Here is a 117018-nt window from a genome sequence, read left to right as displayed (position 1 = left end):
GGGACAGAGAAACTCCCTTCTCTTTTCTGATAGTGTTGTGGCATCTTGGACATCCACCTGAACACAAAGACTGGACCTCCGTCAGACAACCACTCCTCCAACAATGCAGTACATCCCCTGACACTGTACTGAGTGTGAGCCAAGTCCTGAGCTTAAACCCACAATCTTCTGACTCAGAGGCGAGCATGCAGTCAGGCTAAAAAGACGAAGTGTACGGCAGCACATAATCATTTCGACACCTTCAATCTTTACCATCAGCTATTGCGTGCCTTTCAAATAAATAATGCGTTCATGAGAAATTCCAAAAGTTCACAACATATCGCTACCAGCTGCTGTCACTGCACGGTCGAGAAGTAAACTTGTTTCCAAAACACTGCAATGTTTTTTCGACACTGATTCAGGACAATTGCAGAACCACAGCAAGTGGTTGCAAAATAACGTAACTTACTGTGAAGCTCATAGGATATCTGCCATCCATCATCCAAGTCCTGCCAATGAGCCAGGCTGGCTGTGCTGTCATCAGCAGTGCCCTGGAATACTGCGGACCTGCCTGCTTCTGGAACCATATTAGAGACCGCCACTCGATTCCAACATTCCTTGGCCAAGCATGTCACCTGGGAACCAGTTCAGCTCCAAGGAGACCCCGCTTACTTCCCAAGGATGATAATTGGTTGTTTCACATCCAACAAATGCAGGTTTGAGCCCGCTCAAGGTGGATGGTAGGTACCAGGAACTCCCTGCCAGCTTCCTGGTGGGCTAGACAGCTCAGTATGAAATGCGTGAGAGCGCTAAGACCATTTTATTGTCCGCAGATCAGACACAATTTTCTTCCCATTGTCCTGATCATCACAGAGTTTAAACAGTAGTGCAAGCCAATTGAGGTGGATTCTAACAACAACAACTTGCATTTATATAGGTCCACCACCCCCCACCCATGCAGGCTATCACCCAGCGCAGATTCCAGGTGCTCACACACAAACGCATGTTCACGAACTCGGATTCCAGATAGAGCCTTCCAGCAGTTGTTGCCCCAAACCTCAGAGTTTCCTCATCAGCTATCTGGCGGACATCTGCCTGAAGGTGGGAGGACCTTTACAGGACAATAACATAAAATATCCAGTCAGATCCACTTTACAATATATCCTGTGAAGCGCTTTGCGATGTCTTGACAATGTGATAAAGCTCTATATCAAATGCAAGGCTTATTATTATTACTATTATTATTATTATTATTAAGTGGGATAGACAGCTCCAGGTGACTGGGAGGCAAAAACTCTCATAGTTCCATGTGTTATGAGACTAGGTTGACAAGCTTGTTCAACAAGCCATGGGGATGGGTGGTAGTGGAATTATGGAACTATGCAAATATCAAATTAATATAGAGCGATTATTGTCAGAGTATTATTGTTAAAAGTTATTAAATTGTTGTTAAAGTTGTCAAAAGTTTACATTCCATTGTTTGATAAGCAGCAAAAATGCTTGTTACATACAGAATATTCGCTGGAAGCAAAGGAGATAAAAAAGATAATGACCTACGCAGTCAGAAAAGGTGTCAAATAACAAGCAATTATCCCAAAATTAATCTTAAAATGACATTTTCTATTGAGTTTGAGATTGCAAAAGATAGCGACAACAACAACAACAAGATTACATTTGTACACTGTCTTTCACGTCGGGAGGACGTCCCAAGGCGCTGGACAGAGTATTTCAATCAATTTCAATTACAGCAGCTCTCAATCGTGATGGGAAGGGGAAGGGGGGAGAAAGCGGAAAAGCTAAGTACTGTGAACAACAACAAAATTACATTTGGATAGTGCTTTTCACACCAGGAGGATGTCCCAAAGCGCTGGACAATCAGGGGTCCACATCCGAGCTGGTGGTTGGGATCAGGAGGGGTGGAGAATGGGGAAGGTAGGGGTAGGAGAGTGACTGAAGGCACAGTCGAAGATGAGGGTCTTGAGCCAGGTCTTGAAGGAGGCAAGGGAGTGGACACGTCAGAGGGATGGAGTTCCAGAGAAGCCTCTTCTTCATTATCATGCAAAGCTGATTATAGTGCAGTTGCACTGTGCTGGCCAATCTCTAACATCAAAATGGTAGACTTCAAGGTCATCAGATTGCCGCCAATGTTCACTTCCTGCTAAGCGCTCTGGGACGTGACCCTGCACGAGGGACACTATATACATGCAAATTGGCCTTTAAGGTCATCCCTTCCTCCCTTGCCTCCTTCAAAGCCGGTCTCAAGACCCTTCTCCGACCGTGCCTTTAGTCTCCCTCCCACCTCTCTGCCTTCCCTCACCCCTACACTACCCCTCCCCCATGCTCGGGCCCCGACACCTGACTGTTCAGCGCTTTGGGACGTGAAAGGCGCTCTATAAATGTATTTTGCTGTTGTTGTTGTAGCTGTTGTGTTGTTACTTGCTGCTTTGCGTCATTTTATTATGTTAGGAATGGGCCAGCGCACAAGAACAAAAACAAATTGCACTCTATTAACCCTTTCACGGCAGGAGAACTTCCCAAGCCACTGCCATGCCCTGTTGTTATTTAATTAAACCTGAACACTGTTGTAACAGGGCTCCATTGTATTTCACTCCTGAATAAGATTGGAAATGTTTCCTCTGAGCCATCAAGACCTGGGTGGTTTCAGCTGGTTAAACTCCTGCAGCGTTCTCTCACCTTGGTTCTCACCAGCCCACGTCTAAATATTTCCTGGATCAGATAAGCAGGGTGCATCTCTCCAAAGGAGAGAGGGCTGCACTCCAGATGAAAGGGGAATTTCCACTGAATACGTGGGTGGAACACTGGTGTCTGGTCTGGATACCCTAAGCATAATGAGGAGTGACGGATTGCTGGCCGACCCCAAAAAAACATTCAATTAGTCAGTTTCTTTTTGAGTGAAAACTGCTTTCCATTTCTATCCACGCGACTTGTGGTCCTATGTGGAATGTGGAAAACGTACTTATTAAAGTTTCTGAATGAGTTTCAATCATGCACTTATTGAGCCACAATTGCACACCACATCCCCTTATGCTGCCCTGTCTGGTCAAAGTTGATGGAAAAAAACTCATCTTCCCTTGAGTTAAATAGGCAACTGGTGACTTGATCATAAAGGCATGAGGTTGGAACGTTTTTGACTTTGTGGGTTGGATCACATTTCAGTGGGTGTCAGAAGTTGATTTTATTAACCGGTGTTGTTTTGACTGATCCAGTGTGTGGCAATTCTCTGTACTTAATGATCTCAACCCCCCTCCCTGCACACACACACACACACACACACTCCCACACACTCACACTCATTCACACTTTCATACTCACAACTCATTCACACACAACAGCAACAACAAGATTACATTTGTATAGCGCCTTTCACGTCAGGAGGACGTCCCAAGGCACTGGACAGTGCACAGCATTTCGGACCCAAGCTGCTGTCAGGGAGGATGACCGATGGCATGGTCGAAGAGGAGGGTTTTGAGGTGGGACTTGAAGGAGGCTAAGGAGGGGGCGAGGCGGAGTGATTGGGGGATGGAATTTCAGAGCTTCTCATAAGTAATTTCCTGCTAAAGATGACACCTAGAGAGCGAGGTAAACAGATTTCTGTTGCAGCCAATAGTAAGAGGGTAAAGGCTACAGATGATTAAGTGTTTTTCCAATGGAGGAAAATGGATGAAAATGACCTGCAGCATTAATTTACAAGGCAAAGTGAACTGCCCTTGTTCTCATTTCAAAAATGTTCTACTTTTCCTACACCGAAGGCACTGTTTGTAGCTGGGCACAGTGCTAGTGCTGGGACCATAGACCTCCAGTTGCTGAATTATCCATACTTCATGTCTGCTCCTAAACAGGAAACACCAGCAGGATATTCACCTATGAATAAACACGCCTATGCTCATCTGATGTACAAACATTCCAGCAATGGTCACTGGATAGAGCTCAGAAGCAGATGATGGACTTATTTTCTCCCTCCCTCAGTGGTCATTGAGGCTAATTGTAGCAGCCTGACACTATGCTACCCTCGCTTCGATCAGCTAACTCAGCACAAAATGGAAAAACTCTAAACACTTCTGCTTTGAGCTACGTGGGATAGCATTTTGACCCACTAAGACGGAAACACATGGTCTCAAAGTGTTTTACAGTAAATATTGTCAATGACTGATAACGAGCAGCATTTTACAAGGGCCTGAAGTAGCCAATTCAATGGGTATTGGTTAGAGCACTCGCCTCTCAAGCCAGGGTTCAATTCGAGAGCAGGACGAAACCTTAGGCAAGTTTCCTTACTCCACACATACCTATCAGTAAGCAGGAACCCGCGTGTTAGTCAAACGATGGATCGGTTTTCTGAGGGTAAAAATCCCTTCAGAAAAATAAATGAATAAAATAATTTGTTCGCTCAATCCACGATCGTTTGTGGGACACTGCTGTGCGCAATTGGCTGCACCGTTTCGCCCACAAAATAGTCAATTAATTTTACAGTATATTCTGTGAAACGTTTTGAGACGTCTCAAAGATGTGATAAAGTGCTGTATCAAATGCAAGGATTATTATTATTCACTACACTAGAAGTTTTTTTGCAGTCATTTATAACCACAAAAAAGTTCTCGGAACGCTTCAAAATAATTGTTCACATGCTGAGGCTGCTGTCGATGAACATGAGTGCTATTTTGTACACAGCAAAGTCTTACAAACAATCTTGACTTTCTAATGACTATCCTCCTTGGTGGATAGTGCTCTCAGTGGCAAGCTATGTGGTTTTAGTTGATTAAACTCCAGCAACTAACCTAATGCTTTCCAGAATTAAATAAGCAGGGTGCACATAGTCTAAGATGCCACTCCAATGCAGTGCTGGGGGTGTGTTGCATTGTCGGAGGTGCCATCCTTAAACCAAAGTCTCATCTGCCTGTTCAGGTGGATGTGAAAGATTCCATGGCACTATTCAAGAAGAGAAGGGAGTTTCTCCCAGTGTCCTGGCCAATAATCCCCCAAATAAAAAAATGGTCACTCACTCCATGGCTGTTTGTGGGACATTGCTGTTATATTTGCCTCCAAATACACAGTCACTCCATTTCACAGTAAATCCTGTGAAACGCTTTGAGATATCCTCTCAACATGATAAATCGCTATATCAAATTCAAGGATTATTATTATTATTCCCTACAGGGAGAGAGAGTCCATTCCTTTCCAGAAACGGGAACATTTCTATGTGGAATAGATAGGCGGAACTCTCAATCTGGATTTTCGTAATCTTGGTGATGGGTTCCCTCACTTGGGAGACATCTGGCTGACCAAATAAAGAAGACAGTCACAAGTTGAATGACAAATTAATCTGGAGGAGGTACTTCTCTTTTTGTACCTCATACACGTCTTCACTACATCAAGGCTCAACTATGCAAACTCACTGCTTGTCGGCCTCCCCAACTCCTCCCTCCACAGGATGCAGATCAACCAGAACTCTGCAGCCGTGTCCTCTCCCGCACTCGGCTCCGTGACCCTATCGCGTTCACCCACAAATATACAGTCAATTCACTTTACAGTGTTCTGTGAAGCGCTTTGGGACGTCCTCCCGACGTGAAAAGCGCTATATCAAATGCAAGGATTATTATTATTATTATTATTATCCTTGCCCAACTCCACTGGCTTCCCATCACACAGAGGATACAGTTCAAGATCCTGGTCCTCACCTTCGAAGCCCTCCATGGTGTTGCTCCCCACTACCTCTCGGATTAACGTATCATACCAATGTAACATTCCTCCAGGAAAGTATCTTCTCGGGCACATTGGCCAATGAATGCAGGGTCGTTACCCTTTAAATACAGTTTGTGAGATGTTTATTGGCGCTATATCAAACACAAGATCATCGTTATTACAAGGAAACATCATTATAGAGTTCTTCAACAGACCATGCCCCGCTTTATCGTGTGCTTGCCTCAGAGTTAATGTGGACCCGCTCTAACCGGAAGTGCAATACACTGATTTCCAGCAACAAAACAAAGCCATCTTCCAGGTCATCAGGTCTCCAATCAATCAGAGATGGACTCTTGTCCTTAAAATCTACAACAGTCAATAGATACACATACAGTCAATTCACTTCACAGTATATTCTGTGAAGTACTCTGAGATGTGTCGAAGATGTGATAATGGGCTATATCAAATGCAAGAATTATTATTATTATCTAATCACTACTGAGGGAATATCTGACCCTCACTCCCACTTGTATCTATCTTGCACTATAGCCCTTGACCAAGGTTTCACAATAATAATAAAATCTCATACAGTGCAGCGATGTAACGAATAGGATATGGAACCTATATTATTCGCATGAAACATAATACATTCACAGGTGTGTTGTTGATTAAATCTATTCATCAAAATGGGTCAAATAGTTATTTCATCCTATAACACACAATCTTTCATCAGCTAGTTTTATGGGTTACAGTGTCCTAGCCGTAGAGCAAACAGCTATGATACATTTGTCAACAAATACAGTCACTCCATCTTACAATAAAATCCTGTCTTCGTGATGTCTCAAAACGCTTCACAGAATATACTGTAAAGTGAATTGTCTGTAATGCCGAAACGCGGCAGCCAATTGCGCACAGCAGTATCCCACAAACAGCCGTGGATTGAGTGACCAATTTATTATTATTTTGAAGGAATTAGACTCCCGGAAACGCGATCCGCCAAGTCGACTAATAGTGGGGTTCCTAATTGCTTCTAGGTAAATAGAAGCATGGGGAGTAAGGAAATTTGTCCATCGTTTCGCCCTGCCGGGAATCAAATCCAGGTCTCTCGCTTGCGAGGCAAGTGCTCTAAGTACTAAGCTTCAGGAATCCCCAGTGTTCACAGTATTGACACACATTTCACCTATGTATGACTGACATCATTTTTTCCCACTGCATTGTGTGCACTGTCTAAGATTTGTAAAAATTTTACCTTTTTGATGATTTTTTTACGGGGAGCTATTTTTATATATAGCCTGTTCCAGTTCTCGGTTATGCCCCACTCCCAGCGCTATACTCCATTCTGGTTATCGTAACAATCTCTTCTCAGGTTTCGGTCAATGCTACTCTGCAAGTAGCTAATTGAGCTATGTGAGAAACACCCGCCTTTTCTATATGGTTCAATACCACACTGAGCTATTAAAAAAAGTGCTCAGGATTTCTTTCAACTTATTTCCAACAAGGATGCAATTGGACTTTGATCCAAGTTACACAAATGTTTGCTGCTTTTTAAAGTCACCAGTAGAAAAGCAGATTCTGTGAATATATATATATGTTGTGGTTACTAACAGGGCTGAAGTATATTGAAGTTCAAGCCATGTGAACTTTGCACTTTAAAGTTGCAGGGAACTTCCCTTCACAAGTTTCCCAATGATAAGCTCGAAGAAATCTATTCCTTCCTTTAACTTCATATCACATATCCATTATCCATTAAGTCCACAGGAAATAACTGCAAGGAATTTGGCAGCAAAGAAGTGATTGATCAGCTCAGAACTTGTTTACGTGGACTCTGTTACACATTCACTGAAGTAAAATATGTCTATAGTTTCCCCCCTCGATTAAGGTGCCATCCATCTACTGATCGCCATTGGCGGTGAAACTGAGACCGTCAAGACCAGGCAGATGACCCGAATTTTACAAATCTCTACGTGTCACTTCCTGCACTGTTCAATTGCAGAACATAGCCAGAGATATTCACTAGTGAACTGTTTCTCATAATGATATAATTCAGGACAGGGAAATACCAAACCATATCTTTAGTTAATTTTACAAAATGATACCGCTCCACTACCTAGCAATTAGAGAGGCTCTCATTAGGGAAGTTGGCCTCACCTCGAGCTTGCTTGACTTTTTTCACGAGCAAGTGAAGAATTTTCCAGAATGACTCCTCTTCCCCCTCCCCAGCCCCAAATGAACGTTTTCGATGGAGGAGGCTGGAGTGTCCCTCTGATGTGTCACCTGGCGGAAGCCAATGACACCTGGTGTTCCGGGACTCTACCCTAGGGTGAAGGGTGAAGGGCGCTATATCAATGCAAGTTGTTGTTGTGGTGGTGGTCCTGGCTGATAATAGTAATCTAGTTCGAGTGTTGGGTGGGAGGTAAAATGAGTCATGGACATGAGATACTCAGCATTTTTCTGCTTTTTTATTTCTCTTAGTGAATGTTCTTGAATCAGGATCAAGGTTGACATCAGCAAAGATACGTTTAATATAACGTTGACTTCTGTAGAATCTCCTTTTCAGTCACTGGTGTCGACAGCTATGGATATCAACGCTGAATCACAACATTGGGATGGGTTTCCATGCATAAAAGGCCTTTCTCTTTGGCTGCTTCCTGTGAAATTCTAGATTTTCTCCAATTACCACTCATATTGTGACATGTTGTCTCGTGAAGTCTTCCACCAGAAGACTTGAGCAGAAGGTCTCAAGACCCTCCTCTTCGACCACACTCCTACCCTCCCTGCCCTCTGCTCAGGACCAAAATCCCCGACTGTCCAGCCCCTTGGGATGTCCGCCCCACGTGAAGGGTGTGAAACAAATGTAATTTCTGTATTTTGTAAAAGACTCTGGCAAAGCCAAAAAAAGGGCTATGGCTTTGCTCCAATGAATCTCCACACGACCCAGAAGAAATGTAAGGGGTTCTATCACACAGAGAAAAATACAACACAGAGATTGGGGGGGCAGAACAGCAGCAGCAGCAACAATAACAACCTGTATTTATATAGCACCCCTTACACAGGATAGCGCCTCAGAGAGCTTGAAAGCCAAAAGCCTCACAAATCAGAATTTCCACCATTCATATGCAAACGGTATGGTTTGAGCCTCACCTTAAAAAGTCGCTTTGCGGGCACTCGTCTTACGCAGTCAATGTAGAATGCTGGTGGTTCCCTCCTCCTCGTCCCTCTACTCATTTAACTTGAAATCTCAGTTTTCTCACTCTCAGGAGATGCTGTACAGATGCAGGATGCTTCTCACAGCAGAATGAGATTAGGAGTGTACAGTCCACAAAATATACAGTCAATTCACTTTACAAATATATTCTGAGAAGCTCCATAAAACGTTCTCAACGACATGATAAGGCTCCATATCAAATTCAAGGATTATTCTTATTCTTATTATTACTAACAGAACCAAACCAAACCAAAAGGTTCCTGGCGACTTGCTTTGTAAATTCTTATTTTCTTTTTCTCTAAACTGTTTGCTTTTTCTCCCTTTTCCCCCCAAATTTCCTCCTCTCCTCAAAATCGTGACTCAACCTAAGCTATAGTTCCACATCCGATAAACACGCTCAGCCCAACTCACTAAGTCCCCACTTGCACGTGCAAATCTATACAGTGAGCTCTGGTTAGGCTTTTTACACAATGTTGGCAGGCTAGGTTGCTTAATGACTCATGTCTTGTCCACATCAATACATTGCTTTTGTATTGCACTTGATCTTATCTTCAGGAATACCTGGTTTCAACCATTCTTCCTTGAAAACATTTCTAGCTTTGAATACTCCTTGGTGCCTATCCTAAAACTGTTTCTTTTAACCCAGACCCTGTGGCCTCTTGTCCCATCATCTTGTTTTATCTGGAATTATTGTTGTAAGTTTTAGTTGTTTTATCTGTTTTTTCAGAATATACAATTCTAACCATTGGCCCTTAAGGTGACTGATTGGCAAATTAGCCCTGTGTGACTAATACAATAAATTGTATGTTAACCAGTTCTGGCAACCAAATTTGATTTGCGCCAAAAATATGCTTGTAGGTACAGAAGAGGCTGGGGAAACTCTACATTCATGTCTGTCTGCCGCCACCCTCTAGAACTCCATCCACAGTTCCTCCGCCTCGCCCCCTCCCTTGCCTCTTTCAAGACCCATCTCAAGACCCTCCTCTTCAACTGTGCCTTTGGTCACCCTCCTAACCCTACCCTCGCTGCCCTCCACCCCTCCTGATCCCAACCACCAGCTTGGGTGCAGATCCCTGACTATCCAATGCCTTGGGACGTGCTGCTTACGTGAAAGGAGCTACACAAGTGTAATGTGCTGTTGTTTTCCCATTGCAAACATCAGGACAAGTCCATCTCCGGTTGCCCCAAATCCTTGATGGTCTTGGCCAGAGCCATTGTCCTCAAATGTAAGTTTGTGCAGAACAAGCATATATTTTAAGTTTCTAGCTTTAAGGAATGCCTCAAGATTTGCAGATAATTTATATAAACAAGTATGATTGACATACTGGATTAACAATTATAACATTTGCTAATACACTTACTCATGAAGTGTAACCACCCTAACTTTAAAGCATTCTAATTATCTGATGTAATAAGAGTTGTATGTTTGCATCAATATTTTTATTCAAGTCATTCGTTACACACATTATATTTTTGCATGATTTAAGAGTCACGCGAAGTACAATAATTGTACTTTCAACACAGTTAGAGCCAGCAGCAGAAACACTTGTTATAAGAAAAATAACATAACACCAGAATTCATTCAATCCTTTGAGCCTGTTTCCACCAGCAGTGAATCAATCGATCTTTTGAGCCCATGTTCTCCTTTCCCCCCCCAAGTTCCTTCATACCATTACTGCCCAATACTTGTACCTGCTCATCCAATGGAAGAACTACACCATGGACTCTTAAACAAACAGTGCTTTTCTATTGCAATCTATTATGATGATTAAAAATTGGATTCCTGCAGCTCCTTATAATAACTCAGTTGGTAAAGGTACAATGTGGGCAGGATCAATCTTGTCTATCGTGTCCATCAATTTCCCCCTTCTCTCCCCCCAATGATTAAATAGTTTACCAATGCTCTCTCTCTCTGTTGTCAATGTCAAGGACAGTCACTTGGGCGACTTGAGGCACCACATCACATGTCCATCAGAGCCAGAAACAGAGCCTTGAGAAAAAGAGATGAGATAATTGGAATAATAAGAATGAAAGCAGATATTGCAGAGATGATCTGTCAACAAATGTTGTGAATGCACAACTCATAAGTGGATGATACATGCACATGGTTTTACCCAGACACTCCCAATGTGGGTAAAGAGTTATTAGTGTATACTGGGAGGGGTAATTAATGTGTAAAGTCCTATCTGCAGTGTCATTTACTAATAAGAAGTTTTCCAGGGACCAAACAAGCTATATTTTCAGGTGAGGCTTCTTGCTCAGGCATAATTGTGTTCCCTGTAACCAGCGAAGGAAGGAGCTATAATTGACCCTTTTGCATACTCTACTGTAGGTTTACGGTATGGAAGAAACAAGTAAATAGAAAGATAAAATAGGAGAGGGCCATTCAACACATCAAAACTGTTTATTTGATTATGACAAATATTTTAATCCAAATCCACTTCATTTTCTTCGTACCCTTTAAACACCCTATTTTACGAGATTAGTTTGGATGAGCCATAAAATTTATAATACAGAAGTCTTTTCAGCCCATGTAATCTCATTCCTTCAGAAACCCCACCCTACCATCATCCCATCACAGCATGGAGCTCAGCCACACTTCCTGGTAACTGGTTTCATTAATTAACCTCTGGTTGAAGAAAGGGTCCTGGTATCTTCATATTATACTTGATGTAGCACCTTATCACGTCTTCTAGACGTCTCAAAGCGCTTCACAGAATATCCTGTAAAGTGAATTGACTGTATTTTTTTGGATGAAACACGGCAGCCAATTGCGCACAGGAGGGTCCCACAGTCATGGATTGAATGATCAAATTATAATTAGGTTTCCTCTTTTTTTAAAGTGACTATTAACCCCAGAAAAGCAACCAGACAATCCGCTAACGACCGGGTTCCTACTTACTGCTAGGTAAACAGAGGCTTGTGGCGTAAGGAAACTTGGCTAAGGTGTATGATAGTACTTTGCAGCCTCCTGTGGATGCATCAAGTACTCCTGACAAAACAAATTGCAGCCGTTTTTGAGAATGAGTAACTTTTTTAAGGAGCTGTATAAATCGCTGCCCAATACAAAACGGGAGGCACTTTGAAATTAGACTAAAGCAACTAAGACGTCTGTGAGTTAAGGAAATCTGGTTTCATAGGGAACAGCTGAGAGTGTTTACAGTAAAACGAAAAAAATATGCTTTGTATTGCCTGTCCAAGTTATAAATAGCCGTTTCTCTTGTGGGAGGTGGGGGTGTGGGTGGGAAAAGGAGGGGCAAATTGATTTACAAATCCAAAAAGAGTCATAAGGAAATTGAGACATAGAAATACATATGATTAACAAGCAGGAACTAGAAAGGAATTCCCCTCGTTTTGCTTTCTGTTCCTGGTCCAAGGCGTTTTGTAACCAGGTGGTAACTGAGGATGTGTATATAAAGTCAGTCTCAGATCTCAAAGGCACTAGTCCTGGTCAGAGCATCAGTCCCACAACCATCCTGTCTGGTCACAATATCTTTCCTTCATCCAGCTGTTTGTTCACAGTTATTGCCTGGTAAGAACTTAAGACATTTTTTTAAAAGAAAACTTGGCAGAATAAGTTTAAATTAAAAAATATTTCCAAAAGGATTTCTCTCTCTCTATATATATAAATATATTACATTATATACAATATAAATTGTATTCTGTTCTGCTTTTGCAGGTATTTGAGACTACATTCGTTAGTTGTTGTGAGGACAAAGAACATTTCTACCTTCTCTTAAACTAAACCAAAAGCACAAGACAAAATGCTGTGTCCTTGGAGATTCCTGCAGAAGAACAAATACAATGTGGATCTAAACAACAATGACTTCGAGCAGGAAGCCGAGCCCAGCAAGTGAGTGACATTAAAGTAGATTTAATTATTTACTGTGAATTTAACAAAAAAAAACCACAAATAGGCTGAGATAATCGTTTGCCAAAGTAAACTTGCAAATTAGCTTGAAGGAGAAATTGAATTAATTTCGTTTAAATGAGTATTATTTAATCATTATTATTTAATTTTTATGAAATATCATTGGTTTAATTTTTACGAAATCTTACCGTTGGTTTAATTTTTACGAAATATTATATGGGTTCAATTTTGTGTCCAGTGAACAAATAATCGCTTGCAAATTTCGTTCCTTGTTTTCTTGTTCGATGTCTCTCTCTCTGTCGTTCGACTCTAACCCGTATTTGCTTTTCTTTTTAAAACAAATCAAACCAATATTGTCGTTTGATTAAACACCTTTCGTCTCCCTTGGATTTTTTTTTTCGTTTTTTTCCTTAAAAATAAGCTTTTTTTAACATGTTAAATGTTCTTTCTGATCTCCTAATTCATGTCAAACATTAAAGACAATAAAACAAAGTTCATTGAATCGAAACAAGCTCTCATCCCAGCTGTGGCAATGACTGATTTGTCTATTTAAATCCTTCTCCAGGCTCTACACCTCCTCTGTTCCTACCTCCGAGGTCCAAAAACTGCAGAAAATAGTTAACAACGAAAAATGCAAACACCCTGAGATCGAGGAGGTGAGTGAATGTTCAGAAAAATTCAGAACATGGTCACGTTGGCATTAACTATTTCTTTTAAACAAAAAACGAATTAATAATTGTCAAGAATTTTTTTACGAGTCAAAAGTCATTTGCCGTATATATTATATATATATACTATGTGTATATAATATATATTTTATATATACATTAGTATTTTCGCAAATACAAATATATATATGTATATATAAACATAGTATTTGTGAAAATAAATCAGTTCTTTTTCAAGGAGAAATGTTTTAGCGATTCGGTCCACTCTAAATGTATAAAGATTACCTACAAATGTAGTTTTATTTACAAACTTTGACACATGTTCATCGTGCTAAGCACTGTATCAAGCAGATACTTAGTTTGTACACTTAACCAGAACTTTGTGAATAAAGCACTTTGATTGATTGTTAACAAATCACTATGTAATCAGTGCTAATTTATAGGTACACATTATAATTGGAAAAGCTACGGCTCGATGTGAAAGAGCAGTGTGGATAATAATAATAATAATAATAATAATCCTTGCATTTGATAAAGCGCCTTATCAAGTCATTGAGATGCCTCATAGTGTTTACACAGAATATGAATATGTAAAGTGGATTGACTGTATTTTGTGGGTGAAACAAAGGAGGAGAGAAATGTAATACCAGTCTATTTTAGCATCAGCGACTTTATTGTTTTTAACTTTCACGAGCTGTCATTAAAAACACCTTCCGTCCTGATAACTGATTTATCCTTTGAAACCAGAAACCGACTCAGCCCACCAAGGTGACCAGTGCATGCCCATTCGCTCCGAAATTCGTGAAGTTAACCTACATGGGAAATGGAGACACCTTACAGGACACCTTGCATCGCAAAGCAACAGTGGTAAGTAAGGTGATCGTGGTGGCATTGGGGAAGAGGGGGCGGTTGGGATGGCGCGGGGGTGGTGTTGCATTAGGATTTACTTCTTCCAATACACACCGCAGCAATTGATGTGAAGTTGGACTTTGCAAATGATTGGTCGCTGCGTAGCTTCACCTGATTTTAATTTATATCTCACGGGAAATTGTCTGCAACCGCAGAAGTATTTGTGTCTTTTTTTTAAAAAAAAACCCAGAAAACTACAAAAAAAAATACCGTTTGAATTATCCTTAAAACAAGAAACCAACCCCCACCAAAACAAAATTGATGTAATTTGGTGTAGTTGTTGTAGCTGTCCCACCACAACCACTGGACCACTTGCATCAAAATCTTCCTCCCCCCCCCCCCCGCCCCCATCGACGTTTCTGCAATCATCCCTCCTATTTCACAATTGTCACATTTCTGTCTTATCTAGAAAATGCCGTGTCAGTCCTCGGCTTGCCGTGGAGCACTCATGACTCCCAAAGCAATGACCCGAGGGCCCAGAGATCAGGCTATTCCACCAGAGGAAATCCTTCCTCTGGCTATAGAATTCATCAATCAGTACTACAAGTCTTTCAAGAGGTGAGCAAACAGTTGTCATTTCCTTTGCTTAGATAAGCTACTTTATGCCCAGCTTCCTCAGATGTGTTCTGAGACAGTTATTGGTTTACCCCCCCCCATTTCGAACACCGGGTGGAATGCACAGTAATACAATACATTGATGGGAGGACGTCTTAAAGCGCTTCATAATCCTGGAGCTGGGGACAGGAGCCGAAGTGGGCTAGGGTGTGGGAAAGATGATTGAAAGTAAGGTTAAAAGCTGTACATTTTAAGACATGCGTGCATGAGGGGAGGGAGGTTGGAGGCGAGTTGGAGGGACTCAGGGATGGAGTTTCAGTGAGCAGGCGGGACAGAATGGTTCAAGGCCAATGGTGGGGCAGATAAGGTGAGGGGCATTAAAAAGCCGGCTAAGCATCAGGGCTTAAACATCACCAAATGACTGAGGTTCTGGGACTTGGAATAAGTGCTTCCGGTCAATTGCAAACTGATGGAAATTGGTGTCTTTCCCCAGCCCCCAGGTCAAAGAACATCTGGCCCGGGTGGAGGAGGTGAGCAAAGAGATCACCGATACCGGCACTTACCAGCTGACCACCGAAGAGCTATTTTACGGGGCCAAGCAAGCTTGGCGCAACGCTCCACGGTGCATTGGCCGTATCCAGTGGTCCAACCTGAAGGTAAAGTGAATCCCGGAGGTCACTGGAGTTTGATTTTGTCATAAGTTTCTTTACTGATTTCCTTTTGTGTGTGTGTGTGTCTGTGTGAACAAATCCTTTACCTTAATGATCTTTCTCTACCCGCACAGCTCTTTGATGCTCGTAAATGCAACTCAGCACAGGAGATGTTCGATCACATCTGCACTCACTTGCGATACGCATCCAACGACGGGAATCTAAGGTAACTGAAAGGATTTGCAAACCACCCCTGAGAGAATCGCAAGGAACAGAGAGGAACGACGAGTTGAGGGAGGAGCAGGGAGGGAGGGAAGGAGGGAGGGAGAAAGCAGGGAGTCCAGAAGAACATCTTTGCGATGACATCTGTTGTTGCAAAAGTGCAATTGCATTGGTTAGACCAGATGCAAAATTAAACATTTCATCAGGTTTGCAGTGCAAAAATTACTTCTCGACTTGTGCAGCAATGACTTGACGAAAGAAAAAACAATGTTCCCCATGTTTTTGCACAACTCAAAGCCCGACATTGTCCAAATGCAGCCTCACAGGACGGAGTTGTGTTAGAATCGATACCCCTTTATTCTTGCCAAACATGCGCCCCAACCTCTCTCGGTAATTAGGTAAGCAGGTCTCACTCCCTCTGGGAAGAGAGAGTAGCCACTCCATGCCAGACAACTCAGGAAATTGCCACACATGTGAAAGTCTCAGTAATCCAGTTTGGATACTCTCGAGCCCGATGATGGGTTTCCACATGTGCCAGACATCTGGCTGAATAAGAGAAGCCATTCTGCAATTTATTTACTGAGTAACTTAACCCCACAGATCTACGATCACTGTATTCCCTCAAAGGACAGATGGGAAGCACGACTTCAGGGTGTGGAACTCTCAGCTGGTCCGATATGCAGGTTACCAGCTGGAGGATGGTTCCATCATCGGAGATCCTGCCAGCATTGAGTTCACTAAGGTAAGCCATGAGACTCACAGGAGATGGAGGGAATGTTGGGGGGAATGTTGGGGGAGAGGGGATGGTTGGGGGAGGGGTTTGTTGACATTAGTCTAGAATTTATTGCCGTGATCTAGAGATTAACGCACATTAAATTCCATCAGATGTTGCATGGCACTCACTGTCTGTCAGGGTCTGTCAAAAGAGAGTTTGTGAAGCTGAAATTTTTCCGTCTGGTTTTCAGTTGTGCATGATGCTGGGCTGGACTCCTCGCTTTGAACGCTTTGAGGTGCTCCCAATGGTCCTTCAGTTCAACGGGGAGGATCCAGAAATCTTTGAAATCCCACGGGATGTGATTCTTGAAGTGGAAATGGAACATCCAAGGCAAGTCTTTTACCCCTTCATCTGTCCAACTACATTCATGTTGTATAGTCTTCAGCACGTATCTCCAGCCTTCTCAGCGTGAGGGTTTTCAAATTTCCCTCCTTTTTTTTTAACAACACAGAATTAATCATTTTCCTTGCCTTTGCAGATACGACTGGTTCAAGGATCTCGGCCTTAGGTGGTACGCTCTGCCCGCTGTGGCCAACATGTTACTGGAAGTTGGTGGGCTGGAGTTTCCAGGCTGCCCATTCAATGGCTGGTATATGGGCTCGGAGATTGGCGTTCGAGATTTCTGTGACATCCAGCGGTACAATGTGCTGGAGGTAACCGATGATTTATGCTTTCCACTCACTGATACATTAAGAGTCTTTTGTTAGATAAAGTGATCAAAGGATATTAGTATGGAAGAACCTCTAGCGCATTTCCTTCCCCCTTCCCCACCCAACACACACAGATATGCATTTTCCAGCAAGACTGATTGGCTAGTGAATCAGGAGTGCCAGTCATAGTGCCTCTCCAGCTCAGGGGCACTCAGGACAATTGCCTGCAATGTTGGATGAGAACAGCTTGCGTAGGTTAGAGGAATGTCTGACAAAGTCAGGATGTGCCTCATTTCCATTCATTGTGTCAGTTGAAATCACAGGCACAGCCCTGAACACACCCAACATGTAAACCCCAATCATTTCAATTAGATTTTCCATGTTTCCCATTAATTTAATGGAATGAGAACAGCACTTCAACAATGCTGGAAACCAACGGACTGGTCAGGAACATGCAATCAATTAATTTATTGCGAATTGATGACGTCAATTATTTTTCAAGGGATTTCTCAGTGGTTGAGTTCATAACATAAAAAGTAGTTTGTAGTTCTGTCTAAGCGTAAACATGGATTTACTAAGATTTTCTCTTTTTTTCACCTCCCCATTTCAGCAAGTTGGGAAGAAGATGGGCTTGGACACAAGGAAACTGAGTAATCTCTGGAAAGATCAAGCTGTAGTGGAGATCAACATTGCTGTCCTGCACAGCTTCCAGGTAAGGGATAGTGTTAAATGTTGTTGTTGTGCAAAATAATGTTTTTTCTTGCAAAAAATATATAAATTGGTCATTTTGAACACAAAAAAAATCTACTATTTCAAAAAAAGGACCAATAGACGACTGACCTAGCGAATGTCAGCTGTGGGCGTGTAAACTTCGACTGGGATCCAAAACATACAATGCAATATACAGTCATACAGCAGCTTTCACACCTGGAGCATGTCTTAGAGCACTTCACACAGCTGGCTGGGCACACGGGGTAGTGGAGGGGTGAAGGTGTTTGTGTGTGGTGGGGAGAGGGTGGCGGGGGAATAAAAGATGACCGAAACTGTGGTCAAAGAGTTGACCCTTAAGTTGGGCTTTAAAACTGGCGAAGGAGGGAGGCAAGGCAGGAGGGAATCCGAGATCAAATGCCAGGGCTGAATGGTTGAAAGTTCGGCCACCGATGGCGGGGTGGTAAGATTACAGGGTTAAAGGGGGAAATCACACAATGGAGACTGGAAAAGTAGGTCACACATAACTCCCACCGCTCAGCTCCACCCCCCACGCTCAGAGGTCAATGGGACCGTAACTCTCCGTCCGCCTGACCCAGCGCACAAACAGCACAGAACATTTCAATCATTTCCTTCTCATTTTTTTTTGGTGTTAATCTCCAGAAAAGAAATGTTACTATTATGGACCATCACACTGCGGCTGAGTCCTTCATGAAGCACATGCAGAACGAGTTCCGTCTGAGAGGAGGCTGCCCGGCCGACTGGGTGTGGATTGTGCCTCCCATCTCCGGCAGCATCACCCCAGTCTTCCATCAGGAGATGCTGAATTACATCCTCTCACCCTTCTATTACTACCAGGTAATCCACTTTGCACATCTATAATGTACAGAAAGTAGTGGAGTCTTGCAACACAGTGGTTAGAGAACTTGCCTTGCAAGCGAGAGGACCTGGGTTCGATTCCCGGGCAGCGCGAAACCTTAGGCAAGTTTCCTTACTCCACACACGTGCCTACTTTACCCAGCAGTAAGCAGGAACCCGCTTGTTGGCGGATCGCTTTCCGGGGTAATAATCCCTCCAAAAAATAATAATAATTAGGTCACTCAATCCATGGCTGTTTCTGGGACACTGCTGCGCGCAATCAGCTGCCGCGTTTCGCCCACAAAACACAGAGTCACTACACTCTGCAGTATATTCTGTGAAGCGCTTTGAGACGACTCGAAGACGTGATAAGGCGACATAGCAAATGCAAGGATTACCGTTATTCATTCTAAAAATACACAGTCTCGACACGTTACAATTTTTTGAAAATGTTGAATTTTTGGGAGAAGTGGACAAAAGTTTTCTTTTCTGGATCAAAGGCCGTTTGATTTAATCTCATTCCATCTGTTCGCTTTCACAGCCGGACCCCTGGAAAACCCATGTGTGGCACGACGAGAGCCGTAGACCGCAGAAGAACATGATCAAGTTTAAACACTTAGCCAAGTGAGTCTTGACTTCAGTCATCACCACCTTCAACCCGATGTTAAAATAATGTCTGCACTTTTTTTTAACGTTTAACGTTTTAACGTTTGAAAACATATACCAACGCGGCGTTTACTCTTCAAAATGAAAATATGGAGAAAGGCTGGAAAGATATTCAGTGACCGAGTTTCCAGGGGAGAGGGAAAAAAGAACCAAAAAAGTTTAGTGTAACTAATTCAGTATAGAAAGCTCTCAATCTCTCATGCTCAGCTTTGGCTTTCCCTTTTAGGGCTGTTCTGTTCACCTCTGCTCTGATGCGCAAAACAATGGCACAGAGGGTGAAAGCGACCATTCTGTTCGCCACGGAAACTGGAAAATCCGAGACCTTTGCCAGGAAGCTCTGCACAATGTTCAACAGCGCTTTCAACACCAAGGTAATTGCAATTCTTGTACTGTTTATCAGGGGTGAAGGGGTTGTCACACACTGGTTAGCCACAGACTCGGAAACTTGGAAGGGTGGGTATTCTGGAATGAGGAGACCAAATGGGTTGAAGGTTCCTCTCCCTCTGTATCTCTCTTGGGTGAGACGTCCCAGAGACATCCTAAGGTTGGATGGTGTGGCAAATGGAAATCCTATACTTGAGCATTACTGGGGGAGAGGGGAGGCTTTCTGAAATTGTGATTGAGGAAAGAACACAAGAAACATGACTGTAGTGCATACTACACCTGGTCTGGGATTGATCAGTGGTGCGGTTGTGGAAAAGTAGTCTAGATCAGTTCAGAGATTCAACCCAACTGTCTACACGTTTAAAGAAAAAACATGTTAATGATACTTGAATTATTCTGGCTCCATGTATCTAGAAATATGTTGTAAATATATGGATGAGTTCCCTAAGAAGGGTGCATTGTTTAACCGCAGAAACTGCTTATTCTTGACCTCTCTGTTTGTGACACTCTTCACTATCAGGTTATGTGTATGGATGACTATGAACTGAGTGATTTGGCCCAGGAGTCCCTGGTGCTGGTGGTGGCAAGTACCTTTGGAAACGGAGATTCACCTGGAAATGGAGAGGTAATTAATTATTCCTTTACTCTGAGGTTTCATCTCCATCAAATACAGGGTGCAAGGAGATTGAGCTACCACTATATCCTTTTTGGGATGTCTCGAAGGCATGATAAGGCGCTATCAAATGCAAAGAAAATTATCACAATCAAAGCGCACAGTTTGTGGGAGACAACCCTGGAGTTATGGGGCGGGGGAGAGGGGTAGATAGTAAAGAAGGTAGAGTATTTATAGAGATTTATGTAACTACATGAGTCGTTCCTTTAGTTCTGGTGGCAAAACATTGGACTGTCACTCACAAGACCCAAATTTAAATCCCAGAGCTTCACATAATGTTCTCATTGCTCTAGATTGAGATCACGTTAGGCTTACACAGTGCTGAAGTACTTCCTACAAGATAGAAACTGTAACTTTTTTGTCAAAGAAAATTGCAGAACCTATTGTAGAAGACGGCTTTCTGTAATAAAACAACGTGTATTTTTGTTTCAGAGATTTAAGAAATCCCTGTTCACCAAGAAACCTGCAAAACTGTACAACTTCAGGTAAATACTTGCGACCTCCTGTATTCCGAGGCTGTTGTAATGTGCAGGACATAGCGAGTAGTGTCTCCGTGCACTTAAACGACAATGATATTTTTTCAGCCCTTATTGAAGGCTATTTGAAAGCGGTAATCGGACAGTAGTTCAACCATTTTGCATTATTTAACAATTCCAAGCTTAGAACGGTACTAAAGTTCCTCTCGTTCTAGTTATGCCAGGAACTTCCAATAGTCTGTCACGCTATCCTGTGTGACGGGCGCTCAACAACAACAACAAGATTACATTTGAATAAGGGCCTGTTGTTGTTGTTGTTGTGTATTGGACCACGGTCGGCACAGTAAAAATCCTGTGAGGCGCTTTGAGACCTCTCGACGACGTGATAAAGCGTATCAAATGCAGGGATTAGTATTTAATATTATTATTATTAATGTCATCTTATTGGAGGTTTTCGTTTTAAAATAAATTGTCCTTTGAAATTCTCCACCAGGTACTCGGTCTTTGGCCTTGGTTCCCGCATGTACCCGCAGTTCTGCGCCTTTGCCCACGCAGTGGATAGAAAGCTGCAGCAGCTGGGAGCTGCCCAGATGTCACCAACGGGTGAAGGGGACGAGCTCAGCGGGCAAGAGGAATCCTTCATAGGCTGGGCTCTGAACACCTTCAAGGTGCGTTGCAATCCGGAACCGTTGAGCTGGGGAGGGTGGGGGGGGCGGGGAGGGTGGGGGAATGCTTTCCGGGTCCTTAAAGGGGGGAAAAAAAACACGACGTATGACATGAGGTCGACTTAAGTTGCTCACCGTCGCGTTTGAGTTTTCGACGTCATCCAAAATTCATCTCCCCCTCCTGTGTTGTTTTGTTCCCAATCCAGACGGCGTGCAATGTGTTCCGCGTCCGAGGCCAAGTGGATCTCAGTCAGTTCAAAGCGACCACCACGAGCGAGGTGTGGGAGCCCAGCAAATACAGGCTGGCAAACATCGCCCAGCCCATGGATCTGTGCGCAGGTACTGACTCCATTCACAAACCTCCTCCTCCGACAACAACAGCAACTTGGGTTTACACAACGGCCCCTCACGTAGGGTAGAGTCTCAGAGCGCTTGACAGTGGCAGAGCACGGCACCGAGCCGGTGGTGGGGGGGGGTGGGGGGGTGTGGCGAGGGGGAGGGCGACTGCAGGCACGGTCGAAGAGGATGTTCTTCAGGCAAATAACTGGTTGCTTTCCATTGCAATCCGAGGTTCCATAAAGACACTTCTGTGATATTTATTCCTCTCTCTCTCTCCTTTTTAGCTCTTTCGAAACTGCATTTGAAGGACGTCGTGCCAATGACGCTGAAATCGAGGACCAACCTGCAGAGTGCGAAGTCCAGGTGCGTTCAGCTGCGCCGTCTGTTCCTTGGGGCACGCAGTAAAGAGGGGATGTCGTCGTGTGCCGTCGCGGTTTAAAGCTTCGCGCTCACTTACGAGATTCTCGTTTGCTTTCCAGCCGCTCCACCATCCTGGTCGAGCTCTCCTGTGGGCCCTCGGAGGAGCTCCAGTATCTGCCAGGAGAACACATTGGCGTTTTCCCATCCAACCAGGCCGAGCTGGTGAGTGGGCTCATCAAGAGGCTCAAAGACTCGCCGGCTCCTAACCAGTGTGTGAAGGTGGAGGTCCGTGGGGACAAAGCCAGTGGTGAGTGCCGCTCTCTGCAGCGCTTGGGTTGGTCCTTAACCAGACCCTCCTCTGTTACTATCTCTGCCCAGATCCTCTCGCCGGTTTTCAAATCCTTCCCTACCTCTGCGATTACTTAACACCCCCACCCTCCCCACCCTCCCCACCCCCATCCCGCCACCTCCACTCGGCTGTCTCCCGCCTTCTGCTCGCCCCTCGTCCCCTCCGCTCCACCATCGGTGGCCGTTATTCAGCCACTACCTCCCGAAACTCTGGAACTCTCTCCCTCGATCCCTCAGTTGCTATTCGTATGGATTCAGGGCTTTGTGAAATAACACAAACGCACACCTCGCCGTATATCAACCCCCAGCCACCCCCCCCACCCCAAATTATTATATTCTCAGTAACTTACGCTACGTTTATTCCGCTTCCCTCGGTCTGATCGCAAAACACGAGCGGTGCCTCCGCCCGTCTCTCCTGCGATCGGAGACCGTTCCTGCCCTAACTGCTTCCGAACCGTCAGTGGGATATTCTTTGCTCCCCTCAGACTGGACGGCAACGGAAAGGATCCCAGCCTGCACCCTCTCAGAGGCGCTGACCCACTTCCTGGATATCACCACACCCCCCGCCCCGCAGCTCCTGAAGAAAGTGGCCCAGTTGGCCACGGAAGAATCCGAGAAGAACAGACTGCTAGAGCTGAGCCAGGTACACACTGCGCCTTCTGCATCGGAAGCAGCTTCGACAACATTCAGCTTGCGTTTAGATAGCGCCCTTCACGCAGGGCAGCGTCTCAGAGCGCTTCACGCCCACACACCACCCCACCCCCCCACCACCACCGCTCCTCCTCCCACCCTCAACCCCCAAGCCCCACAACCCCACAGCCCCCCGCAACCAGATGCAAGGCAAAGGGATTTCGCCTGGAAGGTGATGCCACTCGTGAAGGAGAAGGGAATAGAGGGGTAAAGGTGAGGGGGGGACTAGTTGGGGGGGAAATAGCCTGTTTCTGTGCTGTATCATTCTGTGCAGCTCTTTGCAAGTTAAGTATTCGTCCATGTTAAATATTTCCAATTGCTGAGCTGAGGGAGGGAGGGAGGAAGGGAGGGAGCACGAGAGTGAGGTCGGAACGATCAGCGGGAGGGAGCAAGGGAGGGAGGAGAGAGAGGAGTTAATGGGAGCGTGAGGTTATTTGTACGAGGCTCTCGCTGACTGGAGATGGAGCCGTAAAATCCATTCAATCCTTGTGTCGTGCCCCTCCGCAGAATTCCCAGGAGTACGAGAAGTGGAGATCTTTCAGCAGCCCGACCATCCTGGAGCTCCTGCAGGAATTCCCCTCCATCCAGTGCACCAGCACCTTCCTCCTCACCCAGCTCATGCTCCTCAAGCCCAGATATTACTCCGTCAGCTCCTCCCTGGACAAGAGTCCCAGACAGATCCACTTGACTGTCGCAGTGGTGAACTACAGGACAAAAGGTAAACAGAGCTGGATATTACAGAGCAGGTCTGGTCCTCTCTGCTCTCTCTTTCTCTCTCTCTCTGCAGATTGATCACTGGTTCAGAGTAAAACGTTCCTGATGATGAGAGGCAGCAGCAGAGATGCCAGTTTTCTAAAGTTACAGAGAGAGATTTTCTGGAGGGGAATAAATTCATCGAGCGTCTTAGACGATGGCTTTCACTGATCCCAATGAGCATGGGTGACAACTGCTACTATCCTAGCCCCAACTAACTACTGTAAAATAATGACAGTAATTCTTGCCTTTGATATACGTTGCACCTATAATGTATAGTCTCAAAACGCTTCACAAATAATTGCTGTCAAGTGCAGTGGTTTTGAATTTGTAGATGAATAAGACAGACAATTTGCAGATAGCAATGGCCTAAAAACAGCTTTCTTTCTCTCTCTGGTGGATTGTTGGCCGGGACACCAGGAGGGATGAGATTCCCTCCTCGTTTCAAAAAGAGTCAATGCATCTTTAACTTCCACCCGAATCAGTTTAACATCTCGTCTGAAGTTCGGTACTTCTGATAATGCAGTGTCAGGTCTGGTGAACGAGCCAATGCAGGGCTTGAACCCGACAGAGCACCGTATCCTCTAAACAGCACACGAACAGGCGCGAGTTATGAAGCAATGGAGATACCATGCTGATGTCTCCCTTCTCAGAGCGCTCTGAGCAAAAATAGACGCACGTTTCTCATAGTTAACGAGGCAGGAATCAGGACATCTGCTGATGACGTGCCTCTCTGTTTTAGATGGCCAAGGACCCTTGCATCATGGAGTCTGCACCAGTTGGTTCAACACCATGGAAATGAATGAGATGGTCCCCTGTTACGTGCGCAGGTGGGTGCAATTGCCGCAGAGCTCGCTTGGCGAGTGCAGTGCGCACGCTTTCCGTTATTGGGGTTCTGCTTTGAGAACCTGAGCTCATTGCACTAACATCGGGCTTTCTGTTACTGATCTAGCACTGCGGGATTCCACCTTCCAAAGAACCCGTCCAAACCCTGCATCCTGATCGGCCCCGGAACAGGAATTGCTCCGTTCAGAAGCTTCTGGCAACAGCGATTGCACGACTTCGAAACACAAGGTATGTTCAATCTATGGCTGTGATCCTGCCACTTCCCCCCAACCCCCCCCTTCCCACCACCCCACTCATCCCCAAATTCGATGATCAAATAGCCATTGAGTTGCTAGCAATTTAATACCGCAAGCTCTGTGAACTGAAGCAATAATAATAATAATCCTTGCATTTGATACAGCGCCTTATCAGATCATTGAGACTTCTCAAAGCGCTTCACAGGATATATTGGCTTGGCTGTATTTTGTGGTCAAAACACGGTGGCCAATTGCGCACAGCAGCATCCCACAAACAGCCGCGGACTGAGCGACCGCATTTTTTTTGAGAGCTTATGAGGCAAGGAATGAATGCTTTAGAATATTTATTTATAACAATACAAATAAATAATATTGCGGTTTAATGAGGAGAGATTCTTTCAGTCATCTTTCCCACCCCCAACCTCCACCCCCGGCTCAGGTGCCCAGCCAGGGATGTCGAGCGCTTTTGAGACATCCCACCCCACCCCCGACACCCCACGTGAAAGAGGCTGTACAAATTCTAAATGAAGGGGATTCGAAATTGGGCAAATTCCTGTTAATTGGATGCAGTGCTGGACGGCTCACCAGTAAAGTGGACAGAATTGAGTGCCGCTGTAGAGTTCTTAGTGCTGGGCCAGGAATTGTAGTTAATTTATCGTTCGTTCGCCAGGAACCCGAGCCTGTGGCATGACCTTGGTGTTCGGTTGCCGCCATTCCGAAATGGATCACATTTACAAGGAAGAAACTCAGGCGCTCAAAGCCAAAGGCATCCTGAAGGACGTTTACACGGCCTATTCCAGAGAACCAGGCACACAGAAGGTAACTTACTCACCCCTGCACTTCATCGGTGTGTCAGGTTTTCGCGAAGGCTCAATGTGTTAATGATTCAATGGGGTAAATACTGAGCCCTGGAGATTAGGACGGTCCCAAGTTTGATTCCGAGCCAATAACAGCCAATAACAGACCAGCCTGGCTAATCGGCAGGACTTTGGAAGGCTTGAATATTATAACGCCAAAATTTCGCAAAGTACTTTTTGTTTTCAATCCTTACGTTCCTATGTCCCTTTTCCAGACCTATGTTCAGGACATCCTTCGGGAGAAGCTGGCTTCCAAGGTCTACAGTGCGCTGCACGAAGAAAAGGGACACATTTACATCTGCGGCGAAATCCAAATGGCACAAGATGTCGCCGAAACACTGAAGGAGGTGGTCGCCAAGCAGGGAAACATGAGTGTGGAGGAGGCTGAGGAGTTCCTCACCGAGCTGAAGGTAGGCCTGGGTTACCACAGCTTAAACCTCCCACCGCAATCGCAACATATTTCTCTTCTCCTCGCACACAACTATGGCCGTTTCGCCCAGTCCGGGAATCGAACCCGGGTCTTCTCGCTTGCGAGGCGAGTGCTCTAACCACGGACTTTACCTTGCACTGGCTGTCTTCTATTTATTTATGCCTGGTATTGTTTTCGTTCACCAGAACCAGAAGAGATACCACGAAGACATCTTCGGCGCAACATTTCAGAAATAGCAGGCACCAGGAGCACCATTTCAGGGAGAGAGAGCGGCAGCGAAGGAAAGGATCCGACAGTGAACCAGAGACTTCTCTGGCCCCCTGGACTGCTTCACAGGTGCCCTGAAAAAGAGCCGATGTCTGAAGCAACTTATAAATTTCAACGTTCAGTTCGATTTTATAAGCGCAGGGGGAAATCTAAACGTGTTATTGCAACGACACTTTTTTTATTACTGTTATTATTAGTAGTAGTTTGTATTCATGTTTAACTGTGCATTTTTTTTTGGGGGGGTGGGTGGTCGAGAGACTTACAGATTACACTTGCGTACGATAGCATTGTAGATTATGTTACGAGCTGGTGTGCACGAGACAGGCATCGTAACCATCAGTGTGCTCTCTTGCACACACAAAAACCTCGACAAGAAGATGAGCCCAGTTGGAAAAATACCTATACTCACACTGACGACAAACTCCGCCACTTTCATTTTCTACGCACCAATTTTAACAAGCTTTACGAACGCAACCCAGACACGGTACAACAGCAACGAGAATCCTGCAACCCTTTTCAACGCTTCAATGTGTGCCTATGTAGGAGATGTGCGCTGTTTCACCGATTTCACTTATCAGGCTTTCTTCATAAAGAGTAATGGTTATTTTTTTGTGTGTGTGTGTGTGCGTGTGTGTTCATGTATGAAATTCGTTTGTGTGTATCTTAAAACATAAGGGCATCACAGAACTCAAGATAGTGGTACCGAGTGAATAATATACCAAATTGTCCTCGAATTCACACTAAACCTACGGAAAGAAATGGACGAGTCTGATATTGGTTTACCAAGAAAGTAATGAGAAACTGGTGGCTGTAAGTGGCCACTTTACTCGATGGGGTAAGAGTGCAATATACGCTGTCAGCATATGTACAGGAACTGAAACATGTGAATGGCAGTTGGCTGCTACTTTTGTATGTATGTACGTATGTGCATGTATTTGTATGTAAATTATAAAAGTTAAATAAAGGCAATGTATTCGACAACAACTTGCATTTATATAGCTTCCTTCACACGGGGTAATGTCCCGGAGCACTGCACTGTGGCAGAGTCTGACGACTGTAAGCACGATCAAAAATGAAGGCCTTTAGGTGGGATTTGAAAGTAGGGAGGGTGGGAGCAAGACAACGGGGTTGAGGGGGAGAGTTCCAGAGTTTCGGGGTGTAGTGGCTGAAAGCATAGCCACAGATGGTGGAGCGGAGGGGCCGAGTGGAGGCAGCAGATGGTAAAGTGGGGGGTCAGCAGTTTGGAGAGGTAGAGAGGTGCGAGGACGTGAAGGGATTTGAAAGTGAGTGAGAGGATCTTGAAATCGATCCATTGGGTGATGTGGAGCCTGGCAAGGATTGGTGTGATGGGGGTACAGAGTTTCATCCGGTTGAGTATCCGGGCATTTGATATAGCGGTGGAGTTTTGCACATAAATGCATTTGATATAGCGCCTTATCACGTCTACTAGACATCTCAAAACACTTCACTGAATACACTGTGAAGTGAATTGACTATGTTTTGTGGGCGAAACATGGCAGTCAATTGCACACAGCAGTGTCCCCACAAACAAATGTGGATTTCTTTTTGGAAGGGATTATCCTTCCCGGAAAAGTATTCGCCAATCAACTAACAACCGGGTTCCTACTTACTGCGAGGTAAACAGAGGCGTGCGGAGTAAGGAAACTTGCCCAACTGTCTCTCTTTATACGTTTCGTGTATATGAGAGACAGTCACACACAGTATTATGGTGTTGAAGATACTGAAGGGCACTGGTGACAGAATTAAACAAGGAAAATCATTTCCTCAGTGAGAAAGAGACACAGTCAGACACAGGAAACAATTATGGGAGAGTTGATGAGGATTTCTTCCCTCAGGCGGCTGTCAGTATTAAACATTCCGGGGGTAATAATTCCTTCAACAAAATAATAAATTGGTCACTTCAATCCACGACTTGTGGGACACTGTTTGTGGGACGCTGCTGTGTGCAATTAGTTGGGGTTTGAGCGTGTGCAGTGTAAATGAATAGTCCAAAATAATATACCATCAATTCACTTTACAGTATATTCTGTGAAGCGCTTTTGAGACGTCTCGAAGATGTGATAAGGTGCTATATCAAATGCGAGGCTTATATTATTATAATATCTATCCACCTCAGTCTTGAAAATTTTAATTGATCCAGCATCCACAGCCTTTTGGGGGAGAGAGAGATCCGGATTCCCACTCCTAAATGGCCCAGCTCTAATTTTAAGAATTGTTCTGGATCTACATACATGCTACAGAATTACACGCATCATGGAAACAGACTATTCATTTACACTGTACACGCGTCTCAAACCCCTCTTATTCCTCTCTCCCTCACAGAAAGCATCACCCTGTAAAACAAGTGAAAGCCACAAGCACTTCCATGCCTAAAATCACCCAGTGGTTTAAAAAAAAGACAGCGAGAGGTAAAGATGAAACCCCCGGGTTATTGTCAAGAGTTTAACCTCTCCTCGTTTTGCACCTCGAGCCCTGCTGCTCCCCCACTGATGCCCTGCACCACTTTCAATGCTGTGTCAGCGGAGATGGATTTGTTCACAGTAACCGGGGTTGTTTCAATCTTTAACCCGACAAAGCGAAAGGATCAGCAATAAGAGATACAATAAAAGCACAGCAGCTGCCTGGTAACTTGGGACAAACCAGCACCGCAAGACATTTGATCTTTCAACCAGTTCAGTTCAGCTTCTTTCTTGCTTCCTCCCAATAGAGGACCGACCTCACTTGCTGCTTGAGATGGAGAAGCGCTTTAGCTCAGTAGAGGGCGTTGCTGTCTAACAAATCGCCTCGGTATTGGAATGGGAATCTCCTGAGATCAAATGGGCCAAAGGGCTTTCTCGAAGCAAGGCTCCGTCTTGTGATGTTGAGCCAATAGTAATATTATTTATTATTATTAATGATATTAATATTTTCATCTTCCTTCAAATGACAGTTCCACAGACTGTAGCTCACGCCCCAAGAGGCGAGTGTTTAGCTGGAAGCCTCGACAATGAGTGTTTGACAGGACATTGAACCCCGATCCCAATCCAGTTCCCACATTGAGTGTATAACAGCTCCCAACTGGAGTTGGTAATTGATTAGCAGGAAACTCGTCCACATACATACATCTATACTATTTGCCTCAACAACTCCTTGTGGTAGCACGTTCCACGTTCCCACTACTCTCTGCGTGAAGAAATTTCTTCTAACTTTCCTATTTGATCTGTTTGTGACTATTTTATATTGATGGCCCCCGGTTTTGGTCTCCCCCACAAGAGGAAACATCTTCCCTATGTCTATCCTTTCAAAACCTTTCATCATTTTAAAGACCTCTATCAGATCACCCCTTACCCTCCTCGTTTCAAAAGAGTCCAAGTATGTTCAGCCTTTCCTGATAGGTATAATCTCTCAGTTCTGGGATCATCCTTGTGAATCTCTTTTGCGCCTTCTCCAGTGCCTCTACATCCCACAATACACACAGTATTCCTTATTCCTTTCACCAAAATGTACCACCTCATACTTTTCTACATTGAAATGCATTTGTTATTTAAATGCCCACTCAGCAAGTTTATTTATGTCTTGTAATTTGTTGCAGTCCTCCTCTGTATTAACTACTCCCCCCAATTTGGCGTCGTCCACAAATTTTGAATTTTTTTTATTATTTTAAATGTACAATCATTTACATTTATATGGTGCTTTTCACATCAGCAAGACGCCTCAAAGCTCACAGTGGGTGGGGGAAGACAAATGACTTAGTGGTAAGACGTGGGAGTGTATTTTATAGGCAAATCCAGCAGACGATTTGCACACAGCAATGTCCCACAGCCGTGCAGTTTATCCGTGGCTTGTTAGTCAGGATAAGAGGAAAAACTCCTTTTTTCGAAGTGTCGTGGGACCTTTAACATCCAGCTGAATATGCAGAGGGGCTTTGGTTTAATGCCTCATCTGAAGAATGGCAGCTTCCAAAACGCAGTGCACCTCCAGCACTGTATTGGGACGTCCTCCCGATATGAAAGGCGCTATACAAATGCAATCTTGTTGCTGTCGTCAGCCAGGAATGAGCTTTCAAATTCCTGACGTGGGGCTTGAACCCAGAATTTTCTCCCTCAAGAGGTAAAAGCACTATCCACTGAGCCAGGCTGCCAAGGTAAAATGTTTTGATAGGAGACTTATGACCAAAATGAAATCACCCAAAAAGGAGCAAAATGAATAGATGAATAGTTGAAGGCGGCAGAGTGAAAACTGATGCATATTTTTTGAATGGATGTGAATGAACATTTTCTTTTCTCTCCTGCTCCAAAAATACATCACATATGATCTGCAATATGCCATTATAACAGTCCTGTAATCATTCCCTTCAAGAACAATGAGGTTCCCCTTTAAGAGGTCCATCACCAAAAAATTTTAAAATAACATTAATATTATCATGACCTTTGGGGTCAGGAGGAAGATTAATAGAATTGATTTTGCGAGACAAAACATTTCTTGCCATTTATTCCATTTGCTCATTCACACTACTGACTCATTGCCTTGTGCTGATCACGATATCAACGTAGTTTTATTTCTGTTTTAACATTAACTCAAGATGTTTTTTTTAAAAAGCAGAACTTTATTTCCTTTCCTGTTCCTTCCAACTGGTTTCACTTGTTATAACTCGCTTCAAAGTTCAAACTCATTGCCTCCTTCCTTCACCGTACACACATCAGTAAATATCCAGCATTCCCTTAAAAACAAATTACATTTTATAGCGCCTTGAAGGCATCCCAAGGCCCTGGACAGTCCAGAGATTTTGGACCCGAGCAGGGGGCTTGGATCGAAAGGGATGGAGAGTGGGGGTGGGAGGGTAGCTGAAGGTGAGGTCGAAGAGGAGGGTCTTGAGACATGCCTTCAAGGACGCAAGGGAGGGAGCGAGGCGAAGGTGGGATGGAGTTCCAAAGGGGGCAGAGAGACTGAAAGCCCGACTGCTGATAGTGGTGTGGGCTGGACAGGGGACATGGAGCAGATCGGTTGATACAGCAACCTGTTAAAATGTTTTACGGCTCTTCTACTTCCAACACCAAATGGACATCTCTATTCCCAACTACAGGAAAGCATAAATATAAATAATGTAATTCAGTCAGTGATTTTCTTGAGCACTTCTAATAATTCCAAAGTTTGCTGGTGTCACCAAGTTACTTGAGTACAAGCCAACTAAGTGAATAATTTGAAATCAGCGCTCTGGGACTCTACCATGAGTGAGGGGCGCTATATAAATGCAAGTTGTCATTGTGCTAATCCTAATTTTCCAACTTCTAAATTAGAACATGTTAAAGGGAAATCCTAAAAATTCCAGAAAATGTACATTTTCCTATTAAATTCACTTGCTCTCTTTCCTCCCTTAAATAGCACAGCCGTGGGTAAGACAAAGAATGCAGGGGGGGAAAACACATAGTATGTGACTTAGGTTGTTAAATGGAAACCTTTATTTGTGTGAGCATTAAGACATTGTCTGCACAAAAAAAACTACATACAGTATCTGATACAGAATTCAATACAACATATTGAAGTGTTGGGGTTGCATAAACTAAACATAGACCTTGGTTAATACTAACAGATTCTCATATAAATTAATTGTAGTTTCCTGGAAGACAAACCCAGTTTATAGAAAATATAATTTTACTGTACAAATTTACATCACATTCAAATCTAATGAAGTTGCTTACACAAACTTTTGTTAAGTTTTCTTCTGAAAGCCACCATTTACACACAATATTGCAACTCATCTACTGTCGCAATATTCTACAGTCAGAACAGCCATGTTTCACATTTTAATTTGCTCTGGGTGTGAATGTATGATGTGTATGTGTGTGTGTGTGTGTATTTTCATCAGTGTCGTATTTTCTCCCTTAAATAACCATCCTAACATTTTTTATAAAATTAAAAATCACCACACGTCATAAAATGCTGCATAATGGTAGCCTATGTTTTGGAACATAGTAATTTTGAAAGGAAGATCTATTTAAAAGCACCAATGTGCAAGCTGCAAAACTCCAACACAACACCCAATCCTTAAAGTTTAAGCCACCAATAAATTACTGAAAACTCCCCCAGCCTTCTTTTTTTAAAAAAAAACGCACGCCAAATGAGTCAATGTACAGAATTTCTAAAGTACCAAAATTCTACACCTACCTTCTGAAAGCCGATAGAAAAATGTAAATTTACATTCGGAATACAGCTTTTAAGATTGCACTGGAACCAGCGTTATTTTTATAATCACGTTACTCTGTTTCACAATAGCTGATGCCGCTGCAATACACTTGATTCACATTCAATCTCAGGTGCAGTACAGGGGGTGGTTTAGGTGGTTACCTAAAAGTGAACGCACCTCACGTGTGTAAGCGAGCCAACAATTGAAACAATAAGGGTTTATTTACTCAACTGTTCCAATGAAGTCAAATTCAGTCAGACCAGATTATCTGGTTGAACTTTGTTTAGCTGCCCGATCCACCCCACCAGGAATGGACCGAGCTTTTAGCCATTTTGCCCCTGTTCTCTGGAGACCCCAACCCAGAGTCACTCCACTTCACCCTTCCAACCTTTGAATCGCACCTCAAGACCCTTCTTTTTTACCGCGGTTTTGGTCAACTCCCACCCACCCCACCAAAGCCCCAAATCGTGTGCCTGAATCCCCGTCAGTCTCTGCTTTAACTTTGTTTTAAATTGAGAGTTGGGAATTAAAGAGATAACTTTAGGGATCAGAGTTTTAAAAGCAATTATACTTTGAATGATCGTTTTAAGATGATTTGTTATAACTATTCAAACAAGGCATCTATATTTCAGAGAACTTCTTTATCTCAATTGCTTGTCCTCAATGTAGTTGGAATAATTGACAATCATGTGCTAAGATACTTAAACAGTAAAAGGTTGCACTGCATGGAAATGATGAGAGCAGGAGGAACAATCGGAATGGTTAGTCAAAAATATGGTTATGCGGCAAATTCAAACTTGTCATTATTACAATGACGTTTCAGTTAACAATTTACAAGTCTTCCAAAACATGAAACAGAAATCCATTACCAACCATGAATTTTTGTTTAATTATCTGCAGCACGGACACCATGTAAAAGTAGTAAAAATGTCACTGACTTCATTCCCATGCAAAAATCTTTCATTCTAAGATGCTCAATATTTTCACTTCCCACTTAATTTTTGTTTAACCACATTCCTTGACTCAATATTCTCTCTGCCTCACACTCTCTCTCACCAACTAATGACCTTCAATTAATCATCATTTGAATTTAATGGATTTAATCTAGAAGCTGCAATTCTGTAGAATATTCATATATAGTTCACATTATTTTCCCAACCTCCATTGCTACCTCCCACTTTATCCTTTAGTCAGGAGGGAATATGTCACAGATTTTCTTTCCCCATAGTCCACATCAATCAATGCTTTTTTCTTATTGACCAATAAGAGATGATTTTCCCCTTTTTTGGTGGGGAAAGAGGGTGAGAAGGAGGAACAGTGGTTCATTCATTTCAAAATGGAACAGTCCACAGCCAGAGTGGTCCATCCAGCAAACTCCACAAACTCACCAACAAAGACAAGGTAAATTCCAAAGTAATATTGGTCTTAGATTTGAAATTATGAGTTCAAAGCTTTTTTTTTTCCGCTACAACAGCCACTAAACTCCACTGATATCACTGTATCCACCTGCTACAAATTGCAGGGCAGGCCAATACACTCATTACACTTGCATATTAAAACAAGTAATTTTTGATGCAATAGTTGCATTCATTTTATGGCTAGGTGGAAAGGAGCATACAATCTTATTTAAGCAAGATCAGTTTAAAACCAGGCTACCATGGACGTAAGAACCAAAGCAACCCAACTTTTGTAGATGACTCAAGTATTGTAATTAAACTACTGTATTTTAAAGTAGTAACTGTCAATCTGTTTTCTAAATCTCAGGAATAATAAATTACAGCAACAGGAATTTGGAAAATCAATCAAGTGCATTTAATTCTTCAAAACCCACTAGAAGTCACACAAGTTTTACAAACAAGTGCTCTAGTAACCTGTTGCACTGCATACATTTAAATCAAAGAGGAAGAAATCCCAATCTGCCCAAAATATGAAAATTCCCTTGCATCCTGAAAACCCATTCCTCCACTTTCATCCATTTCCTGGTCCCAACGTGCAACTTGCATCTAATTCTGTGGAATCCAAATCCTTTCTGTAAAGTCTGACACGGGCAACAGCTTCTTTGCGCTCGCTGTCAATCCATCCCATTATTAACAAAGTTAAGTGTGAAATTGATTGTGTTTTGTTTCGATATCCACCATTAATTTTAATTATCCAGGTAAAGTTCATGGTAGCTGATACATTTCTGATTCACGGTTTTAAAATACAAGAACACAATAACAGCGTCACAAAATGATACATCTCTACACAATTGACACGCAACAAACTTTGAGAAGTTTCCAATGTCGATTGCACGCCCAAGTAAAGGATTCATTACTGTTCATATTGATGTTCATATTCAACGAGGTGATCTTATCCAATAGTCACCATCACAAATCGATCCTAATCATTATTCAGAGCAAGTTATAAAACTGCACTGACATTTGCATTGGGTCTTTCATTATTACCCATTATTGAAAGAATTTTACAATGTTGTGCACCTATCCTGTCGATGTCCAGGCATGGTAAGATTATAAATTGGATGAAATGCCATGGATTAAAGTATTCTATGGTAAATCAACTTTAAAACCCTATTTGACATCATAAAATACACAAGATGGAAATGCAAAAATTATTGAGGAATTATTTTTTCGATAGTTAACACAAGATAGTTAAAACAATTACAGATCATTCACTCGTGTTACCTGCTACAATATTTAATGTTTATTTTGCTTCAATTTTCAGACCTACGAATGGGTTATATTGGCTGTACCTGCAGCAATGCCCCTTATTTATATATTGGGCACTTTTCTGGGCATATTTCTACCCGTCAATTTGGTTGAGGATTTCACTCTGCTCCCTTTTCATTGTTGTACTCATGGTAAATGCATGGTTATAGCATGAAGACGATTGTCCTGATCAGTTAAGGTTTGCAACTGAATTGTCCGTCATGTGTCATCATAGCACGTCATGAATAATCCAGAAGGCTTAAATTCATTGCATTTTAACTGTGGCTTAACTGTGTTTCTGGTCTTACAATTGATCATTTCAGTTTAGATTTAATAGGATTGGTTGTGAGAAAGTTGGGATGTTAACAACATTTCAGTACACTGATGCTCCAATGTCTTCAGCATATTCTGGGCATGATAAAAACAGCTCTTGTTGCAGATTCCATCCAAACATTATTTATAGAACTTTTTACTGTGTTCAACCAAGAAGTATTCATTACCCCGACACTTAACGGTCCAATAATTTCCCTACTTTATTATCCAGCACTAACTTTGCACAACATTTAATGAATTTTGCTGAATGGCTTGTGAATTCATTTTAGGAACCTAACTCCAAGCAGGATACCCTACAAAAGAGCGAACAACTATTAAATCTTTTGATTGTTCTGGTGTTCCAGAATTCCCACGTCAAGTCTTTCGAACTGAGCAAGAGTTTTGCTACTATTAATGCTGAAAAGAGAACAGGAGAAATAATACACATGTTAAAGTTTGCTTCTTTTTCTAAGTCCATCCCAGCAGAAAAGGTAACTGCATGGAAAGACGAGTTAACCTTATACCTAACTAAAACAGCCACTTTGCAGTCAAGTTTAAAAAAAACTGCAACGGAGTTCATAATAGGTTTTTAAAACAAAAAAATGCACACAGTGCAATTGTTTTTGTTTCTTCAGCAAATCTTTAATACTGTATTAGTATAGTCAGTAAGAAGCAGACCCAATTAAGTGGCAGCCATTTTGTTTGCTGAAGTACTTCTGAGCCCATTCTGTTAGTATGAAGGGTGTTTTTTTTTCCTGCCAACAAATGTAGCTTTGAAGCTATTAGCCAGAGAAAATGTCAGAAAGGCAAAGAAGCTGGAGAGAAGTTGAATTAGAAACTGATGTTATATTGTCTCCATGGGTTAGGTAAGGTTTGGAAACGTTTGCCGGTTGTCGCATCACAAGGAAGGAGCTTTGGATGCATGCAAAGTAGGCCCATATAAATTGCACCAACAGCTATAACCTAGAAATAAAGAAAAACAGGGAATTAAAGGTTAATCAACGCAAGATAAAGATAACTAGAATCATGCAGTGTTAAGTCAGGAAACCATGAATTTTCAATATGAATTCCTTGATTAGTATATGCAGAATAGCAAAAAAAAACTCATTTTTAATCAGCGCAATGAACTTTAATGGTTTTGCAACAAAGTTAAGTTTCTGCTGAATATAGTCAGCACAGCCGAGAAGGAAGCATCTACTGGGCCATAGAATCTAGTATCATTAGGAAAGGAGAATGTGAGTCAGTGTTAGATTTTAAATGATGGATAATCGAGATGTGTATTTGGAATAATTTCTAATACTGAACTAGGGAAATGGCCGACACTTATAAAGCTCTCATTCCAAAAACATCGCTGGCAAACTTGCCAGGATTTATGTTCCGTCCTTTGTTTTGTCCCAGATGACATTTTGGTTTAGAATTTTAAAAAGCAGCTTGGGATGTCGAAAAAAATCCAAGGAAATTCAAAAAATTACTAAGAGCCACTCCTCAACCACAAATATCTCCTGAATGCATAATGAAACCAAATGACAAACAGATTTGGGGGTTGTGCAATGCCTCAGGCAGAAAGTTTTGCTTCAAATACAAAATGGAAATAGACTCCAAAGCTAAAGAAATAGCAGGCCAATATTCACAAACATACGGTACCTTAGTCATTATGAAAAACACAAGAGAATTTAGGATTGCCCCACTTATGTTGAAAAATCAAAACATTGCTATGAAATCCAGCCTCCTCTATTCACATCAAAGACCCTAATCTATGAGAAAGGAATTTCAAACTAAGCTCTCAGTATTCAACACTGTGCCCCCGGGTTCTTTTACAGAATACAATTCTCAATTCAACTTTGACAATCATTTGAAATATTCTAAAATGTATATTCCTACAAAAGATTGTTGAAAGGAAAACTGAGTGGGTTTTCAATAATACTTAATATTTAACAAATGTCATACCACTGTAATATTTCAATAAAAGATTTGTAACTAGGTCACGTTTGCCAACGTTATTCATTTGTAACAAAAACTGATTTTGAAACTTCCATGAAAAATGATCCATCATTTGGTGTCAAAATTATTAAGAACCAATCCCTTAAGATTAAATGTTCTATATGTTGATACATATTTTGAAAGGTTAAGAGATTTGCGTTTTCAATAAAAATCATGAAAAATAATCATTGGATACGTAAAATGATTCATTATTTTGTAAAAATTTGAAAAGAAATTACTATTTCTACAAAGTGAAAGGAGTTACTCACTACTCGATGAGGATGCTTTTTTTCAGAATGACAACCTAAATGAGATATGGCACATTGTTAAAAATGAAAAAGCAAATTTGAAAACGAAATCATAAGTCGAAGCAGAACACATAACGACCATTTGTGATAAATGAATGTCTATTGTGGTGTTAAACATTATAAAGTGGCCACATTCCCATATCTGCAGCTTTATTGACATGTTAATCCTTCATACAGGTGCGTTAATTACATAGTGAATACAGCATTAGGCTATTTTTTAATATTAGTGGTATGGCAGCTTTGTTAAATAATAAGTTAGGCAATATGTCACATTTATTTTTAAACAGGACGAGAAATCAAATGTTTGTGTTGCTTTCATTGCACCCATCCACAGTTTGAGATCTCAATCAATAGCGTTTGCAATTCCAGCTTTGAACGGAGATCTTACTCATCTCTGCTACCAATTCGAGATTCTTCCCTCCTACCACCCCAAGCTACAGCAGCAGATATTTAGCAGCAATTTCTATAAATGTACCACCGGTGTGAATCGACTTGTCTCAAAAAATCTATCTCTTAAAAACTTCTCGGAGCATTTCTAAATGTTATTGAAGAGACAGTCACACTCCTTGTTTAACTTTTTTTAAAAAAAGTTTAGTACCATGTAGGGAAGGTCTGTGTAGATTTCTACTCAGACTCGAAAGAAAAACAATTCAGAGTGTGTAATATAAATACTAATCCAGCGCTCTGGGACCCAACCTCACATAAATGGCGCTATATAAATGCAAGTTGTTGTTTCCCAATCTTAAATCATTTAGGGATTTCAATTTCAACACGCTTCTAGCAATGTAATTTGAGGCGTAAAATTAAATATTTATGCAAGTTTTTATTTCTTCTTCTTTCTGTTTGAGTTTTTTTTACAATGTTCTCTGTTTTGTAATGATTGGAGGCCGTTTTAAAGCGTAATTTTGAATATAGTGCGCTTCTTAAACCGTTTGGTTTCAACTGGAATATATCCTCTTTTTTCCACCGCACACTTGAAAACTTTCAACCACCGGTTTTACCCCCAACTCACACCAACTCATTTGTGCTAGTTCTTCCCTCAACCCTGCAAATTTCATCCAATCTGACTTTTGGTGTTTTTCTTCCTCTTTTTCTATGTTAACAATGTATCTAATTATATTTTGACCACAATCTCCCAGGAGATCCCTAGCCCTGGAGACATGACTACATCCTAGCACATTAAAGAGCAAGAATGCTAAAGTAAGCCTCAGTGCCAATGGGCGGCAGGAATGGAGGAGGGGAAAGGAAAATCACAGGGAAAATCACTGTCCTTCACCTGTGTTAGAAGATGCAGTTATGTGGCTATCACACCACCCACATAGCCTCAAAATACTCACTAATCTAAGATCTCACTTATCTTACTCCACACGCCTAATAATAATCCCTCCAAAACAAAACAATAATAAATTGGTCATTCTCAATCTACGACTGTTTGTGGGACACTGCTATGTGCAATTGGCTGCTGCGTTTCGCCCACAAATATATGGTCAATTCACTTTACAATATATTCTGTAAGGCACTTTGAGACGTCTAGAAGACGTGAAAAGCGCTATATCAAATGCAAGGATTATTATTATATTATTATTTTATCTCACAAGCATGAAGTTATGTCCACTGGACACGGTGGACATAAAAGACAGTCGAGAAGAAATTAGCATCTTCAGGAAAGGTGAGAATTTAAAAAATAGAAGTGAAGGAGCCTTATGAAAAACTAACAGAGAGAACCCCTGGTCACTGTCAGACAGAACCACCAACAAAAAGACAGAATTCAGTAAGGATATTAACACAATGAAAGAAAGTGAAAGAAGACAGAGCACCCAGGTGATATTTTCAAGGGTCTTATTGGTGACTATCTATATCCAGGCTGGTGATGCAACCCTTGAAGGCAGTGGTGCCCATGGTGACAGTAACAGTGGCGCCAATGTCTTTAGAGGAATTCAGTTACTGAGATTTAAATATCCACAAAGGAGAGTGGAAAAGGACCAGCATGAATTTCAGCAATGTTTGGCAATTAATCGGAAAGGCATATTATATTGCACAAAGTTTAACATGATGCTCAAATGGAAATGGGTAGCACAAGTTAGGAGATCAGGTTTAGAGGTTTTCAACAGGATACCACACAGTGCTCAAAGGACAGGAAGAGAGATGGCAGATAAACAGAACAAAAATGCTTGGTTGCATGTTCCCACCAGTGATTCCAACACAGCAGGTTAGCAACATTGGCTAAGCTGGCTAGGGAGAAGCTGGGAGCTTCTGTATAAGATGTGAGGGAAAACTCAAACCAAATGCACTCTGGGCTGCCCTTGCAGACCTACGGAATCTGGTAGTAGATTTAATAAAGGCCTGTATCCAAGTTGTCTGCATGCCTTTAGTTGTGCCTGGCACAGGGCCAGAAATATGTTTAAACAAGGGTGAAAAAATATAAACAAGTTGTAAATTCAAAGTGCTACACCCTGATTTGATTTATGAAGAAGTAACTTTTAACGTAAATGAAAATAAAGCAATTATGAAAATGCAATAGGCTTTTTCTAAAAAGACTTTCTACCTTACAAAAAAGTGCTGCAGCACTGCAGCACAAATCAAACCATTTGGCAGCTGGGATATAAGGCTGCCATAAAGACTGGAGGGTGAGACACATGCTAAACAAAAATAAGCCGACTAGCTGCACAATTTAAAAGGGAAGAACATATATAACTCTGGGATACTAACTCTGCAGATTTCCAGAAGTGGCCTGGGTGGGAGAGGCGCCTGTTGAGTTTGGGCAGTTTTTCAAGCATCTCCATCAGCTGAGTAAAATTTGGTCGTTCAAGGTAATCATAAGACCAACACGCAGATAGAATTTCCTGCAGAAGAAATAAACCCAGTTGTTAGTGTTGCCAGGTTCCTCCTAAAAGCCTCAGTAACCATTGAATTCAGAGAATTTGAGAAGCAATAAGTTAGTGACTGAATTCTTCAGACCATAGTGTTCTTTAAACTGGCATGTGGGTGCCACTATTACGAGGCTCACACATATTGCTTTCTAAGCACAAAAAGATCAAGAGGATTGAAACTAGAAGCACAAAAAATATATTCTCTTTGCACTAAGTTAATATAGTACTCAGAAGCCAACTTATGAGAGCATGTTCCCAAAGATACTTCACTCACCGTCACTTCCTTTCCCAAGGTGATCTGAGCAAATATGTTCTTGACTCCTTCTCCACTGCCAACCTGCCAGATTATTGCCTCCACAGGCTGATTCTTAAAGGGCCAATCTCTTGCCTGAAGTTCATACCAAATAGTTCTGCAGGAATTAGGAAACTATGAGTATGAACAGAAGAAATCTTTAAAAAAAATGATTTGTTAGATCGTAGCAGTTATTAAAAGAAAAATGGCCCCATCCTCCATTAGTCCAAAACTAGCCATTAAAACTGTTGTGAAGTATAATTCAGGGTATTAAAGGATATGAGGCAAGGGCAGGTAATTGGACTTGAGGTACAGATCAGCCATGATCTTATAGAATGCCGGGACAGGCTCGAGGGGCTGAATAGCCTTCTCCTGTTTCTATAATTGAAATACTTAACCTAGTTTGCTGGTTTTAACAGCACAAGTTATAATTTTATTGAGGGACTGGTTTTGCACACTAAATTGGACTTAAAAAAAAATAAAACTCGAACTTTCATAGATGACACAATTACACAAGTATATTAGTTTTAGACCGTACCCAAATGCATATACATCTGCACCCTTTGAAAATGGCAACTTGTCTTCATCCTTGCCTGAATACATTTCTCGGACTATTTCAGGGGCTAGATAGCACAACCATCCATTTGGCAGCTTAAGCTCATTTTCTCGCCTGTGGTGAATTGGAAAGTAAAAAAAAAATCAAACCTCTTATTGTACATGTTTATCAAGAAAGGGAACACTTTGTGGTGTGGAATAGTCTTCCCTGTAGAATCCTTAATTGCCGTAATTAATCTAATGCCAATATTAAGCAGACTTGGTTCAAATCCATTATTGCCCCTCTCCAGTGGTTAACATTCTTGTGCTTTTAACCACAGAAAGGAAAATTGCCCTCTGTCTATCATATCACAGTCATCTCAAAAAGGATGTGCATGGTTTTCAACAGCTTTAAGGAGAGACTGCCGCCAACTAACAATTAAAAATGTGTTTACTCTTAAAGCAGGCAAAAAAGATCGCACTGAAGTCTAGCAGTTATACCATCTTTTTATTCAGGAAAATATAGAATCTTAAAATATTACAGCACAAAAGGAGGCCATTCGGCCCATCGTGCCTGCTCTTTGGAAGAGCTACCCAATCAGTCCCACTCCCCCCCTCTTTTCCCATGTTCTTGCATTCCTGTCTAATTTCCTTTTGAAAGTTGTTATTGAATCAGATTGCAACTTATCAAAATAACAGCTTTCTCAGCACTGCATTTGAACTGACGGCAAGTGAAGATTTTTGAAGCACCAATTTTGTTATCACTGTATTTATTCCCTTGAGTAGATTTGATTCAAAATCTAAATGGATTGAATCAAAGGGACTATCGACTAATTTTCATGCCTGGAATTGAAATACACTATGCAAAGATCACATTCTTACCTGCCCTCTTGCACCACTCCAGATATACCAAAGAGTCCAAAGTCTGTGATTACAACTTTCCCATTGTCATAGAAGACATTCTTTGACTTCAAGTCTTTGTGCACAATACCCTTTGCGTGAAGGTACCCCATCCCCTAAAAAAGAAAAACATTTGTAGCTGCTACATGGTATTGACAACTTTCAGAGGTTAAAATATGAGGAAAATAAATTTACAGATATAAAGAAAGGATTGTAGCCACAAAAGTTTAACGCCAACGTAAAACATAATGTAAAATGATCCAGTCTTACCTTTATAATTTCCTGTGCGATTTGCCTCATCTTGTTAATATCTAGCGTGGTTTTAGAATCTCTCACAAAAGAGTAGAGTGTTCGCCCTTTACAAAAACTAAATAATATAAAAGAAGGTTTGGTTAGTTATGTTTGCATGAAACTGAGTTAGATCATTACAGAAACATTATAGATTCTCTCCATCTAGTGGAGGTGGTCCAAAATGCAACTGTTAGCCAAGGCTGAGGTTCAGCCTATAGTAATGCTAATGCGTCACACTGACAAAATAACCATAATTCACCAACCCCCCACCCCCATTTAAATTACTGATAACTTTGAAAGAAGAAAAAATTAATTTTTTTTAATAGAATTTTCATAATGGTGGTCGCTGAACACAGTATTTCAAACTAAAAGATTGTGTAACGTTTCAAATACTGTAATACAAACAGAATTCGCTGAGAACACTCAACAGGTCAGGCAGCATCTATGGAGCAAGAAAAGTGAGTTAACATTTCAGGTTGATGATCTTTCGTCTGAGTTCTAACAAAGATGTCTAGATGCTGCCTGATCTGCTGAGTGTTCCCAGTGACTTCTGTTTTTATTACAGTATTTGAAACGGTTACCTGTATGAAAACAGATATTTTGGTTAAAACTCCGTACAGAGATGATTGATATTTCAGTTACCTTGTAATAATGGCTAAGTGAGGCGGATGCATACAAGCCCCCATGAACAACACCACGTTCTCGTGCCTTGTTTGCCGGTATGTCATCACTTCCTTTTTGAATAATTTCAGGTGATCCTGATTATTTCCATCAATCTCTAAGAGTCTAATTGCCACTTCCCCGTGCCACCGTCCTTTGTGAACCTTCCCCCATCGCCCTTTGCCAATGAGCTCTCCCACTTCCAATTCGTGAAACGGGATATCCCATTCCTGTAAGAAGACACTAGTTTGGCTGGCCTTGCGAGAAATCAGTCCTTTCCAGTGGGACCTTGAATTTGGCAAGTCATCCACCTCATCGTCTTCAGATTCAGTTTCAGATTTATTCACCTCCTCCTCCTCTTCTTCAGCTGGTTGCTCTTCAATCTGAAAGGGAAACGTTAACTGTGTCAAGAGTTTTTTTCCAAAAATTACTTAAAATTCTTTAGTTCTTTACGTACAATGCACCATTCTAGACCAAGAGATAACCTGTCCCTAGATTTCTGCCAAAGGCAAGCTTGCAGCAGTTGCACTGTGTGACTCAGTCATCTCTTATTTCTTTGTGGAATCAGGTTAAGCTTCTCCGCTCCCCCCCACCCCCGCCCCACTTAAAACTGCCAAGTTCAGTGAATGTGATACACAGGCAGAAGCCAAAATCTCACCACACTGTGGCACTGTCCTAGTGAATTAGATCTATTCTGAGCAAAATATTTTGGTAAGGTGCCAACTTTTGATGTTTATATTTATCGATAACTTAAATCACTTGAAATAAATACACTTAGACACTTCCATTTAAAGGCTGATGTATATACTGGTACATAAGGACTTACAAAATAATTAGACTGTAACCTGGGTGAACATTATAAATTCTTTGGGGACTCCAGGTGCATTTCAGCTCCAAAATAAAATTAGCGATTTGCATTAAAAAATGTAAACTAATGTTTACAGAGCTCAAACAGATAAGACATTTAATTTGTACTGTACTGGGCTGTTGTACTAAATGCTTAATGCTGACATACCTCTGCATCCAGCTCCTCAGCAGCTTCTGGTTCAGTCTCCTCTACAGTGCTGCAAGACAAAGAATAAGTTTCCTAACCCTTGACATAAATTAACCCTAACAGAGGCATGAAAATAAAATTAGATATGTAAATCTAAGATATCTGATTAAACGGGCAAAACCAAACCTCCAACTATGTGATTAGATGTTTTGAATCTAAAGAACAAAAGCGAATTAACTAGTTATGTGATGCAAATAAAGATTTCTACACTTAAGTGCATCAAGGAGTATTTAAATAATAATTCATAATAGCTAGATTCAACATAGCGATCAATACGAGATTAGGTATAGTGATTTATCAAAATCAGTGCTTTAGTGCATCTTACACTTCACCAAAAACCCAGTATTTCAATGTGCACCTTTAAGGAGCTCAAACAGACAAGATGTTAGCTAGTTGATTTGATGATATAACTAATTATGAAGCCCCTTTATTAATTCCTATGCCAAAATATGACACAAGTAGAGGAAGGCTTTATGCAAAGGGATCATCGCGAAGCGGCAATGATCGCGCCCATGGAGACCTGTAGGCACAGGGCAATGACATGGCTTGAACTTGGGGAAGCAAATGGCAGAGAAAAAGAATCAGCAAATTAAAATCAATAAAAGTAGGTTTCATTTGGGAATAAAATTAAACAGCACCCATGAGAAAGTTACCACAGTAGAATGTGGTGTTTGGCACTTTGAGAGAAAGATGAAAGCAATTTTCTAAGTTAAAAATACAAACTTCCATTATTTCAACCATGACTTTCCTCGCCCTCCATTTTAAGGACCCACAATGTTCCCTAGGCAGAGAGCAGGCAAACAAGCCTACTTTCTGCCTCTGATGATTTGTAACCAGTTGCTGTTTGCCTATTTAGATGTATAGGTTCAAAACAAACTATTGCAGTCCAAGCAAAGAAAAGTTAATACAGGAAAGTAGGCATATGATCCTAAACTCAACTCCTATGCAACACTACAGAATTAGAAATTTGACTAATAGGAACATAACAGGCGTCAATCTCCACTGTGTCAATAATAGCCCAGTTGTCGAGCACTGTTTTATTGATAATTCTTTTAATCTGTATTTATTTTATCAGTACTAATTGCAAAAAGATCCTTACTTAGTGTCTTCAGAACTCTCGAGCTGTAGAGTGACTTGCGGTGAAGGACTTGGAACGTCTAAATGACAACATTTATTTGGTCAGCAAAATTCCATTACTTTATTGAGTAATTCCACAAATGTAGCCCACTAAAAAACAAACTGGAAACTAAACTATTTGCAGTTATTACTACTTGTAAGAATCTCCTACAGGTTAATAGAGGTTTTCGGTAAAAAAAGTACAAGTACAAAGAGTGGAGAGAGAAATGATGTTAGTAGAAATGCCAACTCACCTGGGAAGATAAACTGTTGCCTATGATGAAAGTAGTACGCAGCTTGGAAAAAAAAAGAGAACAGCAAACAGGCAGAAACATAACCAATCAGTTAGGACAGGATAGGAACCAGCAAACACCTTTCCTATGAAGCAGACTCATCAATCATTTCACACTAGAAAGTTTGTTAACCGGCAAATCCCTAACCATGCTGATAAACATTAAAAACATGTGGGTATTGGATTTTCATATTCTCAGAGGAGCACCACCTTACAAGATTTCTAAATTTCAAAAAGAGAGAGGGTTTTCACACATGCGAGTACTGCTGTGGATCGCTTTGTTTTGTCAGATACAAGCGGATGTTGTGTAAAGTTACCTGGAAAGTTAAACCTGTCCCTGGGACCCTTTGGTGAAGGGTTAGGAGGTGGGGTAGCGCTGGGAGGATTGGAAGACTGGAAAGGTGCTGGTGAAGAAGGTGTTGATGATGTTGTTGAAGATGGGTTACTGCTGGAATCAAGCTGATTCAAAGCTGGTGCGTGATCCTGCAAAACATTTAAAAAATATATTTTATTTTTCGGGCTACACTTTATTTCCTAATTTGAAGTACAATATGAGGAATAGCTTTGAGCAATAAAGTCCAGTTCTGACCGTTTAACCCCTGTATGCCAGTTGCAGTCATTAAAAAAAAGCGTATGAATCTTTGCAAATTTAATTACTGACGAGTTTAATTTAATTCCTGTTGTCAAAATGGTTTGAAAATGCTGTCGCTTATTTAGTTTCAAAATCCTTAAGCAGTATTCAACATCTTATCAGAGATTGTCGCTTACATCAGTGATACATTGTGATACTTGAAAGATATTGTTTGAAAGCAAGAAATGAGATACGGTAATAGTGAATCATTGGGCTTTCGAAACATAGTGAAAGAACCATAATCAGAGTTCAAAATCAAGCAAGAATCTCCCAACGCAATTACCAAAACAAATAAACTATATTGGTTTGCAAACACATGCAGGATTGTAGTAGTTGTTTATTATGGTACCTTTTTATTTAGTGCCTTAGGAAGAGTGCCAAACTGAAGCTCTGCAGGTCTATCCACAGGGTTGTTTATGTCAGATGGCACAGATTCTGTTCTTCGGATTCTTGCTGGTACTGCAACATAATAAGCACAATTCAGAAGGCAGAATTTTTTCTCTCCGCTCTTCGTGAAAACTCGACAGGATTTTCTTTATTAGCAGGCTTCAGCACAAAGCACAGACGAATAATAAATTACAGTGACCCAGCTTATGATAGGATAGGAACATTTTTTTTTCATTCTGTGTTGAGTTTGTTGATCGCATCTAAAGTAAGCAGGACTATAGCCTTTAGAACTATGCAACAAAAATGCAAGCCGGGTATTAAAATATAGCTTGTTTTTCGAGTTAATGAGCATATTATCATTTACGATCTGCTCAATTGTGAACTGAAGACTTACTTTGAGGAAATGATATTCGACATGCAGGAGCTTCTTTTGTGCATTTGTTGTGGCACTTTAATCTGGAGAGATATACAAGGAAGTATCCAAATTATTTTAATGAATTTAACTAATGACAGGCAATAATATAGTATCTGAAAAATAGTAAAATACCAACTTCTAATCAATGGCTATTTCACGCATTTATACCCAATCACCTATACCACTAAAGTCTGTGCACTGGATGTATATTTACCTCAAAATACCTGCACAGTTTTTTGGTATTCAAGACTTAAAAAATCCTGCAAAAGTCTTTGTAGTACTCACCTACAATGTTTACATTTTACTCCAAACATCATACTTCTTTGACAAACTTGACAGGTTTGTGACAACCAAGATTTTGTAGAAAACCTAGGAGCAAAACCAAAGTAAGATTCACAACACTCTTGGGTTCTCCAGTGCAACATCAATAACGATGTTTATTGCTGGAAAGTGGAGCATTGCTTCATGCAGTAGCAATATAATAATAATAATCCTTGCATTTGATACGGCACCTAATCATGTCTTCGAGACATCTCAAAGTGCTTCACAGGATATATTGTAAAGTGAATTGACTGTATAATTTGGGGCAAATTAATTATTTTCAAGGTCAGATGTGACTTACACCACCAAAGCTAAACAACATCCAAACTTCACAATAGTAAAACCAAACAAGATTTTAACAATGTAATACGTCAAAAACCCAGTCCAATGCAAGTTATTTAGTTCCAATTATCTGAATTAATAACAGTAACTTCCAGGACCTTAATGATCAATTGCAGTTTTATAGAAAATGTGGGTTAAAATTTTCTAAGGTTTGAATGATCAAAGTAGTTTTGAAAATTAAAATAAAACCATTTACCAAACAGCCTACAGTTATTTTCACCAACCTATACTTGTTTCAAATCTACTCCTGCAGGTAATATACTTCAACATAAATGAAATCATTACACTAGACAATGTTGCACCACTTGTTACTGTGGCTGATTACTTGCCTATGTGTAATCGAAAGACCAAAATCTCTTCGCTGAACTGGAGGAGAACCCCGTGGTACATGTAAAGTGTCTAAAAAGAGAAAAGAAATTTAGCGCAACTTGAATAATCTAAAATAAATCAACAGTTTAAAAGATACATATTTCATATATGTCGATTTTTGTTAAGATCCCACACCAAATTATAATAATAATATTGGTGTAAACAATGCTTCCACCCTCCTCAAACAGACACACGTGTTCTGTACTTGGGACAATAATAATAATCATGACATTTGATACAGCGCCTTTCACATAGGAGGTTCATCTCGAAGAACTTCAAAGGATACACTGTAAAGTGTAATGACTACGTATTTTACAGGACAACACAGCAATGTCCCACAAAAAGCCATGAAGTGAATTTTACTTGCTATATATTGCTACGATATATAGCGATCGTGGTTTTTTTTGGTCAGACGGGTGTTTTTTCGACACGTGCATGGGTCTGACATCCGGCTGACTCCCAGTAATTGCTATAATGCCACACTTCATGTGAAAAGAGGATAACAAAGCCACCAAGTAATAAGTAAAGTTGAAGTTGCAGCACCTTGAACACAGAAAAGCAAGCACGATGCTTTATGCATTGTCATAAGATACATGTTCAGGCAAAGCTCAAACATTTCAGGACTCAATCTGGTTATTGTCCCATCTTGATCATCCAAAATTGACTCATACAACTTCTTTTTGTTTAGCTATATTATCATTGCTATAATATGCAAACAAACACATAATGCCTCCCCAATGAGGGAAGGTGGTCAAACATCACCCTGTGGTCAGATCTAGAATGACGGATTCAGGAACAAATTTTTGTTCGCTTCTGACCCAGGAAATGGAGGAGAAATATGCGCGGTGTGAAATGATCCAAGGAAAAGTGTGGAATCAGTTTGGATGGTGCTTGGCAATAAAACTTAGGTTTAATAAACACACACGTTAATCATTCCAGCACTATGTTTTTGCAAAGTGAAAGACAATCATGCAATGCCATTCAGAAACAAGCTGATCTGTTGGCTTTGGGAGTGCCCAATACATGCCACAAAATTACTAGAATAAGATATACTTACTTTTTGGAGAACTGTAGTCATCAGATGGACAAGGCGTTGTGGGGAGACAGTGAGAACTTCCAGAAGACTGGGAAAAGAAAGGCCTATTTGGTAATAAGGGTGATCGAGTAGGAATGTCATCACAGCTGCTCCCATTGCCATTCATGTTTAGATTGACAAAGAATCTGCTTTTCTTATTACCTAACCTTCAAGGCAAAAAAAGAGAAAAGTATAAGAATTGAACATTTTGTGCAGTGGTGATGAAAATAACCCAAAGGGTATTACAATAAAACATTGAATTGTACTTTGGCAGTTCTCTCAAATTTTGTTTAAATAACTATTTTTGTCATTACAAGAATTCACATACCAGAATATACACTGGGGGCAATTTGCAGCTTCCTTGGGCAGAATGTTTGTTTAAGGGGAGCTGGGAGGGGAAAGCTCTGAGGACCACAGCCAATCCGCCAAGCAGCACTAACCTCCAGCACCCACAGGACCCCTCTCAACTCATTGGCAGTGCCTAACCCCACTTATGCGCTACTCGTTGGGGTGTCCTCACCTCTGACTGGCCGAAGGACCTGTCAGTCAAGCCAATGGCTCACCTGTCTTAAAGGCAAACAGCCTTTTCCGACTTGAATTTTTAATTCTCTTCCTGTTTGTCTGGCCTTTTTTTTCATTTTATGTTGCGTTATTTTATATTTGCGCTAAAACGGGGCTCTGACTATGAATTACTCAACTCTGAATAACACAAAATGTTCCTGAGCACAACAGCTATTAAGTTTTACTCAGCCCACCCCTCCTCGAAAGAATATTTTCACCCCCTGCCTATACTGTTTGGAAAGCTTCAATGTACTGAGAAAGCACAATAAAACACTCTCCATGAGTAGAACTGCCTCAGGAAAAAACACAGAACTTTTAGACCAAAAAGGACATACAAGTATATAATTAAAAAATAAATTACTTAATAGGTGGTATCTCATCTATTCGGTTTCCTAACTGAGACTCATGAGACTTGCTCCTGGTTAGTGTTGAGAAACCAGGAAAAAGATGAATAAGTTTCCTAGAAGGTGGTGGTGGAGTCCGTGGTGGTTTGAATCGGTTTTTCTTCTTTGAGGGAGGTGTGGCAGGTGGTGTGATAGTGAGGGTTTGAGTCCTTGGCTTCCAGCGACCGGGGCGAGGGGATGGTGGAAAAGGATCGGCTGAATTATCTGGTAGATTTGACAGTAGTGAAGAATCTGACGAAGGGATAACAGACACAGACACTGAACGTGGCTGAGGGCAGATCAGTCTAGGAACAAGAGAAGGACTATGTGACCGCCTGGAACTGGAAGGACATATCAGCTCTGAAGGAGGTATGGTACTGCTTTCTCGTCTCGTTTCAAATGAGGTCCAGAGAATTGCATCATCTTGCAACTCCCCACCTGTTGAAACAAAATTAGGGCATAGGATATGAAAATGGATCAAAAAACAGTCCTTTTCCTGCAGTTTGAATAAAAATACATCTCGCCCCAAGTAGGGCAATATCCACATTTTCAGCATTTTCCATGAGAAGAGACAGCTAACACAAACTTTCCCTCTCAGCAGAACACCAAACCTATGCGAAACAAATAGTTATAAAACGTTACTTAAAAAAGAGATGCATTTTAGTAGGAGAAAAAAAATGGATTGGATGAGATACTCGAGAGACTTGGGGCACTGCATTTAATCTTTTTTTTACACTGAATCTGTCTTTGATCACATGACCACACATCAGTTGATAGTCACTAGTTTCACAAAGTTGCTGTGGTATTGTCAGAAAAAAAAAGTACCTAATGTGAAACATACTGATGGAATTAGAATAACGTAATTAACAATTACCTGAATCATTTACACTCTTTAAACAGGAGAGGGCAGCATTCAACCGACAGCACTCCTCGGGGTTGACTCCATATCTCTTCATGGCCTCCGCGACTTTAGCATCTGACATATCCAGCAAAAGATCTAGCGTCAGATCACCTGGGACCTTCTGAAACAGAAATATGCAAATATTAAGATTAAAACATGTCTCAATACAGGAAGCATTTTCTTCCTAATGGGACCCAAGTGACAATGAGTTGACTACAGTAATTTGGTACTGGTAGCAATTTTTAAAGCAACATTACGCAAGGCAACAGTTTTCCTTAATCCAAATCAGCTTGGTCCATGATGGGGTGTCATTGACCGTAATCAGTTTCTCAGGCAATTTTCAAAACAGCTTGGAATTATTTCACATGTGCACTACTGAGACCGCAAAAGGAATTAATTTTGAATCGCATTGTTAAGGGATTAAACTGTGCTGCAGGAAGTAGATTCCGGTCCCAAACTGCAACGTGATATCATCCATGTCAGTTCTAGTAACAGTGCTACAAAACAGCAGATCGAGGGAGCAACTCAACATTGAGCAGCTGCTTGCAAGAGAGAGAGCGATGCCAAGTGGCCTCGCTGCACCGAACCAGACAGCTCAAAGGCGCCATTCAGGCTTTTAATGAAGTCTTTTAGTTTACAAAGGCCATCCTTTGGTACATAAAGTATTCAGACCATTTGAGAAGCTGAATAATTTACAACAGTTGGGCCCCCCAAAAATATTTGTTTTAAATCAATAAAAATTGAAGCTAACCCATATATGAGCCTCACTAAGCAATATTCAGTGGGAAATCATTCAGATATAAATTAGTCAGTCAATTTCTCCAGTCTTTTGATACTGAAAATGCTTCTCAAATATTTCATCTCTGAAAAACAATGCTTTTGCTGATCATTTTCTCTGACTTATTGGGCAGAATCTAATTCTGTCCAATAATTCAGTTATTCTCTAAGTTACAACACACTGACCAACATTCACCCAATATTTTCTTGGGAGTACAGGCAATACATAGTACAGTGTGAATATGATGGATCCATTTGGGTGCTATGTCAAATGCAAGGATCATCAAGCCTCAACTCACATCAAGCAATGTGATGCATAGTTAGCATGCAGTCAGGAGGAAGCCAGGAGTTGGCTTGCATTATACACATTGCATTTTTATATAGCTAATAAACACTAAAACTTCTCAAAGCACTTAATAAATTTGTGAAGTGTCTGCATTTCAGCCAAACACAGTAGCCAATTTGGAAACAGCAGGACCCACAAACAGCCAGGACCCGAATGACCAATTTACTCTGACACTGGGATATCAGGAGAAACTCCCTTCTCTTTAGAGTTGAATCATGTGATGTGTAATGTCCACCTGAACAGGCAGACAGGAACAGTTTAATCTGGTCTGAAGGACAGAACCTCTGACAATGCAGGATTCCCTACACCCCACCCATTAAACTAGACAGTACCTCTGACAAACGCAGGTCTCCTCATTGCACTAGAATCTGGGCTGTCAGTTCAAAATCCCAATGTTTAGGCCAATAAAGGTTAGCACCCATGATTCGCACCCTGTGGGGAGAGTGCTATCAACTCTATAAAGCTGACAGTTCAATTTGATGTCTGTTCTGCAATCTTGGTTTACACACAGTACTTTTTGCCAATATGATTAGCTGCAATCTGAAGATGCAGGAGGTTATGTGATTGGGACGTCGTCCTGACGTGAAAGGTGCTGTATTAATACAATTTGTTATTGTTGTTGCTCACCACCTCAGCCTCCAGCATTTGGGTTGCATTTATACAAGCACAATAGTGTTTCCATTTCTGGCAGCATTTGGATGGTTTTGTCCCCGAACAGTATTAAAAAGTGAATGAGCCGCAAGAGCCTTTGAATGTCCTTGTCATGCCAGCATGTGAAGTCCCTGCCCTAACCTGGGATGCACCATATGAGAGTTGTTGCTGACAGTCAGTCCTATTTTGCTCCCTCCCCAGGATATGAATGTGGCAGCTCAGACAAGATATGTTCTGACAGGAGGACGGGGTGTTCAGACAATACAAAAATCCTGCCAAACTGTCCTTGTCCTATTGCTATACAGGCTGTTCATTCATGCTACTGCTGACTGAAGTGCCATTTTTGGCGAGCTACATTCTTCTGATTCTAACTCTGGGCCTTGTCCTTACAGAGGAATCTAGCATTTGGTTCATTTAGGCCAATAAAGGTCTGAAGGAATTCTGACCGTTAGCATTCAAACAAGATATAGGATTCCAGGATTGGAATTGGATAAAGAGTCTAATTATGCATGCGTTGTGCTTTTTGTTGATATTTATTTTCAGCACCTGGGACGGCAGTTGATAGACATTTAAATAAAGGTTTGAGGACACAACTTTCTGACCCAAAGCTGAGAGTGCAATTAATTTAGCTAAGCAAATGTATAAATAAGAAGATAGCTCCAGTGGGAGACGTAGAACCAGCATAAGCAACCATCTACTCCTGTGCTGAAATTACTACCGATCCCGTAGAAGGCTTCTGAGCTATTTCTCCTAGAAGGTTCGGAAATTGCATTTGGAAGTCACTTATTGGGGCTTTACACTTGAACGCTTGAGTAAAATTAGCAGGTATCATTTTAATTTGTAAACAAATTAATACTGCACGTCAAATGTTGACTGTTAAATAGCACACATCAGTTGGAGTGTGAATTATAATGGCGACAAAAAACACGAATGTCAAATTCTTTCAAAGTGGAGGATGGACTGGGTGGTGCAGTATGTTCTAACACTGCCCTTTGACCTCTGGGAACTCCAGCTCCTATTATCAGGTTAGTTTCGGTAGTTTACTAGCTTTGAGCAGATAGGGTTCATAGCACAGACCCGCCCACAAGTTATACAGTCAATTCACTTTACAGTATATTCTGTGAAGTGCTTTGTGACCTTGAAGACGTGATAAGGTGCTGTATCAAATGCAAGGATTATTATTACTGCTGCTGGTAGGAGACGATCTGTCATTCTGCTGTATGAATCGTCCTCACCTCAAGAAGCACAAAATTGCTTAAGAGTCTAAACGCTCACGTATATTATTTCCTCACAGTTACACCCATGTGTGAAACAAATACAATTGCACTGAACCCATGAATATTAATGAAACTGAGTATAAATAGAACTTGGTCAGCATCACAGAACAAAGCATTCAATTGTTAACATGGAATCTTTCAGCACAAATAAAGAATTTTGTATGAAGTGGGAAAAACCCATTACATTCTGCTGCCTCAATAAAGCCTTGTTCTTATATTGCAAATGTCAAGGAAATTAAAAACCAAAGGTTGAAACCCAGCTTCAAAATACAGCTCGACAACTGGACTTGAAACATTTTTTTAATTTAGTTTCGTCCAAAGTGTTTCCGCAACATGTCAGACAATGGCTGCATATTGACGGGAACAGCCGTTTAGTTCATGGATTATGCAACACCAAAAGAGATTTGCAATCCAGTCGAAGTCATTCAAGTGTCAAAAAAAATTCAAAGCGCCAGAAACTAATTAGCATATTCAGGACAAAATAGCCACGCCAATTTAACAAGACATTCCAAACACGCCTTGTACCCCTCACAGATGCACAATATAGATTTATGGTGACCTGGCCAACAATCCCCAAATAAAGTTGGTCATTTGTTTCATGGCTGCTTGTGGGACATTGTCATGTGCAAATTGCCATCCGCCACATTTCCCTACAAAATACAGTCTCTATATACTGCAGTATACATTGTGAAGTGCATTGAAATGGCAAACCAATGTGAAATGCAAGTGAATTGCAACCCAATCAAATGCAAGGACCATTATTATTACTCTTCTGTGTTATACATTTTGTGCCTTGATCACAGCAAATTATCAACTCATAGATATAATTAAGTCTGGAAAGAGCCTTCATTATTTGAAGCCTTCCTTGATACATTTCAAGAGTACATCCACATCAAACCTGCCAGAGATCACTCCATTTTTTCATAAAAGTAATAATTTTAGACAACGGTTGCATCTAACCCAATGAATAGATTTTAGGAAGGATCAAGTTGCAACTTGCCTTTTATCCTGACAGCTAGTACAGAAGGGGATGTAGGAACTGTAGAGTTTGTAGATGAACATGGCAACCAATATGCAAGTAGCAATGTCCCCAAAACAACCATGAAGCGAATGACCAATTGTATCTAGGGCACTATTGGCCAGGACAGCAGAAAAAAAATCTTTTTTCAAATCATGGCATGGGATGTTTAATAGGCACTTGAGCAGGCAGATGGGCCTTTGTTTAACATCTCATTCGCCACTGAACTGGTGTCGCTGAGATTATGAGTGGGGCTCAAACCCAATTTTCTGATTCAGAGGCAAGAGTGGTACCAACTAAGTCAGGCTGGCATCTCAGTCCTTTAGAGGTAGTACGCTCTAGAATCTCCAATTGATCTATAAAAATAATTACCACTGGATAGGAAAACATGAAAAAGTTAATACCGTGTAGTACCTCAAATGCCCAAACTGACCAAGGTTCCTTCCCATTTGCCATCTGACAACACCTGAAGAAATGATACACTTGCAGATACTGAATGAGGACTTTGTTGGCTCTAAGCTTTAATAGCACAAACCTGAAGTTCACACATGAACAGGCACTTGAGCAAGTTACTGGAGGCTGCCAGTACCATGGAACCAAACATCAGCCACACAGTTTTCACTATGATTTTGTTGAAAAATAATGGTGGGCGTTCCAAGCTGGCGTTATTATTCACCTTTATTTCCCCTCTATTTCGGTCTAGTATATTTTCTTTACTCTGCCTTAGTTTCCGTCTTGCTATGATTTTTTGCTCAGATATCACTCAAAATTATTCTTTTCTTTAACTCATTCTCTCCCACCTTCTTTATTCCTCTCCAAGTTGCTCTTTTGTCTCACCCACTTCATTTCCTTTGTGTTCACATTTGTTTTATTTAATTCTGTCCCAACCACTCCACAAACTGCATAATCTCTCTCCTGCTAACAGCACAAATTGAGAAAGAGTAAAGCCAAGGGATCACAGGCTATGTTGGAGATTGGCTAAAGAATACAACTAATAAAACTGGACAGCTTCACAATTAAAGGCAAAATGATATTGCCGCTTAATTAATATTCAGGAAGAACCAAATTTTGGCCAACTCATTGATTGTCGAGCAATGCAGCACTGCTCGACTGACCAGCAAAGATAACTGCTCTATGTGTTGAGCTGGTCACAAATGCTGGTTCCAACACCTCGTGCAAACAGAAATATCTTACCATATGCAAAGCACTGACAGTGGGGGGAAAAAGAAACTCAGTGTCACATTTCCTGCATCAGTTTGACTCAAGACTTTCTCGCCATTCGTATATGCCTATTTTTTCCTCTTCAGTTTTCAGATGTGAGGTTCTATGGTAAGTGTCAGCCAGCAAATCAACTGACAGGCATCACAGCTCACCCTGACCATCTCCATCCATCAGGAGTCAATAGATAGCAATCAGAAACAAGTACACAGGCTGATTTTCTCCCCCTCTCAGGGGTGCTCAGAAGACTGCAATGTCACCCCCGCTGCGATAAGATAACTCAGCACAGAGCATGAATTATATCTCAGACCTTTTCAGTCCGTGTGCCTGTGTTGCTCACTGGGTAAATGTAATTGGGGAGGAGACATAAGTTTCATTCTCCCATTTCATAGAGTTGGCATTAAGGCGGAGAACAAGTATTGAACACGTTGTAGTTTGCTATCTGAATCTAATTTCACAATCTCCAAATTAATTTGCCCATTATGTGATTTTCACAGAATATATAGTGATTTGTGGAATATGAGCTTTGTTCCCTTTGTGGCAATGACCACAAATCACTTGAAATGTTATCATTTGCGAGTCATTTGCAAAGTGACAACTCCACCCAGGAAGAGTCACGAGTCCTTTATTTTCTCCATGAGTCAGATGCATGTCCTACCTCCTCAACTGCTGGAAAGAAATGACCACTTTGTTTCCACAGTGGAGAGTTTTTTTTTAAATTTCCACCATATTATTTTCCAAGCATTATCTCAGCTCACACATTTTCAATAGGATCATTTGTTCTTTGAAAAATTTTCATTTTCGCTCACGAAATACACAGTCAATTCACTTTACAGTGAAGTACTTCGAGACGACTCGAAGACATGATAAGGCGCTATATCAAATGCAAGGATTATTATTATTATTCTTAAACTCCCCCCCACCACCCCAAAAAAAACTTGCAATTTCTTCTCAAATTTTCCTTTACTCCCCCAACTATTGTTACCCTTTTTGGAGTTCTTATTGCACAAATTCACATGTAACGGCAGTGGGCACAAGGCACAGGTTGGAGTCTTCAGCAACCTGTAAGTCGGCCATTTTTAGCACGGAGCCATTCAACCTGTAAGGAAGCAATGTGTGTATGGGAAGTGAATGTGCAAGCACTACCCAGCAATTACACCCTGTTGTAAAGGCAGGTTGGGATTTTGACCTCTTCCAACAATGGCAACAACAACAACAAATTGCACTTATATAGCGCCCTCCACGCAAGGTAGCATCTCAGAGAGCTTAACAGTGGCGGAGCCTGACTCCGAGCCAGGGGGAGGGGGGAGGTGGGGGTCAGCACGATCGAACAGGACTTGAAAGAGGGGAGAGAGGGGGCAAGGCGGAGGGATTGAGGGAGAGAGTTCCAGAATTTTGGGGTGTAATGGCTGAAAACACGACCTCCAATGGTGGGGCGGAGGGTGCGAGGGATGAGCAAGAGGCCGGTGGCTGTCAAGCAGAGGCGCCACATGGTGGATTGGGAAGTGAGGAGTTCAGAGAGGTAGGGAGGTGCCAGGGAGTGAATGGATTTGAATACAAAAGTGAGGATCTTGAAATCGATCCGTTCAGTGATGGGGAGCCAATGGAGCGTGGCCAGAACTGGTGAGATGTGGGTACAGAGTTTGGGCCAGGTCAGTATGCGGGCAGCAGAGTTTTGAATGAGAGTTTTGAATTAGAGTCTTATAGACAGACCAATTTCCAATTGCAATCTATTGATTCCTTGTGTGTGTGTGTGTGTGTGTGTGTGAGAGAGAGAGAAAAAAAACAGTCGACAGTCTACTGCTGTAAGTCCACCAGCTACTATGTTCAACAATGGAATAATCACGACAGTGAGCTGGTCTACAAATACAGTCATTATACTGGGCAACAAAATTTATGAAAAGCTTTGAGATATGTTGACAAAAGCACTGTATCGAATGCAGGATTATTATATATAAAAAACAGGGCCAGCAGAGGATGAAGATTCACAACCACAGCCACCTCTGTAGGCTTAGTACAAAGCCAGCAGGCCTGGCAGGCAGATAAGCCACAGTTGAACTTTGTTCCATATTGTGAGGGTTAAGGGTAAATCAAAATAAGGGTGGACATTTGGGTTCATGGAGAGGATCACAGGTGTTCGGAGCCAGATAGTCTGTTGAATTTGTTAGATCAGGATATCAATCTGTTTATCTCTCTTAAGGTGTAAAAAGGTTGGTTAAGTGCTTTCGGTTTATGGCTTTTTTGTTAAGATTTTGTGAGTTAATGGATTTTATGGACCTGTCGGAGTCTTTTAGTCTGAAGGATAGTTGAGTTGGTCAAAGTACGGAGAACTGATTGAGTAAAATGTCTCACGGGCACATTTAGGGTATAAAAGAGAGGGAGTGGGATTATACGGGAATTGAGTTTTGGAGTTTTAACTAACATTTGACTTTAATATTACTAAGTATAAAAACTCTGAATCTCAGGAACTTGGAAGAGATGTGGATTTGGGGTAAGGTTAATCTATTTGTTTACCCCTGGTGATCCAAGTCTTGAGGCGTTTCGCCCACGAATATACAGTCAATTCACTTTACAGCATATTCTGTGAAGCGCTTTGAGACGTCTAGAAGACGTGAAAAGAGCTATAACAAATGCAAGGATTATTATTATTATAATAATATATATTGAAGCATATGGGTTTCAATAATTAAAGAATATTTTACTAAAAGCCAAGTGTTGGGTGTATTTTGTGAGACCGCTCTGACTGTTTGTATTGTATTTTCTCCCACAATATGATGATTAACGTACAAGAAATTAGACCAGGACACCCTCCTCCAATCATTTTGAGGTCAGCTAAAGTCAGCTAAAACTGACTCTGTACTTTTTTGTGATCACTTTGCTATTTTCAACTGCCCATAGCCTACCCACTGACTGACTGGCAGCCCAGTCGGCCATTCACAGCCCCTCATCCTGCCCCCGGACCCTGACTGACAACTGATGCCAATCAAAGGCCAGACATTGCTCACAGCATGCCCACTGACTGGCAGTCTGGCAGAGGGGAGGCTGATCTCGCCCCACTCCACCTGCAATCTTTCGACCCCAGATCCACCTATGAAATAATCAAGTGCAGTACTTTGATGTAAACTGTAAACAATGCATTAAACTTAATCTTTTATGATCATCCTTTCCATATTAGAGACCAATAATGGAACTGATGGAACATTCATCACCATGACCCAGAAACGTCTCCCCAGCCTCCATTTCCCTAAGCTACATGAGATACTTCAGCTGTCTGCTGGCTATTCAAGATCATGGATTTGTGACAAGAAGCACGGCACTCCATTTCTGGGAGAAAAATCTGTTCAGTTTATTCTTACAATCATACATCATGCAGTTCATACAAAATCATATTTCAACATCAATCACACATAGAAATCCAGGCCTAAGATTGTCTGATCAGCTGTATTTCCAGATGTGGAAGTAACTGGACTCTCAGCAGTATCACTTCCAGGTACAGAACTATGTGGGACCCGATTTGTTTTTCGTACTTCTCACTTTGTTCAGAGGATTACAAAGTCTTTAACATTCAACGTTTGCAAATGCATAACTAAAATATGAGAAGATTATGAAACAGGACTTTTTGAATAGGGGTCTATGAAAGGTCAATTGCTAAAATTAGTAATCATTCCATTATGAGTTCATATAGAATTTCCTTAGTTTTAAGATCAAAGCATGACTGGCTCAATGTGTTGCAGAAAGCAACTCAAGTCATCTCAACGTGGATCTCCATGACATGCACCAGGTCAACCCAATTTACAATGCCTCTTTCACAATGAATTGTGTAATATGAAAAGCAAATTGAAGCCTCCGCTAGTATAAAAAGAAACACAATTTGGCATTTGGAGCTAGCATGTCAATGTCTTATACAACATTATTAGCTCCTGAGCAATTGAGTTGAACGGTGTTATTTACAGAACAAACTAAACTACATAAAAGCATAGAATTAAAAGATTATATTCATGTAGGGACAATGACCTTGCTTTAAGGAGATCAGACACGCTTTAAAGGGACTGCAGTCAGTGCTCATGACACGCGACAAATCAAATTAAGCCTGAAAAAAAACAAGAGCCTTTCTTAGCCTGGGCCTCATATATGCTGTACATATGTAGTAGCTTAAAATAAAACCAGACAACCCGTTCCTTTCAAGACTGGTTTTGATAAGATTACTCCCATGTTAGGCTGTGTTTGTGATTTGATATTCAGGAAGGTCATAATAACAATCAGCAACATTTCAGCCATGTATTACCTGCCACAATCTTTAAATGTTGCTACCTGTACCTTCTCTCTGAATTTTCTACAACTGTTACAACAGCACCATCTGCTCAAGCATTAAAAAAGAAACAGGAAGTGGCAATGGCTCAGGTAAGCCCCGATTTCAACTGCTGCGACAGTGGAAAAAAGATCACATAATAAATATTCTTTCAGCTACTCGAAAAGTGAAAGTATCAGAAGAACACAACGAAAGGATCATAAAAGAATGAAAATGAATTCTATGACTTTGGGAAGCTAAACATAAGTAATAAAATAATTAATGTGGCATAAACAATGTGTAGCAATAAAAAATACTTTGTTAGTAAAAATCTATTATATTTCTAGCATCTGCTTTTAAGTGTACATGTGTTAAGATACCTTGATTGACTCTTTTCTATTCAAGCTTACACATATTTTACCTCAATTACAATGCACAACGCCTGAACCTAATCACTCTCAACCTTCTACAGTTAATCTGCTTGCGCACAAAGTCCTGCTGTACACAAAGCAGGTCAACATCATTATGCTAATGATCATCTACTCTAGGATCCATCATGGCTTTCAACTCTCTGAAGTGCATCTCACCAGACCTATGAGATTAATTGTTGTGCTTTATTTTTGCTGAGGGCTGAAAGTACTCTGGTATTCTTCCACATGCATTTGCAGTAATTTACATAACCTAGTTATTAAAGAATTGCCTAAGAAACTTTCATTTAGATTAGGGTGGTGCTACCTTTTGCCTGCCGCAGGCATAAATCCCTATTTGAGAAAAGTTTCCAGGCCGCATAAACAATATTTTTGTGTTTCCTTTCCAGAAACATAACATTTACACAGCGCCCTTTTCACACTGAAAAGACATCTCAAAAGCGTTCAATGCTGCTGGCTGGGCATCTGAGCTGGGGGTGGGAGCCGAGGGAGGTGGGATGTTGACAATTGGTCAAATAGTTAGATCTTGACATGCCTTGAAAGAGGGGAGTAATCAGAGGGACTCCGAAAATGGAGTTCCAGAGAGCAGGGACAAAATGGCAATGGTGGGGCAGATGGGAGGGGGGGAGGGAGTGAAGGGACATAGAGGAGTTTCTCACTGAGGAAAGAGGGATCTTGCTGTGAGAAAACTGCACATCACTCGATGTATCTGCTCGGTTCTCTTCTCCCCTCCCCCCACCCCCCTCCCCAGCCCCCACGGCGGCTAAGGGAGGCTCCGATAATCTGTTGGGACAATGAACCATAAAATGCTGCCCTCACTTCTCTTTCACTTTTTATTTCTCTCTCACACACCCTCTCTCTCATACTCTCTCTCTTCCAATCACACACTCTTTCATGCACACTCTCTCCCTCTCTGACACTGATAAGGTGATATAGAAGTCCAAGAGCTTTATTTTCCTTTTTTCCATGATGCTACTTAAAATGTCCCAGGCCAATCTCAACCCAATTACTGATGGGCCTGAGCTCACATAGAGAATGGCCTTTAATTTGATTCCAAATTAACAAGCTCACTTTAAAACATCCACAAGGATAGCTGATGAGGGGAATGGAAAATTTCACACTGGTGCAGCAGGAAATGCTCAGATGGTAGCATCTTTGGTTTCCAGTGTTGTCCCTAACCTGGGGGGGTGAGGGAGGCAGGGGAAAGAGGAAACATTTCCAGGGATAATATTGTTTCCCTTGCTGAAAACAAAACATGTCTTTGAGATGCCTCAACGCTCTTCAACGAATATACTGTCAAGTGAATTCACTGTATATTTTGTGGGCAAAACACAGCAATCAAATGTGTGGGATTTGCATCTCTAATCAACAACCAGATACATATTGCCGTAGAAAAAATTAAACAATTTGAAATGCTAGAAATATCTGTATAGTTTAACAGTGAATTGACTGTAGATTTTGTGGACGAAACACAGCAGCCAAAGACTTGTAGGCCATTACAAGCCAGCTGAGCTGTGGAGTCGTAGGCTGAGATTAGTTTTCCAGCCACACTTCTCCGTCAATAAAGCGTGTGTGAACTAGAATTATTAGCAAAGGGAAAGGCAGTGGAAATCCAAATTACAAACCAAAAATTGAAAGATGGTAAACTGACTCCTTAAATAGTTTTCTCAAAAAAATGATTCATATGCCAAACTCTACAAAGCACAGCAATTCCGATCCTCCATTTAAACACTATGGCATTAAACAAACACTGGATCAGTAAACTTTCACGCGTAGATAATCATAATCAAGAAGTGTATATTACTGAAACTTTTGGAATGATTTGCTCTGTTAGTACTACACATTGATCCAAAACACGAATACGTACAACTCATAACTCCAAACTGTTGTGCACGCATATGTTCTCCCTTAAATCACACAATTTCCTTATTACAAACAGTACCTTGGTGTCAGCAAACTCCAGGATGCAGTCAACGTTTTGGAAACTCAGTAGAGCACCTTTTCATTTATAGTTGAGAATGGCAGAATACATTTGAAGAACTATAAACTGACAGATATATTTGTTTTTTAATCTCTAAGATAAGAGAACACCGAAGTGCTAACCGTGAAAATTTTTTTGAAAGGCAAATCATTATAAAGGCATGTCTGAACAGAAACGTTCAAAGCACACGCATCCCAGTGTAACCAATCAAGCAAAGTCATTGCGTAAAAATAGAAGACACTCTTTATAGTGAAAGAGTCAGCACATACTTATAATTAGGAGTGATCCTCTATTTCTGACTCAATTAACCCTCATAGCAACAAGATCTGCATAACAACCACACAACTTCTCCCTCATTGCATCAAGTCATTTGAACTGATAAAGATCATTCTCAATCCAAATTTTCAGGAAAATTGGCAGCTCATTGCCTGGAAGTAATCTAAGGATTCTGAGATTTTTAATAGAAGTTTGAGCTTAGTTGATATATGGGGGAAAACTTCATTATAACAAGGTCCTCTGGATCCAATATAAACTCAGAAGCCTTGTTTTAAGCGAAGCACAAGAAATGGACAACTTCCAGCTTGTCAGGTCATCTCTTAGGCAACTTCCTGCTAATGAACATGATGTACCGCTGACATCAGAGGGGCTTCTTGCAGAAGAGAAAACATGAAGAAAGGAATTCAGCCACCCATTGATCCAGATAGTCAGCCAATCTTCAGAGCGAGTAGCTGGCAAGCCAACACCAGAAACCAGGGGTACAACAGTATTAACTGAGGCAGCATTATACTAAGAGTCGCTATAATAATGTACTCCTGAATTTGGACACACAAAAAGACTATAAATTAGTCAAATAGCTAACTAATAAAACTAAGCATTAGTTATTAACTCAATTTGTCTAGCAGTAAGCAGGAACCTGGTTGTATGTCGATTGGTGGATCGATTTTCCAGGGGTAAATATTCTCTTCAATCTTTTTAAAATAATCATAATTTAGTGACTCAATCCAGAACTGTTTTTGGGACACTAACTATGCCTAATTGGCTGCCGCGTTTCGCCCACAAAAATATGCAGTCAATTCACTTTACAGCATATTCTGTGAAGCGCTTTGAAACATCTCGAAGACGTGAAAAGGAGCTATATCAAATGCAAGGATTATTTATTATAAAGAAAATGCCAGCTGCCAAAAAGTATGGCATTTATGAAAACATTTACTACCTCTATAAGCTTGAAGATAACCACCCCACAAAGTGGTTCTGACCAACGGCAGGCACTATTCAAAAAGAGAAGGGAGTTATTCTAGTGTCTCAGCCAACGATCTCCCCTCCCCCAAAATGGTCATTCGCTTCAAGGCTGTTTATAAGACATTAGTATGTGCAAATTGGCTGCGACGTTTGTTTACAAATCCAGTCACTACACTTCATAGGAGATTTTGGATGCCCTTAAGACATTGACGTGATAAGTGCTATATCAAATTATATATTTATTACTCATTCCCCTTACAGAATTGCAAATTAAATGCGTCAAGTAACCACAGTTGATGTAAGAGAGACTATTCAGTGAGAGAATATGATCTTTCACATTATAGAGAAACTTGTTCTGCAACATTTTCACTATCAAAGGATATAAGCACTGAATAAACATGGTCTGTTCTGTACTATAGCTTGAAAACCAAAGATTTACATTACTGGGGCAAATCTCCAACACACTTTCAGGCCAATAACTTTTTGTACAGCTATCAAGAATCAAAGGCTTAAAATCCATTAAAATATTGATTATTGCTCAACATAAGAAGCTCATCAAACCTCTTAAGGTAAAATTGGTACCCTTTCAGTAACCCTGAGTGGAGAGCAGAGGAAAGAGAAGGCAAAACTCAAACATCACATTGTTGTTAACATGTCAGTGAGACATCTATTTTTAAAACCAGTTTTCTCCTCCTTCCTCTCATAATAACACAGGATCTTTCCTGGGGGGCAATTACAGGAGAGCTGACGTTCAAAATTTTAATGAGTAGAATTGAAACGGTGACTAAAGACGTCACATTGTTATCTCCTGGAATACTTGGTTGAAGTAACCAAGATGACAGTCATATCGATTTAATATTTTGCTAATGTAAAAATAATCCTTGCATTTGATATAGCGCCTTATCACATCTTCGAGATGTCTCAAACAGCTTCACAGCATAAATTGTAATTTCCTACAGTTGAATGTGAACAAGACTGAGGCCCTCCTGATCGGCTCGCGCCAGTGCCTCAACACCTTAGGCTCTGGCAGCATCATCCTCCATGGTTGCACACTTCAACTCACCAGCCAGTCAGAAACCTGGGTATCTTGTTCGACCCTCAACTTGTCTTTTCTCCCCCACATTCAAACCATGACCCGCTCTGCCTTCCCTCTCTGTAACATCGCCCGATTCCGCCACTACCTCATCCCTCAGGCCGCTGAAACTCTTGTTCATGCCTTCATCACCTCCAGGCTCGACCTGCTCGTTGGCCTTCCCAATTCCTCCCTCCACAGGCTGCAGGTAATCCAGCGCTCTGCCGCATCAAACTCCGTGACCCCATCTCCCCCGACTCCATTGGTTCCCTATCCTTCAGAGGATCCAGTTCAAGATCCTGGTCCTCACATACAAAGCCCTCCATGGCCTCGTCTCACCCTACCTCTGCAACCTCCTAAACCTCTACCAACCCGCCCGTTCCCTCCGCTCAGCCGGCTCTGGCCTGCTTCACGTCCCCCGACCCACCCGCACCACAATTGGCGGGAGATGCTTCAGCCACTCTGCCCCCAACCTCTGAATTCCATCCCCCAGTCACTCCACCTCACCCCCTGCTGAGCCCTCCTTCAAGTCCCGCCTCAAGAACCTCCCCTTCGACCATGCCATCGGCCAGCCCCCTTGCCCTCCCCACCTTGCCCCCCCCCCCACCCCCGACTCCAGCTCGGGTCTGAAATGCTCTAGTCTGTCCAGCGCCTTGAGATGTCCTCCCGATGTGAAAGGCGCTATACAAATGTAATCTTGTTGTTGTTGTATACGTACAGTGAATTGACTGTATATTTTGTGGGCGAAACAAGTATAGGTTTGATTTCCGGCAGGGCGAAACCTTGGGCAAATTTGTTTACTCCACACGCCTGATAATAATCCCTCAAGAAAAAAAAGAAAAAAACAATAATAATTTGGTCACTCAATTCGCGACTGTTTGTGGGACACTGCTGTGCGCAATTGGCTGCCGCGTTTCACCCACAAAAATATACAGTCAATTCACTTTACAGTATATTCTGTAAAGTGCTTTGAGACGTCTAGAAGACGTGAAAAGTACTATATCACATACAAGGATTATTATTATTTATCATTATACAAGAATACAGACAATATATACTTTTCTTGTTTAAATAGTTGTGTCCTACAAACAGATTTGTAAGAAACAATATGGGTAATCAAAACTGATTCTAAAATTATTTCAGATTTGAATAATCTACAAAGAAACTTGTGAAACATGAAGAAACCACGGGAAACTCCATCAACTACCCCCATTTTTAAAAGTCACCCAGTTTCTGTACAATATTTAATGTTCCAGTCTCCACTATGTCTCATTCTCCCCCTCCCCAACCCTCATCCCCATAAAAGGATACAGGAGATCAAATCTTTTTAAAAAAATTCTAGCTCTAAGTATCTGATCCAATTGAATGACTGCAGAGTCATTCTCCATTTCCACTTCTCATGGTTAATTTTTTAAATAAATCAGCCACATGCCTGATGCATCACCATGCTTAAGAATATCCAAACCAGACAAGGTTCCACATACTCATGCCACGTAGCAAAACCAAGGCATGGGCAACCCAGAGTATGTGTTGGTGTGCTGCTATTATTAATTATTATTATGCTCAAATCAATTGAAAGAGATCAAAAGTAACCCCTTATCCTGCAGAATTCAAATTGCTATTTGAAATTATTACAGAGGATGACTTAATGGTCATGTTTTACCGCTTTTATCGTCTGAAATGGGGCTATTCAACAGATCAAAAAACACCAAAAATTCAATGAGAACGGGTGAAAATGATCAGAAGACAAATTTATTCTGGGAGAGTACCGATTTAAATGTTCACGTTTGTATACAAATATACTTGAATATTGAATAACAAATAAGTGAAAATGGTTTTCATTGTAGTCCTGGTGTAACTACAATGTTCAAGCAAGTTTGAGGCATTAAGTGGTTCCTACTCACTCCCCCCCGGGATACAGGAAACATTGTGGGGCAAATTACGAGACCAGTCTTGCAACATACCACTGTACATTAGAGGTCTGGAAGCAGGTTGCCCATCTGTGTTTGCCCCATCTTTCCCCAAATTAGGTACTCAAGTGATGGAGGGGAAAAATAAAATCAAGGTGAAAATTCACAAAATAAAGAAAACTCTTGTTTTTAATAAGTAAAATAACAAAAAGCAGGTGGTAATGAAGAATCAATTAGAGGAAACAATCAGTGATCTATTTCTGCAAGTCCCTTGAAGATGCAACTGTCTAATCATTACCATTCTGAATCAAAAGGTATGTTGAAGTCTAATGATGAAGCATGCCTGAAACATAAGCCATTTTTCTTTTCAGATGTTCAGTGACCTGCTGTGGATTTCTAGCATTGGTTGTTTTATTAGAGTCCATCTAATTGAAATGAAAAGCACTAGTGCAGCTGGGGCCTGGCATGGTACAAAGCACCCATGATAAAAAAAGAAAGCAAGAGGAGGTGATTAAGGGATTATCTAAATGTCAATATGAGAGAATTGTTAATTAACTGATAACTATGTGCACTATAACAAGGAAATGCACTAACGGTGCCCCTGTATTTATTCAGGGCACTGAAAAGAGTATACACAGCAGTCTGCATGTTATGCGGCTTCATCTCTTCTTCATCCCCACCATTCTGCTACAAAATTCCTTTTTGTTCTTCCCCGACCTAAAGTTTGTTTAACCTTTATTAACCTATATCGCTTTGGTTTCAATCTGTTATCTTATCTTTCTAAATCCAGCTAGAGTGGGCTTTGTACCCGTCACAAGCTAATGAACTGGCTTTCTTATGACATCTCATATAAAAAGTATGAATCACTATTTTTTCATGATCTTATGCACTTTTTGATTTTACATTGGTTTACCTTAATGGACTTGCTGACTTGATACTTTAGGGTCACTCTTTGGGCAGGCTCTGGCTATTTATTGTTGATATCCCAGACCATTGACCTTATAGCATCACAGGTGCAACGACATCACTGTGCTTACAAAGCAGTAGACTTCGGTTCTTGCACAGAAACGTGGCAGAAAGTTTGTTGATTAACATTTGTTTTCCATGTTATTAAAAACCTATCATCGCAGTAAAAAAAGGTTGAAATTTTCTTTTCAATTTATGAAAATCTGCAAATTTTAAACGAACACTGCAACAGAATCTACATTCTGTGGAGTCCTGTAGCTCAGGGGTTAGAGCACTAGAGCACTTGCCTTGCAAGTGAGAGACCTGGGTTCAATTCCTGGCAGGGGGAAACGCTGAGCAAGTTTCCTCACTCCACGCACCTGTTTACCCAATAGTAAGTAGATTGTTAGTCGATTGGCAGACCAATTTTCCGGGGGTAATAATTCCTTCAAAAGAATATTATTACATTGGTCACTCAATCCATGACTGTTTGTGGGACACTGCTGTGCATTTCGCCCACAAAATATATAGTCAATTCACTTTACAGTATATTGTGTGAAGCACTTTGAGATATCTTGAAGATGTGATAAGGCGCTATATCAAATGCAAGGATTATTCGTATTATTCCACCCAAGAAAAGCAAATGAAAGGAAAGAAGCATTTTAGCCTGAATTCAGTTAGTAAATTACATAAATGCAATATTCTGCTTTTTAGCCGTCATTTGTTATGCTGCAGAAAAGTAAGATTTGAAAATCTTATTTCTGTTAAATCGTTATAATTTTGCACCGTGTTTTGATTTTTTTTCACAGAATATAGTTATATTTGTTTAAGTGGCAACAGGGTGGGGGAGGTATTTTTCAGATCTAGAATTTCAATTGTTTCTTTAAAAATATCCACCATAAATTAGATGTGTACCAATACCAATGTATGGTATCTTTCCATAAATTTATGATATCTCCTCCAAATAAAACTAACATTCACCCCTACTCCAAATCATTTCAACCTATAACACTGACAGAATTTCCTTCAGTCTATATATCTTGCCTTCACCTCAGTTCTTCAATGAAACACAGTCTAATCACTTCATGACTCTTCCTCTTTCCAATTTCCATTCCAAGGAAGGCTTTGGTGTTCTTGTGTGCTTTCATGTCCCTGTTGCTTGACTAAGCTCATTTATTTATTTATTTGTTTGTTTATGTATTTATTTACTTATTTATTTATTTTGACTTGGATCATTTGAGGTTACAAATACACACCTGACATTCATCTACTGACTTAATCGCTGGGCCAAACTGGCAAGTATCAGAACTTGTCAACCTTGTCAAATAAAAGTGAGTGCATTAATTACATTTCCTATGCCGAAAATTCATTTTTGCAGACTTGAATGTTCATCAGCACAAACTCTGCTTTTCCTCTTATATTATCGGGCAGGCATAGCCTACCCATAACCTGGATTCACCTGATAATTCAACAGATGAGTCTTTTCTCCTTACGTCTACTACACTACAGTTTCTTCACCACTGACTTTTCTGATGACGTACGTATGTACATTTTGCAAAATACTCTCCAGCATAGCACATCCAATTAACAAGACTAGACTTGTTTGCCCCTGAAATTAGCTGACTGGAATTGTGTTGGGAGAATGCTTTGCTGCTATTCCCTGGTGAAAATGCTGCTTCCACTCATTCACCCACAACATATACAGTCGACTCACATTACAGTATATTCTGTGTATATTTTGAAAATTATTGAAGACATGATAAGGTGCTATATCAAATGTAAGGATTATTATTTGATACTTTGACCTCAGCCAATGCAATAACCGATGTTCCTCGAACTGGCATAGAAAGCTTCACATTTTATTTTGCTCCACTTGGCGATCGGACTAGTGTCACTTAAATTGGTCCGAAACATCCTCCACCAATTTGACTGAGGTCCAGAACCTACATTAAATCCTTCATTAGAGTTGCTTGATTGGATTGTCAGTAAAAGACCCAGGATTCTTTCTGGTCCCTTACCAACCCTTTCTTTCAAAAGTCTTGTGAATCCACCACTTCCTGATGCTTCAGCAGCAAGTTATTCTAAAGAGCTCACTTTTCTCCTTGAAGTGATGACTTCGTAAAATAACCCGTTTCTATCGCTCCATACAGGTACATTACTAAGATTGATATCAGCAAGTTTTATTCTTGTCACTTTCTGTTGGATTTTCCACTTCCTTAGCTCAAAGAAGGCAATCAAATTACTTTTGTCAAACAGTTTCCTTTGCTTAGTTCAACATCTTCTCAAAGCATCTGTATTTATCTATTCTCGCCCCCAATAGGAGCAATAAAACTATACTGCAGCAGCACATTGCAAACTCCCAAAATAATTGATGGATTTCAAATTGGAGTTAAATCATCCCAAACGGAAGAGGGGAGAAGGCAATTTGTCTGCCATATGTAACTATGAGCATGAAGAATGTAATAAGAAGTTGTTATAAACTAAACAAACCGCCATTTGCATTAATTCCAAATGTACAAAACGAAGAGCTTGTCAAGACTGTTGGCAGGCAGCAGAACAGAATTTGCATTTGTGAAAATGAACACAGCCTCTCCCAACCCACCTGCAACAGTCTGAACAGTTTTAACAGTACTTCACTTCCTGTGGGCTTATTAGAAAATCTATACAAGCACAGACATGCGGGTTCAAGTTCTAAAAACTGGATTTGGCTCACAATGTACTACGACAAGAGACAAAATGCAAGTTAAGTATTGTAAAAAACAGAAACAGGTAGGCGAGGGGAGAATTGTTAGCAAGTGAATAGACTGTGAGCAAGCACATTTAGAGAAATAAATGAGATTGTACAAATGCACAGTATTGAAGCACTTAAGGCACTGACATATAACGCAATATAAAAATGCTCGTTCTTATGAAAACCACAGAAAGAACCAGCTGCTACTATTAAAACAGTTCTCTTTTTAAATCTATGTAATGGATTTGGACGTTGTGGGAAGGATAGGTAATAATCTTACATTTATAAGGATTACTTACAGGTACATTTCATATAAAATGTACACATTTCAAAGTAATATATAGTTTAGAATTTTTTTCAGTAGCTAATCTGCACCATCTCACAAACAATGAGATAAGTAGCCAATTACTGTTAAAGTCAGCTGAGGAGAGAATATGAGCACAACCAGGAAAAAGGCCTTATTATCTCTTTGAAATAGCAGGACGAACCCTGTGTGTGCATCATTCTGAATCGTGAGATTGGTAATCAAAATTAACAAAAAAATTAGGTGATGTGGGAATAAATGATAAACTTGTCTGCAATATAGAATGATATTATGAAGGCAAATAGAGCTTTCATAGTAATAAAAATATTTGCATTTGATATAGCGCTTATCACATTATTGAGGCACCTCAAAGCACATCCCAGAATATATTGTAAAGTAGATTGACTTTGTGTATTTTTGTACCACGAGAAAAACGCGAGTTAAGAGAGAGAGAGAGAAAAAGAGAGAGCAAGAAAAAAAACATCAATAAGACAGTTGCTGGATGACAGTGATGGGGAAAGGGCAGCATCAGTTTCACCCATCGCATCGAAACACATCTACTACAAACAGACCACAAAATCCCACTCTCCAGGCAAATAGGCAGTTCATTAAGAGAGTGGGAGACAAAAAAGAGAAACTTATAGGGGCAAAAAAGATTGATTACATGTTGATAGAGAGCAATCCCATAGAAACAAAGCTAGTTTTTGTACTGAGTTCATCCAGCTAATTACTTTAGAAAATATTGCATTTCTCCATTAAGAGCTACCTGGGCACTCCCTAACCCCAGCCTGCACACGTTCATATTATTGCATACATTTCCCAACCATCAAAACAATCCAATCTTATCCTCAACAAACAAGATTCTGGACCAGTTGTCACAGGATACACATTCTGAGAACAGGACCACCCCCATAACAGAACCATTTACAAGTGATTCACTGTTGAAATGTGGCAGTCAATTCTGTTGGCATTGTCAGCATTCATTATTTGAACACTGATATATCACATTACTAAAGCTTGTTATCAACTAGTCGTTCAGCAACAAGAAATGTGAAATGGTAAATTGACTTTTACATTTTGCAGTAAATTAATTTTACTATATCACAAGTGAAACTAGAATTGCATAAACTAAATAAGATATTTCAAGCATTTAAAATTAATTAACCATGTCTAGTTATACAACAATGTGTATCTGGTTGTTGATTAGACATGCAAATCCCGAACATTTGACTGCTGCGTTTTGCCCACAAAATATACAGTGAATTCACATTACAGTATATTCTGTGAAGCGCTTTGAGACGTCTTGAAGATGTTATAAAGCGCTATATCAAAGGCAAGGATTATTATTATTATAGTTATATATTATAATAATAATAATAATCCTTGCATTTGATATAGCGCTTTTCACGTCGGGAGGACGTCCCAAAGCGCTTCACAGAACACACTGTAAAGTGAATTGACTGTATATTTGTGGGCGAACGCGGCAGCCAATTGCGCACAGCAATGTCCCATAAACAGTCGTAGATTGAAAATGACCAATTTATTATTGTTTTTGGAGGGATTATTATTAGGCGTGTGGAGTAAGGAAACTTGCCCAAGGTTTCGCCCTGCCTGGAACTGAACTCAGGTGTCTCACTTGCAAAGCGAGTGCTCTAACCACTGAGCTACAGGACTCCAGAAGGATTATGCAATAATGCAAGGATTATGATTATTATTATATTACATTTAGAAAACAATGGCCCACTGGGTAAGTAAATATACTACGTAATGTAGTACTGAACCAATCAGACCAGGAACATCCCAGGTTCCATCCCTTATCTGTACTCTTAAGAAGATTTGCGTCTGGGTAGAAGTAAAGGCATAACAATTGATATGAATATCCCCTGGGCCGGGGGGAGGGGGGGGAAGGGCAGAGAGAGTAAAAGTTAAAGAGTACATAACCCTCCTCAGTGCTCCATACTAGAAATGACAAGACAGGAAAGGTTACAGCAAAGTAGAATGCTGAAAACTTTGACAATCAAAACACCCATAAATAAGATAAGTGAAAGCAACCTAATCTTAGATTTTCACATAGAAATGTTGCCACAACAGCTCACAACTAATGAATCGATATTAGTTGGAACATTCTTTTCAGTAACTGCTCAGTTAGCAGAAATGTGTTTCCATGTTACTGAACAGGCTGGTACAGGCAATTATTCGATTAGAGATTCTCCAAGAATGGAGCAAAGGCGATAGTAGAAGATCTGCTGACTTACTTGTATTATTTTCTTCCTTAAATTAATGGTATTCAGCCAATCACTCAGTCGTGGGTAGCTCTCAAGTTCGGGTGTCCTCTCACTGGAAGGTACTTTGTGCTTGCACTGCAACTGTTTACTGATATATTTTACAAGCTTAACCTGTAAGAAAAGCAAAAACAAGTTTAGTACTGAAAAGCTACTGACAGAGTTGTTCTAAATAATCTAATCTAAAATGCAAGTGATTAGTTACCTAAAATGTAAATCATCCTTACTGCAACACACTAAACGCTGGCAGAAGCCTGGGTATAAAATGTTGCCTACTTCCTTCATTGCAATTGGCATTGGACTTGCAAGTACATGCAAGTAAATATGTACCTTTACCAAATCACAATCCTAACAAATTAATCTAAAACACAAACCTCAGACAGGGTATTTGTTACACGTTGAAGCAAAGTAGCAGTAAGAGGACAAGATGGAACATTGGGTTAAAATGTTGTCTTTTCATCCTTCGTACCAGTTTAGAAACCAGACAGAAATGACTGGAAGTCAAGGTTCAAAATTACACAAGTTAGGGCAGTTTTAATCTAGTTCCCACCAGAAGATGGTCCACAGGTCAAATATTCATTGGCAAACTTACATTCTCACTAAGAAGCCAAGTATGTTAATGTAATAAATAAGCTGTTCCCACTTGTGTCCTCAGGGTATGGCCTCCTGGACAAACATAATATATTGACAAAAGCATTGAAATTTAGGAAAAACTACTTCACACAGAGGGTAGTGAGAATGTGGAACCACTGCCTGAAGCAGTGGTTGAAGCAGATTGTATAGATGATTTAAGAGGAAGCTATATATACCATGAGGGAGAAGGGAATAGGATAGATGGGAGTAATAAAGCGAGAGAAGGATGTGAAGGGTGTAAGGCGTGGGTCTCCATTGAGACTCATGGAGTATTAACGCCTGCATAGACAAGTTGGGCTGAATTGCTTATTTCCATGCTGTGCAATCTATGTAAATTCGGATCAGGAATTAAGTGCTCTTTTAAGGTTGGATTCAAGTATACTGTCAAGCTTTGCTCTGCATCCAAGTCTTGAATCTGGGTGTGCTTAAAAGTTTACACTAGCAACAAGCGTTTCGCCCAGAAAATACAGTCAATTCACTTTGCAGTATATTCTGTGAAGCACTTTGAAATGTCTCGAAGACATGATAAGGCGCTATATCAAATGCAAGGAATATTATTATTATTCTAAAACATTCAAGTATCATTAGCTCTCCTTCAGTATGATTTAATCTCTCAGGCTACCTTCATTACTGACATTTTACAGACGTTAGTCACAAATTCATTTAATTTACCAGTAAACCAAAGCTATAATTTACTGAGTCTGGCTTGGAAGTATTAATGAGTCAGAAAGAAACTGTTGAAAAGTTCTCTCCATATCCAAACAGCAGAGATTATTCTTTGCCAAAAGAATCTAAATGAACTTAAACAAAGATTTAACTTCACATCTATTCAATTTACAACAGAAAGTAGATTTTAGCTCAAATAAAGCATCCAAACGGAACTTGAGCTCTCTGGTGCTTTCACTCACTTGTAAGGTGCAAGACACTATTACATTTCCTGTGCATGGCAGGTGGCAACAGCAGGTTAACTGAACAAAGAGATGAGCAGATAGAATGACAAACAGATTTATTTTATTTTTAAAAGCTTGAAAGCAAATTGAATGCAAAGATTTGCTTCCCACTTGGGAAGCATTCAACGCCCTATAATAAAACAATTCAATTATAAAACAGTACTTTGAAGACACCGAATGAATGGCTTTTTATAGGCATTACATTTCAAAACAACCTGCATGCACTGAGGACTTTCTGATAGATGCTGCTTGAAGTAAAAACACTGCACAAAGCTAATCATTGTTTGTAAAATTTATGTCACAATTTAGAGTTAATCAGTATAAACAAACGAATGTCTTTTCTTCCATCCGTGTGAGTGTCTACTACCTTCAGATGGGATTCTCAAATTGTAAATATTTGCAGCAGATTTTTTTAAATTCCTTTTTTCAGTAACATTTCCTTAGTAAAGAGGATGAGGGCAATGAGCTGAAACCAACCAACACTTGGATGCAGCAGAACAGTTGCCCTTGAATTCTCCTTGAACTGTGTGCGAGAATACCAGAGCAAACACCTCATCCATCACATTTTCCACAGTAGTTGTAACATTGCCACACATTACCGCTGGAGTGTCAACCTGTATCTTTTAGTCAAACTCCAATTACCGCAATGCAATTTTTGAAAAAGTGCAAGTTTGAATAGAACAGTTAATAGGAGATTAAAAACGAATCCAGTCCCTTGCATCGTTTATTGAAGGTATTCTAAGCTACGTTATTTTCTTCTGCAGCCCACCAAGGAGCTTGCCAAGTAGAAAAATAGATTTTAGCTCAAAAATCACAAAAAAATCAAAGCCAGCCACCCCACTTTTTTTTAAAAAAGGAGCAGCAATACCTATAGATCTTTCTGGTAACCTACAATAACAGACTTTTCATCTTTTTAACATTTTATTTCAAGTCCTTTACAGATCGCCAATTTTCTGCTAAGTTGAACAGTTAGCGAAATTATACCTAAAAATAAATTGCAAATAATACTTAACCAATAGTTGAGTACTAACTTAAGCAAGAAATTGAAAAACTAAAATTTATAACAGGGATTGGAACAAATCACCCACACCAGGTCTCACGCTTTATGTCATTTTATTCATGAATGTTATTCAAAGTTAGAATTTAGCACACAGAAATGGCAGCTAAATTACATTAAACTTAAAAAAAAATTGGCTTAACTCCAGGCAGTCTATTTTACAAGTTGCTATTTTTAAATTCAGAGCACCCTGTGCTTCAGACATTATTTGCTGGGTAACTTTCCATTCCAGTCCCCTGGGCATACAGATGGTACTTACTATTATTTGCCCTATAAGAAAACAAGTGAGCAAACTCTAAAAGCCTCCTCAAACCAGAATGTATGGGGAAGTATTAGGGAGAAAAAAATTAAACACTTGGAAAAGACGACAAATGGGACGTGCAAAATGGCAATGTAAAATGAAAACTTGCGCCAAAATCTATTCAATCATGTATTTTCCAGGACTACACGAATAATCATTAAAATCTAGATTCTTTGCACAAAGTGGTCTGGACAAGCTCCACAAAAGGGCGTAATCAAGTTACATATTTTTGGGAATACAGCAAAATATCTTGAGACATTAAAGCATGTAAAGGTCCCTGAAATAATTTGTTTCTCAAGCACCAAAAACACACTAAACATACAGCAAACAAGACATTAAATGTATCTAAAAACTGTTTGGCATTACCTCTCCCACGACTTCAGGCAACAAATCGGATCATTTTCAGTCAAATTACCTTTGAATAAGGAAAAACATCTTCTTTTCTACATGATTTCTGGTAGGTGGGATATAACCTATTAGTTTCGCCCACAGTCAATCCACTTTACAGTAGATTCTGTAAAGCACTTTGCGATGTCTCAACGATGTAATAAGGTGTGATATCAAATGCAACGATTATTATTATGTATATCAAGATGCAGGAAAGAAAAAGAAGAAATCACAAAATAATAGAGTACCTCTTAAAAGGGGATTTCTGGTCTTCCAGATAAAAAATTCCCAGCAAGCCTTTTTCAAAATTGAAATCTGCGTCCAATAAGAAGATACCAAGTCATTTTGTAAACTTCTTTGCTTAAAAAAAATTACCAAGTGCAATTTTAAAAGCAATCTAGACTGCAGATGAATTATGAAAATCAGGGAAACACAGCAGATTAAGAGAGGTAGTTTATAAACATTCTCTGAACATATGCAGCTGCCAGCGTATCAGTTTCCAACAGCCAAATAATCTGATCAAGTTTACTGAATTACTGAAGTGCTAGTTCTATTATGTCTATTTTCATAAACAATCTAGAGGATGATAAAAATAAGAATACTACTTTGGTGAAAAAACAATACATTTACAAAGAAACCATCAATGCTGACAGATGTTTTGCAATTATCTGCTATTATCAAACCCTCCATTATAGCAGAACAATTCACATCAAAATTATTATTCCATTGCAAAACTGCCACTAGAACACAAGAATCTGCAGCTGTTTTTCATTCACTGATGGTTCAGAACAAATGGCTGCTCTGCCACTTCCCGTATGGATAGTTCCCATCATTTTTTCTAATGGAACACAATTTAATGAGAAAGCTTTGTTAAAATCTATTATTAAAAAGCTCCCAGACAGGTGGACAAGTGGAGAAACAGCAGAATGAAGAAAGCCAGACAATATAATTGGAAATAAAAACAGAAGTCACTGGGAACACTCAGATTATCTGACGAAAGGTCATAGACCGAAAACATTAAACCATTTTCCTCTCTCCATAGATGCTGCCTGACCTGCTGAGTGTCTCCAGTGACTTCTGTTTTTAATTCAGATAACCAGCATCTGCAGTAACTTGCCTTTTGTTTACAAAATAATTGCAGCCCAGTTCAAACTAGGAGTTCTAGTTTGAGAACTTCAGTTTCTCATTATTCAATTGCAAAATTCACAGCCACTTTTTTCCCCGTCTCTTGTTGAATGTAATCTACACTCAGAGATATGCCCAACATTACATAACACGAGTGCTGAAGTTGCAGCCGGTCTGAAGCTGCAAAGTTTGACACAACCATTTTAACCAACATCTTATGTTGTCTACGTATGGTCCTGTCAAACAACCAGAAAACTGAGTAAAGGCGAGAGAGTCTTTCACAGTTCCTTCTACACAGATGGTAATTAGGTCCGTTCTTAATATAGTACCGTATTGATATAAATCTCTTAGCCATGAGGTTCTTAACAATGAGACATAAAACAGAGTGGTGCATTAACAGAACCCAAGTTCATTGGGGCCTGCAAATAGTTAACTAATGGCATACTTATACTTATCGAATATTCAAGAAGTGGTTCAAAAATGTTGCCTCAAGGTCCCAATGCTGTAGCAACTGGTTGTTTATTTTGTGGGCAAAATTCCACAAAAGCTCATGTGCAAGCTGATTTTAATTCTTAGGTCACTAATTTAGTTCTTACTGCCAGTGGAAATAAACGATGGCGCTGACTGACGCAGCTCAGTCTGCCAGTGGGCAGAAAACATACTCACCCGTACGTCAGGTAGCAAGGATGCCATCAAGTAGCGCTGCCTCTGAACATGCTTGCAGGTAAGTGCACACAGGTCTCCAACTCTCCCAAAACAGCTACTGCCCAAGTTAGGGCTGTCATTGAAGGCAGTTCAGTGAAGTAAATGCAAATCATCGATGTAACAATCCTTGCATTTGAAACAGTGCCTAAAATTATCAAAGCATCTTAAAGGCACTTCACAAGGAATTGTTGTAAATTGACCTTTTAAACAAAAGTATAAAACTGATCATTTCACACAGGATTTTTTAAAACCCACGTTAACACTTTCCAGCAGCAGTGATGTGAACTGCTACATGTATCCTCAATATGTTGTTGCACTGCATGATTTGAATACTCAATAAATTGTGGACCACCATCAATTTTGTGGGAGTACCGTTTATTACCCATTTCCAAAATGAGCCACAAAACAGATTATAGGGTTCCATTTGTTGTGAAAACCATCAATGGGATTTCTTCATCCACCATGATGCAAATGGCACGAGAAATCTAGTCTGCCTTCAAACAGAGGAAACAACCCAATGTTCCAAAAGTGTCAAGTATTTTGAAATAGCCTGGAAGAGTCCATTTTGACAAATTTGCGTGTTCAACAGTGTATTTGTTCTAATAATTCTGTCTTGTGATATTTCTGACTAAATAAATCCACTATTTTACTTTAGTAAACTAGTCAGCTGGTCCATGTCCTTAGATCTGCCTTACAAGAAGCTTGGTAATATACATAGCGCACACCTACTCCTGGTAAAACAAAGCCCGATTGTTCACCAGGGTCACATCCATCTGTGAGATGAGTGTAGGCACAACAGTGGTACAGATCATACAGAATAATATACAGAATAATATGATATAGCGCTTTTCAAGTCTTCTAGACGTCCCAAAGCGCTTCACAGAATATACTGTAAAGTGAATTGAATGTATATTTGTGGGCGAACGCAGCAGCCAATTGCGCACAGCAGTGTCCCACAAACAGTCGTGGATTGAAAATGACCAATTTATATTATCTTTTTTTTNGGAGGGATTATGATTAGGCGTGTGGAGTAAGGAAACTTGCCCAAGGTTTCGCCCTGCCTGGAATTGAACTCAGGTGTCTCACTTCCAAAGCGAGTGCTCTAACCACTGAGCTACAGGACTCCACAAATGAGAGTCTTCTTAGGGGATTCACTGGGAGGTTGCTTAAAGATAAAACTTTCTTTTAATATAAGTAATTTTTTGTGTCAGTTGGGCATCATAACATGTGGAAACCCATTAACATGCTTAAGAACTTCCAAACAAAGCTGAGAATTCCATGCATCCCACCTACACATGGAAATTCCAGAGGTAGATTGCTGAAATGGAATGCGCACTTTCTCCTTGGAGGGATGCATCCTACTTACTTAATATTGGAAAGTATTAGGCGTAGGTTGGTAAGAACCAAGGCTTGGGGACCCCAGAGTGTTTGTTGGGGTAACTATTGTAGTCTAACCAGCAAAAACTGCATTGCACTGTCTGGTAAGCTTTCTCAGCTAGGACCACCCAACCCATTAGGGCTTTGGCTTGCAGAATTAATAAGTAACAGAGTCTATTATAGGAAGTAGGGGCCTGTAGACATAGGTTGAGGATAATGATTTGGGCCATAGCCTGCAGACACTTACTAGTTCGACTCACTCAGAATGGCAACTTGGGTGAAGTCAGAGCAAGAAATACTGTACACAATAACACTGCATAAAGGCATACATCTGTACCATAAATTTGTGCTTTACAATTTATACCACACTTATCAGTTTATACAGCAAGAATAGTGAGGTTTACTGAAGGAAGTATCACCAGAAAGTCGAGGTAGAAAGGCGAGCAGCTGGATAAAATACAAAGGATTTGCAATCATTATTGACCTCCTCTCAGTACCACTGAATAATGCTCACCAAGTCGTAAATAAACTCTTAGGCCGCTTTCCAAAATAAAAAAAGCAGCTGAAATTAAATGAGCTCTGGGATCTGCCTTCAAAAGGGAGAGGAGCTGTCGGAGTGGGGGGGGAGAGAATTGACAGAGGCCATTAGAATTATGAAGTTAAATCCAATTGATCATTGGCTAAAGCTGCAGAAGTTGATGTGACTAGCATTTTAAGAAGTTTGCATTGGCTACTTTCACACAATTGAAGGGAAGCAACTCTGAATAAATTACCAACCTCATATTAAATCCAAATCATCACAAACAGATTTGTGCTAGTTGTGAAATATTTCACCATAGAATTATACAGTCAGCATTCTTACACACAATCAAGGGCTTAAAACTTGAGCCACTGAGAGACACTGACGAGCTCGGTTGCTTGAGTTCAATGAGCCTGGCATTATATTTTAATTAACACTGAGACACAACACATTACCTTTCCTATCTGGAGTCAGTTTGAATGTCACGATGATGACCAATTCCTAAAATACTACATCATTGTATTTTAATAAACGAAGGTCGTTTAATTTTGAACAATGAGAAAATTACATCTTCACATGAAAATATTGTTCTCACCGAGAAAGCTAAAATTAGACTATTTGTATTTTTCAAACAAGCCTGTGAGATCAAACGATTGACTATTGACTGTTAACTATTCTTTGTAAATTTCCAACAAAACGGTTGAAGATCAGGCTCAGGAAGCATTTTCAAATTTCACAAGCGAGACCGTTTTCTTGTTAAATTATTTCACTACAGGCCTGCTGATTCTTTTATATACCGTGCATTCAGTTCAGTTGCAAATATTCCTGAGACCAAATATCAGTACAAGGCCAATTTGAGTATAGTTACAGTGCCTTCATTAGTTGCATTTCGATAGCAAAAGCTTTTCTCCCCCCCCAAAAAGACACTTAATAGAAGGTGAGGATTGTTTTCTGTTAGCTGCAGTATTCATGTTCTTAATCTGTGTCAATAAAATACCATATATAAACTTATCAAAACATAGCAAGTATATTAGAGCTCCAACAAGATAAACTCAAAGTGAAATATCAATGAATAATGGGAAATGTCTCTGCTTCAGCTTATCTGAGAAGTGATAGTTATTTTCTTAAAATAGATTCTGCATTCCACTGCAGAGACCAGATCTTAATCTGCCCTAAATTTGACTACAGTACTTAACCACATGGTTTTATCAAGTCTGCCACAATCATATCCTATAAAAAGTAAGGCTAATAAACTGACATACATGTAAAATCGAGAAAGCTTTGCAAAAATATAAAAATTGGAACCAAATGGTGCATTTGATGGCCAAATTATGCTATTGAATTGGGGTTAAAATCACACACAAATGCAGTATAAAAAGCATCTGTTCTTCCTCAATGCTTCTTTACATAGAAGAGATAATGAATAATTAAGAGTTCAATGTCAAGCCGTCCTTCAGGAATTACAACAATAACAACTTGCACCCATATAACACCCTCACAGGTAGCGCCCCAGACCTTCGAGTGCTTGACCTTCGATAGATGATGAACAACCACTGATCATTTTCCCGATCACTTTGTGTGGCCCAAATTGTTACGTGGTACTATGCTTGTATATAATCATACACTTATCAGAATGAGAGAATAACCTATTATTGATAAGATAATCCCCTTCAATAACTAACCAAAGTAAAAACACACATTAAAGATCACCATTCTTTCACTTTACACTTCAAAAGATCCATCCAAAAAGCATATTAAAAAAGTCATATTCCTGTGCAATTAAGATAGTACAACCTGGTCACATCACAGTCTATGCACCAACTATGTGACATCTCCAGCAATAAAGACACTTTATTGCATCTATACCTGTTCTAACTGTGCTTGGAATTTGGGTCAGACTACAGCTTGGGCGGAACACATAACGGTAGTCAGTTTCTCATAACCAGATAGAAAACACCAATCGCAGTAGAGTAAGATTTTTTTTAAAAATCATTTAATAAAATTCTTAAAAAGTTCAATGTACATAAATTCAGCAAACCTATAGCTTTAAACCATTAAGTATTGAACGAATCTTCTTTTACCAACAAGACCTTAATGACATACTATAGAAGTCTAAAAGTCTCTCAGGTGCAACAATTTTGTTAACGTTTCAGAAATCACCTAAGTGTTTAAAACAATATGTTAAGCCAGTGATTCACCAACCTTTTTGGTCGGCCAACAAATGGAAACAAAACTGATTGATTGATTTGAAACAGACTCACCTAGACTAGTGCGAATGTTCGGTGGGCCACTTCTTGATTGCCCCGCGAGCCAATCGATTGGCCACCACTGTGTTAAGCCCTTCTGGGGAATTTCCAGAATCACATTATGAAATACCTTGGCGGTAAAAGGTTATGCATCATGGTTTTAAAAACATGAACATCTGCTCTGGCTGCATGCCTTGTTGTGATCATGTTTCAAATCTCCAGTGACAGCTCCCTTTGTACTGCATTTTGGGTGTGATTTTTTGCCCCCAACTCAATTACATTAGCTACGTCTTTTTTTTAAAAAACAGAAATGGCTCTTCATAACATACGAGGTATCACCAGGATTTTCTTCTCCAAGTTTTTTTTTAACATTTGAGTCTGAAAATTCAAGTAACTGAAACTAGAAAAATGGATTCCATACTTTGGTGACCTGAATTCATACAAATTGATTGGAATAGGGAAGCAATTCAGTAATTGGGTTACTAACCAGCTTACACAAAGAGACTGAGAATTAATATGGTTAAACCAGAACTCATTTTCTAAAGCCTACACCATTGACCTTCTGGTTTTGAAATTTTTTTAAGATAGTAATGTTAATCGTAAAATTCCATTTATTTATAACCCATTACTCCTCATCATCCTTCAAATATTTGTACAGCACTGTCAGAGCAGAGCCCCTATAACTCTGTGTTGCTTAGGACACAAGAATCTTCCACCTATACTCAACCCTATCATTGTTTATTTAATGCCCTGAGGGAATGTTCTATGCAAAGACTTCCCAATCTCCAACACATAAAATATCCATCCCAACACATAGGGTGGTCCAATTGGCGGCTCGTGGACCGTTTTCATCCAGCCGCCCCCTCCCTCTTTACTAATAGTTCCTTAAATATATTATTTATACATTTTTATTATACATATCTGAAATACTTAAGTTTAATTCACTTTTTAAATTAAAAAAAATCACATTACTTCACGATTTGCTCCCCGATTTTTGTGGTTTGGGATTTTTACTTACTGGTCCACAAACAGGATCAATGGCAACAAATATAAAGATATTTATCAAGTCTTTGTTATGCTAGTAAACGCTTTCAGATAGTTAAAAATAAACAATAAACCCTTAGACTGATTAAATCTGAAACACTTCACATATTTTTGAAACGTACAGATAAGATACATACAGCAGAAAGAAAAAAGAAAAATATAAATTTTCAGGGCAAACAAATTTCATATGATTCAGCAAAGCCACTTTTGTAGCTGAAGCGTTAACTCACTATTTTGTCATTTTATTTAGTTCTGTGGTCCAAAACAAATACCCAATTCCTTGAACAGAGGTAGTGGCATGATTAGCATTCGGGTGATAGACTGCATGAATACAATAGGGTTCATTCTGGGCCTCTTTGTGGTCAACATTCTTTTCCAATTCCCATCATAAAATTTAATCTAAGTGGACATCTGTATTTAAGAATAGTTCTATCCTGTTTTGACAGACTGCATTCCACTTGCTTTCAAAATTGTGTTAAAAAAAATAAAACATTATCAAACCAAAGAATTTTAAAAGGTTTTGAAGCAAACCAATGTTTTAAAACTTCAAAATACTATTCTTTGGTTGACACACTACAGACTTGAATATCATTAAATCTGGAAACCATAATCCAGTCAGACTTGTATTTAGAAGGTGTAAGATGCAATTTCAGACAGATATTTTATGTACAAAATGTAAGGGTCATTTTAAATTCTTTATTGTACACTAAAAGTTTCCATTACACCATAGCCCAACAATTCTAATGATAGGGCACAGGATTCAGAAAGCCAAAGCTTAAATAACTGCCTGTTAAAATAAAACCACAGTATTAGCCATACTTTTCAAAACATAATAAATTTTGAAAGAGTAACATTGTTTTATTTGTGACCATTGCAATTCCAACAAATTTGAGGGGACTTGGTCACAGTGGGATACAGTTCTAGCAATTCCATCCATCCGCAGATACCTGTCAATGCCCAATCATCACTTGATGGTGATCAGGAATTTTTACCTTCTCTGCAATGGAGTACTATCAAACATATAGAAAATGATTCTCCATGATGCTTACAGTATGTTAGTACTCCAACGCAAACCTCACTTTCAATTACTTAGTTTGTTCCCAATCTGTACCATGCTATCAGGGGAGGGGAGGGATAGGAGAAGGTGATTACTAACATGAATTGCATGAGAAGGAGGAAATGAAGCACGTGGGTATTTACTTGTAACTCAAGGCAGCTCGATCAAGACTAGCACAGATAAATACAAAAATAAATTAGTTACAGCATAGAAAGTTTTAAAATCATGGGCATTAATATAATTTATAATTATTTTAAAACAAAAAGGAATCACAACAGTTTTTCAGTGGCTCTCGTCTTTAAAAAGATTTGTTGCTATTACAAATTCTTTCAGGGCAGTCTGTTGGTATTCAAGCAAAGTCCTGTACATTTATTTTCTGCTGAATCGATATAAAAACAACCAGAGAATGTGAAACATTTCATATATGCAGTGAACAGATTAAAAACTGTCTTTGTACGAAAGTACAAATAATGCATGGACCTACGAAATCAGTATCCTGATTTCCAGCCATCCAGAACTAAAAAAATATTTCACCATCATCAAATAACTAAATATTTGAACACTTCTCTACAAATTAATCAACTTCAATTTTCAAACGCTGACATATCATGAGAGAAAAGCAGATGATTTACAGGATCTTTTGGATTTTCTTTGCACTGCAAATTTAAAAACTATATTGCTTATCAATACTGATATAAATGCCGCAATTAATACATGCCTTTTTTTCAAAGGATATCCATAAAATATATTAAATCAACAAAGTACAAAACTCTTGATAAGGAGATACTTTTGAAATGCTCAGGAGAGTACGACCAGACATACTTCAGCTGACCAGAAATTTCCTGAGCATACCTCACGCACTTCTACAAACCACAGGTCCCACGCATTATAAGTGGACTTGTGCTATAACAAGGTATCTTGCAAAGGGATTGCCCAGTATTCCTCGAGAAGAGGCAGTTTCATAGCATTGTGGTCTGCGAAACTTCTTTCATAAAATGAAACTATAGGAAATATATAAAATTAGATTTGATGGTACTAAAAACAAAAAAATCCACAATATACGGCTCAAAAAATTTCCGCTGACGTTTTGTAGTAAATAGTCCAGCGGAGAGCATGTTAACTGTATCAATTTTTCCAAAACTGCAAAGAAAATCCTTTTTAATGGCAGTGAAGGGATATTAATTGTAAAGTTAATAAAAACACAGAAATATTGATTTATTCCTGGAATCCATGTTTGTTTGAGGAGTTCCAAATGTTAGAGGAACATTTGAGGTACTACAAACGGCCTGCCTCATCTCCTCGCCAACCACCTCCTTTTTAACAGCTTCCTTTCCTGCTCGTTTAACAGCACATAGACATCAGAGGAGCAGGCTCAGCTGTCATTCTCCCTCATCTTTCCCACCCCCACTCCTCAGCTCCCATCCCGCCCCAAAAAACACAGGGAACCCGCTTGCCAACATTAGCTCACAGGCACAAGTCTGCCTGCATGATTCACTTTACAGTAAGTTTTCATTGTTAGCTGGGTTCTTTGGGAAAACACTAACAGAAGGTAAAGTAGAACACCACACAAAAAAAACGTAAGGTAATCCGACCAATGAACAAGTTGGAGTCCTGCAGCTCAGTGGTTAGAGCACTCGCTTTGCAACCGCGAGACCTGAGTTCATTTCCAGGCAGAGGGCAAAACCTTGGGCAAGTTTCCTTACTCCACACACCTAATAATAATCCCTCCAAAACAAAAACAATAATAAATTGGTCATTTTCAATCTACGACTGTTTGTGGGACATTGCTGTGCGCAATTGGCTGCCGCGTTCGCCCACAAATGCACAGTCAATTCACTTTACAGTGTGTTCTGTGAAGCGCTTTGGGACGTCCTCCCGATGTGAAAAGCGCTATATCAAATGCAAGGATTATTATTATTATTATTATAAGTCTCCAAACTAGCTGGCACGAAATACTGAACAGAAAGCTGGGTGCTTGGATGGTGATCTACCCTCTTGATCAGAAAGACAGAGAGAGAGGCAGAGAGACAAAGAGAGACAGAGACTGACATTAACAAAAATAATTAGGAGAAATTGTCTTAAATACAAAAAAAAACAACTGCGGCCTTTCTGTATAAAATGCAAACCACGATCTGAGTGTTTGCAGTAACAACACTCATGTACTCAGTATCAGATCTGGCTGAGCTGTAATAACCATCTGCCTTCCTCCTTTGTATGCCATTTAAAACTACTGCCAGAAAATCATGGAAAATTGCATTTGGATCCCCCTGGTTCTGGAAAACATTATTTCATTGAAAGAGTGCTTTTGTAAACAAAGCTACTGTGAAGCATAATCATCATACAACATTTATAAATTAAAAAATGCATTGTTAATATTGTTGGGAAGCCTTTCACATAATTGAGAAATATAGCACAAACCACCAATCCAAATTGGTGTATGATACAAAAACTGCATTTTAGGATATTTAGGACTGTCTCTAAGTGACAGAACTAAACATAGGTTTGATCAGAAAGCACTCAATCAGCATTATCTTACATATTGGGTTGGATACATTTTCAGATTGGTGCAAAAGCACCTACTATATCAAATGAAGAAGTTTGAAATGTACTGTATCTACAGCAGCAGTAGGCAGTCAAAATTCCAGCTCTTTACATTTTTGCTACAGAAAATGAAATGGAAGTAAATTCTCTGAAATAAGGACTAAGTAAATTTCACTTTACAGTGGCAAACACCCACAAACAATCACTGACCACAAAACAAAGCAATTCTGAAAAAAAATAACTATTTGCAGACAGAGACTATTTTTCCCTAAACTCTTGGGTTTGCCATTTTCTCTTCTGAAGACACAGCGCCTGAAATTGCACCTCGTAATAACAACAATAAAATTACATTTGTAAAGCGCCTTTCATGTCGGGAGGACATCCCAAGGCGCTGAACAGTCAGGGATCAGGTCCTGAGCATGGGAGACGGGGTTGAGATGAGGGAGGGCAGAGGAGATTGGAGGATGGCTGACGGCACGGTCAAAAAGGAGGGTCTTGAGTCATGCCTTGAAGGAGGCAAGAGAGGGAGCAAGGCGAAGGGATTGCGGGATGCATTTCCAAAAAGTGGGGAAGGAGAGGCTGAAAGTCCGGCCACCAATTGTAGGGCGGGTCGGGCGGGAGACCTGGAGCAGGCCGGAGCCTGCTGAGTGGAGGGAGCAGACAGGTTGATAGGTGGTCAGCAGGTCAGAGACGTAGGAGGGGGCAAGGCCGTGGAGGGCCTTAAAAGTGAGAACAAGGATTTTGAATTCTCTCATTTGAGGGATGGGGAGCCAGTGGAGCTAGGCGAGGGTGGGGGTGATGGGGTCACGGAGCCTGGTGCAGGAGAGGACACAAGCTGCAGAGTTCTGGATAATCTGCAGCTTGTGGAAATCAGGGAACGGGGAAGAAACAGGAAGGGAATGGGAGGAATCAAACCCTCTTATAGGCTGAGTGGAATTAGGGCCATCAATTCATATTGGAGGAAGGATCTGTCAGTTTCAGCATATGCATTCAAGAAATCACTATGGGCAGCAGGAATCCCCAAAAAGTGATTCCAGTGGCAAATGTGTGGCCATCACAGCTGAACTGGGTTTTGTCCTCTGCCAACATCTAAAAATGTGTTCTTTCTAGTAGGAGTTAGTAGATAACAATAAGGAGCAATAAGGCCTGCCACGACTCAGATCAGCAGATGGGCATCTCTGAACCGGTCAAATTTTTTTTAAATGGCCCAATACTAACTGCTCTACATTGGTGCAATTACTCCCTGCAACATCAAGAGTCTCTCCCCCTCCCTCTCAATTCATTTGTATTTTTACCCGTTTAGTCTGTTAATTCAGACAAAAATCTGATTTATTCGCTAATCGCCGCTGCATCTATTCACTCTCAGCTTCTATATCAACAGTGGCTCCATCCAGCCACGAGCGGCTGAGGGTTAGAGATGGGAGGAGTCAAATTTTGATTATTGACAGTGGACTGAAACCATTCACAAGCAGCTGAGGGAGCGGCTGAGGGCTACTCAGTGAGGGGCATTGGGGGAACGGGAAGAAACAGGAAGAGCTTGGGAGGAGTCAAATAGCAATTGATTGACAAGCCTGGAGCCGCTTATGAATGGATGGAGTGCCCATCCAGTCACAAGCCGTTTCAGGCTGTCAATCAACTTGGAGTCGCCACTAATTCTTCCTGTCCAATGGAAACAGCAATGGGAGGGCGGAGACGCCCCTGCCCTCCTCCGTTTGTTGGGGGGGAGTGAAGAGGTAAGAGAACTTAAGTTAGCCTTGGACGTCGCCGAAGCCAGACAACACAGCCAGCCCCAATGTGTCCGGCCTAACTGGCTTCCACAGTGTGTGTATATATATGAAGAAGTTTGTCTTGTCTGTCCATCACCTTAGGACATCCTCAACAACAACACAATTACATTTATAGAGCGCCTTTCACGTCGGGAGGACGTCCCAAAGCACTGAACAGTTAGGTGTCGGGGCCCGAGCCTGGGGGAGGGGTGGTGTAGGGGTGAGGGAAGGCAGAGAGGTGGGAGGGCGACCAAAGGCACAGTCGAACAGAAGGGTCTTGAGACCGGCCTTGATGTGAAAGGCGCTATACAAATTTAATTTTGTTGTTGTGTATATATATTACAAACAATATAGTGCTTATTGGTTTGAAATGCCATAGTGTATTAAGTAAAATAGAGGAATTGGTACAAATATTCTTGCAGACAAATTAATAATAGTTATGGCGCAAGAGTACAGAAACAATTAAGTAAAACTGCTCCTAATTTTTGAGTGACCTGCCTTGTTCGCCATTCAAATTAAAAAAGGGACTGAAGAACCTCAGGCACTTGAAGCCAATTTAAATAAATGCTATACGGGGAAATGTTTGCTGTTTACAATCTATGACATTAAACTCCCAAGGCTACAAGAAAGTGATGCACACTTTAAAACATGTACTAGTTACTAATTCACTGATCAGGTGCAACGGTCTCAAAAAGTGGTCTGCTGTATCACACAGCATCACCTTAGGACCTAGGATATCTGTCTTCAGAGAACCAACTCGCACGAATATGCCAAAGGGAGGATTTGATCTAAGCTTAACTGAACTGCAACCAACAGAAACACGACTCCACCTTAACAGAAAGCATCAATAATAAAAATATAGGCAAGCAAGGAAAAGTGCAGAGCCAGCAATATGGTTCCCGAGGGGGAAACTACAGCACAACTTGGGTTTTAACTGCGACAATGTATCATGGTAAACAACATTTACCAGTTAATTTTTACTGCTTTGCCAGGAATACAAGTTCTTATATACTGTACTTATCAGAGGGTGGGGAGGGAGGAAGGAGGAGACGAGCAACCATTTTCAGAGATAGCACTGTATTGGCCTCCGGAATCCAATCTGCCCAATTACTCAATTTAAAAAAATGATGCATTTGATACAACACCTTTACACGTCAATAATCATCCTTGCATTTGATATAGCGCTTTATCACATCTTCAATACGTATCAAAGCACTTCACAGAATATACTGTAAAGTGAACTGACTGTATATTTTGTGGGCGAAATTAAACTGTATATTTTGTGGGTTAATGAAACATCTCAAAGCTTCACAGGATTGTACTGCAAAGTGTAGGAACTGGCTTTTGTAGGTGAATACTCTGGTTCATTAGCAACAAGTTGCATTTACAAAGTGCCTTTCACGTAGTGTGAACATCCAAAATCAGCCCCAAATCAACCAGAGACAAGTCGGCAGACCACATTCAAAAACACCCAAATAAAATATTCTCTTAAACAGCAATCAACACTGAATTTAATGAGACATCTTTAATCAGACAAACTGAAGCTATAATAGAAATTTGGGGTTAAAATACATTTCTCATCCCTCTTTGGAATGGTTGGAAATATGGTTATACCATATTTATTCAATATCATCTTCTACAATCCATGCATTATTGTTTAGTTTGCATGATGGACTTTCCCTTCTCTGGTTATGATGCAAATATGCAGTTGAGCTCTTTATGAAATTCCAGGTAGTATATCTATACAGTGTTGTGCATTGTACAATTATGATGATTTGATATATCTAAGGAAACATGAGCAACCTACTTTCAAAAGCACATTGATATGTTCAAAGTGTTAGCAGAAGAGTGTCAAGGACAATTCGGTCATGGTTATAATTCTTAAGGAAGCAGTTTTACAGTCAGTCCAGTATATAACAACAACAAGATTGCATTTATAGAGCGCCTTTCACGTCGGGAGGACGTCCCAAGGCGCTGGACAGTTGGGTCGGGACCCGAGCAGGGGGGAAATGGTCAGGGTGAGGGGAGGGAAGGGAGGGAGCGAGGAGGGGTTAGAGTCGAGAGGGGAACTGAAGGCACGGTATAGCTGAAGGCATAACCAAGTCTTACGTGCTCGAAGGTTTAAAACATTAAGAATGTGCAAGTTCAAAGAAACGCACACAATTCGGCACACATTTCACCTCAGTTTATTTCACTGCCTGCTGTAATTGTCTAGGATGAGAGGTTACTATTGGTAACTTGTAAATCAGCACCGAACATTTACGTCATTGCTTTTCAATTGGAAAATAAAAATGTTGCCAATGATTAATGACCAATATCAAAACCACATTGCCCAAGCGACAGAAAAGAAAATTAACTGTTAATTAAGCTTTCCCTTACTGCAGCAAAACCCTGACCTCAATCAGGTCCTGATCTCCAACCAACTAAGGAACAAAAAGATGAGCAGTTCTATCTCAGCTTGAACTTCAGTAGTTTCTACAGAAGGACACTAAGGGTAGCAGTAAGGATGGTTCAGGTCACCAGCTTAAGATCCAGTCTTGCCTTAAAACCCCGCAAAATCATTTAATAAAGCATTATATCACTTCTCTATCACCATGATCCTGAAAACAAGTTAGTAGGATAGTTTCTATTTTAAAAAATAAACTGCGGAAAAGGATCAAATGCTGAACAAGGCACATCAAATTCACCGATCAATAATGTATCCAGATAATTTATTGAGACTTCAAAAACAGCATATTGGATCATAAATACTTAAGCACAGCTGAATACAGCAATTGTATCCCAGTCATATTGCACAATCGTCATGGGCAGTTCATTTTGATGCAAATGAGGAATTTTTTTTAAAAATGAAAAACAAAATAAAGATAAATTTTCATAAGGCAGAAGTCTATGAACTGACCAACATTTAAAGATTAAAAAGATTAAAAAACTAATGCAATGTTAGTGTAGTTTATTATGGAAGGTCACTCATTAACATTTGTCAAGAGCCAATTTCTCTCTCTCTGTGTTAACAGATGGTACACGAGCAGACACATATTTAGCAGAACTTCCCCTAAAGGCCACAGAAAATGGGGGGAGGGTATTAAATATCCCTAGAGCTATATTGTTAACTCTGTACCATTATTATAATGTACATCATTACTAAGTTAACCCTTGTAACATCACAGAATGTGAAACGATACGCTATACACGGTATATACCTTCAGACCTATTTCACAATGCAACCATAAAACTCTTCACTCAGCAGAGGAAGTAAATCTTTATAAAACTATAGCTACAGATTTGATAAAAACTATCAAGCTACAATCTGTTATTCAATCAATGGATTCATAGGACGTTTGTTACTCTAGCATTACATGTACGTCATGTGCAAATTATAGCGTAGACTTGACCGAATTGAGGTATTGTAACTCACATATGAATATGCATATGCATCAGTGGCATATGCTAAATATTTGGAATCATAAGATGTACACATTTCATTAAAACTGTGACTGACGTTAGAGCTGTGTTTTATTTTCCCCTCAAAATATCCTTTACACAAAACAGCTAAATATTTTAAACCTGTACGGATCCCTGCTGTCTCACTCCATTTTGCCACTTCCACAAGCTAATCATTTAATGGACACAGATTACATCATAAAAATTAGACCTTTGCTTGAATTAATGAAAAAAAATCAATTTCCCCTAATTCAAATAAGGATTCGAAAGCTTTTTTTAAAAAAAAAGCCATTCTATTCCTTCGATAAAGATAGTGGGAGAAGATTCGTTTTTTTGGCATCAATAACCTAATTCCAATTAAAGCTCAAATACATGACCTAGAAAAGAAAGATGCTAATCGACTTTTAAACATTCCCAGAGGAGATGATGAAATTTGTGACTCGCATTATTACCACCCAATTTTTTTTCATCTTTTCTTTCTTGAATGACATGCTAACCAGCTCGCAACAATGACTGAAAGCACTGGTTTCAGAGTTTAAAAAAAGAGGAAAATTGGGTCACGTACGTTTGCTATAGATTAAGGTTATTTCAGTTTGAAAGAATTCCAGTCTAATATCCCAAAGGAATGGGAAGGCTCACCCAACACATTAACTTTTCGATATTTCGACAAAAAATTGGCTTTTCAATTTATAAAAGCGGGAAGTCCAAGCAACATCATTAATGCTGCAATTTTAATGCATTGTTCAGATTGATCAATATTAAAAATGTAGTATAATTATGGGTTTAGATAAATTAAATTCTTAGAACGACCCATGAAATTACCTCTTTGTAAATGCGAACAAAATGAGCATCTTTGCAATTTCAACTGTACGGGATTTACAAAGGCTTTGACCATGGAATCAAATGCTCCACATAAGTGTGCCGGAACACCACTCAAAGGTTAGTGAGATGATGGTTGCTTGAAAACACACCACACTTTTCAGACATGCTATGCACATCAAAAGAGGATGCTGTGGAAATAGTTTTGGATCATTGCAAAATGCATCCTGTTCAGGCTAAGAGAAAAAAAAAGGAAGCTGCAAGTTTAAATCTAACCCATTAAAATTTATGGCAGTCAGAGTTGAGCATGTACGACAAATGTGTTAGAATGAGAAGCATACCATCAACGCACATTTATTCTGCGCCAGCCCAACCAATTTTCACTTTTCCTCTCCAATTCTTCCTGAAAGATTGGATTCATGCTGGGAAACAATTCCGAGCACATCAATCATTTATTACCTCACCAAAGCGGTTCTGTGCATCTTAAACAAGAAAATGGTTATTGTGGCCATCAGATTGGAGCCCCATTCTCCTGGTAGCCAACATTTGTGCAATTCCAGAGTAGGATGACTCACTGAATAGTGATCTGGAGTGATTTTTTCCTCCATAGTGAGGCTATCTTCATTACCCGACTGCCACCCCAGACAAAGTCAGTTATTTCGCCACAATCATTTCACTTACATTGACTGAAATGACACAGAAACAGGTCATTTGGCCCAATCAGTGTTTATATTCCACACCAGCTGTCACCTCTTCTATTCGTCCCTCCAAAATCCCTCTGTTCCTTTCTGCTTCATGTATGTCTAAATAGGGAAGCTTTACACTAACAACTGACCTCCCCAACATTCACAAAGAAAGCCATTCATGCTCTTATTCAGATTTTTATTATTATTTTTAACAAATATAACAGGAACATTATCCCAATTATTCTGCTGCTGAATCAGTATAGGTGATTCAGCAAAATTTGTGCAGTTGCCAGTTTGAGACATTTGAAATAATGCACACAAGAATTATAATTGCAGACCATTAATCTCTTCCAGTCCAGACAATTTCCAATCACTACCAGCTCCAAAATTTAAGTTAAAAAACAAAATAGGTATTTTGTTCAGCCTTTGAACTGCGCAATTTCTTTCATTTACACAGTATTCTCGTTAATCGTTTTTTACTGGATCCAAGTTACACCCCAAAGTGGGGCAACCGTGGAATAAAATGCAAACCCAGAAAATGTTTGTGAAGAGGCAGGGACCATGTGCAATATCTTCTACAAATACCAATATTGGAACACAGCGTTTTTCAGAAATAATTTAGTTGAGATCACAATGATCTGACCGATCAACAACAAATTACATTTGCATAGCGCCTTTCACGTCAGGAGGACATCCCAAGGCACTGGACAGTCAGGGATCTGGTGCAAAGTAGAGTACCTGAAGCAAAAAGAGCTTGATTATAGCCTCAATGTTATATCTCAAAAAAGAAGATAATCCCATTCTGTCGGATGTCCTGCTAACATGAAAGGTGTTATACAAATGTAATTTTGCTTTTGTAATTTACACTTTTTGAGCCAAAGAGTGATTGATCGTTTGTACAAGATGTAATATTTGAGGACTTCACTAAATAGCATTTTTAAAATAGGTACTGTAATTAAAAAACTCTGTGCACTTCATGGGAGATGAAGATTTAGTCAGCTTCTGGACTTTTTCTGCACACATTTACTCACTACTGATACCCTGGATGCTCCATGCTAACAAAATGTCTGCAATGAAGATGCATATAAATGTAGTGTAACCACTGAGTGTTTCATTTGAATCAACATTACAAGAAATGATAGACATCATATTGGAAGTAGGTTTATGGAGTTTTCCTCATCTCCTGTATGAATTACATCAAAACCTGCACATTTTATTCATTTCAAGCCCATGAGATAGAATTTGTTGACTTTCATAATAACCCCAGTTATGCAATTAGAACTTAGTGCAAATAAATTCAGGAACTGTAAAGGGCAGGATGCAGACCGAGAGGATTGGAGGAACAATATGCACCACCTGTCATCAAGTTGCTTAACAACTACACATTGCTAATACTTTCCAATTCCAGTTCAACTATCCAGTTCAACACAGCACAGTTTTTAAAAAATTGAAATACAGATGTTAAAATAATCACATTCCTGCCATGACATTACTTACATCATAAGTTATCACATCTACAATAAAATGATATGCAGTCTACTTACAGATTATTCGCTGCATATAAACTAGTATTAAATTAAAAATAGAAACTTTCAGATACTACAGGGTTGCAGGGTAACAAAAAAGTTGCAATACCATTACAGTGTCTAATTAGTCTTAAGTAAATTATGATACATTTTTTAAATAGGGTAGCTTCACGACGTTTTGGTCACCCGTATATTCTCAGAAATGCATGTAAATCCTCAAAGCCTCAAACTGGCTCGTGATCCAGACCAATCTGAACAAACATGAGAAACTGTATTTGGGAAATGTGATGGAAAGAAATATACATGCATTATCTTATGAAGCTAATAGTCAAATCTTACAAGTAAAAGGCAAAAGCTGCATCTAAACATTGGGGAAGTCACCCAGACAACATGCTATACGCCACTGGTGTAATGGGCACATCTAGTTCTCACAGACAAACAGAAAGGTTAGGAGCTGGTCAAGCACCAGCAGCACTAAACTGCATCTGCATCTTGTCCTTGAACACCAAAGGGTACGGAAATCTGGAACTCTCTCCCCCAAAAGGCTATCGATGTTGGATCCATTTAAATTTTCAAGACTGGGGTAGATAGATATTTATTAGGTAAAGGTATCAATAATAATAATAATAATAATCCTTGCATTTGATATAGCGCTTTTCACATCGGGAGGACGTCCCAAAGCACTTCACAGAACACACTGTAAAGTGAATTGACTGTATATTTGTGGGCGAACGCGGCAGCCAATTGCGCACAGCAATGTCCCACAAACGGTTGTAGATTGAAGATGACCAATTTAATTATTGTTTTTAGTTTTTGGTCAAGGGTTATGGTGCAAGGGAGACAATTCAAGTTCAGGTACAGATCAGCCATGATCTCATAGTGAGGATCCCAGCGCCTTGGGACATCCTCTCAACGTGAAAGGCGCTATACAAATTTAATTTTGTATTGTATTTTGCATAGAATGGCGGAACAGGCTTGAGGGCTGAATGGCCTACTTCTGTTTCCATGTTCTGACATCAAACAGATCAGCTTACACTGTACAAGAGTTATCCTAAATCAGGCCAAAATTAAATAAAGCAGAACATCAACTCAATATCATTTATTTTTGTGTGCCTGTGGGGGGGAGGGAGGGGCGGGCGGGGTTGTACGTCTGTGTTGAAACACAGTTCCATAGTCCACTGGTCATCCTCCTGTAACTCACCACCAGACAATTCTGCATGTGGGAAATATTAACCCCTTGTTTGCACATGAAAACCTCTGCAAAACGGATTGAAACTTTGCTAGACATTTTATTCAGAAGGCAAATTAAGTGGTTTGTGTTAAATCTATTGCATTAGCAAAAATAAGCAAAGGAATAGGTTATCAATGTAGGAATTCGATTTTTAAAAGAAGCTACCAGGTAAACGGTTTCTGGAATACAAATGCAAGTCAACCTAGGTTCAATTATTGGAGCATATTTAAAAACAATTCAATGCATTACAACACAACAACAAAATTACAGTTATAGAGCGCCTTTCGTGTCGGGAGGACGTCCCAAAGCGCTGAACCGTCAGGTGTCGGGGCCCGAGCATGGGAGATGGGTGGTGTAGGGGTGAGGGAAGGCAGAGAGGTGGGAGGGAGACCAAAGGCACAGTCGAAGAGAAGGGTTTGAGACCAGCCTTGAAGGAGGCAAGAGAGGAAGCGAGGTGAAGGGACCGTGGGATGGAGTTCCAGAGTGTGGGGGCAGAGAGGCTGAAAGCCCGGCCACCGATGGTAGGGTGGGTCGGGCGGGAGATATGGAGCAGGCCGGAGCCTGATAAACGGATGGAGCGGGCAGGTTGGTAGGGAGTCAGCAGGTCAGAGAGGTAGGAGGGGGCAAGGCCATGGATGGCCTTAAAGGTGAGGACGAGGATCTTCAACTCGATCCTCTGCGGGATGGGGAGCCAGTGGAATCGGGCGAGGGTGGGAGTGATGGGGTCACTGAGCCTGGTGCGTGAGAGTACACGAGCTGCAGAGTTTTGATGATCTGCAGCTTGTAAAGAGAAGAGTTGGGAAGGCCGATGAGGAGGGAGTTCCCGTAATCAAGTCTTGAGGTGACGAATGCGTGAGTGAGGGTTTATACACCGCAATTCTTTAAAAATGCATTGATACATGGTTAAGAGATACTGACATTAGTTCATATAAATGCCCACGTGCTAAAACAAGAGAAAAATCAACGAACAGTCACGTTTCATCACATGGTGGTAAAATATTACCAATTCTCTGCTTACAACCCTACAACAGGTATTGTAATCTATACTAATAAAGATGAAATGTCTGTATGTGTCAGCCAAGAACTCAATAACCGATTGACGTAGAGACATGATTTATACCTCAGCGTAAAGGTCTTGCATGGGGTGGTGTCATGGGCATATTTTTTGGCAGGGATCTCCTATCCTTGATAAGCTATATTAAAAAAATAAGTACGAGATAAAAAAGCCCCAAAATAGGAGGTACTAGCTGTACCCAATGCATGGTATTCTGCAGCAAAGTAGTGACAGAAGAAATCACATACCCTTCTAGAGAGAGACATTGGGAGAGGGACAGAGAGTGAGGGGAAAGAGAATGGCGAAAAAAAATTCAATGCTATATTTTTTTAATTAAACCTCTCCCCCCTCCCTAAAAATACGCGTCCCACGACGTCCCACGATCTCTCGAGGGAAAGAGTGAGGAGGTGAGAGAGGGTATTTTGGGGGGAGGGAGAGGGGAAAGCTTATATGAGTGTGTGTGAGTGTGTCAGAAGGGAGGCAGGAGAGAGGGTTAAAGTGAAGCCTGAGGCCTCCCAACAGGAGGTCTCCCAGCTGAGTATATATAAAGTTTCTGTCTGTGTGTCAATCTACATTCCATATTGAATCCTTTGATTGCAAGCAAAGCTGCAACGGGTACAGCTAGTCTACCAATAATCATACTGTCAACTTCAAGTACTGTAATCTTTCTACTTTTCCTAGAAATAGTTCCTTTCTAGAAAAAAGCATTCTTAGTATAACCTGAAGGTCTTGATGCAGATTATTTGGTCCTAGAGAAAGTATTCAAAAAGAAAAAAAAACAGCATTTAGCTATTCAATATTATATGTTATGTTGCCTATGTTTCCTCTCTTACACATGCCATGCTTAGTGTTTTTGAAATTTAATTTTCAAGTAATAAGATTTTTCAAAAATAGAGCTGGATTCCTGAATAAAGGGAATTTCATAGACAAGGCAAACAAAATCATTTTCAATGTACTGCGCACTTGGAAAAGAGGCAGTAAGCAAATTAGTTTTATGCAACATATAGTAAATCTATTCCAGTCAGTTTTTAGGTTAACAAAAATAAGATCTTGTATTTTGTCGGTATTCAATTTTATTTAAGAACCACCGCAATTGTCATTTTTCACAGAAGGCCACTTGTGGATTTAACTAATGTTGTACTCATGTGAAAATGTGACTGTTATAATAAGCCCTTACTGGCAAATCCTATTTCAAGTGTACGATAAATTGTTTTTAAATTAGATTTCAAGTGCCTTATTTAAATGTCTATAGCTCTCTCCACACACTCCACTCCACAGAGCACCAACTGCATTTGCAACAACACTTTAAGTGTTTAACCTCAAGTTAAATTTCATAAATTTCATAAATTTAACTTCAATCAACCATTGACCTCTGTATTTCACATTCAGATTCATTGGTTTAAATTCAGTTTGTCACCAACTTCACAGAATTAAACAAATTTCAAACCAAATAAGAGAGGGTGTTCTTCACCTTCCAATCTTGTACTGGATATAACAAAGCACAACAATAGAGATACAGTCTCATTAAATCAGAAGGGTAGCAATTAGAGAGATCAAAATAGAATATGTCAATAGTTTCAAGCTCACAGCTGTGCACAGCGGAACTTTCGCCTTCAGTGAAGAAGGTAAAACATGATAATCAATATAATTTACAAAGGTATTTTTTTCTCCAAAAAATATTTCCTTTACCTAGCACAAAGCATTAAGAGTACTCCAGAAGGTATGCTTTATTCCCAAATCAAAGGAAAAAAATTAACCACCAACAAAAATTCATGAAGACAGCTCCACTGGGAAGCAAATGTGTTGCCCGAGTTGATTCTCCCTCCATCCCCCATGTAGAAAGCTCCCCGTTACCCTCTCAACCTGACAGACTATTCAATTAGGACATGTGGAGGAGCCAAACACTGTATTGAATACCAATCACAGTTGGGAATCTTGCTGGATGTAAGCCTCTCTACAATCAGAGTACTAATACCAACTGCAATAATATTACCTGGATGGCTGAGATCAGTAAAACAAAATAAAGAATCCTTGCATTTGATAAATTACCTTTTATGTCAGGAGGGCATGTCAAAGCACTTCACAGAATTTACTGCAAAGTTTAGCAACTGTATATTTGGTAGGTGAACACAACAGCCAATTTGAGCATTGCAACACCCCACAAACAGCCATAAAATGAATGACCAATGTTATTTGGGGGGATGATTGTTGGCCAGGACACCAGGAGAAATCCCTTCACTTATCAAATAGTGCCATGGAATCATTAATGTTCCCCCGAGTAGGCAGATGGGACCTCGATTTAACATCTGGTCTGAAGGACAGCATCTTCAACAATGAGGCATTCCCCCAGCACTGAACTGGAGCATCAGCCTCGACTAAGAGTTAAAAATGCGCGTGTATGGCTTGAACCCACAACCTTCTGACTCAGAGGCAAGAGTCCTACTAACTAAGCCAGGTGGACAAATCAAAACAGACCAAGGATTGAACCCCAAACCTTTTACTTGAAGGACTGAATACCACAATCTTCAGAGCATTTAGTCACTGTATGATCAAAATAACTTTGGGGTAATGCTCACTTTCTTGCACAAACATTATAATGCCTATAACACTGTAACACAACACACTACTGCACAAAAATGCTGTGCCAATATTCAACTGTACATTCTTTTCTCTCCCAGACTTCTGAAAATAATCATTTCCATTTACAAATAAGAAAATATCTTTATTTGTTGTTCTTTTGTAGACAGGCACAAAACTGAAGAGGCAGCCTGCAGTAGAATAGAGAAGCTATCACAGAATAACAGGTGCCACAATCTGTGTTGATATAAAGTGAATTTACCATGAGAGAAGCTTTCTCACTGCCACTGAAACGACCCAACTTAAATACCTCTTGATGCCACATCAACCCTATTGTTGCACCTAACTCGTACAAGTGAATAAATGTGGGAGCATGAACAAACACAAAAAGTTTAAAAACCCAAAGCAAGAATATCATTGTTCATCAAATCCCACCCAGAGTATTCAGTACAACAGGAACAGCTCCCCTAACCTGTTCTCGCACATTCCATATACTAACACATTTAACTCAATCACAATATATATGCAAAGCAGAGATTAAAGTATATAAATTAGTAGTTCATGTATAACACAAGAAGCAAATGGGAAATTTAAATGCAAAACAAAACTCCACTTGCACAAAAAAAATCTAATTTTTAATCCAAAATATGTTTCTTGCTAAAACAGCAATTTGTTTTTTAAAAAAAATATACAGTATTAAGAAATAGAATGGTTCAGTGACGCGTATTAAAGCAGAATATTTCTTTGCTGAATCCTGTTTGGCTGTAATGCCAAACAGAGACGTTTGGAAATATTAAATCAGCCTTTGTGTCTGTGCGTCGGCATATTCTGATCGTGTTGTTCACTAAATGAGGAGGAGTTAGTCTGTTCTATTTTTAGAAACAGCCGCAACACCAATACAGCACCACATCACAACTGCATAAAAACTATTACCGCCTTCCCAGTACTCTCCGGGGTCTTCATCCCTCTTAACACCCACAATCCATAGAATAATAAACGGGAACAAAACCCCTCTCGAGCGATCCCTTTACTCAAAATCAAAACCATTGTTTCAACCCTGAGCTGTAATTAGCGAACCAACCGGACAGCAATGCACAGCAACACGTATCGGTACCAAGTTCATAACATAGCCCCCCAAAAGTCTCCTCTGCCCCCCCCCCCCCCATTTATGGAGATTATGCTGATCATCTCATCGTTGTCGTGTCTGTTCAACACAGGCCTGAGAGTCTCCAGAGAGAGAGAAAAAAAAGTTTTGCCAATCGTGCACATTCAACAGAAGTGGCACTGTTTTTTTTCCAAAAAAAAAAGAAAGTGGAGCAGTTCGGAGCAAACTCCCGATTTTCCTCCCTTCGCTTATCCGACGAAGCCCCATCATTAAAAGCTCTGAACGGGTTTATTACAAAAGGTGAGCAGTTTCAAAAACGTTTACAGGGCGGCGGCAGGAAAACTGCTGACACATCGCAACTGTCTAAGATCACTCTCAGTGAGAGGGCGGGGGGAGAGAAATCTGGGGAAACGGTGACCTTTACACAAAAAATATCGTATCACTCGTGTGCAGCGAGACGCCGGGTTTAAACGAAGTGCTTTCTCGGAGTACTTACGCAGCGAGGGGGACAGAGAGTTAAACGTCAGTGGTCCTTTCAGTCCCCCCCCAAAAAAATAACCAAACGGGGAGCAATGCCATTACAGACTAATCGTGGGTAAAAGTCCAAATTACAACATTTCTTTCTTGAGGTCGGGAACCTCCTCCTTTCAGCCATTCGCGGTTTCACTTTTGGAAGTTTATGGAGACCACAACTACTAAAAAAAACACACACACTGTAAAGCTAATGCACCTGACGCGGTGCGAAACTGTTCCTTTTACGAGATAAAGCAATGCCACAGTTTATTAATAAACAGAGGAGAGTTGGAAGGAGTGTGGTGGTGGGGGGGGAGGGGGGGGAAGAGGGTAAAACAGCACTGAAACTGTTCGGTAATACCCTTGCACCAATTCGCTCATGATATAATGTGAATGCACTTTGCCACAGGCGAAAATGCACCTGAAACAGCACATCTGTCAAGGGAGCGGATGACAGTGCATCAACAACAACAAAATTACATTAGTATAACGTCTTTCACGTCGGGGGGACGTCCCAAGGCGCTGGATACAATATTTATACAAGTAATTGGTAGAATTGGTTGGGTGATGCAAATTGGTGGTGGTGGTAGGGGGAATAAGTGAGTGAGGGTTGAATATTATGCCTGTATGAGTTACCTGCATTATGTCTGGAAATATAAATTCTCTTATACATTATAGCAAAACACAATCCTGCAGAGACTAAGCACATTATAGAAACAGACGGAGATGATTTAAACCAAAAAGCTGCAGCTCAGAGCTTTCGAAGCTTTGCCCACCGCCACCCAATTTTGCTCTTTTCATCCTTTGCCCAAGTTTCCGTGTGTCATGTCAGTCAGGACTCTGCAGATATTTTAACTGCACCTTTCCTTCTTTCCTCAACCCCCAATGCTCCTCTCTCCCTCTTTTTTCTCCCTCAGTCGGAGCCCTGCGGTTTTTTCCTTTACATCCTATATACCCCCATATACACACACACACCACACACATACACATTTCCTCGTGAATATCCAGTACGCACTGTGTATGTGTGTGGAGGGGGGAATGTAACACATAAAAAAGGAGAGTGAAGTATAGAGTAGTGGGAAGGGATGGAGAGAGTGTGTAAGGAAGAGATGGAAGGAGAAAGAGAGTGTAAGGAAGGGATGAAGGGAGAGAGAGAGAGGAGGGAAGGTATGGAGGGAGAGAGAGTGGAGGGAAGGGATGGAGAGAGAGAGCGAGTGGAGGGAAGGGATGGAGGGAGGCAATGGAGGGAGAGAGAGAGAGTGTAAGGGATGAAGGGAAAGAGAGAGTGGAGGGAAGGGATGGAGAGCGAGAGAGCGAGTGGAGGGAAGCGATGGAGAGAGAGAGTGGAGGGAGGGGATGGAGAGAGAGAGAGAGAGTGGAGGCAAGGGATGGAGAGAGAGTAAAGGGAAGGGATGGAGAGAGGGAGAGAGAGCGAGTGGAGGGAAGGGATGGAGAGAGGAGAGAGGAGGAGGGGATGGAGGAAGGAGAGAGAGAGTGGAGGCAAGGGATGGAGAGAGGAGTGAAGGGAAGGGATGGAGAGAGGGAGAGCGCGTGCAGGGAAGGGATGGAGAGAGAGAGAGAGAGCGAGTGGAGGGAAGGGATGGAGAGAGGGGGAGAGAGAGAGAGAGAGAGCGAGTGGAGGGAGGGAAGGGATGGAGAGAGGGAGAGAGAGAGAGAGCGAGTGGAGGGAAGGGAAGGGATGGAGGGAGCGTGAACCCGTACCTCCAGCATCCTGATTTCCTGCTGTGTCAGGTCGTTGGAAGCGGCGCACTTGGTCCTCAGCCCCTCGAGGCTGGAGATGCTGATGTCGATCATGTTCTGGATCAGGTCGCACTGCTGCAAGGCCTTCCTCCAGCCCAGAGCCCCTTCCTCTTCTTCTTCGTCTTCTTCTTCCTCCCCTTCTTCTTCCTCCTCCTCCTCCTCTTCTTCCTCACCCCCTTCTCCGGCCACAGCAGCCTCTCGGCTCTCCCTTAGTTTACGGTTCCCGCGAGTGTGACCCTCGTTGTTCTCTTCAGCCATTCCTGAACATTCGGCCTACTTTTCAATCCAGTTCGACCCCCACCGCCTCCTCCTCCTCCTCCCCACCACCCCTTCCCCGGAATAAAAAAAAGTTTTTTTTTTGAGGTGTTTTTTTTTATATATTAAAAAAAAATGAGTGGGGGAGGAGGTGGGGGGGGGACGGGACGACGAGAGAGAAAAAACTCTATGATAGTTATTTTTAAAATAAATATATATTTTTAAAAAAAAACGCCACCCCCCCACCTCCTCCCTCCCTTTTCCTTTCCTCCTTCGGAACAACTGTCCCCCCCCCCCCCCCCCCAAAAAAAAAAAGACTCCCGTTTTCTCCTCACACACTTGTGTACCAGAGGGAGAGGGGGAGAGGGAGGTGGAAACAGGCGGCGTCAAAAGGCGGCAACGGCGGTTGCCGGAGGGGAGACGAGCGGCTGCTCCTCTCGCGGACAGGGCCGAGCGGTTGCTAGGGTCACGCGCGGGGCCTGCCGGGAGGTGTAGTCAGCCCCGCCCCCTCCCGCCCCGCGTGGGGGCTGAAGCGGGGGCGGGACTACAACTCCCGTCAGCCACCGCGCCACCCCCCCCCCCACCTCTCCCCCTCCCCCTCTCTCTCCCTCTCTGCCCCACCCCCCCCACCACCACACACACACACTTCTGCACAGACTAATAATAATAATAAATAATAATAATAATCCTTGCGTTTGATGCAGCCCCTTATCGCGTCTTCGAGGCTTCTCGAAGCGGGAGCGCGATACACCGGGAAGTGAACTGACTGTGTATTTTGCGGTCCAAACGCGGCAGCCGATTGCGCCCCCCCCCCCCACAGACAGCCGCGACAATAAAAGAATAAGAATAATAGGCAAAGTACTGCAGACGCTGGAAATCTGCAATAAAAACACACAACGAACGGGTCGGGCAGCCTCTATGGAGAGAGGAAACTGCGTCTCAACGTTTCAGGTCGACGGACCTTTCGTCAGACCTTTGTTTTTTAAACATTTAGATTTTTTTTTGTTTTAAATGGCGAAAAGTCTTCGACCTGAAAAGTTAGCTCACTTTCCTCTCTCCATAAATGCTGCCTGACCTGCTGCGTATTCCCAGCGATTTCTGTGTTTATATAAGAACTAGCTGTACCCGTTGCAGCTCCACTTGCAACCAAAGGACTCAATAATGAATGTAGATTTCAGTATTATTATACTTTATATTATGTTATTATACTTTATATCCCCCATACAAGACCTTTCCGATGAGGTACGTGTCTGTAAGTCAACATTACGTTATTGGCGGACAGACACATAGACAGACATTTAGTCTTTATTAGTATTAACAGAATAATTATAATTTATGGCAATGTAAGAATCAGTAACCATTTCTAATGTAATACAGTTCAATAACATTGCGCTAATTTTAGATACTTAATAAATTGATAATTATAATGATCTCTTTTGGCACCTACAATAAGCATAGCTTTATTTTTCCAGGAAATGTTCAAAACGGCCTCATTATTCATTGGGGTCATCATTACTTAGGAACGATATAGTCAGCTTATTAAAAATAATTGCAACTTCAGCAATTGTTATTTTAATGTAGCAGTTAATGACCCAAAGTGTCTGTCAGTATTGATCTGTAAAATATCTGCTGAGCTAGATTGACTCATCCTATGATTTTTCTTTACCCCACAATGGGGAAATACCTCACTTCCATCCGATGTTTCCCCTGACGGCATATTGAAGATCAGACTTTGCTACGTAAGGAAATATTTTAATAATAATCCTTGCATTTGATTTCACCCATTTCGTGTCAGGAGAACGTCTCTAAGCGCATTTACAGGATTTAATGTAAAGTGCAGTGACTGTGTATTCTGTAGGCAAATACGGAACCCAATGGATTAATTTTATCTGGGGTATTGTTGGTCATGGCACTGGGAGAAATTCTCTTCTCATCAGCACAAATGTATTTCCTGCCACCCAAGCAAATTGGTGCCACAAAGTTGCGAGTCTACTTTACTCTTGGGTCTCGTTTCAATTAGGATTTTTCAATTTCAATTTATAACATCAGTATTAATATCGAAATGTCTTGGTTGTAAGTTTCTCCTTTAACTTAATAGGCTACCTACAGGAATTCAATATCTGATGTTGAATGATGGTGTTTGATTTCAAATAAACGTTCCACTGTTTGCTATCCACTGTTCTCCGAATCTGCTCGCAGTTTGAACATTCGGTGGAAATTGCAAATATGAGATGTGGTGTGTTAATTATCATATTGTGTGTCAGCCTGGCACAGCGGTAGCATTCTCACCTCAAAGTCAGAAGGTTGTGGGTTGAAGTCCCACGTTGGGACTTAGAATCATATAGCATTGTATTGGAGCATCAATTTAGACTGTGCGATTCCAAGCATTATGTTGTATGCAAACTAGCTACCGTGTTTCACCCACAAAATACAGTCAATCCACTTCACAGTAAAATCCTGTGAAGTGCTTTGAGATGTCGCAATGAAATGGTAAGGCGCTCTATCAAATGCAAGGATAATTATTATTATCATCATCGTCACCATCACAAGTGACAAATTAACACATCACGTATCAGAATTTGCACCTTTTATTTTCTGTGAGGAGGTCAAGTCCTGCAGAAAAACAATATAACAAGCAATAAAACTAACCCTCGGAATACAAAGAGATTGGTTCGGTTTTCTAAACATTGAACTTTTTAATAATAATATTACAACATTTTATTCCTTGCTAATAACAAACCTCAAACAAGATGCTTTCAGTATATATTGAACCAATCATTAAGCAGATGCCAAATGTAATGTAAAAAGAGTCAAAAAGCGCTTCTTAATTCGCGGAACTGTTTCACACAAGTTACCAGAAAAATTGTAATGAAAGGACATTGCGTTGTTACAGCTAATTATAGGGAAAGTTATGCTGCAGAGCAGTGAGGGCACAGCTTTGATCCTCTGTGCCTATCCGAGTATTCAATCTCAACTGTCCTGCTGTGAGACAGGGCTGGAATATTTTTTTGGTCAGCGTGTCTGACACATGTGGAAACCCATCACCATGCTTAAGACTATCCAAACCAAGAGGTTTCAGGAGATCAGATGCCTCTTACCCTGGGAAGGAACAAAAGTCAGAATCCTATCATGATCACTTCTCAGAAACCGGCTCAGATCACGGGTGCAGATTTTGAAGCTTGATCAGCCATGATTCCAAACTGCAGTCTGCGGAGAGTAAGTTAAAATGCAACTCTTCACAAACAAAAATTAAACCCCTCAACGCTTAAACTTCTAAGAATTTCCTGTTTCACCGCACTCCATCTGCAATTGTTTCAATGTCATTCAATTCTCTGCATAACATTTTTTTTACATGTAGAGCAGTTGATCTGATCCTACAAATTGAGTTTGCATGCTCTGGATCCTTGTTAGTTTACTTAGGTCAAACTGATTTCACGAATCAGTCCTGCTCTTCAATCCATTACATATTCCCCCAGCCATTTTCTTTAGTTTAAAAAAATGTTAGTGTTATACAGTGCTTTTGATCACCCTCCTCCCCCCACCCGACTCCCAGCCACCCTCCATCCAATTTCAAGTTAGATTGCCACCAGTAGGATAAATTTGCATTAATGAAAAATCCAGCAAAATATTCAACGAAACAATACATTGTATTTAAATAGCGCTTTTCATGTCAGGAGGACATTCCAAGACACTGGACAGTCAAGGGTTGGCCGAGCTAGGCGTTGGAATCAACAGGGGTTGAGGGCAAGGGGGTGGGGGTGAGATGGTAACTGAAGACACAGTCAAAGAGAAAGATCTTGAAACTGAAATTCTGGTGTTTACCACAGCAAAGCTTGCACTCAATAAAATACTTTCAACCTGCAGAGAAAATCTTCCAATGCATGTTTTCAGAAAATTTATCAAGGCAAATGCAATCTGCCTTTCAAGTCACTTTATGACACATCAATGCCTCTGCAACAGACTTCTTTGCAAGGCATCAGAAACAGCCAAACATAGAAAGGTGGCGAGAGAGAAAGAGTATTAAAACTGAAACTCAGAAATATTAAGCCTGTTGTTCTATAGGACCATGTTCTACAATACAATTGCATTGTTCAAAATAACATTTTATTATAAGGGATGTTAACTGTACCAGTTTTACCATTGGACCGACTTTTTTCAACTGCGAGGTAATATTTAAAGTGTTAGGCCTGTAATCAGTTATCTGCTGTGCGCAATTGGCTGCCGCATTTCGCCCACAGTCAATTCACTTTACAGCTGTGAAGCGCTTTGAGACATCTCGAAGACGTGATAAGGCTCTATATCAAATGCAAGGATTATTTATTGCTCTCCATCAAATCCTGTAAACGTTCACTTCTGAGAGCATTGTGTGAAGTAGATCTGCATGAGAGGTATCATGAGGGGCCGCAGGAAAAACATGGGGAAGCTCAAAGTTTGTGAACTTGTTCGAAAACATTTGGGGACACATATTTTTAGACTTCTATCGACCATTAGTGATAACACAAGAGAAAGGAGGCAAAACGGGACCTGATTACAACAACAACTTTCATTTATAGAACACTCTTCAAGTTGGTAGCGTCACTAAGTCCTTCATTCACAACAACAACTTGCATTTACATAGAACACTTTCCACATAGGATCAGTGCCACCTGTTTTCTCCCCGTGTTTCTTTTTCCTTCTGTTTCTTCAGCAAGATGTGCAAGTAACAGAAATGTTAGGAACACACCTCAATCGATCGCCTAAACTTTGTTGAGCTAATTTTTTTCAAACAAAGCAAAACAAAGCAAAACACATTGCTATTCAACACCATTTGGCACAGTAACCTACAAGATAGACAGGAACAGGTGCATTGCAAAACCTTTTAGTTCAGCTTTCAACTTTGATAAGAAATGGGAGCTTAAAGCTCACCAAACACCGTCAAAACTAACGGAGAAGGAATCACACGGGAGTAGAGCCTCGCCTGTCTGGTACTGCCTGGTCAGACGGGACAGTGCCACCCGGTATTATTTATCATGTCTGGTTGCAGGAATTTGGCACCCAGATGTAAGCTTTCAGCTCTGAACACAGTGGAATTACTATGCTTGCAATGGACTCAACAAAGACAGTGACCTGGTTTCTGTTTCCCAATCATGCAATTGGCATAATAACAATTTGCGTCTGAGTTGTGAACATTATGAAGTTCTGTAGCCCAAATGAAAATATTTTGTGTTTTAAAAAAAACGAGTTTTGTGCAAATAATATTGATATCATTCACATCTAAAACCCACAGAGAAACCAACTGCAACACCTAACCACATTGAAAAACAAGGGTAAATACTGCAATGATACTACGCAGTTCCTATTAACCCTTCAAGCCAAAGGCCTAACAGATAAAACAAAAGGTGCTCCGAGAAGCTACCCCTGCGTGAAGGGCGCTATATAAATGCAAGTTGCTGTTGTTGTTGATGACAACTCTTATATTTGGCATAATGCCTTTCACGTCCAGAGGATGTCCCAAAGTGTTTCCCAGAATATGCTGTAAAATTGTAGTGACTGTGTGTTTGTGGGTGAACACATGTGGTTCTTGTTGAACACACATGGAAAACTGGCCAATTAAACTCCAGAAGTTCCCTAACACACACTCTGGGGTCTCCAAGCCTTGGTTCTTGCCAACCTTCACCTAAAGATTCTGCAACTGGGTGAGCAAAATGCATCTCCCCCAGGAAGAAATGGTCAGTCCAAAACAGACAAATGGAAATTTCTATATATATGTGGACCTCCAAGGAATTTGGCTCAGATATCCTTAAGCATCATGATGGGTTTCCATGGGTGTCAAATCTTGTCAATTGGAACAAAATAAGCTAGTTTTAGTTGGTTTTGTTCTTAGCGGTATGTCCAACCATACCGTGACTTTAGAACATTGCAGTATCATCTGCCTTCAAATATTCCCTCCCAAACATACGGGATAGTTCCTGGTTACTGCTTGGCACTTCCCATAGACAGAACAGAGGACTTTGATTCCCAGGCGGGGCGAAACCTTAGGCAAGTTTCCTTACCCCACATGCCTATGTTTACCTAGCAGTAATTAGGAACACAGTTGCTCATTGATTGGCGAATCGCTTTCTGGGGGTAATAATCCATTCAAAAATAAATTGGTCACTCAATCCACAACTGTTTGAAGGTGCAGGACATTGCTGTGTGCAATTGTCTGCTGTGTTTCGCCCAAAAAATACACAGTTAATCCACTTTACAATCTATTCTGTGAAGCGCTTTGAGACATCTCAACGATATGAAAAGGCGCTATATCAAATGCAAGGATTACCATTATTATTGGAAACGACCTACAAATTTGTGGCACAGCAAACTGCGCAACGATGATTCCATTTCTTGCTTCGTCTGTTAAATGCGCTATTTTTTTCTGGGCAGCAGATTTCCTTTTGGGTTTATATTTCATCGACTGTTGTTTAAACAGAATGACACTCACATTATGAAACAGCAGTGATACTGACAACCGGTGCAGACAATGATCTGCACAATATAACTGCAACACAATAGCTGGTCTGATACGTGCCATGGAACACACTTCATAAATTCAATACAGTACTGGATTCACTGCTGGAAAAATCTATTGTATCTATCAGAAAAGGAACGCCTGCAACAATTAGCTACTCGATGCACAAATGAATGCGCGAAGGAGACAAAAGAGTCAAAAAGTAGAAAAGGAAGGGAGGACGCACATCCTTTTCCCAGCCATCAAGGAAACATCCCAAGATTCTGGCCAGCCCTTAGGATAGGAATGTGCAGAGTTACCAAGGTGTCAGGTCTAATGTAAGAAAAATGTCTCAAGGCTCCATTGCTAGTTCTTTGGGTAAATACAGTACATTGCACTAAGCCTATAAACCCTTGATTCAATCCCTGCTGATCCCAGTCTGGGTTGTGTCATTAGCCTCAATATTCTAGACATGAGGGTTGGCCAGGGAAAAGGAATCAGCTCTCAACATTATCCTGCTGGAAAGTGCATATGTGAACATGTTGGGTGAGGTCAGAATTGGGCTTGGCTGTCATACCACTTAACAATAATAATAATAATAATCCTTGCCTTTGATATAGTGCCTTATCATGTCTTTGAGACATCTCAAAGCTCTTCACAGAATATACTGTAAAGTGAATTGACTATATTTTGTGGGCGAAATACGGCAGAACAGCAGTTTCGCACAAACAGTCGTGGATTGAGTGACCAAATTATTATTATTATTTATTTATTTATTTATTTTTGAAGGGATTATTACTCCTGGAAAAGCGATCCGCCAATCGACGTAACCGGGATACTACTTGCTACTAGGTAAACAGGGGAGCGTGGAGTAAGGAAACTTGCCCAACGTTATGCCCTGCCCGGGAATCAAAGCCAGGTCCTCTCGCTTGCGAGGCAAGTGCTCTAACCACTAAGCTACAGGACTCCACTTGCGATTAATCACCCAGCTGCCACTAGGTTGATTGACACACACTGAAGAATATCTACTTGGCTGAGAGACCAAAGGGCTGCCGGTGCCCAAGAAACTATACCCCAGCATAGGTCAGTGTCTTCAGAAGAACAGTAGATCGGTGGTGGAAAACTCCATCTTTTATATGGATTTTCTTTCTTCTGATGCAGACAGGGCATTAGTAAGGATATACAAATTCATATCTATCAACTACTAAGTATTGTTTCTTCTTCCATTCCTTTCGATAGTAACAATGATCTCTGACACGTTTAAATGAATACGCAGATGATAGTCGAGGTACTGGGCTAAAAATTTGTTTAAGTCTTTTAAGGACTTTTGTTTTGCATCTTTCCAGTTGACATCTGCAAATATTATTCTCTGTAATGTATGGAGAGAAATTCAATTTGGACTCCTTTGATCTTTCGAAGCTAACCATAAACTGAACATTTAATAAACCAGCTGGATCTAGCATCAGTAGATGCAAGAAAACCATGGAATGTTTCTCAAAGTATAATATTCTTCCATCAGTTTCTTTCATGTGGTTCCAAAAACGCAATTCTTGGCTAAATATTCTCTGGGAACACTAATTCCAGCTGTCTCCCTTCAAACAAAAATGACCTTATCTGAAAAAAATGAAACAAATTAACATTGGGCAACTGATAACACAACTGTTAACCAAATGTCGTTTCACAAGCCCTAACGCTGTTTCACTTTGGAAAGTGGCACTGGCTGAATTACCAGAATTGCTCTGTACTTTGCGATATGATAGCGCCCCATAAATATTGTTATTGTTTCAGATCCGGGAGTAAAAGTTACCTTAAAGTCAGACAAATCATCTACTAAATTATATTGAAATAAAACTAAACTTCAAATATGTTCATTTGGAATTTGGTTCATTTTGTAAAGCCACTACTCAGTCTGAAACAGAGTTGTGTAGATCAGGCTTGATGCCTGTCTGTGCTGAATTAGTGGGTTAGGAGTGCTATAGTTGACCTCTGGGCTAGAGAAGAGGGGGAAAAAACACAGCCAGTGGCCAATATTGGGTCAATGAGTCACAAAATCTATGCTGTGAATTTCTGTGATCCCAAGTGTTATCCAGTCATATATGAAGAGGTTTTGAGATTAGTTGTGATCCCAATTCCTCCCTCCTTCCCTGGCAACACATGGCCTGCCAATACTCCCTGGACTCACACATGAAGAACGGTCACTTGAGCGAGGAATGAGAATAATAATAATAATAATCCTTGCATTTGATACAGTGCCTCATCACATCTTCGAGACGTTTCAAAGTGCTTCACAGAATATACTGTAAATTGGAGTGATTGACTGAAAGAGCACAAAACAGAGAAAAGTATTGGAACAATAGAAGATGCTGGAAAGAAGAGCAAGAGACAGACGGAAGCAAAGAATGGCAAGGGGGAGAAATAGATAGGCAGCAGGATGGAAGTGTGAGCTGGCCAAGGAAGATAAGACCTTTAGGGGACAGACTGGGCTGGAAATGTTGGGTGATATGGTGGATAAGAGATAGGGAGACTGGGGGGATGGAAATTAGGGCTGGCTTAGAAGATAAGATACAGAGAGATCAGGATACCAGCAAAGTCTGTTGGTGCAGATGAAGCAAGCAAGACTGATGTGAGGGTATATATACTGGTGATGAGAGAGCTTCCCCTGGGATTAGAGTGTATCTGAAACTGGGAGACTGAAACTAAAAGGGAGAAAGGAAGCAGGAAAGGGATAATCAAACAATCTGTGATGGCAAAGCGATAAATAAATGAAAGAAAGAAAAATAGCTCTTGTGATAGTGGAGATTTATGCTGATTCCCAAATACTACCAAAATAGGATTACTACAAAGGGAATTTCCAGTGTTTCATAATGAATACAATGTTATAAATACATTGAAGCATTACAAACACATTGACAATTTCACCCACATATTCCAAATTGGTTATTTTTTACAAAATTCTTCCCAAATGTAATGTGTTTGAAGAAACATTCATCAGGATTTAACTGTCCTGAAGATGTTCGGAGAATACATCTCCCTTTGGGGAAAGAGAACAAATCAGCAGAGACTTAACCTCCTCATCAAAGAAGATGTGTGTGGGACAGACCATTCTACCTCTTGGCCGAAGGAGGACAGTGTAGAAATGGAACCAGCAGTGGAGCAGAAATCAAGTCTCAAAGTATCAATAAAATCTATCATCCATTCCTCGTTAGTTTTTTTNAGGTGTCTCGGGAAATAAGTACCAATTCCGCAGGCATTGGCAGCAATCCAGAACCTCGCCCAAGTGGTTATTCTTCACTCGTGAGCCTATATGGTGAGAGCCATATAATAATAATAATCCTTGCATTTGATATACCACCTTATCACGCCTTCGAGACGTCTCAAAGCGCTTCACAGAATATACTGTAAAACAAATTGATTGTATATTTTGTGGATGAAACGCTGCAGCCAATTGTGCACAGCAGTGTCCCACAAGCATCATGAAGTGAGTGACTAAATTATTATTATTATTCTTTTGAAGGGATTATTATCCCCGGAAAAGCGATCTGCCAATCGACCAACAACCAGGTTCCTACTTACTGTGAGGTAAACAGAGGCTTGTGGAGTAAGGAAACTTGCTCAATGTTTCGCCCTGCCAGGAATCAAACCCAGTTCCTCTCACTTGTGAGGCGAGTGCTCTAACCACTAAGCTACAGGACTCCATATTTGACTAAAAAGGGTGTCACAACCCAACCCAACCCTCTCCTCTCCAAACATCCACATATACATTTTCCAGTAAGTGTGTGTTGAGAGCTGGTGGTGGATATCAGTGGATGGTAACCGAAAATAGGAACAGTGGTTAATCTTTCCCCGCTCTAACCCAGGGACCACACCCAACGCCCGTGGACTCTTGATTATATTCCAAAGTGAGTCAACAAACTTTCAGGGGGAAAATGAAGACATCAATCAAGAATATGTTTGTTAAAAGAAAACAAGGTGACAAAACTAAACATAGACTTCTATATAGAAACATAGAAACAGGAGTAGGCTATTCAGCCCCTCGAGCCCATTCCACCCTTTTATAAGATCACGGCTGATCTGTACCTTAAGTCTAGTTATCTGCCCTTGCCCCATATCCCTTAATACTGTGAACGTAACAAATATCTATCTACCTCCATCTTGATATTGTGAAAACTGCACAAAGTTTTCCAAATGTGACCTCCCCAGCAAGCTAAACAATGTTATTATAACTTGCAGACAAATGCCCTCGAAATGCATCCTGGATTATGATTAGACTTGTTGAGAACATATTGACATTGACTGGAAATCTTCAGTGAACGATTAGACCCAAATACTTTTCCTTTCTCCGGCTTTGCTAATGGATAGCTCTGGATTGTATACAGGTACCCTATTTCCTCTTCTATGCATTACCTTCTTATTTATCTGCATTAAAATCCATTCCTTATTCCTCTGCTTAATTGATCCAGATCCTTTCAAGTTCAGTTCATCCCCATTACTTTTGTCACTCAGACACATGGCTTGGAATCATCATTAAACATCACAGTTGTACTCTCCTCCAAACAGTTGGTGAATGTTAAGGGTCCTTAGTATAATAATTATCTTCCTTATATTTGTTGCAGCATCTTTCACATCAGGATGTCACAGATGTCATAAAGATGTCACAAAGCGCTTCACAGGATTTTACTGTAAAGCGAAGTGACTCTGTATTTGTTGGCAGACGCAAGAGCCAAGTTGCACAAAGCAGTGCCCCACAAACAGTCACAAAGCGACTGACCATTTTTTATCCATGGGATTATTGGCTAAAACACCAGGCAAAACTCCTTTCTTTTTTCAAATAGAGTCATAGAATCTTTAAAGCCCATCGTAATAGGCAGACAAGAGACTGGTTTAACGTTTCATCTGAAGGACAGCACCTTCAACAATGCCGCTCTCCCCCAGCACTGCATTAGAGCGTCAGCCTAAATTGCGAGCTCAAAAGCTTGACGTGAGGTTTGAACCCACAACCTTCTGACTGAGGAGCGAACCTAATACCGACTGAAGCAGGTTGACGGGTTAAATGGTAAAGTCTACATTATGAATGCATCCCATCTAATTACAGCTTGTAAGACAAATTTGTTTTAAATTCAATCCTAATTTGGAAGCCTGTAATTTTTCCACAAGCAAAACTTGCTGCCGTTGCTGTAAAAGCCCACACAGAGAATAGCCAGGTGGTGGTTGGGGGGGGGGAATGAGGTGGTGGAGGACTGTGGGGAGAACTGTATCCCAGCACGAATTACAAAGGAAAAGAGAGAAAATCCAAAACTAAAAATAGGGGAGAGTAACTGAGACTAAAGAATTTCGAAAAGCACTGCATAATGTTCCTGTGAAACTGGGTAGAGTAGAAAAGGCCAGGCTGTCAGCTTAACATTGCTAGGGGTGATATCGCGAGCAAGCTAATAATTGTGTCCTCCAAGCTGCTAATCTATATTCCCACATGGAACCAGTGAAGCTGACGTCTAGTCTCTCAATTGAGTGCAGTCATTACATTGTACCTCCTGCCCTGTGTGTGGTTCAGTACCTGCCATCAGTCTGGGAAAAGACCTTCAGGCGGTGACACAAAGCGACGAAATAATTCTCCCAGCGGTGGAGCATCCCACATGGGATAACCTTACCCTAGGTTTATTTACCCATTGTGCAAAGGCAGCACTTCCGGTAAGCATAGAGATAACTGGAGTAAACGATAAATCGTAAATGAAGTCAAGTTAATTCTAATAAGTCTAACAGTCACCTCCCCCCTCCCTCTCCCCCCGGCTCG

The 117018-nt window shown here is 40.6% G+C and overlaps 2 protein-coding genes across 6 annotated transcripts; one reads left to right on the top strand and one right to left on the bottom strand.

The window, feature by feature from the left end:
- Positions 1 to 12320: 12320 nt before the first annotated feature.
- On the top strand, positions 12321 to 27721 carry nos2b (nitric oxide synthase 2b, inducible). Its single transcript, XM_007900699.2, has 27 exons — positions 12321 to 12413; positions 12561 to 12734; positions 13318 to 13408; positions 14168 to 14287; positions 14739 to 14887; positions 15378 to 15540; positions 15669 to 15760; positions 16357 to 16498; positions 16722 to 16861; positions 17010 to 17184; positions 17792 to 17893; positions 18553 to 18747; positions 19289 to 19371; positions 19640 to 19784; positions 20318 to 20422; positions 20903 to 20955; positions 21440 to 21614; positions 21818 to 21950; positions 22235 to 22313; positions 22430 to 22617; positions 23144 to 23301; positions 23856 to 24066; positions 24844 to 24931; positions 25054 to 25175; positions 25854 to 26002; positions 26256 to 26450; positions 26656 to 27721. Exons 2-27 carry the CDS (start codon positions 12646 to 12648, stop codon positions 26704 to 26706), a joined length of 3393 nt encoding a protein of 1130 aa, XP_007898890.1. The 5' UTR covers positions 12321 to 12413; positions 12561 to 12645; the 3' UTR covers positions 26707 to 27721.
- A 4452-nt stretch (positions 27722 to 32173) lies between these two features.
- Positions 32174 to 104840, bottom strand: ksr1a (kinase suppressor of ras 1a). 5 transcript variants are annotated; one of them, XM_007900696.1, is made up of 21 exons: positions 104471 to 104840; positions 74061 to 74201; positions 51594 to 51741; positions 50698 to 51157; positions 49758 to 49942; positions 48661 to 48730; positions 47954 to 48037; positions 47648 to 47709; positions 47216 to 47325; positions 46553 to 46718; positions 46198 to 46239; positions 45927 to 45984; positions 44789 to 44837; positions 43756 to 44156; positions 43093 to 43189; positions 42805 to 42938; positions 41927 to 42058; positions 41371 to 41506; positions 40936 to 41069; positions 38188 to 38222; positions 36294 to 36355 (listed from the first exon to the last, which is right to left on the bottom strand). In XM_007900696.1, exons 1-20 carry the CDS (start codon positions 104765 to 104767, stop codon positions 38210 to 38212), a joined length of 2919 nt encoding a protein of 972 aa, XP_007898887.1. In that variant the 5' UTR covers positions 104768 to 104840; the 3' UTR covers positions 36294 to 36355; positions 38188 to 38209. The 5 variants fall into 5 exon arrangements, with proteins under 5 accessions (XP_007898884.1, XP_007898885.1, XP_007898886.1 ...); XM_007900697.2 differs by lacking the exon at positions 36294 to 36355 and adding an exon at positions 36551 to 36901; XM_007900693.2 differs by lacking the exon at positions 38188 to 38222 and having other exon boundaries at positions 32174 to 36355.
- Positions 104841 to 117018: the final 12178 nt, after the last annotated feature.

This window comes from Callorhinchus milii, unplaced genomic scaffold (assembly GCF_018977255.1).
Source record: "Callorhinchus milii isolate IMCB2004 unplaced genomic scaffold, IMCB_Cmil_1.0 Scaffold10, whole genome shotgun sequence".
Classification (NCBI taxonomy): domain Eukaryota; kingdom Metazoa; phylum Chordata; class Chondrichthyes; order Chimaeriformes; family Callorhinchidae; genus Callorhinchus; species Callorhinchus milii.
This window is presented reverse-complemented; position numbering and strand designations above follow the sequence as displayed.

Coding starts and splice junctions, on each gene's coding strand:
- nos2b (XM_007900699.2), top strand. CDS start 12,646: ATGCTGTGTCCTTGGAGATTCCTGCAGAAGAACAAATACAATGTGGAT. Junction 20,956..21,439: donor GCAAAACTGTACAACTTCAG/GTAAATACTTGC, acceptor ATTCTCCACCAG/GTACTCGGTCTTTGGCCTTG. Junction 22,314..22,429: donor CTGCAGAGTGCGAAGTCCAG/GTGCGTTCAGCT, acceptor TTTGCTTTCCAG/CCGCTCCACCATCCTGGTCG.
- ksr1a (XM_007900693.2), bottom strand. CDS start 104,767: ATGGCTGAAGAGAACAACGAGGGTCACACTCGCGGGAACCGTAAACTA. Junction 47,326..47,647: donor TCGAATATCATTTCCTCAAA/GTAAGTCTTCAG, acceptor ATTATGTTGCAG/TACCAGCAAGAATCCGAAGA. Junction 41,507..41,926: donor GCAGATGTATATGCATTTGG/GTACGGTCTAAA, acceptor TAATTCCTGCAG/AACTATTTGGTATGAACTTC.